The sequence below is a fragment of the Vulpes vulpes genome, chromosome 1 (assembly GCF_048418805.1).
Source record: "Vulpes vulpes isolate BD-2025 chromosome 1, VulVul3, whole genome shotgun sequence".
Lineage (NCBI taxonomy): Eukaryota > Metazoa > Chordata > Mammalia > Carnivora > Canidae > Vulpes > Vulpes vulpes.
Window position 1 is genome coordinate 83,110,485 of NC_132780.1, and position 144,179 is coordinate 83,254,663.

General features: G+C 40.1%; 2 protein-coding genes across 5 annotated transcripts in view; both read right to left on the minus strand.

The window, feature by feature from the left end:
- Positions 1 to 9,272: 9,272 nt before the first annotated feature.
- On the minus strand, positions 9,273 to 65,704 carry SAMD5 (sterile alpha motif domain containing 5). The gene is made up of 2 exons (XM_072718862.1): positions 65,015 to 65,704; positions 9,273 to 14,189 (listed from the first exon to the last, which is right to left on the minus strand). Exons 1-2 carry the CDS (start codon positions 65,474 to 65,476, stop codon positions 14,127 to 14,129), a joined length of 525 nt encoding a protein of 174 aa, XP_072574963.1. The 5' UTR covers positions 65,477 to 65,704; the 3' UTR covers positions 9,273 to 14,126.
- A 76,986-nt stretch (positions 65,705 to 142,690) lies between these two features.
- Positions 142,691 to 144,179, minus strand: part of STXBP5 (syntaxin binding protein 5) — a 165,408-nt gene continuing 163,919 nt past the window's right edge. For all 4 annotated transcript variants that reach the window (XM_025997974.2, XM_025997976.2, XM_025997975.2 and 1 more), the window contains one exon: positions 142,691 to 144,179. This exon is cut by the window's right edge and continues 1,131 nt beyond it. The gene's annotated coding sequence lies outside the window, so the exon portion shown is untranslated.

The following is a 144,179-nucleotide window of genomic DNA, read 5'->3' on the forward strand; positions in this document are numbered from 1 at the left end:
TCTCTCTCTCTCTCTCTCTCTCTCTCTCTCTCGCTTTCTCTCTCTCAGAAGAAGAAGAAGAAGAAGAAGAAGAAGAAGAAGAAAAGATAAAAGAAAAGAAAGAAAAGAAAAGAAAAGAAAAGAAAAAAGAAAAGAAAAGAAAAGAAAAGAAAAGAAAAGAAAAGAAGATAAACCTTAAGCAACTATTAATTAGAGCCAAAAGAGCCAAAGGTCCCAGGTCCTGGGATCAAGTCCCACACCAAGATCCCTGCTCAGTGGGGAGTCTGCTTATCCCTCTCCTTTGTCCCTCCCCCAGCTCCTGCTTTCTCTCTTGCTCTCTGTCAAATAAATAAATAAAATCTCCAAAAGATCCAGAGGAAAAATTTTAAAAACTTGGGTACCTGGCTGGCTCAGTCAGTAGAGTATGAGACTCTAGATCAGGATTGTAAGTTTGAGCCCCATGTTGGGTGTAAAGATTATTTAAAATTAAAATTTTAAAGAAAATTTATAAAGCAGACAGGTAATGAATGTCTGACAGGCATGGCTCTTTCTTGCTCTTTCTTATTCTCTCATTTGTATACAAAAATACTCCAGGGCAGCCCAGGTGGCTCAGTGGTTTAGTGCCTCCTTCAGCCCAGGGCCTGATCCTGGAGACCGAGATCGAGTCCCACACCGGACTGCCTGCATGGAACCTGCTTCTCCCTCTGCCTGTGTCTCTGCCTCTCTCTCTCTCTCTGTCTCTCATGAATAAATAAAATCTTAAAAAAATAAAATAAAATAAAATTACTCCATGAAGAAGGCTTTGTGCAAGTGCTTCAACTTCTCCTAAATTTATGATATAGCCAATGGCTTTGGTTTATTCCTAACACTGCATTTAACATATCTGTTGTTCTGGTAGATTGGACTTCTGTAATAGTGTACTCCACACTAGAATATAGCCCTCGTTGGTTTATTTTTTTCCTAATTATTAGTTGAGATTACACTATGGTTTATGATACAAAAAAAAAAAAAAAACACTAACCACTCGATTTACATATATATATTTAGTTGTTACATGCTTGTTTTTTAACCCATTCATCAAAATTACATAAAACGTGGCTATTTTCTGTACTGGAAATGGCTACTTTGCTTTATATCAAAGACGTCTCTGGAGATTTTAAATATAAGTACAGATTTAATTTTTCATTCAAAAGTCACTTTTCTGCCAACTCTTTCCTCACACCTCTCAAATCCAGGAAATTGCCAAGATTTTCAGAAAATATATTTACTTATTCTTGGAATGCACTTGGAAGGAGATTAAAGTATGGGAAAATAAAAGCATATGAATAGGACTTGTGCGCTAAAAGAGATATAGTCAATTCTTTTTGTTGTCAGTTCCAAGAAAGAGAGAGGAAAAACATAGAAGGAAGGGAGGACAGGAGGGAGCAGGGAGGGGCCCCATAATTTGAGGCAGCAATTCTCATGTTTCTCAAAGCTATACCTTCATCAATTATATCCCTCAAATTTCAATGCATTTTTTGTCTTAACACATTTATAAGTATTACCCTATTTTGTATTTGGTGAAGGCAATAAAATAATATTCCAAAAGGAATAGTTCTAATGCAGATGATGGGATTTTATTCTGATAAGACTATTAGAAGTTATGGTTTATTATGTATCCAACTGGATGGTTATGATTTTTCAAAGTACAGAAGATATTGTCTCACCCAGAGGTCCACTAAAAAAAAATCTGGCCACTAAATTACTTCAGTTTAGTCATCATGGAGAATATTTCCAGGCAGTAGGAAGTATTGGGCATTGGTACAAAGCTGTCAACTGGTTTTTATTTATTTATTTATTTATTTTTAAAAGATGTTATTTATTTATTCATGATAGACATAGAGAGAGAGAGAGAGAGAGAAAGAGGCAGAGACACAGGCAGAGGGAGAAGCAGGCTCCATGCCAGGAGCCCAGGGTGGGACTTGATCCCGGGTCTCCAGGATCACACCCTGGGCCAAAGGCAGGCACCAAACTGCTGAGCCACCCAGGGTTTCCCCTCAACTGGTTTTTATAATTAAGAAAAAAACTTTTAAACATCATCAATCACTGAAGACAAAACAGGGAGAATCAATTTGTGTAACAGAAATTGACTGGGGGTGGGGGTGGAGAGTTCAAAAATTCCAAAATGTTAATTTTACTCCTGAAATCTATAAGGCAATTTCAAATGGCAAGGTAATACTCTTTAGAGACTAGCAGAAGAGAAAGGAATATAAAATCAGTGGATAAAAATTAGTTTCTATTTCAAGTACCTAGTCTATGCAATATGCAGTAGCTATAATATTGTCTACCTCTAGGGGATCCCTGGGTGGCTCAGTGGTTTAGCGCCTGCCTCTGGCCCAGGGTGTGATCCTGGAGTCCCGGGATTGAGTCCCACGTCGGGCTCCCGGCATGGAGCCTGCTTCTCCCTCCTCCTGTGTCTCTTCCTCTCTCTCTCTCTCTCTCTCTCTCTCTCATAAATAAATAAATAAATCTTAAAAAAACAAAACAAAACAAAAAAAGAAATAGTAAAAAAAAAAAATATTGTCTACCTCTTACAGGTATAGGACACCTAGGTTAACAGAGGTGAAGTGAACTTATAAATTATCTATACTCTGAGCCTTAGATCCTTAACTGTAAAATGGAGTAGTAACAGTAATGACTTTACTGGGTTATTATGAGGCTTAAATTAAATTTGTGTAGAACTTGCTCTGATTTGTGAATGTATTTGGTATTTTTTTTTTATCAAGGTCACCTAGTAGTGGGGAGTTTTTAGTGTTTCTTCCGGTCTCAAGGCCCCACCCTCTTTCTGCTATACTACACATACTCTGAGCACAAGGAATGGGAGACTAAACTCCTGAAGACACTTAGCAACTTCCAATACCTTAACAGGATTCCAATATTTAAAGGCCAAATAATAAGTTTTTAGATGTCACTTGGAATTCTAGTTATAATATAAGAAGTCTCTCTTACCCTAACACACTACTGAGAATAAAATCCTGTTTCTAACAGTGGGCAGGTATACCGGTGCTCTGTAATCAGACATTGTTACTAAAAATCAAAATACCCAATACATGCATGGGTGCATCCATGCTCATGTGTGAGCACAAATGCGCAAACACTCACACAATGGAATATTACACAGCCATAAAAATGAGATCTTGACATCTACAACAATATGGACAGTCCTAGAGGCTGTTATGCTAAATGAGATAAATCATATTGAGAAAGACAAATACCATATGATTTCACTCTTATGTAGAATCTAAAAAACAAAACAAACGAATAAACAAATGAAAAGCAGAATCAGGCCTATAAATACAGAGAACAAACTGATGGTTGCCAGAGGGATGAGGGTAGCGGATGCGCAAAATGGTTGAAGGGACAGTGAGAGATTCAGGCTTCCAGTTACAGAATAAATGAGTCACAGGAATAAAGGCACAGCATAAGGAATATAGTTAATGGTACTGTAATACTGTTATATGGTGACAGATGGTAGTCACACTTGTGGTGAGCACTGCATACATATAGAGCAATTGAATCACTATGTTGAATCACATGAAACTAATGTGACACTGTGTGTCAACTATACTCAACTATAATTTTTTAAAATTAAAATACCAAAATAAATTATTATTGTTTCCTGGGCAAGGTGCTAAATTCTATAAAATGATATTTAAATCATTGTTTAAGGACTTTTTACAAGCCAGGGACCTCCATGAGATATGGAATACAATGAGCCAAGTATTACCAATATGTAATATGTGCCTATGGGATAAATCATGCCAGAGACCCACTGGAGAATAATGTTAACACAGACTCACCTACAAAGAGATACAAAAGAAATTCTTATTCTGAGTCCAAGGTGTTTAAAGACAAAATTAGCACTACATAATTATCGATAAAGTAGAAGGACAGAAAGAAAAATGAGATGGGTGGTCACAATTCCCTTGTAACTTGACAGCCAAGTGTATTTCATGGACTTGAATGCACGCATTTTTACATTCAAACATGTGAAACCAGGGTGGAGAACAATAGGCAGAGAACTACAGTTGATTTTGACTGACAGCTAGTGATACAGTTGCCATGTGTGCACATGTGCAAGTGTGGCTGCCACTCCCGGTGGCATGGCTGCCGAGCTGCAAGGCCACAACATTTCAGCTAACAAACCACCCAACGGCCATTTGAAGAAAGAATGAGTTCCTGTCTGAAAACCTGTGGATGACTTCAGATGAGATCAAGAAAATGCCAGCATCCAAACTCCTAAAATGGTTTGGATGAGATATAGAGATGATGAGGCACTCCGAGACGGTGTCATTAACAGGGCTTCTGCTGGTGACATCTTGGGTACAGCAGCAGTAGGGATGGGAGGGACCTGAATGGAAAGTGATTCAGAAGACTCTGCCTACAGAAAGTCATAGGATTACCTCACATTAACTTCGTGTAATCTTCATGTATGCCTGAGTGATAAATCATACACACCTGTGTATAAATATGTCTAAGATACTTTTGAGAAGTTGAAAAAAAAGAATCCTAATTGAAAACCATGTTGTGTAAGAGGTGAACTGGAACCATTCCTCTTGCTCACCAGTGGTCTTGGTGTCTCTTAGACTTGATGGAACACAATCTACTTCATACCTTCTTCACCTGGTCTGCTGACTTCTCAAACACCCTCTCTTAGGAGAAACACTTACTCTTGTCCATCTGCCCTCTCCTACTTCTTCATTTGTGATCCTTATGTTTGGTCCCATATTGAATCTGGCCCCATAAAACATAAATGCAGGTTAAGAGAATAGGCTTGGGGTACCTGGGTGGCTCATTTGGTTAAGCATCTGCCTTTGGCTCCGGTCAGGATCCCAGAGTCCTGAGACTGAGCTCCATGCTCTGCAGGGAGCCTGCTTCTCCCTCTTTCCTTGCCCCTCCCCCCACTCCTGTACATGTTATCTCTCTTTCCCTCTCTCAAATAAGTAAATAAAATATTTAAGAAAATGAAAGGGGACAGGCTTAAAGTTACACTGTTGAGAGTAAAATTCCAGCTTCCCTAAATAATGGCTGCATGGCCTTGGGCCGATAAACAAATCCCATCTTCACCCCAGCTTCCTCATCTGTAGAATGGGAAGAATGATGGCCTCTTCCTCTCAGGGTTGTTTCGGAGATGAAACGAGAAAATACATGTAAAGTGCACATGTCCTGAGCATACATTAAATCACATTAAATGTCCTTTTAAGTGTTGGCAACTCTCTTTTTAATGTTGTTTTGTAATTCACTCAGGAATGTAACCTTTTTTCTAATGTATCTTGAAAACATTTTAAGCTCATGAGTCACAAGCCTCTCCCGTGTCCCATCCCTGCTCCCTCCAACCTGCTCAAACTGCATAACTGACATATGGGAAGAACTCCTGTTCCCCAACACAAGACTCTTTATGGGTTATCTTACTTGTTAGCACGTTCAATTTCCTTTTTTTTTTTATTAATTTTTATTTTTATTTATATATGATAGGCACACAGTGAGAGAGAGAGAGAGAGAGAGAGAGAGAGAGAGAGAGAGGCAGAGACATAGGCAGAGGGAGAAGCAGGCTCCATGCACCAGGAGCCCGACATGGGATTCGATCCTGGGTCTCCAGGATCGCGCCCTGGGCCAAAGGCAGGCGCCAAACCGCTGCGCCACCCAGGGATCCCAGCATGTTCAATTTCCACAAGACTCTTCGAGGAGGCATTATCAACCTCACTTTTCTGATGGTGAAACGGACTGGAAAGGATTTAGAAACCTATCTCAGGTCACAAAGCCAGATGCTGGGGTTTGGGCTCTGCATTCCAGATTTTGAGTCCAAAACATTCATGTTCTTCCCTCCCTTCCACATAATGCATGCGTATCAGCAGAAGTAAAGAAAGACAAGGCACGTGATCACCACATGCTTATCAGTTTCCTTTAAGTCAAGCAATCATGGCAACATTCCGCAGCTCTGTGGGATCCAAACCCAGGTCTGAACAGCCTGGACTCACACTTCTTAATTTCTCTGCTCTTTTTTTGCTTTTGCATTGGTTAGAAATTATTCTTATCAGAATAATAGTATATAAGAATATTCCTATATGGAATTATTCTTTTAAGAAGAAATAATTATGTCCTGGGACAAAACCACGGATTCACACATTTATATTAAGAATATCTAAGAGCAAGTGTGTCTAAAATGCAATCTAAGAGAGAAAATGTTTGTGTAGGGAGGGTATCAAATTATGTTTGTATTTTGTCTGGCAGCATACCATACACGAGCATGTATGCCATAAATACGTTAATCATTTGATTAGTTTTAATTGCAAGAATTGATTGCTATTTTATTAGCTTTAATTGCAAGAATAGATGATATCCCTCTCTCAATTCAGATTAGGAAAATATGGCCAAAAGAAAATTGTAATTCAAATAAGTGCCATTTTAGGATTTTCGTGTGCCTTCACAAATTACAACATTTAATACATTCCTGTAAAAGACAGCCTACATGAGTGTGTAGAATTTTATTTTATGAATTATTTGCATGTACAGTTTTACACAAAGGACAACAGGAAAGTCAGAGGAGCTGAATAACAATAAAACCACGTCCCAAGGTGAACTTCTGATCAAGAGAAATCTGGTTTGCAGGGTTTTGAGGTGAAAGGCATGCTCTCCTCCAAACACAAAGGCCACAATCGTTCCTCCAGGTTCTCAGAGAGCAGGAAACGCCCTGCTAGAACCAACTCACACAACTGCAGGGCTCCATTTCCTTAGGCACTCAAGAAAGTTCATTTAGTCCTTCACTCATTCGACAATATTACCTGGTCCAGAAAATGCACCAGGAATGAGGCAGGGACTCGGCGAGGAGCCACATTAGTGGGGGCAAGCCAAATGGGCTCACAGCCTTGTGCAAATCAGAGTAGAAACCAGATCGCATCACTCTGTGACTGTCTTCTGGAGAACGTGACCCCCACGGGAGGGTCTAGGCAATGCTGTGCACTGGACACTTGCAAAGATCGGAGAGCAGCAAAGATGTTAAAGTATGCGACTGGACAGGCCCTTGCCAGGAAAACCAAGCCTGCCTGGAGGGCTTCTGATTTATTGGGTAGACTTTAGAAAAAATTAAACGTATATTCTTCACTCAAAATGGCTGTCTTTGTCAATGTGGTTGTGTAGATTGATTAATTTCCAAAATGAAGTTGAAGTTAAATTGATTGAGCTCAACGGATGTAAAAGAATGCATGCTGCATATATACAGTTTGCCACCAGTGCTCATTATTCAACCAAGAAACAGAGGACATTGCAGACATCCTGTTAAGGGTGCATGGATATATTTTAAAGTGGATGAGGTTGGCCAAAAAAGTGTCCATAATTGCATGAATACACTCTGTCCTCAGGGTGACTCTGGGAGGGAGAAAGGTAAGTTTTTCATTTAAAATTGTTCAAGAGTCCTCTTTTAAATTAAAAAATCCTCAGTGGAGCAGCATATGGCCAGGAATGAGACAAGAAGGTATTCATTTTCCAGATTCAGATGAAAGACTTTAAAAGCTGCTTTATGTGAAGTGATTTTATTAATGATATAAACCATCCCATTCTTTATCAAACACTCCTTTCTTGGGATCTCTACTTCATACATGCAACTCTCCACTTAAAAAAAAAAATACATTTGGTGCTGCCTGCCAGTATCATTGACTTCGCTAAATATGCTTGCTAGATCATGGAAGACTTGAAGCATAAGATTTCAGAGCTGAAAGATGAGGCTTTCATGCCATGATGTTGGCTCCTGCAGAGCCTGGGGGCTGATTGGAGTCTCAGGGTATGAACAAGTATTCTGAGGCTGTCTCTCAAAAACCACGGCTCTAATTTGAAATTAAGGCCAGCCTAGAAAGATGGGTCTCTTTTGAAGATGCCACAGATCCCTTTCGGTTACTTTCTAGAATCTGAGAAAACACCAGGATTTAGGGGCACCTGGGTGGCTCAGTCAGTTAAGCATCTGCCTTCAGCCTAGGTTGTGATCTCAGGGTCCCAGGATAGAGTCCTGCATCTGGCTCCCTGCCCAGCAGGGAGTCTGCTTCTCCCTCTCTCTCTGCTCATACTCTCACTCTCTCTCTCAAATAAATAAAATCTTAAAAAAAAAAAAAAAAAAAAAAAGCTGGGATTTAGAGGGTCTGGGAGAACAATGGTCTGTCACAGCCCAGTGTGTGATTGCAGGCGTGTCACAAATTCTTGGCTCCTCGATGCCTTAACTACACAGTTTCTGAATCAGATTATGCTATCCCAGCCAGGGTAGCTTTTCACTTCTAAAATCCTAATTCTATGTATTTCTTCTTAATATTTACTCTATATCTTTCTTGCTTTAAATTTACTTCCTTCTCACTTTGAATTCAGTGGGAATAAAAACAGCCATTCGTCATCACCAAACATATCACACATGATACCATTTATGCAGAACCCATAACACTACTACAAAACTTTTTGGAATGAATGTTTTGGGGCTGCCTAGCCTGTGCTAATTATTGCAGTAAGATCTATATGTCTTGGGCAGCCCGGGTGGCTCAGCGGTTTAGCGCCGCCTTCAGCCCAGGGTGTGATCCTAGAGACTCGGAATCGAGTCCCACGTCGGGCTCCCTGCATGGAGCCTGCTTCTCCCTCTGCCTGTGTCTCTGCCTCTCTCTCTCTCTCTCTGTGTCTCTCATGGATAAATAAATAAAATCTTTAAAAAAAAAATCTATGTCTTTATTCCATTTGCTCCAGGTCCTGGAGCCAGAAAGCAGTGAGGTAGGATCTGAATCCAGTAGTCTGGATCAAATGAGTCCTGAGATGCCGCATTTCTGTAGAAAAATCACAACCACCTTCAGGTGATGGATATTCAAGGCTGTGGGAGCCAGAGCAGAAACTCGACACGTGGCCCTGCCCACCCACCACCTACCATGTCCCACTGCCTCACCTCCCACTCTGGTGAGCAGTTCCGGGCACAAAGTTACAGCCCATCCCCTCAGGAGTATTTTTTTTTTAGTGAGAAGCGGGGTGGTGGGAAAGGAGAAAGCAACAACATATACATATATAACAATCACACAAAAGCATCCAAGCACACATCCTAATGATCTATTTGCATTTTGCACAAGGAGTAGGGAGCCTTGCTTCCTTTCTTTCAAGTTGGAACTCTGATTTCCCATGCTAACCATAATGCTACATTACTGTAAACATTTATGCATCGTCAATTTAAACAACACACATACTCTATGTCATTCATCAAAATGTAAAAACGATCACAAAAGAGGCCAAGGCGGAACCGCTGTGAAAGCCGTAACATTTATTGAAGAGCGGACATATGTTTGCAAATCACAGCGCTGCATGGGCATACAATCCGTGGTCCATAATGCCATTCCAAGTAAGCTTTAAATAGACCCTTCTCAGTCCCTTTTAAAAACAATTAAGAAAGTGGGGGTAAAGTGTCAGTTGCAATTCCATTTACAAAAAAAAAAATAAATAAATAAACTGCAGCATTTATTTAGAATGAACCTGTGCTCGGCTACTTGCAGGTACACATATTGGTTATTTGGACCTATGCACACATTCCCGTAAGGTAGAACTTTTCCATGAATAATGGCTTGAGGAACCCAGAGAATCTCAGAATATTGTCAAGCTTAGAGAACATGGCAACAACAGCAACAGAATTTCTACCATTTGTCCCAATTACTACACATCACTTTGCCCTCAAGATATTCAATTCAGCATTTTATTTTTGGAGTAATAAAGGAAAAAATCATCTGACAAAGGGCATGACACAGAATGCATCTATAAAAGACACTTCTCATCTTAAAGTTGAAAAGCTGACTTCCTTTTGTTCCAGTGGAAGATATTTTGGCCAAATTGTAAAATAAAACAAAACAAAATAAAACAACCACATCACCCATCTTAATGTGGAATTAAACCTCCCATTTTCCTCTAAAAGTCATCTTTTAACAGCAATAATAAAAAACAAAATTTCACTGCCAGGCATTTAAACAATTTAAAGGAAAATATCTGTTGGGAAGCCAAAAATAAAAAAAGTTATGTTATTTATTGTTCTGAACTACTTTTTTTTTTCCTTTCATGGACATATCTAAAACAATTATCATGGAGTAGAAATTTGATTTTATATCTTTGGAGATTCCTACTATGAAGCTAAAGAGTATTTTTCCTTTTTGTTGGGGGGCAGGGGAAGAGTATTTTTCCAATCAAAGAAACTGCAAGTGTAAAACATCTGATGTAGGACTATCTGATGGCCGCTGGGATTGCTAAGAGAAACATTAAAAATTCTAAAAGAGAAAACCTGACTGATTTGCTTTGCTCTGCACAACGTATTTTGTTTAATACATTTCTTACACCTTTATTCAAAGCACAAGCTGTCAGCTGACTTCTGAGCACTCCCTGAACTTGATTGGCCCTTGATTTGAATACAGAATTGGCAATTTCAGGTCAGGCTCTTGCTCATTTCTTGTATACGTCTCTGGACATTATATTTTACTCTTTCTCCTTTATTTACTTTGAATTCAGAAATCTCCTACCTGAACATGATATTTTGATATGTAATTTAATATTACATGTAAAAATTTATATAAATCAAATATTTCATCTAAAAATGCAATTTTATTTGACCTCTTTTTTTTTTTGTTCTTCAATGCCCACACAAGGAACCTGTTTACAGAGCTCAGACTCTTCACACTGCAGAGAACAATCCAGATAAGCTCATCTCAGTTTTCTGGCGGGTGCTTCCTAGGCACTGGTACATCTGGCTTTTCTTCACATAGAAAAGTTCGCTGATCCACCATCATCTGCTTGGTATCTTGGCTGGATTTATCCCAGAAGAATCTATGGGGGAATGCCCACTTGCACTCCTAATTTGTAAATCACAGTCATAAAATCAAAGGAAAATGCACATATGCTACCCACTAATTCGTATACCAAATTACATATCTAAAGCTATAAAAAAGAAGACAGTTGAAGAAATACCTTCATATGTATCTATGTGACCATTTCCTCAGCCTTGAGAAGCGCTGGCCTTACATATTTGCTCATTGTTTTTAAAAATCACATTCCTTTCATTCAATCAATAAACATTTAGTTCACTCCTGCTGTGAGTGGCCACTGTAACCTTTCTATTCCTTTCTAAAAGAAAGCAAAGGGGCTTTATTTAGTGGGTTTAAGGCAGCAGTAAGAACACGTCAATTTATGCTTGAATTTTTCTAGTCAGTTTTAAGGTGATCTCTTTCATGTAAGAGGAAAGAAGGAAGGTCCCAGTAAAGAAAGGAGGGAGGAAGGCACTTAGCACTTACTATGTGTCAAGCACAAGGCCAAGAACTCTGAGGCTGTTTGATGCAGAACTATAGCAGGTATTTATTTTTCTCGTCTTATGGAGAAGTATAAAAGGCTTTTGATGAGTTCAACAACTGTTCAAGACCACTCCCCATGCTACACTATAGTTTATGTTCTAAACAGATTCACCACCTGAAGAGGCAATCAAAATGATTCCAAAATTTGAATGAAGATCCGAGGAACTCCAAAGTCAAAACTCAAGGCTTACTGTTTGTATTGTTGATTTCACAATACCAAGATGCTGGAAATTTCTCGAGATTGAGAAACCACTTGAATACAGCTATTCTAATTTGCTTCAATTCCTTTGGTGGGAAGGAGCCCTTGCATTCCCCTGAACCAAGAAATATTTTATGTAAACAAAATCTTTCTTTCTTCATCCCCCAGCACTCTAAGATGAACCGAACAAAGATTTTGCTATACCCCTCCAACTTCCTCAATGTTATGAAGTAAAAAGTCTCTAATTAATGTCTCTTGATGTTCTAGGAAATACAAATCAAGATACTCCTCTAGCTCTGATAATATATTTGTCCCTTAGCTATTTCCTTTACTTTTATCTATGAAAGATATCATGATCTAAAAATGTAAAAATGCTACCAAAGTTACTCATCATAAGAGTAATTACCTTCAGATACAATCCATGGTAAGACTACTTCCTTTCTTTTACATTCTAACTCTTACCTGACCTTGCTGTAATGGAAAAGAATCAAGGGGTTCCTTTCACACTTCTCCGCTTAAAGCTTTCTCTCTCTGGCTTAGGTAAGCAGTCTTTCAGGTCCATTGGCTATTTCACCATTTTAGATTGTGATTCTTAATTTAGGTAGAAGATCATTATTTTCAAATTCCAATAGCAGACACCAAGAGATTTAAATTCAGCAAACTACACTGAGGTTAGACATTACACAAATAGAAGATAAAACCTGAAATCACCAGAGTCCCCTTTTTTTGGTTGCAGTGGATTGCATTATAATGCCAGTGGTGAAAATAATAGATTTTTCAGATAGTGGGTCCTTTCTAGCAACAGTTTAACAAATGCATGTAAATGCACATCTGTGAAATAAATCTGCCACAGATGCTGCACCTGGAAATGAGGTCTTGAACAGGAAGCCATTTATTATCACAATAAATTATATCTGTAATCTATCCAGACCTCCCACTCCTTAAGAAAAATCTAGCTTGGAAATTTGAAAGACTGGTTCACTTGGGAAAAAAAAATGATGAAAGGTTGATTGGAGTTTAATCCTTACTTATCTGCAAACTACACGTGGTTTAAAGGACAACTTATACATGCTTTCAAGCTTAATTTCCTTGTGTTTGCATTTAAGAATGAGACTGATTTTACAGTGTCTAAATTAATCTCTAGAAGTAGATAAACTATGTAAACCTCAGATTTTTAGAGCAGTATTGTGATAAAATTGCCCTTGGAGACCTTAACTGCTCACCTAGGGACCAGCATGCACCAGGAAGAGAATGAATGTAAATTGCTTCTCCTTAGAGTTTCCTACACTGGAGCATCACAATGCTGATGTAAACTTAAACAGATCCTGTGTACTTCCAAGTAGTGCAGGAAAGACTCTGTAACAGGACTGTGCTCATGGGCTTTCAGAAGCTGCCTGCCCCGGGAGCCTGTGACATACCTGGATCTTCTTTGATAATTTCCTTTAAGTTTTTGATCCCATCAACAGGATTCTATTTTTAAAAATATTTTATTTAAATTCAATTTGCCAACATATAGTATAATACCCAATGCTCATCCCATCAAGTGACAGGCTGTGTTTTCTAAGCAGAAAAACAAAAAAACAAAAAAACACTACCTGCATCCAAAGGCAAGAAGAGAATTAGAAATCCACCAGATCTGTTGTGACTTCCTTTCCCCACTCTATTCCAACCTCCTTTTGGGCTGTGGTCCTGCAGGATCCGTAATGCCCACTGCCATTGCTTACCTCCCCGCCCCCCCAAGCCTGACATCAGAAGCCTGGGGGTGAGGTGGGGTGAGGTGGGATGAGGCACAGCACTGGCCACAGCAGTTCCCATGGAGCAAGGAAAATGAGCTATCACATTCCACAGCTGTTCCTGCTCAGTGTCTGTGAGAGCAAGACACTGTTCCTGGTCCTAATGCTAGGTTAACCTTCAGCCAGGTTAAATTAAAAATGAGAAGTCAGAAAAAACTGTTTGCCATTAGTGATGTTCCTCAGTTCATCAGCTTTATGATCCTACCGATAGACAAAATAACAATGAAAAGCACCTTAAAATAAGAATTCCGTCACCAAACCATTCTATATAGAATTAGATAAAATACCTCAACCCATAAGAACATGGTCCTCTATGAAGTGAAAAAAAAGGATGTTAAAATATAAAACTAAAGCTACTAATTCTCAAGTCAAAGGCTCTTATGGAAATAACGTAATGATGAGCTCATGCCAGAAACCTGCTTTGTCTTGTATGACACTTAAACTTAGTTATCACCCAAATGCCTCAGCCAACCTCATTTATTTTTATCAAGAATTCAGAGAATGGAGGGGAGAATCCCCAAAATAGGCAGGAGACCTGATCTCAAAACCTAACTCAGGACTTCTTTATGTATGATGGTTCACTGCCTCATTTCTAGCTATCATAAGTTAGTTACCCAGCGTACTAAGTTGATTATTCCAGATTTTTTCCAAGCAAAAAGTTAAGCTGATGAGTATTTCCAGGGTCATCATCCATTTCCCTTTTTGAAAGAAGGTTCTAAATATGCCCATTTCCAGTCTTCAGGCACCTCATGATCCTCCACGAGTTCTCAAAAATGATATCTAGCGGTTCTGTGATGACTTCGGCCAATTCATTAAGTACTCTAGGATGCCAGCCATTGGTACCTGTGGATTTGAACATATCGGGGTTATTGAGGTTCTCCTTTACCCATTCTTCCCCTAGTCCATCATGGATTCCTGCCTTTTTTTTTTTTTTTAAGTAAACTTGACGCCCATTGTTGTGCTTGAACTTACAACCCTGAGATCAAGAGTCACATGCTCTACCAACTGCTACTTCTATCTTTAAGTCACTGTTGTCCCTTTTGGGTTACCACAGGAATTTCAAAAAAATAGCTTTAAGTCTCTGCTTTTTGTTTATCAATTTTCTCTTGGAAGCGACTAAATGAAAAAAATGTGTTTTATTTTTCTCAAGCCTACATCTTGTTTTAAAGTGTTTCATTCTTTTTTCCTTTTGTGTTTCTTTTAAGAATATGAAAGTTAAAAAAATTTATTTTTCAAGATTTTATTTATTCATGAAAGACACAGAGAGAAGCAGAGACATAGGCAGAGGGAGAAGCAGGCTCCCTGTAGGGAGCCTCATGTGGGATTTGATGCAAGGACCCTGGGATCAGGACCTGAGCCAAAGGCAGAGGCTCAACCAGGTGCTCCATAAAAAAAAAAAATAATAATAATAATGAAAGTATACCTTGCAACAGTTTGTCTCCCTAAATCACACCACTCCCTACAATTGAGCATCCTTAGTAACAGAACAACGGTCAAACACTTGGAGACATTTAAAGGCCACCTATCTCGTGCTCAGAGGGTACAGATCTATTCAACTTGTATCTGCAGCGCTAATTCCAAAAGCACTTTCTGAAATAAAAAAGACTCAAAATCATCTTTAATCCGAATCATTCGTATGCATAAACAGTAGCTTTTTCACATAAGCACATAAAAAGCATAGTTGTGTAGGAGCTGGAAGAGAGGAAGAAGGATTTCTTCTGAAGCATCACTCTTGTAGAATTCATCTGTTGTGGTGTGGTCACCTGTGCCGATGTTCTGGGATTGCTATTACACTAATTATCACCGAGCTCTGATAGGTGTTGACAGTTTTAACCCTTTCGTTGTCACAGTGATTCCTCAGAAACGGAAAGCCAGCTACAGATTACAGTTTCCTGCCCATATGTTGCCGTATGCCCCAAATCCCATGACAGATCGAGAGTAGACAGAGGGGAGGAAGAAAGAGCGCAAAGGAAGAAGGAAGGCACCTGAGTCTTCTGTGTGATTTCTATCTGACAGGCAAACTGTGCCACTTGGATTCAACTGTGTACTGGCTTCGTTTTGTTTTTCAACTCGGAAAGCTTTTGGTAAAGGTTGAACCAATTTTGGTGTCTTTTGTTTTGTTTTTCTAGTTTCCATCTCTATAGCCTTACCCCCAATTTCCTCTCTTAAAGCTGTGTTAAGCAAAAAAAAAAAAAAAAAAAAAAAAATCATGTTGCAGACATCATTAAATGACTCTTTTAAAAATAATTCTGCACATTTCTCTAGGGTACAACAATTTGTTTTAGCACATGCCATTTCACCCCTGCTCAAATAGCCACCTGCTGATGGCAATATGTTAACTAATATGTCATTATTAATTAGTTTGGGTAATATCATCCAAGAACTGCATCTAAATGGAAAGAAAGTGTTACCATCTATCCTCAGGAAGTTTCTTTTTCCAGGGAATCAAGCTCTTTCTGGGCCCTTTTTTTTTTTTCTATATCACTAATACCATACTACTAATTAATATATTCAAATAGTCACTCAAATAAATTCATATCTAAGCCAATGCCTCTATTAAAATCACCTCCTGTCATGAACTATGAAAAAGCAACGTTCATTCTGTCTTGACAAACTAAGTTTTTTTTCGGGGGGAATGAGGGGAGATTCTGTAGAGGGAAGCCACCCTAATATAAAGTAGGCAAGACTATTTGTTTTTTAAGATTTATTACTTATTTGAGAGAGACAGAGAGGGCATATGAGCAGGGGGAGAGGCAAAGGGAGAGGGAGGAAGAGAATCCCAAGCAGACTCCACACTGAGCACAAAGCCTGATGCAGGGCTCGATCCCACGAACCTGAGATCATGACCTGAGCCATAATCAAGAAGAGTCAGATGCTTTAACCAACTGAGCTACCCAGGCGCCCCAGGACAGTCTGGTTTTTAATGCTGTAATAGGTGAATGAATGGAAAGGCATTCCACCAAGAACCGTAATGACTATATACTGCGAGGAACACATTTCAAACAGAAAAAGCAGAAAGAGCTTCAGGTTACAGCATTAGGAGTTTCTGAGATGGCAGGAGGACCACAGCTAGGATCAAGGAAGAGTCACAGAGGGAAGGAAGATTCTCGGAAGTCTGCCCATGCCAGATACAGCTCTGGCTCAAGTCAGAATGATGGCCTCACCTACCTTGAAAGGTCATTTTTATTCTAGGAAGCTCTGAAAGTAAAGAAAATGCCTTTGGACAGGTTATCACCAGCAAACACAGACACTCTCCATATTAAACTCCTCTAAAGTTGTGGACTATGGAATCATTCACAAATCTCACATCAAGCTGACAGCCTCCGAAACCCCCTGTGCCTTTGGTTCAACAAAAGCAAATCATATTCATTAAACAAGCCCAGCCTTGCATTTTGCTATTCTTCGTTCTTTGGGGGAGAAGGTAGGAGGCAGACAAGCAGGATTTCCGCAGTTGGGTCATGGAGAGTTTCAAGATGTGAGAGAGTCACAGAGAGCAGTAATTAGCCGAGCACATGTTGCTTCATGATCACAAGGAAACATCACTAATTTCCCTGTTACAAACATGGCTTCATGCTCTGGCAGCTGACATGCAAAGTGACATCCCTGCTTCTGCTCCTGAGAGATCCCACTCTTCATGTGGAGTAGAAGTGAACAGATTTTTTAAATTCTGGCCAGTTGTAAGGAGAAAACCACAGTAAGTCAGTCTTATGGGCAGACAGGCATTGCCAGTCTGGCCTCATTTCACAGAGTTGCTCTCCCCCCTGCACATTTTTCATATTTCCTTTCCCCCCTAAGTTACATGGCATATGCCTACCAAGAAAGAAGCTCTTTCTTCCCTCCACTAAGAAAAAGAATAATCTGTGTATACGTATTTATAGGCTTCTTTGGATACGGTACTAGGTTGACAAAAAAATCATACATAGAATTGTCTCAACTCTGGTCCTTTCTCAAAAATCATGAAAGCCAACCTCAGGTACAAGAAACAGCAGGTTATATTTTTGGTTCTATTAGTGCTCTTTGGAGTTTTGCTATTTTTAAGGATGATCTGTGAAAAATGAATGTCAGTGGTTTGTTTGTAATGTGCCAAATTATATCTCCCTATTTCTAGGGAAACACTGCTAAAAAAAAAAAAAAGTTTCTACCCTAGTTGGGCTAATTCTTCCCCAACATGCCTTTGATCAAGACCACTCTCAATCAGAGTTCTTACATTAGGCCCACACAACAAACCTAATTCTTGAACTGAACTGTGAATTTTTCGGTTTTACTTGTCCTAGGCTATTATGGGGAATGAGAGAGATGGGGGAGGGGGAGTCTTTCATTTCACAGATACTTGGCAATTCTAATCTATGTTAGAGTTCCAATCTGAGAAACAGAGAGAGGCAGCAAAAGTTATTTAATGAATAAAGATACTATTGTCCTGTGGTTAAAAAGATTTATGAGATTACATTTTTTTCTCAGTTGATTATTCTGAGTTTTAAATGATTTGAAGTCTGTTTCTCTTTTTAGCTGGTGATTTTCCCCCCTAATTAAAGATAATCAGAGTTATATGAAGGCTACTCCATTTAAAAATCATTTCTCCATTATGTTATTATTCTAAAGGATATAGCTCTATTACAGACTTAGAACCAACAGACCGAAAATCTCTATATTGGTTGCTGGATAAACACACAAAACTTTAGTAAGTGTATATAAATAACTGATGTAATTCCTGACAATGAGGTGGTGAGGGTGGGGACAACTCTCAGGAAAAAATTAAGATTCAGTACAGATACTACCTTCTCTCCTTCTGGATGACACAAGGGGTGCGAAGCTGAATCTTTGGGTGGTCGGGTGACAAGATAAAGGTGTTTTGTTTTGTTTTTTTACATCATGATTTTCTCAAGCGAAGTTTACCAACATTCAGCTACATCACATTGCTTCTCATTATGGAATCAAGGATGGTTAGAATTTGCTTAGAGAGAAGGGCTTAAATACAGCCTCATTTTAACTGTAAACTCCTCCAAGGGCAGAAAATCACATTTCATATTTCTTTTTATCTCCAGCAAGAACATATATATACACATATACATACGTGTGTGTGTATATATATATAAAAAATGTCACACATGCTACTACTGCCAATTGATTGAATCATCTACAGTATAATTTTTATGTATAATTTCTCAGTAAACTAAGTTCCTATTGGAATATATTAGTCTAGCAAGTCAGCATCCATGCCCTTTTTCTGCTAGAGGAGTCTTACAGGGCAGATTTCCCAGGGATTTAGTCCAAGACTAAAAAATGTTTGATCTACTCCAGAATGATCTACGTATATTTTCTTTTTCTGCCTTTAAACGCAAACACCCAAATGCTACATAAACTTCTGTACAGTTATCCTATCTGTCTTCATCTGTGGTGTGTCTTTGCAAGGTACTGACTACCCACCCAGTCCCTGGAAAAAATTAAGTGGGACAGAAGAAACCGCACTGCTTCTCACTACCTCCTCTGGACCCACATGGGTTCTCAACTTCACTTGGGGCTTTTGTGCAGGTTTTCAGCAAATGGAAAGGACACCAGAGATGCTGGAAATGTTCTTACCCGCTTATTATTCAGCAAACTCTCAAGAACAAACTCAGAGGTTAAAAGACAAAAGCCTCTTTGTTTATACTATCCTCAGGGCATTCACCGATTTTATAATTTCTCCAACAGAAGAGCTAGGAAAACTCCAGCTTTCTTAAAAGCACTTGGTTATGTTCATCACCGAATATTCTGAATATGCTAAATTCCCACACACTGAGCCCAGCCCTCAGGGGGCTGTGGTCCGCTGCCCACCGAGTGGTAGCAAGTTCCAGGAGAGCAGGTTCAGAGGCCCTGGACGCCCTCACCACCTAGAGTGAGCCACATCTTATCTCTACCAGGAAGAAATTATCAAGATTTAACTCCTGGGAATTCTGTATTGTTCTTGCAATAATTTTATAATAATTAACAGCTGTCACAACATGAAGCTGGGGGTAGGTCACTGCACTCTGAAGAAGGAAACATGGTAGCCGGAGGGGACAGTGTTTTTAAGAACAAAGAGGGAGCTTGGGCATATTTACAGACTGCGTGGAAGGATTCCATGGAGAGAGACCAAATGCCAGAAGACAAAAGGATAATTATGGATCAGAATTATTATGTGGGATAAGAGTAGATCCCCCAGGGGAGGGATTAGTCTTAAAGGGAAGAGGGGTCATTCCTCATCAGAAATAGGGGGAAAAACAGATGGGCAAAGATGCCAGTACATTCTGAAGGGAAGGACACAAAGGGAGGGAGCGAGCATGCACACAGCTTACTAGCTCTTGGGAAGGGCCAAGTGGAGGCTCTGAGGAGCTGGGGGTAAGAGGGGCAAGGGTAGGGTTTTCAGCTGCGGGGAGAAGTCTACAACAGCCATCGAGGGAACCTGGACATGAGATCAGCCCTACAGCTGCCCAAGGGCAGACTCTATGGAATTATAGCAAAATGGGCCCTTAGAGGTTTTGTTTATGCTTCAAAGCCTCCAACTACCACCCAAAATCGTGATCAAGACACAGGCCTAGAAATGAGTGCTACAAATCCAGAACAGAAATGATGAAAATGTTAGAAAGTGCTGAATATCAGTGTTCTGGCCTCCGGCACAGCTCTTCAAAACATACACGGTGGGTCTTTTGATGAAAGTCCTGTTGGTGAGGGTCTCAGTTCCAGCGGGCTGGTAGAGCAGAACACCAGCGACTGGCTGGTTCATAAATGAAAGATATTTATTTCTCACACTTCTGGAAGCTGGGAAGTGCAAGATCATTGCGGCCAGAGAGTGTCTGTTGAAGGCCCTCTTCTTGGTTCACAGCCACCATCTCCTCGCCGTGCCCTCACATGGCAGATGGGGTGAGGGAGCTTGCTGGGGTACCTTTTATAAAGGCACCCGTCCCATCCTAGTGCTTTACCCTCATCAATCATCTCCCAAAGGCCCCACCTCCAAATACCATCATACTGGGGATCAGGTTTCAACCTAGGACTGTTAGAGAACACGTGCAGTCTACAGGAAAGTCTGTCTCTAACCAAACTCATGTGCTACTTACTCACTGAAGGATTCTCATCTCTCTCTCTCTCATCTACCTTGTCATAGTAAAACCATCTATTATTATCTACTAATGGTCTGAGGACACCATTAGCACTAATCCACTAACCCTTATTACAATTATCACCAATATAATTGCCCCTAACACTATGTTTATAGTAAATACTATGAGTATTATTTTAAAGATTTTATTTATTTATTTATGGGCGACACAGAGAGAGAGAGGCCAAGACATATGCAGAGGGAGACGCAGGTTCCCTGCGGGGCGCGCCCAATGCGGGACTCGATCCCAGGACCCCGGGTTCACGCCCTGAGCCAAAGGCAGACACTCAACCACAGAGCCACCCAGATGCCCCAATACTATGATTATTATTACCTCCTTGTCCTGGCAACTGGGAGCAACTACTATTTATTCAGTGACCTTCCCCTGTGCCAGGCACTGTGTTGAGAACATCGTGTCTTTACGCATGATCTCCCTTACTTCTCACCATAAGCCAATGTAATGGCTAACATGCATCCAGTTTCATAAATGAGGAATCTGAGGCTTTAACGTGTAGATAACCTGGCAGAGTCAAAGGGCTAATCAGGGGCAGACAGGGTCTGTCCAACCGCACAGCCTCCCCTTACAAAAGTGTGTCTGAACTCCCCATCAGTTTCAATTGGGAATGTATAATAAATGAGCAGCGTTCCCCAAAGTTCACATCCCTTAGAAGGTGAACTTAGAAATGAGGCCTCTGCCGAAGGTTGATGTTCTCGAGATAAAATCATCCTGGATTAGGGTGGGCCCTGAATCCAATCACTGCGTCCTTATGAGGACACTACACAGAGAGACCTACAGAGAGGGGAAGTCCATGTGAAGACAGAGGCAGAGAACAGAGACATGCAGCCTTAATCAAGTCATGCTCAGACCCCTCTGAAAATGGAAGGGGTGGAGGATTCTCTCCTAGAGGCTTTGCAGGGAGCATGGCCCCACCAAGACCTCGACGTCAGACTTCTGGACTCCAGAAAAATGAGAATAAATTTCTGTTGTTTTAAGCCATTCAGTTTGTGGCACTTTGTCACAGCAGCTCTCAGAAACTAATACCTTTCACAGAAATATAGAATTTCTCAAATGCTCTTAGGAATATTTTTAATCACTTCATTGTTTTTGGCATTACAGGCAAATGTGACTTTAGGCAAAAGCTGTTTTTATTCAGAATATTAAATATTGTGCATAATGCTTAGATATTATATTTAATGTCATTTATAATATATAAGGAAAATTTTGCTTCTTCACATTAAATAAATTATGTATTTAATTATGTAAGGAAAAAATGACATAAAAATACATTAAAAACTATACACTGTGTTTAGACATGGACTCTGTGTATATTAAAAAGCAGACTGAGGCTTAACCATTTGCTACAGCATCAAAAATACAAAATAATCAGAATTTGAAATGATTGCTTTTCTTCTGTTTAATGTCCAAGGTTTATTTATTATTTATTTGAATAGTTATGATTTGCTTTAAGTCGCAAGATAAGAGAAGTTCCAGTGGCTATTTGCAAGTATTTCTCTATAAATCACATACTCTATTTGTGAATATTTTTATTTCAAGTTCAAATTGACCATATTTTTCTGTTTTGATAAGTGATTGATGAATGAGAATTTAATGTGCAAGGTAAGCATATTTGATCCCTACAAGGTTTTCACTTTAAAGAGGAAAATATTTAAATAATTTTCATTGATACATTTAAAGACATATAGTAAAACAATAGTGATTCCCAACCTAGGAAACTTTTTTGACTCCTCCGGCAGCTCAGAACTCTACAGCTGGAAAACACTGCAATATTCTACATTAGCAGTTCTCAAACATTTGCTTCCAGGATCCATTTGCATTTTTAAAAGCCATTGAGGGTTCCAAAGAGCTTTTGTTTATGTGGGTTATAACTACTGATATTCATTGTACTTGAAATCACAACTAAGGAATGTTTAAAATATTTAATAAAAACAGTAAATGCATTACATGTTAACCTAAATAAGATTTTTAGGAAAAATGCATTCCTCTCCCCCCAAATTAATAAGAAGAATGGCATTATTTTACATTTTTGGATATTTCTTTAATGGCTAGTTTGATGGAGTGCTGGGGTCTCACATCTTCCACATCTGATCTGTGGCAATACTTTTTTTTTTTTGGATGAGGTGCCTAAGTAAAATCTAGCCTCACATAGATGTGTCATTGAAAAAGGAGGATTATTTTCATAGTTTTAGATAGATAATTGTAGGTATTATTCTTGATGAGATGCCAAAACCTGACAATAGGCAGTTGTCAACCAGTATCTTAAAAGCCCCAGTGTGAAATCTGAAACCACATCAATGACCTTTTCATAATGTCTACTACATTAAAATCACTGGTGTATTTTCTGTGAATGGATCTCTTCCCATATATGATTTTCCCACATCATGCATTTCATCATTTGGAAAATGGCAGAACAGTTCCTGGGCTATGCAGATCTTCCAAATATTAACATAAATCATATTCAATACCAAAAAAGTAAATTTTTTCATGTCACCACCCAATCATCAAAAAAGCCTTCAAGTCCTGGGAAACTGTCAATCTCACTGTGACCAATACAGGTTTTAGAAAACGGAATTTTTACTTGAATATTCAAATTTTATCATCAACGACAAATATGCCTTGCTCAATATCAAGGAGCTATCTCCTAAATATCCAAGTCTAAATACCATGGTTTGTTTCTCAGTTACTCTTTCAACTGAAAATGATGTTCCATGAATAAAGCAGCCAGTTGAGCTAGCAACTCCAACAACAGCAGGTGTGGTTTGCAAAGAGACAAGGTTCACAGACACTTCCATTTGCAAAGGAAGTCTTTATGGGTCTGCAGGAGGGAGAAAAGAAATCTCCTACTCTCTATGTTCTTGGCTGAGAAACCTCCTGTAATGAGAGACTAACAAGAGAAAAACAAATTTAATTTAATTTTGTGTGTATGAAGGCCCCAAAGATACGAGAGCCAAAGATGCAACAAAAGCAGGTAGATTTTATACCTTTTAGAAAGAAACAGTAAATGTGTAAAGAATGGACAAGGCTAAGAGAGGTTTAGGCTTAGGGTAGAAACTTAGTAAAGAAGTAACAAGGTTTGTTTATAGAGCCTCTTGGCCCTGAACTCCCTCCCTATCTCTGGTGATAAGAATGGCTCCTTTCCTCCTGGCACAGAGAGGGGACCATTCACATGGAGATTTATTTTCTGCTTTCAGAGAGACAAAGGAAGTCAGAGCATCCTTTTTTGCATAAACCATTTCTTATGGAACTTTAATTCAAAGTAATCAGTTTGCCAAAGTGGTACTATTTGGGGGCACCCTGCCATCAAAAGGTTCTCCTTTTGTTACAGAGAATATTTTTTTAAATGTACACAGAGATTGTGATTTAATAAATTTACTAATTTATATTGCTTCATCAAAGACATTTTAAGGAAAATGGCTTTGTGGAGGGGGCATGTATAGGTAAGGAATACAATAAACCCTAATAAATGGCAAAGATTGTCACAGTGTTACTAGGAAATAATTATTACCTTGTAGACTCACACTTTGAGACCCAGTGCTCAATCACACTTCCAGATGCAAGAGACAAGGTAGAGATCACAAAATCAACACCAGCAAAACTCTGACCAACTTTATCAGTCCAGAATATAATTCTGCCCTTTGAAATAAAAGCTCCTTCCTAGTTATTGTTCTGTATTTACCCTTCTGGCTCCCCATTTGCCTTAGCCCCATGAAACTGGAAAGTCTGGAGCCTTCCTGCCATGAAAGCAAGTTGACTTTCCTCTCCAGTCTGGTGAGAGAGATTGCAAAGATAGCTGGTCGGAGGGGCTGGGGGTGTCTCTAAGGGACTGTGCCTGCCAACTTTCACAAGAGCTTTTGAAGTGACTTGGGCAATTCTGAACACAGCCAGCCTGCCGCATCAAAATAATTGTGCTCTCCTGGCATCCCATCCCAGCTTCCCGAACACTGAAGCATGGCCTCCACTGGGCCTTGACCTCACCTGCCAAATTGGAATGAGCAGGGAAGCAAGGCAACTGTCATAATCCTCTTTAGCAATTCCTCGAAAAGCATATTTGTATGTTTAGTGGCAGCCAGAATGAAGGACTATCCAGGGCATCTGTGCTGTTTGCTATTGCTTTACTTTTTCTATGGGTTTGGCAAGGGAAAAGAGGGACACTCTCAAATGTCCCACAAAGGCTACATGCTCTGATGCCATCATTCAGAGTCTCCATGACCATCAGCCAATTGCTTTAAAGGAACAGTACTTATAAAGTCATCTGAATAATGCTCAAGCTGCTGGTCTTGTCCAAATGAACTTGGAAGACACATATAAATGGGTTACCCAAAGCAGCAAAATATTTAACAGGACTGAGTTCCATCATACACTGAAAGTTTTTACCACAACATACTTGCTACTATGAAGTGATGGTTCCAAGTTTGAGGAAAAAGCCCAGATCAAATGACCTCACAGTTACAGTACAAGGTAGCCTAATGTCACTTTGTCCAGAGTAAGCCCAGGGGGCCATGTGTGTTTATGTGTGTGCATGTGTGTGTGTGTGTGATGCTGAAGGATAGGGATGCAGGATGGAAAACACATGAGGGTATACTACCTCAAACCAAACCAGCCAACCCTCCAGGTATTCCTCAATAGCCATCCATCTCCTTCTTCTGGGAAAGAAGTGAGATCCTCTGGGGGCGGGGGTGGGAGAAGGGTTGGAGAAGGGGAAGGGAGGGTGATAACTAGTGTAGGAGCAGAGATCCAGGCTCAGAATCTGAAATGAAACCACAGGTTTACGGCTTCCTGGATGGGAAGCCTTGGGCACATAACCTAATCAGTCTGTGCTTCAGTCTCCCATCTATAAAATGGGAACAACAGTAATACCTGCATCTCAGACTGCTGTTATGAGCATTAAACAAGCTAATATTTTAAGACTATTTTAGAACAGTATCTGGCAAAGGTAAGCCCATATCAGCATCTGGGTGTTTTTCTAACATCTACCCCTTTTATAAAGGCAGGAAATTCTGTTTCGTCGTTCCATCACTGAGTGATATAAACCCACCCCTAAGGAGGCATAGATACTTAGGCACATCTTCAGGAAAAAAAAAAAAAACAGAAGGATGTGCGGTAGCATTAAGTTAGTCATCCACAAATGTTATTAGAATAAATGATGAATAATGTGTATGCTTTAAGCACTGTCTAGCCATTAACTTTTAAATATTTCATTTAGCTTTGTGAAGCATGCCCTATAGAACATAACTACCTCAGTAGTAGTTCTTAGCTTGTTCAAGCATAAAGACCTCTTTAATTATTTTAAAAACACAGTAACATCCCTCCACATACACACACACACACACACACATACACACACAGGGCATGTGAATAAAAAAGAATAATTTTACTGGAATATTTTTCTTATTTTCCCACTGCCCTTTGATTGAGAAAAAATATTGCTTATTTAAAAGTGACCAAAAACTTAAGAATGCTTTCAAATACATTTAAACAAAATGTATTGTTTACATAGAGATCCACTGAGAATGTGTAGTACCCAAAGAGGTCCCAAGACTCTTGTATTAATTCCTCAAGGGTCTGCGTTCCTTGGATCAGGAGCCACTTCGAATCATCAGAAACTAAAATCACATTCTTGAAAACATCCAAACATATTAAAATGAAAATTGGTTAGCCAAATGATAGTCAAAGCCCCGAAAACCCAACTTTGATGTCACATGGGTGGTCTCTATGTTCTCGCCTTGGTTAGCCTACGCCAGGCAAGACTCTCCAGCAGTGTTTCAAGAAGCAAAAGGGCAACTTTTTTTTTATGTCTTAAATCAGAAGGGCTTGCCTTACTCTGTGCACAATCTTCCACAATTGGGCCTCACAATGTTTCATTGTTTACTCCTTCAGGAATCCAACCCACTGCAGCAAAGACGTGAGACAGAGAAACAGATAATCCCATGTAGTTTCTGCAGGACCTGTGCCTGTTTCCAGAGATAATAGAAAGGACCCAAATTTCCTGGAACTAATACAGTTCCATGGAAACATCCCCAAGCAAAAACACAGAGGCTCGATGGACTGGATATTGCTCAGAAAATTCAAAAGCAGGATAACGAGGGATTTTAGAACTCCCCCTTCTCCTTTTGCTGACAAGAGTTTCCCCCTGCATGACCTGGAATGCAAGCCCAAAAGCTGAATTTTGTCCCCCAGATAAAGCAGTATTTGAAACAGTCATATACATCTGCTGAGATCATGGTTAGGAGCAACTTCTTTTCTTGTGTGCTTCTCATTTTCTTTGAGGCCAACTGGAAAATAACCTTTCACATTGCTGCATTTTACTCTCCCTTTAAAGGAGGAGTTGTTTTTATTTTAGGACATAATGTGCAAAATCATGCTATTTAACACTACATTATATTCACAGATCATGAAAGTTAAATAAAGACACCTTGCTGATTTCTTAATATAGATTCAGCTAAGATTAGTTATGCATCTGCCACCTTAACATTCAGATTGGGGGGGGAAAGCCTTAGTTAAAAATCACACTTGCATTGTAAGTGCTTAGATTTTCATGGTTCATTTAAGAGCATCACAATCAAGAATTTAATTATGTCAAAAAAAAAGAATGGTGTCTTCTTAACAGGCAAGATTACATCCCCCTCCACTTCTCCCCCCCCAACCCCCCAAATGGATCATTTTCCTTAACCTCTATGGACTTGTTTTCTGCCCTATGAAATAGGGCATTTGGCTAGATGATTTTAAGATAGCCTCTGGTTCTATCATGCTTTGGATTTTAAGATTTCTAAAGAACAGACTGACGAGGAGGTAAAGAGGAAACAGAGCTAACAGGCTATGGGAACCTGGCCAATTTGATTCCTAAACAAGGTGATATTTTCCATGATACCAGAAAAACGTCCCACACACATAGTCGGCGGACCGAACCCAGGATAAAGGGCAACAGGGTGCCACAGAACAACAGAGACACCCAAGCTTTAACTCTGCTTTATCACTTAAACATTTGCCCCCCAATATGCTATTCCACGAATTATCAAATCCCAAAAAAGCCCCACAGATTCCTTCCAACCAAAACCTGTATGTGATGGCATCAGGATGGACTGAGAACTAATAACAAGACGTTCATCTTGGGGGAGAGGAAGGGTCTTCTTTTGGGATTAGCAAATCTAACAATAACTTCCAGGCTGTGTAACAAAGTGTTTATGCCTTGCAAGTTTCTATAAATGCACAGTATAATCCTTTCCACTGCTGAATTACTTAAATAATTCACTCTGGTGGTGGACAGTGTTCTGATGGGGTCGATTAAATGAATGTCTAACCGGTGAGGAGTCCTGTTCCCCCACCAAACAGAGCCTGAGACAAAGGCTTGCGTGCATGCAGTTTATTTGGGAATGTGATTCTGGAGAGCAAAAGTAAGGGCCCGGGAAAGGGAACTCGGGAAAGGAAAGCCAACAGGAGGATTCATCCTGGAGCCGGCCACTTAGGTTCAATCCTGCAATAGAAATGTGTCTCAGAACCCTGCATGTAAGAGAAGGGAGAGGAAAATGTTTATCCCTCAGAATTTATTGCCCATTTGTGGATGTTCGCCTCGCGGGTGTTAATTTCTCTGCAATTCCTGTTTGCACATGTGAGTCCTCAGTCAGCTCCCACAGGAGTGCATGACAAAACAGAGGAAGCCCTAAACATAAAGCAAGAATCACAGGCTTCAGCCAATGAGCTGTCAGGCTGCACCCACGTGTTGCTAGTGGAAGACTGAGGAGAACTGCTGGCTTAGCACTGGTTGCAATATGAAACTGAGGCCAAGATAATGTGAAGTGGCATACACCAGCACCAGGCAAGTGTATCAGTCAGGTTGGGCCAGTTACGCCATAGTAACAAATAGCCCCACAGCAGCAAAGGTTTATTTGTCAGTCACGCCACAAACCCAGTGTGGGGCTGCTACGGTTCCGTGCTATTTTCTTAGCTTGCAGGACCAAAGCTGACCACACCATCTCCATCAGGAACACGGCCAGTCACTGTGACTTGAGAGGAAAGGTTAAATTTGTGAACCATGCACAGGTCTGTAAAGCTTTTGCCTGGAAGAAACCTTTCTTTGACCAAAACATGCCCCAGGCCTATGCTCAGTTCAGAGGGATGGAGTATGTGATACTCCTGTGGGGCAATGCAGGAAGGCTGATTCAGAGCAGAGTAATACAATCTCTCATACTATACCCCTGGCTTTTCATGGGCGAAAAGCCAGGGGGTAGGAGGAACAAATCAGTTCAGGGACCCTGTGCAAATGCTTTTACCGTACCATCTTTTCTTTGAGCATAAGACCAGCCAGTATTTAGAAATATTAGGTCCCAGTTAAAGCAAGTAGATCTTTTGCCAATGAGAGAAAGAGAGAAGAAAAAAAGAGGATGGGTGATTCCTTAGGGGGAAGCGTTGGAAATCTTTGACTTCTTATGCCATACGTTTTCTCGATTTATAGATGTTGAGGTGAGTCAGCTCTCGGAAATCACAAATGAAGTGACTTCTGAGCAGGTTAATGATAGAGCTGGGACCAGGCTTCCATTTTCCATATTCCATTCCAGGGCAAAGCTGATAAGAAACATTACAGTTCTAACTTTATATTCAAATTACCTGAAAACTATATATTTTACAGAAAAAATTTTTTTTTCAAATTTAACAGCCTAGCATACACAAATGAAACAATTTTAAATAGCTTTGTCTTGTCAGGCAAAGTCCAACGTACTTTATTAATAAGTATTAGTGTGAATAAGCTTATCTTACGTCCAGAACACTTATTTACCAGCCTGCTGACCAGAGATGTCAAGTTGTCTGCATACAATTAAGAAGCTTCAGAATTTTGTCAGATGAAAAGTCCAAGAGGGAAAGGGTTAGGCTGGTTTCACTGAAATAAATGGAGCCATATTTGGGAAAGAAAAATGGAACCTCCAGGTCTTCACCTAACTTGATTTGCGTCACAAGCCAATGAGGAAAGGGTGGCAAACCACTGCCTTCCTGTATTTATTCAGTCAAAGTTCACTCAGTGCCCACTACAGGCCCGGCACAGGTCTAGCCACTGGCCTAGAAAATCTGAGGCAGCCAGTGTCACACACCCCCTCCCAGAGTGTGCACTTTAGGGAGAGGGAAGGGAATGCAGAGGATGGACAGTTAGACATGCAAATAACCAAGATAATTTCAAATTACGACATGTCTGTAAATATAGTAAAGCTGACATGGTAGTGAGAGGTGGGGTGCCAAGCTATAAAGGATGTTCTCTGCGAGCAGGCAATATGTAAGAAAATTATGAAATCTTTGACATAAAATCACAACATGGTTTTTAGAAGTAGTTAGCGGCATCCCGTAAGGGCTATTTTTACTCTATTAAGACCCTTGAATGAATTTTACCTTCTGTGCTCTCTCTCCATTTCCCATTCCCCACCAAATCTCTCACTTAATTGGCCATTACTATATATTTTTTTCTGGATGTATTTATTAAATGCAATTTTATGATTATAGTTTTTAATTTAAAAAATCAAGCAAGTGAGCTTTTTATATGCCCATTACCTAAATTAAGTTGCTTTTTAAGTATTTTCTGTATATCACAAAGCCTTTGAAAGAATATTCATCATCTCTCCTCACAAACCCCAGCCACTTCCTTCCCTTACCCGCATTTAATTCTTGTTACAGAAAGATTTCTTACCTTTTTAAAACTGTAGCTGGGAAAAATACAGGTTCCACTAAACAAAAACTTCCTTTCTAATCTCTCCTGGGCAAAATGCATACAGGACACAGAATTCTAAGAAGGACTCCGATGACCCATGCCTTTGCCCAACGCCCTCCCTTCCAAGTATGAGTGGACCCTGTGAATATGTGAGAGGTCACTCCCATGATTAGGTTACATTATAAGACAAAAGGCAGATGCTTCGGGTTGACCTAATCTAATCCTCATGTTTTCAAAGCAGAGTGTTTTTCCTGGCTAGAAGACAGGAAGTCAGAGAGATTGAGAGCACATGAAGGCCCCAACCCACCACCACTGGCTTGAAGATGGAGAGGCTACCTGAGAAGAACTGCAGTTAACCTCTCAATGCAGAGTGGCCCACACTTAAGGGCCAGCAAAAAAGACGGGGACCTGTGATCTACAGCTGCAAGGAACTGGGATCTCTCGTCAATGAATTAAGTTTAGAAACAGATTGTTGCCCAGATCTTCCAGATGAGAGCCCAGGGTGGCTGCTATCTTGACTGGCCTTATAAGATCCTGAACAGAGAACCCAGTCCCGCTTGCCCAGAACACTGAGCTACAGAACTCTAAGATAATACAGGAACGTTATTTTTAGCTTTTAGGTTTGTGGTAATTTGTCACGAAGCAATAGCAAAATGATACATGTAGCCAGATTTCTCAACTGAAGTGTTCAACCAATAAACACCTACGAAACTCTTCCAGCCTTCAGGATGTGTGCGGTTAATTCTAACGAAAGGAAGGGAATTCTCCGGGTGAAAAGGTGAGGAGGGTCAGTGATGGAAAGACAGGATCCAGAGCAGAGCAGACCAATGGGAAACATGAGGTCATTTACCTGCTCATTTGCAGTGTTACATCACCAACTACTCTCAAGGAAGGCAAGAGGTAGAGCAACTAGGATAAAGCAAAATGCACCAAGCCACAGGTGACAGGGATTTGGATACAACCAACTGGTTTTCTTAGCACATGAGGTCAGGGAGGGAGGGGAGATCATGACACTGTTTATCATAACATCTCTGTCATGCCTTTATGGTATTTTTCCAATTATAAATTCACATGATTACATGCAAAGAGTTCAAAAGCATTTATGTAATGCAGCAGCAGGAAACACTGTGTGTTCACCTAATACTCTCTTATTTTCCTTTTTCTTGGCACAAAGGAAGGCTATAGTGCTCAGGTTCCCCCACAAAAAGGTGGGGAGCATTTGATGGCATTCTGACCAATGGGATGAAAGTAGAAATAATAGACGTCATCTCCAGGCCACACTTAAAAATATCATGAGTCAATGTCCAGTTCTCTTGTCCCTGAAGAGGCCATGTGTTGAGATGAGAGGTCACTAGATGGAGGGAGCTTGGGTCTCTGAGTCACTGGATGGAAGAAAGCCTCCACCAACATGCACTGGACTTTGCAGGAGCCAGAAATGAGTATTGATTATGTTAAGCTTTTGAGATTTGGGGGGGAAGAGATGTTTTCTTATTACTGCCTAGTTTAATTATACAGCAGTTCCTCTATCCTGTAGGTGAATGTGGTCTCCCCTCCTCTCTCACAGCACCTTATTCTACTAGGCTCACCTTTCTTCTTGCAATGACGTGAGATGCTAAAATGCCCACGTGATGAGGTGAAGGAGGTGAATGACACAGGTGCTGTGACACAGCTTTAAGTAGCTACTGACCTCCTGAAGCTCCATTAGAAGGAGGATCATCTGCTTCCAGACCGTGGTTAACCGCGGGTAACTGAAACCACAGAAAGCTAAGCCACAGATAAAGGGAAGACTATTCTCTTAACTTATCCTGAATAATACACGTATATTTTCTCATTTGATTCGATTTAACTGGTTTAGACAGAGTCTCTTTATCTTTGACTTTTTCTTAATTTGGTACAACACTCAAGCATCACACAAGAATGTTAACACAGGAATTTGAATATCATATTTAATTACTGTAGCAAGAAATTCATATTTTGACACATCTGATATTTACACTGGATGATTTCTGTCTTACATAAAACTATAATGAGGAGCATATAAATCCTGATCTTTTGTATATATACTGTATATATACATATGTGTATACACATTCATAAATCTACAGATATACTATAATTATTAATGATAGGGAAAATGGAATAACAATAGAAACAATGACAAACTCCTTGCAATGCCAACTGGAAGTGGGCTCATCCTTAACAACGTCTTGGTCTCCCATGGCTCCCACCCCCACCCCATCGGAAGACAGGCCTACCTCTCTGATCTTTACAGCCTAATTTAAGCAGCGTCAACCTGGAACAAGGATGTTTAAAATGAATACAAGCATTTATTTAGCAGGAAGAAGGACTCACAATAAGGAGCAAAAATCATCCTACTGAACATTCAGGAAAGTGTTAACTATTTATAAACCAGGAAGCAGATGCGAACACACCAGACTATCCAACCCAATCACCCATTTCTCTACTTACTTGAAATGAATTTCAAAAGACCTAGGAAGTGACAGAGGGCTAATACATATTCTTTAATGTACAAGATTATAATTAACCTAACGTCTGTTTCAAATTTACTATTATCTATTAAAGAATAAATAATTTTACAGCCCTCTAATATAGTTCTTAAGCTTTAAATCACTGACCATAACTAATAAGCAGCTTAATAGCAAGAATACCCTAAATAGAACCACAGACCGCAATTTCACTGAGCATAAATCATCATCATTTTTAATGCAAAGGCAACAGCAAATCTCTGTAATTACTGGGTGCATTTTGAATCACTTTTATTATTACTGCACTGGCCCCATTAAAAATCCAAAACACTGAACTGCATGGAATATAAAACTGGAATTATGATACCCTACAAACTCTAATTGAAATCCATAAATTTTCTACTGGTATTCAGAATTATTTTGTTGCCAAAGAATTTCAGCTATTCAGAATTACCTTTGAAAGCCTTTGCTTTATCTGGAGCAATAAGTAAGAGAATTTTATACTGCAAATTTGGGGAGTCAGTTCTGAAGCAAAACTATGTAGATGGTTTCTTATTCATTCAGGATTTTACATTTCTCAAGCAAGCCATAACATATAAGAAGAAAAAAACAGAAAAATAAAATAGAATATACCCTCCACAAAACATATTAATTAGTGCATCCCTTCCTGAATCACTGCCACACCTACCTTCAGCTAATGAAACTCTCACCCAGTGGGACATTGGGGATTATGACAGACCCTGCAACATCAGCATTAATCTCCTTACTAAACACGACAAAGGCATGTCATTAAATTCATGAAGGGGTAATAATGGCAACATTATTTGTGTGCATATGAGAGAAATGAACACTGAATGGACCATAAGCCATCGTGAGGGGTGAAAATACTATGCACGTAACTTTCCATGCAAGGTTAAGAGCTAATGATATAATAACTGCCTCTTCCATATTTTCCATACACACTGGAGATCATGTGAATGTATGTATGTAGATAGCGTTTTTTACTATTTACATCACCTGGCCAAGCACATAGTGCAATCATCCTATTAAAATCAAATCTTCTATATATTGACTCTTACTAATTTGCCTGATGTCCACAATAGAGGTTACAGCCCTGCAAAGCCAACAATTTTCTTATAACAAGGTTGGGCCACCACAGGGAGTCTTTGTGCAAATTATATGCCTTATAATTTCCTATTCACAGTATGCTGGGATCTTAAGGGCCTTAATCTCCTTTAAGTATCTGAATTTTAAATATATCTTTTCCATTACGTTTAAAAAGACAAGATTTCGCTCCTTTGAACATCCTATCCCACTCTGCATGTGTGCTGCTATTTTACACTCTGCAGGGCTGCCTCTGCTGCTCCTCCTCACTCATATCTACACCTGACTTAAGTTCCGTCCTTGTTATAGATGCTCAGATCACCCCACCCTAAAGAATTCATTCTCCTTAAAGATTTTTTATTTTTATTTTTCAAGTTATTTCCACACCCAACATGGGCTTGAACTCACAACCCATGAACAGGAGTCACATGCTCTACCGACTGAGCCAGTCAGATGCCTGCCATTCTCCTTATTCTAAACTCTTTGTTCATTTAACAATCCTTATCCCCCATCTTTGCTGCTGGAAGCTCTCTTTTAACTTATGCTTTTAATAGTTTACAAATTTGTTTTTCCTTATCAATTATAAGGTTCATCAAGAGAGACCATATCTTTATATCAAAGTATTAAAAAAAATTGTCCATAATCCTAACTCTTTAACACTCGCATAATTTCAGAACTAAGTGTCCTTTCTCAAGTTATTTAGATCTAACTATTGTGTATTCTGGTCATTATACCCAATTTGGCTCCAAAGAAATCAAACACACAAATGCCAACACAGAGATTCAGATAGTAACTTTTTTAAAAATTAAAGTTTTCTCGCTTTCATATAAATTCAATTAATGTGTTTAAATCAGATTTTGCTCCATTAGAACTTTCCCCAGTGCAGTCTTGTCTGCCATGAGCTCTCATTTGAAACTGTAAAAAAACGTTTCTAGATGTTAAAATGTATGCATGTGTTTGAGCAAAGCCATGCAAGCAAGCAAGGGCAAACTATACCTTTCAATGGATAAAAAGAATTTTGCAGCCAGAAGGAATGTGACTTCAAATCTTGCTTTTGTCATTCTAAGACCCTAGGACACAGTTCAAAAACAAAGAAGGGAGGGGCCTCTAGGTGGCTCAGTGCTTGAGTGTCTCCCTTTGGCTCAGGGCATGATCCCAGGGTTCTGGGATGGAGAACTCCAGTATGGGCCTCCCTGCAGGGAGCCTGCTTCTTCCTCGGCCTATGTCTCTGCCTCTCTCTCTCTGTCTGTCATGAATAAATACATAAATAAAATCTAAAAACAAAAACAAAACCAACACTGAGACAGGAGAGCAGGGTTAGAAGACAGTGACCAATGATTCTCACACCTGCTGGGGGGGGGTCATCGGCAGGGGGCAGTTCCTGTTGCTTATCCTCACCAGCCTCTCGGCAAGCTCCTTCTAACTCTGTTTCCAAGTCTGAGACTCCTTGTGAAATTCTGCCTCAAAAAACAGATCTATGGAAACAAACAAAAAAAACCCACAACTGAGAACTCTAGTGTTTTCACCTCTGACATGCATGTCTGCAAATGCTCTCATTTTACATAGCAGAAAACAGTCTGGAAAAGTACAAGGGCTCATCCGACTGCCGTATTCCACCTGTAGTCCTTCTCCTCCCTTCTGGATGCAACAGGCCATCTCCACAGCAGGAGGTGAGCTGCCCCTCGAGTCCCTTGCTGCAATCTGCGCCAAAAACTTGCACTCGGGCCTTGTGATGGTGAATTAATTCTATGTATCAACTTGGCTTGACTATGGCGCCCAAGTTTTTAGTCAAAAAACAGTCTAGATGTTACTGTGAAGATATTTTTTTATACGTGATTAACATTTAAATCAGATTAAAAAAAATTTTTTTTAAATAAATAAATCAGATTTTCAATAAAGCAGATTATCCTGCATAATGTGGGTGGGCCTTATCCAATCAGTTGAAGGCCTAAACAGCAAAGACTGAAGAGGAAAGGAGGGAGGAATTCTATCTCTGGACAGTCAAAACCTCAATATCACCTCTTCCCTGGGCCTACAGCCTGCTGGTCTTCCCTGCAGATTTTAGACTTGTCAGCCCCATAATTGTGTAAGCCAATTTCTTAAAATCAGCTAATCAATATCTCTCTCTCTCTCCACACACTCCCACCCCATCCTATTGGTTCTGTTTCTGTAATACAAGGCTCTTCTTCCTGCTGGATTTGTTGTGACTACCTCACAGTCTTTGGCCACCACTGATGTTCGTGAGAATCCTGTTGGTCTATCTTCCCATCTCAGTCTGCAAGCTTGTTTGATCTCTTAAATGCCCTGTTTGATCAAAGGCATGTCTACATTGAAGTTGAAGCCTCAGGGCTTCTTACCTGGACTTTTCCCAGGCCATTTACCTCACTGTGTACTCTGTTCCTTAAACAGGGCTCCCTCAATTTTATAAGCTTCATCTCTATAAGACCCGGCTCCACCACTGGGCTCAGGGGATTGCTGTGGTCTCCTTCACTGGAGTCTGAACTATGAATGTGACACACTTGCTTCTAGCAGAGCTGCTAGATTCCTTCACTGCACAAGGCCTAACTATTCCTGGGGCCAGGCTCTATTGCAGTTACCTACAGCATGGAGAATAAGATAAGGCCACTCCTTCGAATTTCAGCTCAGAAGAACTAAAGTTAACCTTTACTACCCCAAATCCTAGAAGTAACTATAATAATAAGACCTCTTCAGTGGGGGGCATTGCTAAATATTTGAAAATTGGCTCTCTGGATGGGTAGGTGGGAGATGTATGCACATATACGTGTTCATATATTTATTATAAATTTTACTGATAAAATAACACACACTTGCCAAAAATGTTAATAAATGTATAATACCCCTTATTGTGAATTCCATATCTCCAACCGATTCCAACAGAGTGTTTTTGTTGATTCGGGCTGAACTCTTTAATTAGAAGCCAACCTATAGGAGAATGAGATTGTGACATGAATGTTGGTTGATATGCTTGTTCACACTAACGAGCAAGATGAAAATGGACACAAGTGTCCTTTTAGTGTAAGTTCCACTCAGTGTGACACTCATCGATGCCTGCCGAGCACCAGGCGTCTGGCTTTGGGCTGAAGAGATGGAGAAGACATGGGCCTGCCTTCACATCTTAAAGAACTGAGAAGACTTAAAATAGCAATTATCCTGCTAATAATCTAAGATTACAATGACCTACTGCAATTTCAGGTGGAATATTTTAAATGCCTAGCCAAATTCACTTGTACAATTTATATAATCATAACTAGTAGGACCTTTAGTGTAGATTTCAACGTGGATTGAACTTTATTCACATAAACAAGATTATTTTTCTAAGACCTTAGAATGAGTGAATCGAGCATTTTAGCACCTAAAGGTCCTCTTTGATCTCTAAAATTGAAAAGGGATGATGGAAGGAAGGAAGGAAGGAAAAGAGAAAGAAGGAAAGAAAGGAAGAAAGAAAAAAAAGAAAGAAAGAAGAGAAAAGTGACAAAGAAACTAGTATTTTTAAATCTTTCAAAGTTTAAATGTCAGACATCATTGAAATATATATTCTGGTTTTCTTACATAGACTTCTAAAGCCAGAAGGGATCTACAGTAGGAGAAGAAAAAGGCCTCTGTTTTATAAACAGAGCACTATTTAATATGCTGTAGTCAAGACAGTTTATAATTTTAAAGAAGACTAATTCTACATGAAAGTAGGCCAAGTTCAGAGGTTAACTTGGATTAACTGGGATCTGTGTACCATGACTCTGTAGTCCTCAGAATAACAGATTAAGACATCATACAGCAGAAACTGCAAAGAAGGCTGATTATGCAAAACGCCCAGGGCTCAGGACCCAGAGCCTGCCACTTCTCCCAGAGTTTGGGAGCCACTGGGCTGGCCCACATCTCACTAAGACCTCACCTCCGCCCAAACGCTTTGCACGCCTACTCTCTTCCTTTCAGTTGGTCATTCTCAGCATTTACAGCAAGTCCTTTGTCTGCAAGGTCTGCATCGCACTGGTTGTTCTGCTTATTAAATTAATTATGCAATCCTCAATAATATCCACAAAGATCTTAAAACAAAACAGAAACAAAACCACAAGGCAGTTGTGGATGAGGAGGCAGGGGCTGGGGCTCCATGGCATGCGTCTAAGACGCCAGCTATAGGAAGGAGTTGGTGGGCCCCAGAGGGCACCAGGGCTGCTCCACTCTGTACTTCCCTACAGAAAGGAAATGAGAGCTGACATGACCTATCACTTCGAAAGAGCTGTCTGCACCTGCCTCCTGCATACTGCACACTGCCTTTGCTCCCAGGTAAATGCCAACAAGACAACCGTGTGTGTGCGCGTGCATGCATGTGCACCTGGCCAGGTAAGGACTGTATCACCAAAAAACGTTCCCCGCTCATATGAATGTGATTCCTACCCATGTCACCACTGTGTATAATTAATATTCTAAGGCTAATTATTACTAAAGAGAACTCTAAAATACAAACAACAAATATTTCCTTTCCTGCAGCAAAACTTCTTCATATGCTTGAGAATTCTATCTGTAGTTTTTCTGAGCAGAATCTAAATATCAGAAAAATATCTCCCCCATATATATTAAAACTAATCCATTTTAAAGAAAAAAAGACCACAATAAGAAAAAATGCTGAAAAAATCCCAAAGCTCTATCCATATTTTTAAATGTCTTCTCAACCCATTTCTAACTAATAAACCCTTTTAACTAACTATTCATTGAAACAGGCAAGATAAACTGCATTTCAGCTACCATGTGCATTGTATGATTTGGGCAAACGCTGAAAGAATGAGTTTATGACAATATGCAAACAGCCTCATATTGCAAAGTATTGCTAAGTGCTCAATTCAGTTTTATTGGATACTTTAAAATATTCTAAAATGAGCATTAGTACTAGCAAAATAAGTGGTATGGAAAGCATTAATAATAATTTACTCAAGGTAGAGACAGAGAAGGCAGAGAGTATGAAAGGTCCAAGAAAATCATTATTGATTAATTTATTCGGCATTTTCTATGAATGCTATGATCTTTATACAAAACTCTTGTCAGGCTTCCTATAAATTTACACAGTTAAGCAATAATGGCATCCACACATTCTATCTTGACACAAAGAAATGACTTATTTGTATGTACACCTCATAAGTTAGACAGTTAAAGTTCATATCATTAAGAGATTAAATGTTCAATTCTAGAAGATAAATCCACCTAAATTAGATTTGAATTGGTATTCATCCAATTATTGGATTAAGGCCAAGGAAAGTACTCTTGAATATTACTGGGGTATACACAGAATAAAAAGTACACTTTAGGGATACCTGGGTGGCTCAGTTAGTTAAGCGTCTGCCTTCAACTCAGGTCATAATCCCAGGGATCAAGCCCCGCATTGGGCTCCTCACTCAGCAGGGAGCCTGCTTCTCCCTCTCTCTCTGCCTGTCGCTTCCCTGCTTGTGCTCTCTCTCCCTCTGTCAAATAAGTAAATAAATAAAATCTTTTTTAAAAAAGTACCCTTTATTTGATAAGGCTACAAGAATAGTTAAGATATTTTTTAAGTAACCTGGAATATATGATTGACCTGAGAAAAATTATTTCTTCAATTTGCATAAATGTAACTGCCAAAGACTAATACTTTGCTACAGTTCTATAGCTAACATGCCTGTAAACAGATCAACCATTTATCTTTAATAATACCCAACACTGAATATATATTAGTTAACTTACTGAGCACTTACTATGTAGTAAGCACTGTACATTTTCTCATTTAATCCTCCTGTGAGGCAGAAAATATTTTATCTTTGATTTATAGATAAGTAAAGAGTGGCAGAGAAAGGTAAAGCTGCTTGCCTAAAGTCATACAGAGCAAAAGTGATGGTGTCAGGGGCATCTGACCTGAGAGCCTGAGATCCCATCAATCATACCTGTTTAGTTGGTTATTCTCTAGCACATATCATACAACTATGCTATGGATTTGTGCTCATCATTTCCCAAACTCACTTCATACTAGTATAAAATAGACTGCTCCTGGATTGGGTAGAGACTGGGGTCTTCAGAAGGGACCACTTTTCCTAGGCAACAATCTAGTTTCATCAACTTCTGAGCAACCAGCTCCCTTTAAGTCTTAGATTCTAGCTCAGATTCCAACCATCTGCAATCCACATTGACTTAAAACCCAATGTCGTAACTTCCTGCCAGGTGATATAGCACGAAATTAACTCCCTAGGTGAGTGTTATAGACTGAATTGTGTCCCCTCCAAAATTAATAGGTTGAGATCCTAAGACCCCAGCACCTCAGAATGTGACTGTATTGGAGAAAAGGCTTTTAAATAGGTACTTATGGTAAAATAAGGTCATATGGGTGGGTCCTAATACAATATGTCTAGTGTCCTTATAAGAAGAAGAAATTAAGAGATTAGGCCACGGCCGCACAGACTGAAGGGCAACCCTGTGCATACAGAGCAAGAAAATGTTCATCCATAACCGAGGAGAGAGACCTCAAGAAATCAAATCTGCCCATACCCTGATGTCAGACTTCTAGCCTCCACAACTGCGAGAAAATAAACTTCTGTTGCTTATGCTACCTAGACTATGGAGTTTTGGAATGGCAGCCCTAGCAAACAAATATGGTTAGCAAGTCAATCCACACTCAACCTTTGCAGGATACCCTGTTCTTGGGTACATGCTTTTGATCAATAAAAACAGGATAACTGATTACCATTGGAGCCATGTATCAAAGTTTCATAAACCAAAGCCAGAAGATGGTAGGTTGGGTGGGACACAATTAATGGGGTATCTGTGGAAAAAGAGATTAGAAACTCCTGAGGAGAGAATGGGAAAGAATTCTAAGTAAAAGTAAAAGTATACAGGAGCTTTGTTTAAAAAAAGTAGGTTTAAGTAACTCTCCAGGTCAAACATTTCTGACAGGTCTGAGTGGAGCAAATTCTAAACTCTAGGACTACAGGAAAGTTTCTCAACAACTCATCCCAACCCTATGCTTCACCCGACACCATACTTCACCTACACCCCCACTACCACCACCCACGGTGGGCCACTTGCCAATCCATATTATGTACTTTCTTTACTCTGGGACTTGCTTTGCTGTCTCCTGCCATCATTCATTCAACAAATACTTCCAGCAAGGGCTGAATACAGGGAAGTTTGTAAAAATAGACAAGATCCTTGTAGAATTCAGTGCAGTTCCCTTAGCATCCAGTTCTGAGTCTACCATGCTCTGCCTAGTGAAATCCTACTGATCCTCCCATTCCAGCTGTTCTCCAAAGTTTCTCCAAACCCCCAATCAAAATGAAGTCTTCTCGTTGGTGCTTCCATAGGATTGTTTATACCTCACTTTAGCATTCACATATTAAAATGTTATGTATCCTTACCTAATTACATATTTTATTATGTATGGATTTGTAAATGTATTTCTATCTGCGCACACATGTGGCTAGATGCAGATACTGAAACTGTATAAAGATCTCCCTCCAGATGATAAATTCCATTAGGACACAATTATACTTTAGCTTTCAATTCCCTACATACATAGCACCTATCCTTTGGGGTCAATAAGAATTTGCTGAACGTCATTAGTAATATTAATCAAGAATAATCAGTAATATGCTAAAGTGTAGAACTAAACAAAAATATGCAACTCATCAAATCTAAGCCTAAACTTTTTTTTTTTTTAAGATTTTATTTATTTGAGAAAGAGAGAGAGAACCCAAGCCATGCAGAGCAGCAGAGGGAGAGTGAGAAGCAGATTCCCTACTGAGTAGGGAGCCGGACACAGGGCTCGGTCCCAGGACAGAGGGATCATGACCTGAGCTGAAAACAGATGCTTAACCAATTGAGCCACCCAGACACCCCTAAGTCTAAACATTTCTAAGTTTACAATGTTTTCTCTGCAAAACACTGTCCCCCATTCCCTCTGCAATTGTGTTTTTCAGCAGAATTGCAACAAGCCTATATCATCACGCTTGAACTCTGCCCTAGGAATTCATTTCTAGCAGGCCATTTGAAAAGTGTGGTAGGTAGGCGACACAATGAAACGTCAAGCAGCAGCCAGGTTCAGTCTCAGTGGTATATCCAAGGATAATGGCCAGAAGGTTGGACCTGTATCTGCTTATTGGGAACTTTTTAAAAAATTGTATTTATTTATTCATGAGAGACACACGGAGAGAGGCAGAGACATAGGCAGAGAGAGAAGCAGGCTCCATGCAGGGAGCCCGATGGGGGGACTCGATCCTGGGACTCCAGGATCACGGCCTGGGCAGATGGCAGGCGTTTAACCGCTAAGCCACCCAGGTGTCCCTGCTTGTTGGGAACTTAAGGTTGGTTTAGAGATTGATGTCCTATCGCCATCATAAAACCACCTAGCTTTCCAGAAGGCATGCTGGCTTTCTTCATGGTATTTCTTTCTACCTGTAGATAAGCATATCAACAGACGGATCCTGCCAAGAAGCAGAATTTGTGGAGCACATTCAGGAACACTGACAGTAACCAGTGCTTCTCTCTAACACAGGCTGGCAGATGTTTCTGTCTTCATCGGACTGTGACACAGGCATTGACTGATTTTGCCTCCACAGGAACCAACCACCATGGTTCACACCTCAATTAAAATCTTAACAGCTCTCCTTAGGAGGTTGATGGCTGTGGTTTAAGTTTGACCTTTCCTCTGTGCCTAACAACAATGCCAAGTCATAAATGGGAAAAAGTTAGCATCATATCCTTTGGAACCTCTAGCTACCTGTACTTTATAGAGCAATTGATTAAGAGATCAAATGCTATTTATACAGATTCAGGGGGCTTCTTTAGGTCGATTTTTTTCCTTCAGTTTTAGTGTTCCATGGACTTTAAAAAAACTGTATCCCCACTCCCAAATAGACCAAATTGATAGCCAACTTGCCTCCAACACACATAGGGTGCAGCCATATCATCACCTCCTCCATAAAATCCTTCTCCTCTCCAGATTAGATGTCTATTCCACAGATTCCCATAAGAGGCTCCCACACCTACTCACGCTACTTATCACAGGCAACGCATTGTAATCCCCTACTGAGTGGTCTGTTTCCACAACAAAATTCCTGAGGGCAAAGGCTGAGTCTTATTCTTCAAGGGAATTCCAGCACTCAACATACTGTCTGACATTAGAGAGTGCTCAAAAACAAACAAAAAACTTTGGATGAATGCAAATATGATTTTAGGAGATGATACAAGCAAACATCAATGTTGAAGTAAACTAGTAACATTCATCTAAGTTCTCAGTTTAGGTCACCAACAGGAGCCAAAATAACGTCATCATCACACAGAAGATCATTTGAGTACTTAAGCAAATTCTGGGAGTTTTTCTAAGCCCTTTATGCATACTATTTAATTAATGCTTCACCAAAAAATTCAACCAAGATCTATAGGATTGGTATCTCATTTTACAGATAAGGAAAATAAAGCACTAATAAGTGAGACAACTTACTCGAGGCCACTCAGAGAGCACAGCATTATTAGAGATTGCAAAAGGTTTTAAAATTCCATTTGAAATCATTTTCTGAACACCTACTGTATGTTCGTCTAGAATTTCATGTTTTAGATGGGTTTGACGACATAATTTGCACAGTGATTTGCCATTTTTTATCTCTATGGCTCAATGAGTTTTGACAAATGTATATACTCAGGTAACCATAACCAAATCAAGATATGTATAACATTCCCATCTTAAAAATTATCCACCTGCCCTTCTGCCATCAGTACCCTCTCTCTAGCCTAGTCCTATAACTGGACTCATACCCTATGCGTTCTTTTGTGTCTAGCTTCTTTCATTTTGTGTAATGCTTTGGAGGTTTATCTACATTAGGTAAGAATCAGTGATTTGTTCCTTTTTTTCTCTGTAGTATTTCATAATATGGATATATGCAATCTATTTTTTCCATTCACAAGTAGATGGAGGTTTGAATCATTTCCAGTTTGTGGCTGTTTTAAGGAAAACTGCTATGTATATACACATCAAGTCTTTGTTTTGTTTTTAAAGTTTTATTTATTTATTCATGAGAGACAGAGAGAGAGAGAGAGAGAGAGAGAGAGGTAGAGACACAGGCAAAAGCAGCAGGCTTCCCAAAGGGAGCCCGACATGGGACTTGATCCTGGGTCTCCAGGATCACACCCTGGGCCGAAGGCAGGCACTAAACCACTGAGCCACCCAGGGATCCCCCTCACTGTGGTTTTAATTTACATTTCTCTAATGACTAATGACATTGAGTGTCACTTGCACAACTGAAATCCATATATCTTCTTTGATTGAGGTCCAAATGTTAGTCCATTTTCCTCTTGAACTGTTTATCTTATTAGTAAATTGTAAGAGTTCTTTATATATTTTAGTTACCAGTTCTTTATCAGACACATACTTCAGCAAATTCTTTTTCCCAGTGTCTGGCTTAACCTTTTATTTCCTTAACAATATAATTTAAATGTATCCTCTAACAATATAACTTTAAAATAAACTTTATTTTTCAAAACAGTTTTAAATTTAATTGGACACTACAGAAGATTCTCTTATAATCCCCCACCTAGTTTTCCCTATTATCATCTAACATTAGTAGGGTATACTTCTTTATAATTCATAGCCATTTTTTAAGGTTCTATCTGGCAGTTTCCACATCCCTGCCCTTACTGGGTCTAGTTCTAGCGACTGATTTTTCTCTTGTTTTTTTTTTTTTTTTCCTTTTCCTTTTGCATGTCTTGTAAATTTTTTTTATTAAATGCAAAACACCGTATGTAAATGAATAGCCAAGACTGAGGTAAACCAAGTTGACTTCGGGAATGGGCATATCTCCTCTGCTGTCAGGCTATTTTTGTGAGTGGCTGAGTCAAAATAAAAGTAGTTGCAGTAGCTTTGCATTTTGTGCTTGCTATAGTAACCTTCAGTTCAGCAAAGGCCAGGAATGCCTCTAGCAGTGGATTCCAGTAACCTTGTATTTACTGTGAAGCCTGGTGTGATGGAGGGTTTGTCTCAGAGTTCTTCTTCCACACTTACATCAAAGAGGAGGCCTCTGTCGCCACCCATGTCCTTTCTGCAGCTTTAGATTGTTATTGCATGCAAGTCTCATAGTCAAGCCAAAGAGGTTTTCTTTATTCTGCTGTAGTCTCTGTTTCTGGTAGACCTTGTGGATCTGAGCTTCAGCAGTAAGGTTTTCTCAGCACTCCTACCTCTTTCAAGCATGAATGACAGCCAATCTCTACCTAGTACTGTTGGGTGGTGTTGGGTTCAAGGCTGCTCCTCACTGTGTATACCAGTTCAGGTCCCAGGCACAAGTGATTTCCCACCCCTCTCCTGGTCCAGGTAGGATTTATCTAGTGTCAATGAAGGGTGCAAGAGCATATTATCCCAACAGCTGCCAAACTTTGTCTGGATCCAGGTGTTTGGGCAGGTTTCTTGCCCACCCCCTGTCTGTGATAGCCTCTGTGTCCAAAGAAGTTCTGGGACACTAGTGGACTCTGTGCCTACCTCCCAAAGGTAGTAGTCATCACATGTCAGCCTGTGCCACTGAGGGGCTCTCTCTGACTTCCTCTTCCACTTCTAATCTCTCAGGATCATCTAATGGAGGCCTGTGGTAAAGAGCTGACAAAGGGGTCCAGATCCTCTTTATGTCTAAGGATCCCGAAAATTTGAAATTATTATGCCAACCCATACTTGGCCTTTAAAAATTCACAAAAATTTTTGTTGTTTTCCTTATATTTGCTTTAATGGTTGTTAACCCTCCATCACTTGGGCTCAGCCAAAGACAAAATAATGATATGTCCCTTCTCTCCTTGGAACTTGGAACACCTGGCTGCTTTTAGACCTCAGGTCTCTGATGAAATAATAAAAAAAAAAAAGGGGGCAGGATATTGTAGGTTATCCATTCTTTTCTCAAGGTTAAAGTGGGAGCAATGTCTTCTTTTGGGGGGGAGCAATGTCTTCTTATGGCTTTCGACACCCTATGTGAACAGAGAATTATAGAGTTCAAAATCATTCAAAACAATGATCTATAGGAATTATTGATTCTACAGAATATTACAGTATAACCAAATACTTCCTCATTATTTTGAAACTCCCCTTTCCTTTCTTTCCAACACAACAAAGCCACTTTTTAGCATGCGACTCTTTGGTTCACACTCAGATGATCTAAAGATAACCTAGACATCCCCACTAAAACACACATGATGTTCATAGATATAACATTGGGCTCAGTCTTATTGGATCTATATACTATGGCGACTAATTCTTCAGAACAGGCTTACTCCTCCCTTTCACAATTAAGGCCTAGAAGGGAGCGTGTTTCCCAGGTTTATATTTGCTAGTCACTGAATTTCAAATATTTATTCTTAATTTTAATAGCAAAATATGACCATCCATGTAATAAGGGGATACTTATTACAAAGGGTTAAGTAGATTTTTTTTACACAAACAAATCAAGACTTATATGCCAAAGATGTATCTTTAAAACTACTTTTTGTTGGGAGACTATGCTTATTACAACAGTAGAACCACCTATGGGGATCAAGATATTAATGAACCATTTCCCCCTGGAAATGCCTAATTCTAAGAAAACTAGCCTTATCATTTTCTAATCACATTTTTGTTTTATTTTTCATTTGATTAGAATGTGGCACTAAAAATGGGACTACACGCTAGCCAACTCATCTACCAGAATGGCTTTCAACTGTTTCCAAATCTTACCTCACAAACACCAAATGTACCATCATGGATATTTAAAAAAAGAAAACCTGCTGAAGGCTAAGAAAGCAACTCCAATTAACTTCTAGACATATTCTAAGAAAAGAATCATTCAGTTAAATGCCTCATGCACACATTATTCTCTCTTGATTCTAAAAGGAATCATTTCATATCATGCCCATTTCATGATTGGATTGTTTCTTTGCTGTTGAGTTTAATAAGTTTAATAAGTATCTTGGATACTAGCCCTTTATCTGACATGTCATTTGCAAATATCTTCTCCCATTCTGTAGGTTGTCTTTTAGTTTTGTTGACTGTATCTTTTGCTGTGCAGAAGCTTCTTATCTTGATGAAGTCCCAATAGTTCATTTTTGATTTTGTTTCTCTTGCCTCCGTGGATGTATCTTGCAAGAAGTTACTGTGGCCAAGTTCAAAAAGGGTGTTGAACAGAAATCTCACACGGGAAGACACAGACATGGCCAAGAAGCACATGAGAAAATGCTCCACGTCACTTGCCATCAGGGAAATACAAATCAAAACCACAATGAGATACCACCTCACACCAGTGAGAATGGGGAAAATTAACAAGGCAGGAAACAACAAATGTTAGAGAGGATGTGGAGAAAGGGGAACCCTCTTACACTGTTGGTGGGAATGTGAACTGGTGCAGCCACTCTGGAAAACTGGGTGGAGGTTCCTCAAAGAGTTAAAAATAGACCTGCCCTACGACCCAGCAATTGCACTGCTGGGGATTTACCCCAAAGATACAGATGCAATGAAACGCCAGGACACCTGCACCCCGATGTTTCTAGCAGCAATGTCCACAATAGCCAAACTGTGGAAGGAGCCTCAGTGTCCATCAAAAGATGAATGGATAAAGAAGATGTGGTTTATGTATACAATGGAATATTACTCAGCAATTAGAAACAACAAATACCCACCATTTGCTTTGACATGGAGGGACCTGGAGGGTATTATGCTGAGTGAAATAAGTCAACAGAGAAGGACAAACATGTGGTCTCATTCATTTGGGGGATATAAAAAATAGTGAAAGGGAATAAAGGGGAAAGGAGAAAAAATGAGTGGGAAATATCAGAAAGGGAGACAGAACATGAGAGACTCCTAACTCTGGGAAACGAACTAGGGGTGGTGGAAGGGGAGGTGGGTGGGGGGTGGTGGTGACTGGGTGACGGGCACTGAGGGGGACACTTGATGGGATGAGCACTGGGTGTTATTCTATATGTTGGCAAATTGAATACCAATAAAAAAATAAATTTAAAAAAATAAAAATAAATAAAAGGAAGAAAGCCTTAGATCTTAAGAAGTTATCATAAACTAAAATTGCAAGGTCTTAAGTTATCAATAAACTAAAATTGAAAAGCTGAACAAAAGAGAACCAATATTTGTTTGCACTTGGTAACACAGCGGCAATCACACAGAGTTAATGGTTGCTAATCACTTTGTCATCTTGTAATAGAATACAGGACAAGACATCAGATGCTCAAGTTTAACAAGAACTTTTTTTTTACCAAACTGATGTGGTTTAATTTACATGTATCTTTCTTTCGAGGTTCCTTCTGTTGATGGTTATTTGTGATATGTGTTGAAAGACTGAATGAATTCTTTTTGACTTAAATCAAATATAAAACATGGATTCATTCTAGCATAATGTTTTGGAAATCTAAACTAATTAGCATGCTGTTAAATTAAAATAAACATAAAAATCTCAAGATATACCCACTCCTTACCCCACACCTGTTTTTCACCAACTGAAAGCGTATTTTTCCCCCTAAAGCAAGGGTTTATTTTTTTTTTAAAGATATTATTAGACAAGACACGCAGAGAGAGAGGCAGAGACATAGGCAGAGGGAGAAGCAGGCTCCCCTCAAGGAGCCCGATGTGGGACTTGATCCCAGGACCTGGGATCACAACCTGAGCCAAAGGCAGGCGCTCAACCACTGAGCCACCCAGGACTCCCCCTCCAAACAAAGCAAGGTTTTAGGCAGAATGGCACAGTAATGATGATCGCGGGCTCCGGGAGCAGCACACCAGGTTTCGAAAGAAGATGTGCTAATTGTGCGACTTTGGACAAGTTACGTAAGTGCTTTAGGCCTCATTTACTTCCTCTATAAAACAAGCATGACAAAAACATTACCACAGAGGCTTATAACAAGGGCTTAATGAAATACCATGGTAAAGCACTCAACAAATAAGAAATATCGACCATGATCAGTTATTACTATTCTGCATATTTCAAAGCTGTATGTCCTTACATTCTATCTAAAAGTTACCAACAGCAAGAAGTTTATCCTAACTTGTGGAAGTCTGACTGAAAAAGTAAATCTAGGTAGGATGGAAGATTACATTTTAGCTTTCTAAACTCCACAAGGAGAATGAGGGAGGAGGTTCATATAAGAAGAGAAGTCTCCTCCAGACGTGAAGGGTAAAATAAAAATATCTGGAACTAATGACCATATGATTGGATTAATAATAAATCTAAGTTTCACAATTAATGAAATGAAAGGACAATGAAAAAGTTTTCCTAATACGGATTGAGTTCACTACCCTAGGAGCTCTTAGCTCTTTCAGTTTTCCTGCTTCCAAAAGAACATCACTCTCCTTGGCTCACAGATCATTTTTATTATAATTTAGCATGATTATCCCAAAACAGCAATAATGAAGGTGACAAAGAATGTCATATTTCCTGTCAGAGAGAGGGGCTGGCATGGCTCTGTAGTCAAAGCATGTTACTGTCCCGATATTTTAATAACCAATCAGAAAAAGATCAGAGGATTCAGTTCACCACCACTTTCAAGGTAAGTATACCAATATAAGGGGTCATATTAACAGAGATAAATACACCAGCCCAAATTGCTGTGCCAAGAAGCGGTAGTAAAAACTCTGATTTAAAATGACACAGCAATAAAACCCAAAGTTAATGCCACCAACCTAACTCCAAGTCTCTACTACCTCTGTAATGAAGTGGATCTCAAAAGAGTGAAATTACTTTGCATACCCTCTGGCACAGCTCTAATCTATAATGGGTGCAATATGCGTATCTTGAATTTTCTCTTATAGAAGCCTAATCAAGCCAGGGATATAGTGGCTTTATGTGATCCCAGATAGCACCTAATACCCTCTTTCCTTTAGAAGCCTTATAAATGACAGTGACTGGAGTACCAACCTTGGATGCAATTAACAGCTTATCAAATTATCAATTTTTTTCTTTCACATTTAGGTAGAGCTACTTTTCACTTTAACAGGATACTGTACGAAGCAAGTCTTCAGATTGTGTGGCAGTTCTTTATGTAAAATGTTTTCTCTTCATAGGGATTATCTATAGCTCTATTACTTTCTGGCCATGACAATACTGCTACTACTTAATGCAGCAGTACTTTTGTCAATCAAGAATTTCCCAGAGGAGCGTTTCAGAACATAGCAGTGTTCCAGCCTCTGTTGATACATGGTTACTTCAAAGTGGCTACATCATTATGCCTGACTGATGGCTAGCTTGGGAAGCACTGGGTGCATCCATTTCTGCAAACCCAGCTGAATTCAGCGCCTGATAGCGGTTATTTTCTCCAGAAACATAACATTCCCGTACCCCACTATTGACTCTTGCCCTCCAATGACCTTTTTAAAAAGTCCTTCTCTTTGACCTGTCAAGGAATGTTTAAATGTAAATCAAGGGCTTGTTACAATATTTTTCATTGCATCTTCCAATTCTATCTTTGTTACACATTGAGCTGTTGTTTCCATGTAAAGTCAAAGATTCAAATTAAGATGAACTCCACATCAAGTTCTTTCTTGAGGGTTTTCAATTTAATATGTCATCTGGCAAGCAGCCTTCATTTGTTTTTGTTCTACTAAAAGGTCTGGTTAAGGGGGAGGGTGGGAAGGGAGCAGGTGCCTTGTGGGGGTGTTGGGTGGCCAGTGAGTGGACAACAGAGAGAACTCTTCAAAAACAACAAAATCAACAGGGATTTGAATTGAACCCCACCCTCCTCGGAGTCTCCGCCCTGTGGCTCAAACACAAAATATCTGCACAAGCCAGAAAACTAAGTAGATACCCACAACCCTGTGGCTGTGGCCTTTTGAGCTGCAAGGCTGGGTGCTAGACCCACCTCTCACCACTGTGAGGCCTCCTGTGCTTAGGGAGCCAGAGAACCTCGACTTCCACCACAAAGTCCAGGGTAATAATGCATGACAATAACTGTCGGAGAGGTTACCAAACTGAAGGTCAATGCCAAACACTGCTCAGGAAAGAAAAGCTATGCAATGTAAATGAATGTCATCATAGCTGGGAGGAAGAGGACTGGATTCCTCCTCTCAAACTGGTTGCTTCAGAAGACATCGCTTCATTATTTATTTCATCTCTGTGATGCAAGGATGGTTTAAGGTCAGAAAATCTGTTAACGCAACACTGCATCGTGACATTAGGCCCAGTAAGAGAAGTGCTCTCAATTACTTTTAAGTTCTAAAGATATTTACTAGAATCGATACCCATTCCCAATAAAAATTCCCACAAAATTAGAAAAATGAAGATGATTGTTTCACATCAAGAGGAGTAACTTAGATGAGAACCAGTGGCAGAAAAACAGCAAAATACTTGCAGTGTTTCCACTAAAATTTGGAATAAGAGAAGAAAGACCTTGTAATTCCTGTAAAGCACATGATACAACTATCAAGTGTGTTTGATTACACAGAACATTAGAGTTTTACCTTATATCATGTGCCACAATACATTTTAGATGCATAAGAGAGCAAAATGTAGAAAGGAAATAAACAAAAAAGAATAACGGAAGACATAAGTAAATATGAACTGATTTTGGACTAGAGAAAGGGATTTCTAAGGATGAAGGTGATTATAAAACTAGAGATTAACTCTATTTCTCTATTTTTTTTTAAAAGGGAAAACCTAAAAAGCAAATGATAAATTGAGCCAAATATTCTTGACAGTGATAGCAGGCAAACAGATTACGTCTGTTGTGGAGATTTAAAGAGCTTTTTGGACTTATAAAAAGAACACTTAGCCTCAACAGAGTGGTGAGGATATGAACTAACAATGTAGGACAAGGTTTTCATAGTGAGAACTTCATCATCATAAGGTTAAGAAGTAGGAAATAAATCCATTTTATAGATGAGACAACTCAGGTTTAGAAAGATTAAATAACTTGTCCAAGTAAATGATAAAAAATAATTCAAATTCAATTCCGCCTGAGCTTGTACCTTCTATATTCCTCCAGGCTGAAAGAAATTGCTAAAACTATTGATAAAGTAGAATACAGAAGAGTTTTAAAATTTGGTACATACGAAAAAAAAAACCCATAAAATTCTAAGATAAACCACATTCTGAGATAAATCTCTGCAACCTCTATGCAATTATGATTACTTTATTTAATACATAAAGAGCTCTTAAAAAGCAACTGCGAGTAGTCTGAGACCAACAGGCAAGTACCATGAATTGGCAATACAGAATTATAAATATTAAAAGCCACAAATACAAAATTATGTAGCCCAGTAATCTAAGAAATCTAAATCAAAGAATGATTGAAATACTGTTTCTCAAACATGACATTTTCAAATGATAAAAAATTATAATAATCAATAATAATATGGCTAAGGTTTCAACCCAATAAAAAATGATTAGAAATTAAATTAGGATGCTAAACTAAGATAGACTACGTCTTAGTATTAAAATCATTTTTCGGGACACCTGGGTGGCTCAGCAGTTGAGCATCTGCCTCTTGGTCAGGGCGTGATCCTGGAGTCCTGGGACAGAGTCCCACATCAGGCTCCCAGCATGGAGCCTGCTTCTCCCTCTGCCTGTGTCTCTGCCTCTGTGTCTTTCATGAATAAATAAATAGAATCTTAAAAAATATTTTTTAAATCATTTTTCAAATGATACCTGAGACAGCCTTCCCTTTATTCGTTCACAGTGGCCTAAGAGATTCGTGCACACGTACAAAACAAATATTCTTACATATAAATTATTTTTAAAGAAATACATTGCAGTATTAGAAATTGTAATGTAGACAATTTTAAACTTCTAGATCTGCTTCAATGTTCTCCAAGTTTCCTCAATTCCGTATGAATAATTTTCCATCAGAAAAGTTTTGAAAACTTTAGGATAAACACGACTTATCCACTATCAGTAAGACTACCTTAAATCTGTAAAGTTGTTTTAGAATTTACAAAACAACCTAATAAGTATTATCCCATTTCACACCTACTACCACCCTGTGAGAGAGAGGCCAGCACCACTTTACAGAAGAAATGGCTTCTCTTAAGCTAAAATGACCACACTTCTTTATGTCTTCCAGGGTAGGGCAGAGGACAGGCTTCACCCTAGTTGCAGGCAATTCTAAGGTCCCTAAACAAAATAAACTTTTTAATTATAAACATGCCCTACAGACAGTTCTAAACAACGTGAGTGGTAAAACACTCCTTCCTAAATATATCTCTGGTCTAACTTGTACTTGCTGCAGTTACTGCTGAGTTTTAATGGTATGTGCATTCACTTCCAATTAGCATCTTGTTATTACCTGTCCTTTTAATAAGCGCTGTGTTCTGCGTGAGAGTTACCAGACAACTCCTGGTTCTACAGTTGGCACCAACCCACAGACTTGGTTTACAAGAGTCCTTTCCTAGAATAAGTGTGTAAAAGTTGTCTCATCTTTCTTACGGTATGAAGATATATTCCTTAACAGCAGGTTTGAAATAAACAATGATAGAAATATGATTTGGAAAACCAAAGAAACGAAACTTAAAGTACTTAATTCTATTATTCCTTTGTGACCACTCTGAGTTTTTGTGTTGAAAATTCAAAAACAGTAAGACAGCACAAACTGCAAAGTTTAATACCATAATTTGGTTAAGTACGAACTTTATGTCATAGATAAAATATGTTTACTAGGTTTGAATACTTTAAAATTAAAATGCATTCCTTGTTTAATTGTTAATTGCTTGAAAACAAGAAATCAAGGAAAAAGTTACTGTGTATCATCCCATGATTGTGACTTACGATAATTCTGTCAAATAGAAGTAGGGTACTAGAAAGTTCTATACTCTGACACCTCTAGTCTTGTTGTAAAGTTATAAGTTCTAGGGACAACATCTTAAAACTTGGAACCACCGTTCGTTATGATTTGGGTAAACAAAAAATACATACCAATGTTTTCCTTATCTTTTGGACATGTTCCAAATGATGTAGGTCTATTCTGTTTGTATTTATGATTTTATGGAAACCTAACAGTCAGGTTTTTAGAGCTCATCAGACCATTTATTTCAATTAGCAGCAGTAATGAAATCTCTTTAAACTATTAGATGTCACTTAGTCTCTACGTAAGACAGATTGTATCCTTAATGCTTTCTGGCATGATCCACAGTTGTTTATCCTTAATAGTTTTTATATTGACTAAAAACGAGAATTTCCTTCCTATCCCTCCCAGGCCCCCCAAGTCCAAATCAGTGGGTGATCTGAAATGTTTAATTATAAACATTTCAGTTTTTTCATAAAACTTCGAAAATAACTGTTAAAAACCTGTCAAGTTCAGGCAGTAGTAATAATAAGCCAAGGCCTCGGTGCTTGTTCTAACCCTACACAGGCTGTTACCTTCAGAGGCTATAACCATCGTGGTTCCTGGGGTATTTTCCCTTGCTATGGGCAATGTTCTTCCAAATACCTCAGGATATCCTTATCTATTTCAAGGACCAGCCGTGGTCAAGTCCATGTCATCTGACTCACCTTACTTTAAGAAAATTCATCTCAAAAAATACTCTACTCCCAGTAAACTGGGACCAGAGCCATTATATAATCTAAAAAGAAGAACATTTTTATCAAAAACTTAATTCTTCTTCTTCTTCTTCCTTTTTTTTTTTTTCTTTGTCATAACGTGCCTTAGACAACTACCTAAAAGCATACAAAGTTCATAAGGGCATTCTTAACACTGGTGCCCCTACCTTTAACATCTTCTTTGCACTCAAGAATGAGAGGGGAAATGACAACTGTGACTTCTCTAAGATTGAGAAGACAAGCATATAGCAGAGCTTTTCTAAGAACAGCAGGACAAGTAAAGGAAAAGCTATACGAACACTAGGAGAATATCCAAATCCAGATTAACCCTTGGAGGGCTGCATTTACTAATATCTATGCACGGTTTACTTAACTCCTCCCCTCTATGGCCACAAGCACCTTTACACTAATTATCTATCGGAAGAGTCCCTGACTAGCAGCCTTGTGCTCTTTGCAACTATGTACGGAATTGACCTTCGTGTTTTACAAAGCTTTGTTGAGGCATTCCATACTTAAGACTTGGATACACAGAAAGAGCATATTTTTAAAGGTTTCAAAAGTAGGAAAAGGATTATAAATATCATTAAATTTAAAACCACTTTAGAAGTCATACCAAGAAAAAAATACTCATTTTGTTGTCAGATTCTGTCTTCTTTTTCATACTTTATTGACTGTCACTACTCAAAATTGTCAGATTTCATTCTAAATCACTTTAGGTGTTTACCCCAAACCCGATCCACCTCAAGAGAATGAAGCCTTGCCACCACTGCATATGTTCTAGTGTTCTCTAGGCCCTAGAGCTTCAGAAATGTTTTGAGTAACAGAAACGCTGTGATCCACCAAGTAACTGATTTGAAGATTATAACCTAATTTTGAAAGTCTAAATTCCAAAGTGCTTATATTTTTAAAAATTATTTTCATTATTGTATCCTCAGGCAAGAAATGACTGGGCAACATTTGTAGTAAAAATCTGCCACTAATTACCAAATACCTCTATTGTCAGGAACAAAACCTGAGCCAATGGACTTTTCTGTACAAAGCTGACGTAAGACCACTATGATGGAGCCCGGAATAAGCTGAGCAAGATTAGCTATGTCCTATTAGGATCTAACATAGGTGAGCACTCACCACAAGCCAGGCTATGCATCTGGCCAAGGCTATTTGCTCAATGCCTCGATATGCACCAAGCAAGGCCACCAGTATACCTTCACTGTCCCACCTCCAGGAGGCGTATCAACTCTCCAGTCTATGCATGATTTAGTTCACAAGGTTCTTGATCACCTTTGCCTTGCACTGGTCCATTACATTGATGAGATTATGCTGCTTGGACCTAGTGAACAAGTAGCAAGTACTCTAGACTTAAAGCTAAGAAATTTACATATCAGAAGGCAAGACCTCTGACTCAAATTGAGGGGCCTTTTACCTCAATGGAATTTTCAGGAGCCCTAGGGTGGGGGGCAATACTGAGATATCCTTTCTTAAGTGAGGGTAGGTTGTTGCATCTGGCCTCTCCTAAACTCCAAAAAGAAGCACAACCCCTACATGGGCCTCTTTGGGCTTTGGAGGCAACCTATATCCCTCACTGGGAGGTGCTACCCTAAACTATTTACCAAGACACTAGAAAAGATACTAGTTTTGAGTTCAGCCCAGAACAAGAGAAGGCTCTGTTTCAGCTGTGCTGCCACTTGGGCCACTTGTTCCGACAGATACAGAGATGGCCTTTGGAGGTTTTGGTGGCCCCTACAGGTAAATCACAGTGCAGGCCCTTAGGATTTTGGAGGAAGATCCTAGGAACACCTTAACTCTGAACTTGTAGCTTCCAGAACTGTGTGAGAATCAGTTTCTGTTGTTTTATATACCTACTCTGTGGTACTTTATGACAGCAGCCCTAGGGACCTGATAGAAATTATACCTCATCTAATCTCCACAAGAACCTTACATAAAGCAGTCGCTAGCACTGTCCACTTTTTGCAGGAGGCCGAGGTGACCCAGCACGGAGCAGAGCTGGGACCTGACCTCTGCAGTCTGGTTCTGAGCCTGAGCTCTCAACCACCGCAGCCTGGTGTGGGCAGAGAGGACCCTGGGCTGCACAGCGCTCTCCCCCCCGGTGAGCTCCACGAGCCACCCTCATGCACAGGAAGGGTGCCCGCCTCGTGTGAGAGCCTGGCCCCTTTCTGCCCACAGCACACTGCTGCTGAGCCCAGGTTTGGAGCGTGGGAAGAGCAAGTGACGGCTAGTGTGTGATTGGATGGCTGCCGGCGATGCCCACGAATACCTGGTATTTCATGATGATGGATTGATTTCGTTTCATGGCAGCCAGCCCACAAGCAGGGCCTAGACTTGCACGCCCCCGATGATGAGCACCTTCTGAAATTTTGCACCCCAGTCCTGGCGATGCTCCAGAAGTCTGCTTTTTGTTTTGTTTTGAAGATTTTATTTATTTGACAGAGATCACAAGTAGGGGGAGCAGCAGAGGGAGAAAACACTCCCCATCGAGCAGGGAGCTGAGCTAAAGGTAGACACTGAATGGACTGAGCCCCCCACGTGCCCCCGAGGTCTGCTTTGTAAATGACCTGCCCAACTAGCATTTTTTTAAAAAAACATTTTATTTATTTATTTATGAGACACACAGAGAAAGAGGCAGAGACCTAGGCAGAGGGAGAAGCAGGCTCCATGCAAGGAGCCCGATGCGGGACTCGAGCCCGGGGAATCCAGGATCATGCCATGGGCCAAAGGCAGACGCTCAACCACTGAGCTACACAGGTGTCCCCCAACTAGCATTTTAATTCCCAGTTCCTCTTCGGTAGTACTTGATGAATAAACATACTTTGATTTTAAATGTCATCACTGATAATCTTCATTCATGTTTTGACTGAAGCTGATCTTTTTTTTTTTTTGACATTCGAAACAAACACAAAATTCACCAACCCTTGGCATTTGTGGAAACAACACTCAACTGTTTTGTTTGTTTCTTTCAAAAAGTAGACTGCCACATGTGGTACCTCATTTGTATGTGTCCAGGGTCTTGGAAGCTTGACTACCCTACTTTCTCCTACAAATGGACCTTGTGAGCTTGTTTGGAGGATCTAGCAGAGGAATACAGCTCTTCCCCTTGACCAAAGAACGGTCCTCCTCTACTGGGGAAGGTCACCCTCTTAGACTGAGTGCACAGCTTTGGGAGAGATGCACATGGAAGGGGTAAGGGGACACTCACCTTGCCTGCCAGATCAACTGAATCAACCCCGATGATCAATAGGGTGACAAATTGGGGATCCCTGGGTGGTTCAGTGCTTTGGCGCCTGCCTTTGGCCCAGGGTGCCATCCTGGAGTCCCTGGATCAAGTCCCGCATCAGGCTCCCAGCATGGAGCCTGCTTCTCCCTCTGCCTGTGTCTCTGCCTCTCTCTCTCTACTTCTATTGTAACTAAATAAATAAAATCTTAAAAAAGAGAAATAGGGTGACAAATTGTGGAAGGAGCCTCAGTGTCCATCGCAAGATGAATGGATAAAGAAGAAGTGGTCTATGTATACAATGGAATATTACTCAGCCATCAGAAAGGGCGAATACCCACCATTTCCTTCTTTTTTTTTTTTTAATTAACTTTTATTGGTGTTCAATTTACCAACATACAGAAAAACACCCAGTGCTCATCCCGTCAAGTGTCCACATTTCCTTCAACATGGATGGAACTGGAGGGTATTATGCTGAGTGAAGTTAAGTCAATCGGAAAAGAACAAACATTATATGGTCTCATTCATTTGGGGAATATAAAAAATAGTGAAAGGGAATAAAGGGGAAAGGAGAGACACTGAGTGGGAAATGTCAGACAGGGAGACAGAGCATGAAAGACTCCTAACTCTGGGAAACAAACAAGGAGTGGTGGAAAGGAAGGTGGGTGGGGGGATGGGGTGACTGGGTGCTGGGCACCGAGGGGGCACCTGACGGGATGAGCACTGGATATTATGCTATATATTGGCAAATTGAACTCCAATAAAAAATATACAAAAAGAGACAAACAAAAGTGTCTGAAAAGAATGAACAAGATAAAATGTCAGAGACAAACGTAAATTCCACAAGTTTACAATAACAGGAGCTGGAAAAACCTAGACTGACAATGGCATGTGTAATAAATCTGTAGTATTTAGTTGTCTATAAGCTCAGGATGAACTACCTCTGAGACACAGCCTCCTGAGATAGCCATGATGGCATCAGGCTGATGCATATGAATGCAATATCTAGATCAGGGGAGGAGATCCCTTTTTTCCTATTCTGTACTCTCAGAAGACAACTGGATTATGCTCTTGATTTACTAGGAGTAACTGGTTTTTTTAGGAGTAATATCTAGTAGCAGTAATAATTTTTTATGTAGCATTTTATCATTTTTAAGTTTTCTGTGTGCAATATTTTATTTGCCCTAAATAGAAACTTCACTTCCCTGCAAAAAAAAAAAAAAAATAGGGTGACAAATGTCACAGCCAGATCACCTTCACATCTCACATTCAACTGTTATGCGGTACCACCACTGCACATCAGATACTGGGTTAGGCCCTGAACGTACACATCCATTGATTATAAGCAGGAACCGTGTCTATCTGGTTCACTGCAGTAACCCCAGGGCCTAGCTGTTGAAGAAGGTCAGGGAGGGAACGTGACCACCCATTGACCCAAGAGCTGGACTCCAGCCATCAGAGGCTCCTCGCCTCTTCCCCTGTTCTTGGAATGAATGCTACTCCCACTGTTTCCACATTGGGAGGACTTCAAGAACGCAGCCTTGAGAGAGGAACGTGTCACTGAGATTATCTGAATGATATACATGACTTTACCCTGTTAAAACCTCTATAGAAACCTTTACAATTCGGGCAGGCAGGTGCAGAGAGCTACTCACTGTGTAGCCTCCCAAGACAAGCCTCACATGTCAGGTCCCTTGCTCATCAAACCCGCCACCAATCTGGCCTGGTCCACCCCCTCTGGTCCTTCTCTCCCCTCTGTGTATGGGGGCCAGCTTCCAGTTTCACCTAAGAGACTCTGAGGGTATGAACCAACACTGGTACAAGGTCCACATGTCATGCTCCTTCAGCAGACAGATGGGCAGATGGATGGACAGCTGGCTGGCTAAGTCCACATGTTGGAAACTCTCTGGAAAGTAAACTATAAAGAGCCTGAGGGAAGTCATCTCCTCCCGGCCCTTTCCTTCCACCATGGTCCAATCAGGGACTAAACACAGAGAAGCCTAGAAGGATCTTCATTTGCCTAGGCTGAGGGTCCTTGAGGATGTTGATTTGAGTTGGGAAAATTGAACTTCGCTGGCTTCCAATCTATCCCTGGTAACCCCATGGAGGCAGAGGAATGTGGGGGGGGAGATCTGTTGTGATCTCAGCTCTGCCAGGACCCAAAGCAAAACTCCAAAGTTGCCTTCCCTAACCTCTGTCTCTCTAAATATTTCTATATCCTCACCCTGGCCCTCACGCCACCTCTGTCTCCATATTCCTTCATCCCCAGCCGTGTCTCTGGAGCATCCATTAGCAGACCTACTACCCTGGGAGTTTTGTTACATGATTACATTCACGGCGTTGAGGTGTGAAGGAAGCCTAACGCCCTTACAGCATTATTTATTTATTATTAAATAAGTTTCTACTAACTCAAACAGTTTTAGCTGGTAAGGTACGGCAAGCACATACGTTCCAAGTGAAGAAGTCGAGAGGCCTGCCCCATCTTCTCCCCCCTCGGGCCTGCTTTGCGCCTTCCAGGCCGGCGCCCAACAGAGAACCTTCAGAGCCCACGCCCTTCCCACCTGGTGCACCGCACTTCCTAGCGCTGCCGAACCACGCAGGACTTGAGCAAATCTCACGCAGAGCTGCAACCTGCACCAGGTACACACGAATGATGATGGCACCTTCTACACATGTGTAGGCACGTACATCCTATAAGAACTGCGGGGTGCGGTTTACGTTTAGGCACAGCCGTATGCACCAGGTCATAGCACCCAGTACTTATGAACACAGCCTTCTCCATAAACCTCTAAACCCTCCACTCCCCCCCCCCCCGCCCACTAGTATCAGATGGTCAAACAGAGACATGAGGACTCCTCCATGTGACCCCCACCTGGCCCATCCTTCCTCTGCTCTCTCACCCTGGAGGAGGCACCCCTCCCCCACTAGCAGCAAATCCACCTTCTCCTTCCAGTGCTTCGGGTACAATTCCCTCCCACTTCCTCCAAGACCTTGACCTGTGGGATGTCCCCTTTCTCGGGCTCCCTACCATCAACACTTAGACATGTTCCAGTTCCTCTCATCCAAAAAAAAAAAAAAAAAAAAAAAAAAACCCACATATCTCCACAAAACCCTTCCCTTGCCTTAGTCTCCCTTCCCCTCCAGCTGTAGCCACAGTTGTCTTCTCAGCCAAACCTCATTAGAAAGTTGTCAGTGATACATCCAGACGATGGAATGTGTTTCAGCGCTAAAGAGAAATGAGCTGTCAAGCCATGAGGTGACATGGGGGAACCTTAAATGCACACTGCTAAGTGAAAGAAGCTGATCCAAAAGAACTACATACCGGATGCTTCCAACTGTAGGATGTTCTAGAAAAAACTATCGAAACAGGAAAAAGATTAGTGGTTGCCAGGGGTTCTAGGGAGGAGGAACACGAGAGGATTTTTAAGGGAATGAAAATATTCTGTATGTTTATACCTGAAGGTAACATCTTTCTCCCCAAATGTGCTCTTCTTTCGAGTCCCTTACCTCGTCAGAGAATAGCATCATAATCATAACCCAGACATCTGCACGTCATCCCGACCTTTCTCCTTGCACCCCGGGCATCCACACAGTCATCCATTCCACCTCTCAGTTACCCCCACGGCCACACAGTCCAGGCCACCAGCAAATCCCTCCTGACTCGGCAACAACCTAGCTGTTCGCCCTGCCCCTGGTCAGGATCCATCAACAGCCCCCCTCTCAAGATACACTCCAAATTCCTAAATATGAGTTCAAAGCCATCCAGGACCAGCCACTGCCTGTCTCTCCATCTCTCGCCTTTCCCTCCAGGCATTCTGTGCTTCAGCCAGACTTAATCCCCTTAAATTCCCGTTGCCCCATTGCATGCTCAATTCCCTGGGATCTTGACCTTTGCACATACTGTTCTGTCTAGAATATTCTTCCCCTTAGGATCCTGCTCTTCCTCAGTCCAAACCCTCCCAAACTTCAGTTCTCTGACCAAATGCCAAGTTCTAGAAAGCCTGCCCTGACCCACCTCCCTGCAAATGCAGTTGGATGCACCTTCCATGGCATCATGTACTCCCCACTAGAGCAATCATCACACTTTAGCATTACTGTTCATTCCATTTTATGTCTTCCCTGCTTCACCTCAAGTTCCTGGAGGGCAGGGCTTCCGCAACTGGCCAAGCAGAGTAATCTAGAGCCTAGAAGCTGGAAGGGAAGCCAGGTGAAGTACTGAGATGGTATGTATACAGTTGTATCTAATCCCTACCCCATGAAAACATTGCCCATTCCACTAATCACAGCAGTCACAGAAGCTAAATACAGGACAGAAAAGGGACTCATCCAATCGCTTCTTGATTGCAAGCAGTGTTCTTTCCAAGCTCCCGTTTTCTAAAGCTGCAGACCTGCTTTGGAAAACAAAGAACTTACTTTGAACTTAGCTTTTAATTACTGTCTTTGGAAAACAAAGCAAAACTTACCTTTTACTTACACTGTAATTCACCTAAGAAGGGAAGGTGGCAACAGCTGGTAAGATGAACCCAGAACAGCAGCACAGTACCCCAAACTTTAACTGTTCCTGAAGCAAATCCTATAATCCTAAGGTCCTTTCTGGTGATTCTTGGGAAAACTCTTCAATTTACTTTCCTCTGTAAAGATTTGCTATTCCCGCCTTGATCATCCATGGTATAAAACCTGCTTTCAAGCCATCTACTATTCTCGCCAAAATACAAAAACAAAACAAAACAAAAAAACCACCACCAACAAAAAAACCACAGGGATCAAGGATGCAAATAGCCATAAATGAAATGCGAGGCTCCCTCGAATAAGGAGAATCCCAAAAGCACTTAATGAACACCTGCTCATTCTGATCATGACACAGCCACGGAGCCTCGAGACACTATAATGTGGATCCTATTTTACAGAAAGGTCCTAGTGCTATCTGCCCAGGAACAAGCTGCGTCAGAAGACAATTCTTAAATAATTTAAAACCCAAAACTGTAGAGGCAATGCACACAGAAGCAACAAATCCAGAATGACCAACGTGATCTGGCTCTACAGACCTGCGTGCATTAAAATTATGTTCCAGTTCTGACTGCAGGCTTTTCTCGTAACAAATATATAAAAGTGCAGGAACAGAACTTTTTTTTACAGTTCAGTTTGTCATCTCTATTTTTTTGGCCCCCAGGCGGAGTGTCAGTGGAGGTACGACAACACCTCTGCCCCCACTTTATTCTTTCATCAAGTCAAGAACCAGAATTAAATGTGTACGGAAAGCAAATGGGATGTACCTTCATTACCAAACGCTGTTATGGGATTTGTACAGAAGTTGGCGGAAAGAATCACGTAGACGGAAAATAAGCAGTACTATGACACGGGGTGGAATTTTCACTTGCTCAAATACTACACGTTGATCTGGGCAGGAGGGTACAGTCTGAAGCCGACACCCACACATTTCATGTCCATACAAGAATCTTTCTCGGCTTCTAAGTTTGATATCTGTGCCTGTGTTTTTAAGTATCAGACCCAAACGTGACACTTCCTGCACTCAGCTCTCCTCTGCAGCCCACCAGTCGCCTCTGCCCTCTTGCCTGGACACAGCCCTGTTCCTGAAGGATCCGCAAGCCCTGGTGACACGCCTTGTTCTCTGTATCTCCTCCTGCCCAGACCTTGACCTGTGCCCTCACCCTGTGCCCATGCGCTCACGTCTTCTCCGCCCGCACCCAATTCACTTCCCGCGATGTACATCACCGGGGCCGGGCGCCTTGAGCTCCTCTGGCCTGCTCTCTCCGGGACCGCACCTTCAGGGGCCCAGCCCGGCTCTCCACGCCAGCCTTAACCACCTCCACCTCCACCCCCACCTGCCTGGGAAAAGCTCGCTTTCCTCTCCATTCCCCTGCGGGAGGCACACATCAGGAACCCAGAGCGGGTAACGGGAATTTGTGCTTAATTTGAGGCAAACTGTCCTTCAGACCTGCCCTGTTTATTTTCATAAGACACATTTATACTCCCAAGCAGGTTACCCGAATTGCCTCTCTCTCTCTTACAAGATGACATACGGATAATATGAAACCCTTCATTTTCATCTATCTTATCCACTTTTTACCAAGTTTTTGCTTGCCTTTCCTTAAATCCGGACATCATGACCTTTACTTAAGAATATAAAGCAAATCAAGTGATGCAAAACTTTTAGATGATCCATGTTTCTGGGTCTGGGAGCTGTGGGGACAGCTGCCCCCCGACCCGCATCCCCAGCTGCAGCTTCTTTGCCACCGTTTCCCTCTGGGCTTCTCTACAGGATTTCCAGCTGGGAGGGAGGAGGGGGCTCCATTCCCTGGGTAACAAGGAGCAGGCTTGGGGATTGCCTATACTGCCTACTTTTCCCTTTGAAGACAGGACCCTCTACCTGGATGCATCCAGAAACCCAAACTGGGCAGAGTCAGCTGGAGGGCGAGCTTTTGTATGAAAACCAGACTTTCTGTTGCTTATTTATTCCTCGCCCAGCTCCGTATTTCAGCCTTCCTCACAGAGCAGTTGCCATAACCCCTGGGCTCCTTCTGTGGCTTCCGCCCCAGGGAATTCCTCTCTGGCCACTGAAGCTCTCACTTCTTTGGGCTGTGCTCTCTGTTTCCAAACGTGAGTCGACTCAGACTTTCCAGAACTCCCCGCTGTACCTGCTTCGTCTCATCTGGATTAACAGCAAACCCAACTGGTGACCCAGCAAAGACCTGGGCAGGAGACCCTTACTGGCCCCATAATCTCCAGCGTCTTTAGCACTGATCACCTCCCTGCACTTAAGTCGAAGAAACTCCCCCCAAGCGGACGCTTAACTTTCCCCCCAGGATGTCCCTGTCAGCGGTTCACTTTCCAAATCTGCGGCGGTGCAGGGATGCGACTCCAGGGAACTGAGAGCACCAGGGCGTGAGTTTTCAGAGTTGGCCTTTTGGAAGTTTCTCAGAAAGACAGGGAGGAGAACAGGACAAACGAGAGCGAGAGCGGGGCGGTACTCCCCATCCACCCGGGCCCCCTTCGGACCTGGACCCCGCTGGGCAGGCACGTGGACCGGCCTCTGCTCGCGAGGCAGCGGCGCGCTCCGGTGCTTGGCAGGTGAGCTCGGGAGCCCAAGCGCGGGCTCGGTCCTGGTTTAGCACCGACACCTGGGCGTGGGGACCCCGTCGTGGCGACCGCAGGTGACACCAGGAAGGAAGGACTGAAGAGCGAATACAGAAGGGGCAGGCGGAGAAGAGGCCCTCCGGTGCCCGAGGCACCCTTGCCCCGTCGTCGCTGGAAGGGGCGCCGCGCCCTGCACCCCGCGCCCTGCGCCCCGCGCCCTGCGCCCTGCACCCCGCGCCCTGCACCCCGCGCCCCGCGCCCTGCACCCCGCGCCCTGCGCCCTGCACCCCGCGCCCTGCGCCCTGCGCCCCGCACCCCGCACCCTGCACCCCGCGCCCTGCACCCCGCGCCCTGCGCCCCGCGCCCTGCGCCCTGCACCCCGCGCCCTGCACCCTGCGCCCCGCGCCCTGCACCCCCTGCACCGCCGCTTACCTTGCGGGAGTACGGGGGCTTGCTCAGGTGGATGCCGTCGCGGACCAGCTTGTCCCTGATCATGATCTTCAGCTTCAGCTTGGGGTAGCTCACCAGCTCCCTGCTGCGGGGGTCCCCGCGGGGGCCCGGGGCCGCGCCGCCGCACGGCTCCCCCCGGCGGCCGGAGGGCACCGCGACCGGGACCGCGACCGGGACCGCGACCGGGACCGGGACCGCGGGCGGCGGCTGCGGCTCGAGCGTGAAGTAGAGGCCGGCGGCGGCGGCGTCCTGCTCCCGCAGCCGGCGCACGGCCCCCAGGATGCGGCGGCGGTGCGCGGGCGCCAGCACCCCGATGGCGTCCAGGTCCGGGTCCCCGATCTGCTTGCACACCTCCAGGTCGTCGTAGCCGTTGTCCACGAAGGACTCGGCGTACTGCGCGAGCTGCAGCGCTCTCAGCCACTCGTAGACTACGTTGGTGCCCATGGCCGGGCCCGCGGCACCAGCGCCCCAAGTTTGCAGCCTCCTGCGCGGGGGCGGGGACCGCGAAGTTTGCCGCGGAGGGGCCCGGCGAGGGCCGGCGCGACGGGGGAGAGCGGGAGGGCGGCAAAGGGAAGTCCCCGAGCAGCCGGAGCTCGCGGGCTGGCGGCTGGGCGAGCCGCTCCGCGCCGCCCCTGGATGCGCCGCCGCCGCCGCCGCCGCGGGGAGGGAGGGAGGAGGGAGGAGGGAGGGGGGAGGAGGGAGGGGCGGGGCGGGGCCGGCTCAGCCGCGGGACGCGCGGGGCCGCCCCCGATGCGCTGCGCCGGGACCCGCCGGGAGCCGCCGGGGAGCGAGCGCGGGTCGCTGCGGTCCTCGGGGCGGGGCGGGGCGGGGCGGGGCGCGCGCGGCCACCTCGGGGCGCTCCAAGGAGCTGCCGCCGCCGCCCGGCTCCGCCCTCCCGGGCCCCGAGTCTGCGAAAGTTGGAGACGGGGTCGTAGCTCCGGCCGCGCTGGGCGCGCTCCCCGCGGTCCCCCCCTCCCCGGCTCCTCGGCTCGCAGGGTGGCTGCCGCCGCTCCGACCTGCACCGCGGGGACCCGGAGTCGCCCCTGGCGCCTGCCGTCCGGGGAGCGGAGTCCGTGGGGCCTCCCGGGCTTGCTCGGCGCCGGGGCGGACGCCTGGGCGCGGGGCCCGGGCGGCAGGTGCCGCGGACCGAGAGCCCCGCCTGGAGCCCGAGTCCCCCGACCCCGGCCCCCCTCCCGGGGCGTGGAGACCCCGCGTGCGGGTACGTGGTGCGGCGAGCCCTCGGCCCCCCCGGGCTGCCAGGACCTGCGCCGGGCGCCGGCCCCAAGGAGCCCGCACCTCGCAGGCGGACGGCTGCGCATCTCAGACTCGCTTCCAGAACTGCGCATTTCGCTCTTTTTTTTTTTTTTTTTTTTTTTTTGGCAAAGGTGTGTTGGGGGGGTCCTCTTTCCCTAAATCAGAAGAGCTTAACCCCTTTAGGGACACAGGCCCCTTAAAGAACCAAACAACTGCTTTCACCCTTTCCCCCCCCCCCCCAGCAAAACACCCGACGCAGGGGCACCCAAAAATGTTCCCTGCAATTTGGGGGTTTGCAGAGGAAGGGTGTCTGGTTCCCACGGTGAGAGCAGCGAGCTGCCTGGAAGAACCTGCCGGAAAGGAACCTGTTGCGGAGTGGGAGGGGATGAGCGCGAGGGGCGGTCGGGCTACCTGTGGGCCCCCGCCCCCCGCCGGGCCGTCGGGGCCACCCCTTGCCGAGCCCAGGCTCCGGGTGCGTTTCTCCGGGGCGCCGGGATGCTAGAAGCATCCAGCCCTCCCCGCCCCGCGCTGCCGCCGCCTGTCCCAGGCCAAAGCAGACTCACAGTGCCCCCTCGCGGTCGCGCAGGCGAATTTCAAGGCGTTGTCCAAATACTTTATTCACCGTGGGAAAGGGAGCTGAATCAAAGCTTCATATTAGTTCCCTGCGCCCCTTTTAAATCGCAAATGTTGCATCGCGTTTATCTTTGCACCCTGCCGCTCTTTCGTAAGGACCTTTGGCTTTTAGGGGAAAAATATTCCAGCAGTCTGAAGTATGCTGCTGAAGACCTAGAGTATAGGAGATGCTTATTTGGAACTCACTGTATGTCAGGCATCTACCTATGGGTGCGTCTCCATGTCTCTAAGTAATATTATAAACAGTATCTTACAGAAGAAGAAATTGAGGAAGCAGAACACTAATCTGCCCCCCCACCCCCTCCCAGATGTCACCGTTCACGGTGGAGCAAGGGTTAGAACTCTGGAGGGGTAAATTCAGCTCCTGTCTCCTAGCTGCTAACCTTCCCAGGCACTGTATGCTGGAGGAAACAGTGGGACTGTTTGTAAGAAGGGAGTCCCTCTTTTTGGACTAGGAAACTTAAAGCTCCAGGACTTTATCATTGTGGGATTTTTCCTTTTTGAAAGATTGTATTTATTTATTTGACAGAGACAGAATGTGCACAAGCAGGGGGAGGGACAGAGGGAGAAGCAGTCTCCCCGCTGAGCAGGGAGACCAATGAGGGGCTTGATCCCAGGACCCTAGGATCACGACCAGAGCAGGAGGCAGATCCTTACTTAACTGAATGAGCCACCCAGGCACCCCCGTTGCAGACTTTTTCTTTCCCATGTCGTGAGGAAAAGTCCAACAGGGCTGCTTAGCAGTTCTTTGCTTGCTTATATACAGCCTTTCCCCTATGGGAGCTTAGACATTCACCTTGTCTCATTAATCCTCTGGGAAGGCAGCAAGTATTTTTATTTCCATTTTATAATTAGTGAAACTGGTTTAGGGGAAGATAAATGACTGGCCCAAGGTCATACAGTAAATCAGGACGGAGACAAGAACAAACCTGCAGTGTCAAACTGTCTCCCCAACAGGCAGCAGTGATTCTCCTTTATTTATGTGCAAAGTCACCATCCAATTAGGAAATAAAGCATTCTGGTGCTCTCTTTGGAAGGGATGCCTTTTATAAATTAATCGATTGTTAATCAGTCATAAATAAAACTTACTGTTACCTCTAGAGAAAACCTGCTCTCTGGAGACTTGTGAACTGTAGAGATGCTTTCTCTAGATATCCTACTTGTCTCCTACATTTGCTTACATCTTTTATGTGTGAACCCTCAGGCTTCTATCTTTCTACTGCTTGCCGTAGCGTAGGGAACCTAAGCAGATTTAGTTCTGGAGGCTACTGCATGTAACTTCAAATGCGGAGATTTTATAGCTTAAGTGTGTCTCTACCCATGGCAAAGTCCAAAGTAAAACTGGCAGGAATGATTGGCTAACTTTAAGATTTGGAAATAGGATTTGAGAGGTAGGAGGCCCTTCAAGATTATTTCAAACACCCACATTTACTAACCTAAGTTCACACAGCTAGCTCGTGGCAAAACCAGGGCAAGAGCCAGATCCGTTTCCTCATCTGCTCCTTGCAATGTGCTATATTACTTCATTTTTTCTGTAAGTGCTTGGCTGCTGTCAAAATCATTCATTTACTCATCAAATGTTTATCCTGTAGGCATTCCAGTGCCAGTCACTGAGGTAGAAAAGAGAAGAGTTTTCTTCATGAATTGGAACTGAAGAAATTTCAGCATTTTAACTATGTAGAGAATAAATGGATAGGGATTTTTTAATGTATTAGTTCATGAATTAGGAAGATTACAAAGGTGATATTTTCTAAAATCTTTAATTAATTATCCAAATTCTTTGAATCATAACATTAGCCAAAATCTGAAATTAAACTATATTTCACATCCAGACAAAAATGCACTTAAACAAAACAAGTGGCTATTATGCTCTTAGGCATAGCCTTAGAACAAATTAATTTACTCAACACACACTGTCAAGTACCTATAATTTTACGAGTACTTCTGAGTGGTATTGCTTTATTAGAGTTTTTTTCTTACATAAAAATGTATGTAACATTTATCATTCTGTTTATTATTTAATATGTTTGGGGCCAGATTTATTTATTTGTTCACTCATTTATTGCAGAAAGAACTTCTTGCCTAATGAAAATCAAGGAAAAGTAGGCTGTGAAAAAAGTTTCTTTTTAGGCACCATTTTAGAATTGTTTTGTACTGGTCATACCTCTGGCAAAATGCCTTACTGGTGCTCTCAGTTAATCAATGAATGATAATTATATTCAGGTTTTAAATTCTATCAATAAACAGCTTTTCCACTTTGTTCCAACTCCATAACTTAAGGATATAGAGTGAAAAATAATTTGTTTTGAAATTTTCTTGGTGCCACATAAGGTTTTCATAGCATTTTATTTCAAAGATAAATGTTCTCTCACAGGGTGTGTAAAAATTAAATTCCATTAACATCTATTAAATGTCAGTCCCTAGGGTGTCTAGCCTTGTAAAAGTCAAGTATATATAATATTAATCTCAAAATGCAGAATATGTTTCACCTCTCCCTAATTCTGAGCTAAAAAGCCTCTAGAAGGAACATATGCCATAGGGAGAAATGAGAACAATACACTTGAGTGATGTAACAGGCAATCTGTGCTCCAGTGGCTGGGAGAGAGGCGTTGGGTTGGCAACTACAGTAGCGGCAGGCTGGGTGGAGGCGTCTGTTAAAATGTCTGAGCTGTATACATTATACTTGTGTGTGACAACACATATATGCAAGAAGGAGAGACAAGGAGCAGTAGGGAGTCGCAGCAGGATACCATTAGATGATTCATTTCTATTATAACAGGCCTTTCTTTAAGGAAGGAACAAAGGGTAAAAAAAAAAAAAAAAAAGATGTTCAAGAAGTCAGAGACCAGGAGGTCACTAACAGAAAGCTAGCCAAACAAGATGCTAATAGTGATCTACAATAAAGTGAGATTCATTCTTAAAAATTCTTATCCTCTTATCTCTGGTAATCCCCAAATGGTCTATTTTTTTTAATGCACCCACAAAAAGGGGAAAGTATTAGTCCAGTGTTTCCAAAGATAAAAATGATTGGTGGAGTATTTTGTTAAATAATAATAGGCAGCTCTTAGGACTTTCTTTTTTTTTAAATCTGTCAGCAAAATTACCTTAAACTTAGGTTGGTATAATCTCATACAAATGAAATGATATTGATGAAAGCTATTTCAGACAAGTGCAAGTTATTTATGTAATCACAACAATGAAATCCCTCAATTTATGACCAGGTGTACAAATTTAATAAATATTAGTTGTTCCCATCTAACAGTTGACTTCAATTCAGGAATTAGGACAAACAATTTGAAGCAGATTACTTCCTGAGGTCTATTTGGCTCCAGATGACTTAGGGGGTTGTAGGTCATCTCTTTTGAAGCAAAGTAATTTCATGTTTTTTGTTTTTTGTTTTTTGTTTTTTTGTAAATCTTTATTCTTTCTTATTTGATTTAAATTTGCTGTTGAGGGACACCTAGTGGATCCACTCAGTGGATATACCACAAGACTCTTGGTTATGAATTTGAGCCCTATGTCAAATATAGAGATTACTGAAAAATAAAATATATATTTTTTTAATTTTGCAATTGGAAGATATATTCTAAAACTCTTAAATCCGTAACTTACAAGAAACTGGCACATAATTAGAACTTCTTATCACTTTTCCAGCTTTGGAGATAGGTAGTGTGCATTGCAGTTTTGAAACTCTGACTTTTGAGACCACTTTTGATATACGTATGAAATCTCAGACTTTATGTGTCAACATAAAACCTGGGTGGAGCATCAGATCCTTAGAATAGCAAAGCCCCATTCCTAAAAGGATAGTTGACAAACCCAGGTGTAGTAGATGTCCTGACTACATCTTTAAAACTTTTCAGTTTATCAGTTTTACCAAAGTCTAATTTCGGATTTTCTCTAGGGGTTGTTCAGCTATCTTATCTGAGTGAGCCCAGACCCTCTTGGATGGTCATGGTCTTGGCAGTATGCTCTTACCAAGGGTGTTCTGACTTCAGAGAGCTTGCTAGTGACATGGGCAAGGAAAGGGGGTCTTCAGGAACCTGCCCAGAAAAAATATAAATTATACATTCTTTATATTGTACACCAGGACAAATTCAAGTTGAAGTTCACATTACCGAAGTTTTAAAAGAACTATTAACCAAGTATTGAATCTAAAACAAACAAACAAACAAACAAAAATAACCCTCAGTATCATAATGTAGTAAGTCCAGGAAGTAGCTATTATCCCTAAAAGTTGAGGAAACCAAGAAACGAGGTTGGGATTATGAGAATACAGACACTTGGAGGAGGAGCCCTGCTGAGCTGGGACCTAGAATTTTCAGGACCTAGGTTTCCTGAGAAACCTGTGCTGCTTGATTGGTTAGGAGAAAGGCAAGCTGCCTGATTGGTTATGAGAAAAGACCCTGTGAGCTAGAATCAGACCTTTGAGGAAAAGGTACCCTCTCTCTGGTGCAGGTACGCCAGGAGTTCAAAGGAGGCCCCACAGAGAAGAGGTTTCTGGGGTGGGTTGGTGACTGGCTGGAGCAGAAACCTCAGACAGGTTTCTAGGAGTTTAGAAAGTTAGAAACTGAATCCTACCCTTATTGGATGAAAAACTATTGTGGGGGGGATCCTGACAGGAAGACAGAACACAGCAGAAGACTGCAAGTCCTTCCTTCTTTTTCCTGCCTTGCAGTCTACTTTTAACCCACTGTTAACCAAAACGCAACAGGGAGCCTGCTGATACATCAGAAATGTGGTGCACTGAGTCCCAGTGCCAGCATCTCAAAGTGCAGGATAAAATGGTAGGTGGAGAAATGAGAAAAAAATCATCGGCACAACCCCAATGGAGGGAGATTTGCAATATCCAACAAATCTCATGTTCATTTACCCTTCAGTTTAGCAATCCTGCTTTTATGAATCTGTCCCCAAAATAATACTAGTGAAAAAAAAATGTTCTTAATTAAGTATGGATAAGACCATCCATCACAGTACTGTTTGTATTAGCTAAATACTGGAAGCAGTCCAAATGTCCAATCAATAAGGAACTGATGGAATAAGATATGGAAGAAGTTAACACAATGAAGTAGTTGGCAACTGTTAAAAGGAATGAAGACTATCTCCACCCACTAGCACGGAGTGATCTCCAGGATATCACTATTTGAAAGAAAAAAAAAAAGGCAAGCTGGAGGAAGATGCTTACAGCATGCTCCTCTTTATTTAAGGAAGAGGAGTTATGAATATATGCCCTATAATTTTTGAAATGGTTACCCAAAAAGAAATGGATGGAAACGGTGGAAGGGATGGGGACAGGACTTAGACTTTAAATAATTTTGTTTCATGGATTTGGCTGTGAAACCATGAAACATAAGCATAAAATAAAAATAAATTTTTAAAGGTAATTTCCCCAAATTAGAAATAAAATGAAATTGGGGCGCCCAGGTGGCCCAGTGGTTAAGTGTCTGCCTGCGGCCCAGGGTGTGGTCCTGGAGACCTGAGATAAAGTCCCACATCGGGCTCCCTGCATGGAGCCTGCTTCTCCGTCTGCCTCTCTCCCTGTGTCTCTCATGAATAAATAAAAAATAATAATAATAAAAAATGAAATTGTTTGTTTTGTAGTAGCATAACTAAATAGACAGGAGCTATCCAGGAGTCTTTTAAAAGTAGTTAATTTGACCATACATGTCTGATGGGATTGCCCGGAGGAAAAAAGAAAAACAGCAACAGATAGTAAACTATTTTCAGTTATGAGACTGTTGATGGTAGTATTTGAGTTATTACACAGAGATTATTTTGTGTATAATGTGGCATAAATCAAATGAGTAATGTTGGTGTTGAGATCCAATATTTCTGGCACAACTGAAAGGAGACAGAGTTATCAGATCAATGAATTTTTTAAAAAAAGAACTCTATAGTCCTAAATTTTAATCTACAATGTCAATATGAATTCATAATGTATTTTATCTTAAAAGAAAGGCAAAAAACCCCACAAAAGAACAAAAACATTTCTTAGCTCTCCAAAATGCTTTTTTTTTTTTAAATTGACTCTATAGTAATGAGATCTTAGCACCCAAACTCTGTTTCTCTAATACTGTTTCTCACTAAAAGGAACTATGATTCTTCAAAGAAATATCTGGAAAACAACAACAACATAAAAACAAAAGGCAACAACAACAAGAAAGCCTGATTCCAGATTTAGGAAAGGAAATGATCCAGATTATCTGGAGAGTTTTTTCATACCAGAAGGGCAAAGTATCTGCCAAAGACTGCTAGACATGCCAAAGGACACAGGAACCAAGTGAAATAAGCTCCCATCAGACAAAGATGGAATAATTTGAGCATTATCAATCATGATCATAAGTGTAATGAATTGAAACTGATCAAATATGTTTAAATTCGTAAGTTCCTATGATATTTTAATAAACCCCTAATTGGTAGCTTTTAGAGGATGTTAGAGAACCACTTCATTATTTTAAAAACTAGTACATAAAGGGAATGAATTTAGCACTTTTCCTTCTTTTCCTATAGGATCTGTACCTCAAGAAACAAAATAACTGATAGGGAGAAGTTTCTTCGTAGAGCATCCCAGCTTGGAAAATTTAGAATATCACTAATGTAACTACTAATAAAGTAACGTATTTACCAGTGAATCTCAAAGGTTTCCTGAAACTCCTTCAGAGGCACCAAAATTAAATATTATTTTCATGGCAATATGAAGACTATTGGCCTTTTTCACTGTCTTAATATCTATATTGATGGTATCAAAAGTGACAGTGAGCAAAACTATTGATACCTCAGCACCCACCTATCATGGCAGTGGCACCAACTCTACTACTTTTTTTTTCTTGATTAAACGTATTTATTCACAGCATGCTTGATTCTGTGACAAGCAGGCCTGTGCCCTGCTCATTCTGGCTTAAAAGGGCAGTATGTTCTGTGGACAGGTGCCTGAAGCTCTACCTCTTAAACTCCACCTGTGTGTACACCTTGGTGATGTCATGGTACCTGCCCTCAGGGGGCTGGTAGCTGGAGATTGGTGGTGTGTAATCTGGCCCTTATGTTTCAAAGGGGAACAAGTTGGGGTCCCGCTTGGTAGCCTCCTAATGTAGCTCTGGGGATATGAGTTTCAGCTCCTGCAGAGCTTCCTGCTGGGACTCAAGCATAGATGTGATGGCATCCTTCTCCTTTGCATGCTCTTGATGCTTGTACAGGGACCACTTCTTGAGAAGCAGAGCTCTCCGCTCACTCTCCTCAAAGGGAAGCTCCACGTTAGACCGCTGTCTTGTTTTATCCAAGAGCTTCACAAGTGTAATAAAAGCAGCCCTCTGGTGGCTGCTTCATTGCATTCTCTACTACCACACACTGCAAGAAAAAAAATAAGCCATTTTCATCTAAGAATTTCTTTTTTTTAAATTTTTTTTAATTTTCATTTATTTATGATATTCACACAGAGAGAGAGAGAGAGAGGGGCAGAGATACAGGCAGAGGGAGAAGCAGGCTCCATGCACCGGGAGCCCGACGTGGGACTCGATCCCGGGTCTCCAGGATCGCGCCCTGGGCCAAAGGCAGGCGCCAAACCGCTGCGCCACCCAGGGATCCCTCATCTAAGAATTTCTTAATGAAGCAGTAAAAATTATTAATTGTATTAAATCTTGACCTCAAGGTACTTAAAAAATTATTCCATGTAATAAAATGGGAAACACTCATTAAGCACTTAGGCTCAATACTATCTCTGATGGTCATCTCCTTGAAAACCACTTGTGTGATTGTTTGAGTTACCAGCTGAACTAGCCACTTTCTTCATGGAACACAATTTTCACTTTAAGGAATGACAAGTGGTTGTCGAAACAATGACTCTGTTGTCTGTGGTAAGATTCAAGTTTTCCAATAAAAATTTAAATTTGGGAAACTTGAATTTGCCACCGTAAGTTTGCCTGCTTCCCACTACTTACAGGCTTTTAAAAAATAACATTAATGGTTATTAATGAATTTTTTTGATATTTAACAATGAAATATGTCCACATTTGGAAGATCTACATATATCAGTGACTCAGTATTTTTCAAATATGTCACAATCACGCATGGTAAGAGATCTATGCAAAGAACAAGATAAACCAATGGATTTTAATATAACAGAATATAAAAAGCTCATTAAATGGTTTCAGATTTCACATTGTAACTAACCTTTAGAAAACAGCCATTTGTCATGTTTTTGTATAGTATCCAAGAATATCTACAATTATCTGAAAGGTATATTAAAATAATCCTTTGACTTCCAACAACACATCTTTGTGAATGTTAGATTTTTTTTAATGTACTTCAACTAAAGCAACATATTGCAACAGATTGAATACAGAAGCAGATAGAAAACTCTTGTCATCTATTTTATTAAACTTAGACATTAAAGAGATTTGTAAAAATGAAAAACAATGTTTTTCCTTTCTTATGAGCTTTTTATTTTGGAAAATATAACTATGTCTCATGAAATTATGTTACTTGTGCTAACAGGTAAGAACTTATTGTTAGTTTAAGTAAATATTTTAAAGTTTTCTTAACTTTAATTTCTAACGTGAAATATCAGTAGATAAAATCTACATAAACAGATGCTCTGTAATGTCAGAGGCTGACAACATCACTAAAAAGGTGACACTCAGATATTACTATTACTTCCTACTGGAAGTAGACACTATCTGTGAAGTACTCTTGCCAAAAGTAATATGGAGCCTGATACTGATCAGAGCTTTACATCTAGTGATTATTAAGAAATGCAACAGATGAAAATGTGATAAATGCAATCAGCAAAATTCAACTGAGGGAGACTCTGCAGACAAAACTCACCAGTTTCCTTGAATAAAAACATTGGGGGTAGGTTTGGGGTGGGGAGAGGAATTGAGAGAGAGAAAGAGAAGACTTTGACAAGAGAAATAAGAAGTAGATCAACCAATTTTAAAATATGGACTTCTTTTCTGGAACCTGATTCTGGCAAGCACAGTTAAATACTGTTACATGAAAATGAGAAAAATGTGAACACTGACTAAATTGATATTAAGAAATTACTGATAATTTTTAGATATAATATTCATACTGTAGTTATATGTGTTTTCCTTTTTTTAAGTGTAGACATTCTATAGATATGAAAATTTTAGAAATGAAATGATATTAAGCCTGGGATTTGCTTCAAAATAATCTGGAGAGGTAAGAGATGATAATATATGAAACAAGACTAGCCATGGGTTCATTGTTGATGCTGGGTGATAGTAAATTTGGCTCATTATATTCTTTACTATGTTACATTTATTTAAATGTCCATAATAACAAACAAATACACAGTCCATATAAACTCCACATTCTTCCTGTAGGGTGACCTACAACCCTGCAGACAGACACAAGATGGCCTATTGTAATTAAAACACAACACTTATATTCCTCAGAGGGTGAGATTGATGGTCACAGAGATCAGAGATCAGAAATACTATGTCAAGGTCAGATTTGCAGAGGGCCAGAACCATAATTGCTGAAAGGAGCTCTATATACAGTTCATGTTCTGTGTACAAGTAGAGCAGCACTAGAACTTAAAAATTAGAAAGATATTTTATGACATTATTTTATTTGTCATTTAATCTTTCTTAAGTGCTCTCATGTATCAAGCATCATTCTAAGCTTGGAGAAATAGCTGTGCCCAAGAGATACAGAGTTTCCATCCTCATGAAGCTTAAATCAGTAGCTCTGTATTTCATTTTTTTTTTTTTTATTTATGATAGTCACAGAGAGAGAGAGAGGGGCAGAGACATAGGCAGAGGGAGAAGCAGGCTCCATGCACCGGGAGCCCGATGTGGGATTCAATCCCGGGTCTCCAGGATCACGCCCTGGGCCAAAGGCAGGCGCCACACCGTTGCGCCACCCAGGGATCCCAGTAGCTCTGTATTTCAGATGAAGGTAAATAATATGAAGAAAAATATAGGAAAGAAGAAAAAAATATCCTGAAATACTTGGAGGACAGAGTGTTCAGGGTTAAGGGCACCACAAATGCAAAGGTACTGAAGCAGCTCCAAGCATACTGCATTTGGGGAAGCAAGAAGGTGTGTGTACCAGAGCAAGGTCAAAGTGTGGGAGAGTGGTGGCCATTGAGTAGGGAGGGAGATAGGACCAAGTCACCAAAAGGATGTTGGAGCTTTCTTCAAACGTGGTAGAGAGCAACTGGAGGGTTCTGAGGGGAACTTGAACTGATTAGTAATTTAACAGGACTCCTCTGACTGCTCCATGGAGTAGAGACCCCAGGGACCAAGATCAGAGGAAGTGAGGCCACCCAGGAAGCTTCTTTGGGGGTCCTAGACCACTATTGTGGTACACATGGTGCAAAGTGTTCAGACTGTGATGTACTAGTGGTACTTGGTGGATGTGGACTGTGAAAAAGAGGAACCAGGGTGTACTCCTACATTTTTGGCATGAGCAACGAAGAGAATGAGTTGCCACATTCTGAAATGAAGAAGATGGAGAGCAGTGCATTGGGAGTGGGGGTAGTGGGGGTGGAGAGGAAGTAGGACTCTTCATCCGGACACTTGGAGTTTCAGATGCCTAATGCATGTCAGCGGAGTTGTCAAGGGACGGGGGTGGGGGGTGGGGGGGGTTGTAGCTAGGGCACAACAGTGGGAAAGAAATGCAAAGGGGCCATTTCAGCATGTAGTTGATATTTAAAGTCCTTAAAAGAAGTAAGATTGGATTAAGGAAAGGAGAGCCAAGGATCAAAATGCAAGGCATCCCAACATGGAGAATCAAAAGGACTCTAAGAAGCCACAGCAGGGAAGCAGAAGGAGAAGCCAGTGAGGTGGGGATCTAGGAGCTGTGAGTAAAGCTGTTGCAAGAAGGGAATAAGCGATCCACTGTCGCTGAGGGATCCAGAGACGTGGGAACCAACACTAACCTCAGATCTGGAGGCCAGTTTCTGGCCTTGTCGGGAATAGTCTTGACCAGAATGGGCTCTGTAAAGACCGAGGAAAGAAAGCAGAGGTGGCCATAGAAACAAGCACTTCAGGGGTGTGAGTGTAAGGGATCTGATAAATGGGGCGAGGACCAGAGAAGGATACCTACTAAAGGAAGTCTTATTTAGTGACAGGAGAAATTGCTAGATGCAGGGCTATGGAGAAAGTGATCTAGCAAGAGGGGAAGCAGGTGGTGCAAGAACAGAGCCCTTGGGTGGCTGGGAGAGGAAGGAGTCCAGGGCTTGGAGGGTCCAGCCTTGGGCAGGAGCCCAGCTGGTTCCCCTGCTTTGTGACAGGTCCAAAAGCAGCGTCTGTGGGGACAGACACAGGGAGGTGAGGGTGTTTGGTGATGAGAGGATGTGAGAGTTCTATTCTGACTCTGACCAAAGGCAAGGTCATCTGATGAGAAAGGGGAGGAAGGCAGGGGAAGTGAGAAATGGTGTAGACTCAGTCATGCTAGAGTGTGGGAGCATGAACTGACTGGAGAAATAGGGCAGGCATACAGGCGATCTTGGGGCGATGTTTGAGGCTGACGGTCACAAATGTAATGAGACCAGTAAACAGGATTGTGTATTCTCCTTCAGCGGCGTCGAGATGCTCAGGTGCAGGTGCAGAGCTCGAGGAGGGTGTGCTTTGACCAGACCTTGGCATAGAGAAAAATACAGAGTAAAGTGGGATGGGATTTACATGTAAGAAATGAGAAACTGGAACAATCAAACTTAACAATTTGACAGTCGTTCTGTTATCTGGTATAAAGCAAAGAAAGAATTGATCTAGCTAATCAAAGGATCTGACTAATAAAAAAACTTTGTAATATAGGATTATACATTTTTAATGGATTAGTATGAATAAAATACCTGCTGCAATCATACTGGCAACCTTCTTGATTCAGAAGGCAATGTGGTAACTTGGGGTTATAAATATGAGCATCAATTACTGTATTAATAAAAGAAGTATTATTCTTGTTTTTAGATAAGGGAAAGATGATTATACTTGATAGGATTCCAGATAACCCAACTTACATTGTAATTGAAATTCCTTAATATAGCCTACCACCCTAAAAATGCCGCAGGAAAGGAAATCACAGGACTCAAAAATCTTTTTCCAGGGCCTGAGATTAGTGGTGGAGAGGAGTAAAGACGATTTACAAGTCACTGTGAACACAGAGAGACATAAATTTCAGGCACAAAGGAAATAAAAGAAATGAGCACCAAAGCTATATGAAAGGAAGAGTTTCTTCTTTAAATTTTATTGCATTAATTTAATTCTATACCTAGAAATAGTGAAAATGACTTAAGGCAATTTTTTTCTTTCCAGAAAATTCTGATAGATTATGCTTTGATAGGTAGAAGGGGAATAACTTATAAAAAAATACCATGAAAGATTTATAAAATAGAAAAGCTATAACATAGACTTTTTCCAAAGACACTGAAATTTAGGATCTTTGGAAAAACTATGTTCTCCAACAAGTTCTATGAGATTAATGGAGAAAGTGTTTAAATTCTTTTTGACAAAAATCTTAGCGTGTCCATTAAAAAATGGAAAGTCTCTGAGAAGACAACTACATGATAAATAAGAATACAGCAATAAATTATGTTACCTTGCAGGAATTTATGTCTCTATATCTTCTAGTTCCTGTGGAATTTCAGGCAAGGGCAGATTTCTCTGAAGCAAGTGGTGTCGATGTCAGCCTGTGCTAGAAACACAGCACTCTGCCTTTCTTTAAAACACACAGAAAAAAAAAAAAAAAAACAACTTTTTTTCCCCATACTTTCAAAGGAACTCTTATGTGCTATTATAAGACAAGGAGTTAGTGAATGGCTTTATTTAAAAAACTACAGAGTAATCTATAAGCCACACAAAGTACAGAGTAATCTATAAGCCAAATATTTTAACATGATGTCCTTTAGTAAAATTCTATTTTCCCTGTAATAATATTGCATTCCAAATTCCCCTTTTATATAGATATCTCAAATGTACAATAGTTAAGACAAAAGGAAGTTCAAAGTAGTCTGTAGATAAGTAGGAAAAAATGTCATGTTTCTTAATATTAGTAAAAATTAATTAGCTTGATCAAAGATACCAGTGAAATACGAATTTGCAGCCCCTGCTTGGTCTCACTTTGAGCCTACTGCCCTGCCGTACAGGACACTGGTCCCTCCTCTCCTCCATACCTCCTGTGGCTTTGGAACACTGCATTGATTCCCTTCCCACTGGTAATGCTGCCTCACTGAGCCTCTCGTCTGGCCCATTTGGCAGACATCATTCTTCCCTGATGCTAAATAAACCTGTGTCCCATCACCCAGTCCATAGACGTCTATCCCACACAATTCCCTGACCCTCAACTCCATCTCCGAACGATCTCTTTTGCTCTAAATCCAAAGCTCTAGGGATCCCTGGGTGGCGCAGCAGTTTGGTGCCTGCCTTTGGCCCAGGGCGCGATCCTGGAGACCCTGGATCGAGTCCCACGTCAGGCTCCCGGTGCATGGAGCCTGCTTCTCCCTCTGCCTGTGTCTCTGCCTCTCTCTCTTTCTGTGTGTGACTATCGTAGATTAAAATAAATAAAGATTTAAAAATAAATAAATAAATCCAAAGTTCTAGATTCCTCTGAAGGACAAGTGCTCATAATGGCTCAGTACCAATTAAATTGATCTTTCATTCCATCTGCTACAAATAGAATCATCTTTCTTTGCAAATTTGTTCTTTGTCCTCTGTTCCTGTTTTTTGTTTGTTTGTTTGTTTGTTTGTTTGCTTGCTTTTAAAGATTTTATTTATTTATTCAGGAGACACACACTGAAAGAGGCAGAGGGAGAAGCAGGCTCTCAGAGGGGAGGCCAACACAGAACTCAGTCCCAGGACCCAGGATCACACCCTGAGCCAAAGGCAGATGCTTAACCGACTGAGCCACCTAGGTGTCCCCTCTGTTCTCTGTTTCTTTGAGTCAACAGCCTTGTACTAAGTGCCCCTATGCCAGGTGTGGTGAAAAGTCCTCTGGACATAAAAGATACTACCCTGGAGGCCATGCTGCACCAAGGTAAACGCTGATGTTAACATGATGAATAAGTGCTGGGCTGATGATGAGAATGAAGAGCTGCAGTGCCTAGCCAGTTCGCAGCTGGGCAGCTGGACCGCGGTCATAGGTGATGATGAACTACCTGATTTGTGATTTTAGGCTGGATACATAGACAATGAAGTGAAGAATCAGCTGGAAAATGACAAGTATTAGCTCACCAAATAAATAAAATGTCAAGTATGACACCTATACTATATATTGCTCTTCCTCGGTATGTATAAAAGCCTTCACACCTTGCTGGGGGGCAGGGCACGAATTGATTCAAACATTCAGCAATTCTACTCGAATGTTCGTATCCCCAAAAAACTCTCACAATGGTCTATAAGTATGTTCATTACAATGTTATTTGTGATGGGAGCAATCTGTTATTCATACGGAGTGGGGGAAAGGTTAAAAACATGGTTAGGTGCTCGGCATATAATGGAAACACAAAATATGGAAGTAGAGATGCCACCCTCCCTTTCAGAATGGAAGGCACTCTTGAGAAGTGGGGGCAGGAAGAGGCATCTCTAACAGGGTCTTAGGATTGAAACAGTGGGGAGAGGAAGCCTGCTATGCTTCCAATTTACCTCTGATTTGAACAGGATTTGTTCAGAGGCTAGGTAGTGATAAGTCTGAGGCCCAAAGATCTTTAGATCTGAAGCTAGGAATTGACTTTGAGAAGGTCGAAATATTTCTTCCCATTAACCACTAAATCTTGTCATTGCAGACTCAGCTCTCTGGGAAGGCCTTGCCCATAACCCCACCCTCCCCACAGGGTTTTATTATGTATCCCTGATCAGAGCATTTATCACCCACCCAGGACTGGAATTTCTGGCCAAGTGGTATATACAACAGTTACGCCTCTGAGCTTTTGGTTACACTGCCTGGTTTCATGTCCGGATCCTGAATCTCTATGGTTACACGGCCTCGAGTAAGTTACTGAACCTCTTGACACTATGGGATTTCCTTTTTAAAATGAGATAACACTTGTAGTACCTATTTCATCGGGCTGCTACAGAATTAAATTAGATAAATCAGATAAACTGCTTATCTAGCACTAGCATTTGGCACCTAGTAAGAGTTCCATAAATGTTGGTGAATATTATTTTATATATATCTTTGCATACATAGCACAAAGCCAAGGTCACCTAACATCTGTTGATGAAGTTTAAACGTATGTGGTATTACCCCAATGGTATATAGAATTTATGTTTCTTTTTCTCACAATATTGTTTAGGTAATGGAGGCCTTAAGAATAAGTTAAACATCGGGCCACATGCCTTCTCCCAAAAACCCCTGCTTCACTGTTTTGTACCATGTAATTTCAATGTCCTGTCCTGGAATAATATTCCCTTTTCTAGACATTTTTGCAATGGGCATAACTTTATTATTTTATGAGTAACTACCACAAATTTACTTATAATGTCACAGTAACCACTAGTTTTCAACAAATAGTGGTATGCCCAATAGTGAACATGGATGACCAGGGCAGGAATTAACAAACCTTTTCTATAAAGGGCTAATAGTAAATGTTTTAGGTTTTGTTTTCTACCTAAATATCCAAAAGACTCTGGTCGATGATTCCACAGAGCCCGTAATTTCGCCCTTTAAAAAACACCTGCCAGTCTGCATACATTTATACTGTGTACTTTAAACAGATGTCTGATATATGGGAAGGGGCAATATGTCACAGTTCCATGACCATATCCGACAAGCCACAGGGGGGTGATTTACTGGGAACCACCTTGAGAAATAGGATACTTGCGCATTTGATGTTTCTCTTTGCAAAACCCAAGGCCATGCCTACTTTGACCTTAGGCTAGAGCTAACTTCATTCATTTCACAGTTGAACTACATGGCTTGATATTCACTAAATAGAATACAGCACAGTAGATATGACCAGGATGGAAAGGTAACAGGCAAGATGTAAGAGAGAATTATTTTTCCTATTTGTCCCTGGGTGGTGGCACTCTTGAGTTATGAAACTTGAGGTCTACGAGGAAGGAATTTGCAAAGGAGAGAGTTAACAGCAATAAACAGAGCCCACTCTATCAGTCCTTAGGGGCATTGTCACCAAGCCTCTTTGAAATCCTTGAAACATGAAAGTGTGTAGTTTTCCCTTAAATCTGACAAGTTCTTTATGCACTTGAAAGATGAAAGTGATGAGAGAACGTGGACATCCGAATATACTGTGTATTCCTTGGGGCACTGTGTAGATTCTGGTGGGTCCTCTGCTGATCTGATCAGGTTCCATTAGAGGCACTGAAAGGGAAAGGAAGTTGGAATCCTGGTGGTTTCTTGACAGCAAAATGAAAATAGATGTGGCAAAATGAATGCTTTTTTAACAAAGAAACATAAATTTGCAAACTTTCAAAACTATAGTAGGTTCAGATCTGCCATGATTATAAAAATAGGAAAATAGGATAAAAGCATCACCAGAGACCATAAGCAAAATTGAATAGAAATGTTAGCCTGGATGTGCCTGGATGGCTCAGTCCATTAAGCAGCCAACTCTTGACTTCAGCTCAGGTCATGATCTCAGGGTCATGAGACAGAGCCTTATGTCAGGCTCCATGTTCAGTGGGCAGTCTCCCTCTCTTCCTATCCCTCTGTTCCTCCTCCCACTCATGAGAGCATATTCTCTCTCTCTAAAATAAATAAATAAATAAATAAATATTTTTTAAAATGCTAACTTTTCTATTAAGAAGTTTGAGGGCACCTGGGGGGTTCAGTGGTTGAGTGTCTGCCTTCGGCTCAGGTCATGATTACCGGGTCCTGGGATTGGGTCCCTCATCGGGCTCCCCACAGGGAGCCTGCTTCTCTCTCTGCCTATGTCTCTATCTCTCTCTGTGTGTCTAATGAATAAATAGAATCTTTTTTTAAAAGTTTGAAAATAAGAATTATACCAAAATTTTGATGAGGAAAAGGGTAAATGCACTGAAAAGTACACCAGAAAAAAAATTCATGTTTTCGTTGTTTTGGATAATTTATTTTTTCTAATTGTCAAAACAAGCCATAGTAGAAGGGTCAACAAAAGTGTTAACCTGTTAACTGAGATTATTTTAGGATAATGAGATTGTAAGTGAACTTTAATTTTTGTTTTATATTTTTCTGTATTTTTTCCATTTTTTGCAATTACAATATATTTATGAACAGACACAAACAATAAATAATAAATGAACAAAAAAATTCTCCTTTTTAATAATCATGTTTCCTTCTCCAGGAAAGCTTTCAAACCTTTAGAGGACCCTACTCCTCTAAAACTGAATCTGTAACTATAATAAAGAGGATCCAATTTTGATGTTTGTTCACAGCTTGTAGGCCTCACCATATCCTGGCAAGCTGGTCAGAAAGAGCAGGTGCTCCCTCCTTTGGATCCAGCATGAGATTTAAATGACACAAATCCCTGCCTTCCAGGAAGAATTCTCACAATAGCCCCACCCAACAACCACAATAAAAGCCAGAGCCAGTCTCTTTTCCTTGCTCTCTCAAGCCACTTATATGAAATTGAACAAAAGGCAAAATCATGGTTCAGGGCACATTAGTGATGGGCTGGGGCAGGGAGGACCAGGACTTGACTGCAAAGGAAGAAAGAGGTACTTTTTGGGTTGAGAGAAATGTTCTAGATCTTAATCATGGTGCAGGTTTAGGGATGGTACATGTATAATGAAATTCATAGGACTATACAATTCTGGTCAGTGAATGTTGTTGGATACAAATTTTACCTGAATAAAGCTAAGTTTTAAAAACGTAAATAGAAAACCCTTCCAATGTATAAAGCGAAATAGTAAACATTGACCTAAAAAGATACTTTTTTTGCAGCACTAAAAACAGAAACGTAGAATGGGTTAAGAAATTTAAGTAATTAATCAAATACATAAAACAGTGAATAACAAACATAAAGAAACTAGTCAATGATAATACAATAATAGTAGGGAACTATAGCACCCTACTTACAACAATGGATGGATAATCTAAACAGAAAATCAACAAGGAAATTATGGCTTTGAATGACACACTGAACCGGATAGATTTGACAGATATGTTCTGAACGTTCCATTTAAAACAGTGGAGTACACATTCTTTTCAAGTGCACATATAACATTCCAGAATAGATAACACGTTAGGCCACAAGGCAAGCCTCAACAAATTCAAAAAGAGTGAAGTCATACCATGAATCTTTTAAGACCATGACTTTATGAAACTGGAAGTCAACCACAAGAAAAAAATCTGAAAAGAACACAGATACCTGGAGGTTGAATAACACACTGCTGAATAGTGAATGAGGGGCACTGGGTTCAGTAGGTTAAGTGTCTGCCTTAAACTCAGGTCATGATCCCAGGGTCCTGGGATCAAGCTCATGTCAGGCTCCCTGCTCAGCTGGGAAGTCTGCTTTTCCCTCTCCCTCTGCTCAAGTGCTCTCTCTCTCTCTCTCTTGCTCACTCTCTTTCTCTCTGAAATAAATAAGTAAAATCTTAAGAGCAAAAACCAATGAATGGGTCAACCAGGAAATAAAAGGAGAAATTAAAAAGTACATGGAAATAAATGAAAATGAAAACACAACAGTCCAACACCTTTGGGATGCAGTAAAAGTGGTTCTAAGAGCAAGGTTTATAGCAATACAGGCCTACCTCAAGAAACAAGAAAAATCTCAAACAACCTAACCTTACATCAAAAGGAGCTAGAAAAAGAACAACATACAAAACCTAAAACCAGCAGAAGAAAGGAAATAATAAAGATTAGAGCAGAAATAAATGAGATAGAAACCTGGGGGGGGGGGGGGGGAGAATGGATCAATGAAACCAGAGCTGCTTCTTTGAAAAAGAAAATCAATAAAATTGATAAATTTATAGCCAAACTTGTCGAGAAAAAAAGAGAAAAGATTCAAATAAATAAAATCATAAATGAGAAAGGAGAAACAACTAGTATCACAGAAACACAAGCCATTATAAGAGAAGATTATGAAGACTATATGCCAACAAATTGGTCAACCTAGAAGAAATGGATAAATTCCCAGAAATATATAAGCTACCAAAACTGAAGCAAGAAGAAATAGAAAATTTGAACAGACCAATAGCCAATAAAGAAATTGAATCACTAATCAAAAAACTCCTAACAGACAAAAATCCAGGACCAGATGGCTTCACAGGCAAATTCTACTGAACATTTAAAGAAGAGTTAATGCATATTCCTCTCAAACTGTTCCAAAAATAGAAAAGGAAAGAAAACTTGCAAAGTCATTCTATGAGGTCAGCATTACCCTAATACCAAAACTGATAAAAAAAAAAAACACCCCCCCCACACACACATACACACACACAAAACAACCACAAAACAACCACAAACACACACAAAAAAAGAGAGAACTACAAGCCAATATCCTTGATGGACATAGATTAAAATATCCTCAACAAAATACAAGCAAACCAAATCCAATACCCACCACGATCAAGTGGGATTTATTCCTGGGTTGCAAGTGTAGTTCAGTATCACAAATCAATCAACATGATGCATCGCATCAATAAGAGAAAGGATAAGAACCTTATGGTCATTTCAATAGACTCAGGAAAAACATTTCACAGAGTACAAAATCCATTCATGATAAAAATCCTCAACAAGGTAGATTTAGAGGGAATATACCTCAACATTATAAAGGCCATATCTAAAAAACCCACAGTGAACATCGTACTCAATGGTAAAAACCTGAGAGCTTTTCTCCTAAGGTAAGAAACAACACAATGATGCCTACTTTCCCTACTTTCATTCAATATAGTACTGGAGGTCCTAGTCACAGCAATCGACAACAAAAAGGAAAAAAAGCATATAAATTGGTAAGGAAAAAGTAAAACTTTCAGTATTTGTAAATGACGTGATGCTATATATAGAAAACCCAAAGATTCCACCAAAAAACTGGTGGAACTGATAAATGAATTCAGTCAAGTCACAGGATACAAAATCAAGTACAGAAATCTGTTGCACAGAATCTGTTGTACAAAAATCTATATGCTAATAATGAAGCAGCAGAAAGAGAAATTAAGAAAACAGTTCCATTTATATAGTTGCACCAAAATTGATAGGGTACCTAGAAATAAACCTAATCAAAAAGGCAGAAGACCTGTACTCTGAAAACTGTAAAACACTGATGAAAGAAATTGAAGATGTCACAAAGAAATGGAAAAACAGTCCATGCTCACGGATTGGAAGAATAAATATTGTTAAAATGTCTATACTACTCAAAGCAATCTACACATTTAACGCAATCCCTATCAAAATACCATACAATCCTAAGATTTGTATGGAACCATAAAAGACCTCAAACAGCCAAAGCAATCTTGAAAAATAAAAGCAGAGCTGGAGGTATCATATCTGGACTTTATGTTATATTACAAAGCTGTAGTAATCAAAATAGTATGATACTGACACAAAAATAGACACATAGATCAATGAAACAGAACAGAAAACCAAGAAATAAACCCATATGTATATGGTCAACTAGTTTTCAACAAAGCAGTAAAGAATATCCAATGGGGAAAAGACAATCTCTTTAACAAATGGTGCTGGGAAAACTGGACAGCAAAAATATATGCAAAATGGATTAAAGACCTAAATGTGAGACCTGAAACCATAAAGATCCTAGAAGAGAGCACAGGCAGCAACTTTACGAACATTGGTTGTAGCAACTTTTTCTAGATAGGTCCCCTAAGGAAACAAAAGCAAAAATAAACTATTGGGACTATATCAAAATAAAAATATTTTGCACAGTAAAGGAAGCAGTCAACAAAACTAAAAGGCAACCTACAGAATAGGAGAAGATACTTGCAAATGACATACCTGATAAAGGGTCAGTATCCAAAATATATAAAGAACTGATATAACTCACTACCCAAAAACAAATAATCCAATTAAAAAATGGACAGAAGACATGAACAGATATATCTCTAGAGAAGACATCCAGATGGCCAGCAGGCACATGAAAAGATGCTCATCATCACTCATCATCAGGGAAATGCAAATCAAAACCACAATGAGATATCACTTCACACCTGTCAGAATGGCTAAAATCAAAAACACAAGAAATAACAGGTGTTGACAAGGATGTGTAGAAAAAGGAACACTTGAGCACGGTTGGTGGGCCACTGTGGAAAACAGTATGGAGGGTCCTCAAAAAGTTAAAAAAAGAACTACCCTATGATCCAGCAGTCACACTACTGGGTATTTACCCAAAGAATACAAGAACACTAATTCAAAGGGATCCATGCACCCCTATGTTTATAGTAGCATTATTTACAATAGCCAAGATATGGAAGGACCCCAAGTGTCCATCAATTGATGAACGGAGAAAGAAGTGAGATATATATATAATTCAACCATTAAAAAGAATGAAATCTTGCCATTTTCAATGACATGTATAGAGCTAGAGGTTATAATGCTAAGGGAAATAAGTCAGAGAAAGACACATACCTATGATTTCAATCATGTGTGGAATTTAAGAAACAAAAAAATAAATAAGCAAATGTACCAAAAAAGAGAGAGAGAAACTAAGAAACAAACTCTTAATTATAGAGAACAAACTGATGAGGTTACCACAGGAGAGGTGGAGGGGGCGATGGGTTAAATAGGTTATGGGGATTAAGGAGGGCACTTGCTGTGATGAACATTAGGTGATATATGGAAGTGCTGAATCACTACTTAAAGATAAGTACAGGGGCAGCCCGGGTGGCTCAGTGGTTTAGCGCCGGCTTTGGCCCAGGGCCTGATCCTAGAGACCCTGGATTGTGACCATATCCTGCATGGAGCCTGCTTCTCCCTCTGCCTATGTCTCTGCCTCTCTCTCTCTCTCTCTCTCTCTCTTTCTGTGTGTGTCTCTAATGAATAAATAAATAAAATCTTTTTTTAAAAAAAAGATAAGTACATTCTTGCCACAAGTTAAAAAAAAGAAATTTAAATAATTTATTTTTCCTTATTCGTTAAATGATTATTTGTAACAGGTTTATTGAAAATTAACTGCTGGCCAAGAAGAGAAGCCTTCTCCTTCCCACACACAGTTTTCTCCTTTTCCAGCTTTTCTTTTTCTCCTTAGAACTTACTATCATCACATGTAATATTTAATGTAAGTCCCATGAGAACAGAGACAGGGCGGTAGCTGTTCTGTGTACTACTCATTGCCTAGACTGCTTGGCACATGGTGGGTGTTTAGTGAGTATTTTTGGAATGAATGAAGAAATGATAAATGTTGGTAGATGTTCTTTAAAAGATCAATAAAGACATGCTTGGTGGAAAAATCCACAAGGCACTTCTAGACCTAGCAAGCTTTTCTTAAAGAGTCTGCATAATTTCTGCCAATTTTTGGTAAAGAAAATATTTTCAGTATATGCATAATTAGAATTATATACATTACTCCAGTTATTTGGAAAGACACACACAGTGGAATTCAAAGACACTTATTAGAATTTTTAAAGGCCTCTGGTAAAGTCATCTGGTTCTCTTGGGCTGTTCCTCTGGATTATTTTATTTTGAAACATTCAGTGCCTACTTTACAGCTTTATAGCAGAATGATTATAGCAGCCTCGAAGAACTTTGCAATAAAATGAAAACTGGTCTTATCCTTACTACCTCTTCTGAACACTTTTCTAATTTATCTCCGTCCCTCCATTATTTGAAGTTTCTTGTGCTACATTGCACGCTCCTCTGCCTAGAACAGTGCCTGTACCCTATAGATAAACTAGGAAAGAATGGGGTACTAATGTGTGGGCTCCAGAGCATGGTTGCGTTTAGGCTTTTGCATAAACTTAGAATATTAACAAAGAGAAAATAGCAGATTCAATTATAGATGTGGAAAGCCTTAGAGACACTAGGAGGAAAAGGAAGACAAAGTCAGAAACATTAGAGTCTTAAAATAGTAATAATGTTAGTATTTCACTGCACAAAGCACTTTGAGAACTTTATCTTTTGTGCACCTCATTCACCATAAGCCTTGAAATGATTATTTTTACTGCTTTAAGGATGTGGAAATCAGGGCTTGGAGAGGATGTGGGTCATTTATAGGCATATATAACTATTAGGTGACAGACAAAGGATTATCGACCCCACGTCTCACAGCCCTAAATTATATGGTCTTTTCACCACATCAGGTGAACATTCTAACTGGTCCTGGATCAAAAATTATCAGAGCACCTGAAATAAGCGGATTCTTAAAAATGTCCCTTTGAGGCACCTGTGTCAAAAAAAAATGGCATAAATCTTTGCCTAGAGTCGCTCTTCCATAATCATTTAAATGTTTTAATTTATTCATGATAGACATATAGAGAGAGAGAGGCAGAGAGACACAGGCAGAGGGAGAAGCAGGCTCCACACAGAGAGCCCGACATGGGACTCAATCCCAGGACTCCAGGATCGCGTCCTGGGCCAAAGGCGGGTGCCAAACCGCTAAGCCACCCAGGGATCCCCCCATAATCATTTTAATTGAGGAAAGAAGTTGAGATGCAGAAAGTAAACCAGTGGTCAATACGCATCAGAAGAAATGTCATGGGGTGCCTGAATGGCTCAGTTGTTTAAGTGTTGGACTCTTGGTTTTGGCTCCAGATGGGGATGGTGATCTCAGGGTCATGAGCTTATTAAACCCCATGGTCAGTATGGAGCCTGCTTAGACTTTCTCTCTCTCTCTCTCTGGCCCTCCTCACCTGGCTCCCTTTATCTCTCTCTCTCTCTCTCTCTCTGAAATAAATACATCTTTTAAAAAAAAGGAAATGTCAAAATAAAATAAAAACCAGAGGCACTGGATAAATGGTCCTTGTGTGTACTGTGACCTCTTCTGGGGAGCTACTGTGGTCAGGGAGAGCTTCAGCTAAAGAACCTCCAGACCACTCAATAATTAGTCGTGGTTACTACTAAGCATAAGAAAGAGCTTACAGTTCAGGGAGGCCTTCACATGGTTGGTTGTTAAGCAGTCTTAATGTCACAATCTATTATGCAATTTCTTTATAGCAGTCTTGTGAAATTTTTCAGATGCTTTTTAACATTAGAAAGATTTTTGCTCGGTTTTTGGCTATCATACTTGAAATCAATGCTCAGAGAGATAATGGACACACGTTATAAATTGGGACATAACCAGGTCTTAAGAAATAAAATGAGTGAAGATGTAAAAATATTTCATTCATGAATTGATGTCATGTGAATTTTTTAAAATACAAGAAAATAAATATATTATGAAAAATAAAGTAGCAGATCCTGCTGCTTTAAGAAGTTATATGCCCAATATAACATCTTTCTTCTTTAATATTTCAGGAAAAAAACAGTTGTCTAGGAGGTAATAATGAAAATTAAATTAAATATAAAATCATTGTGCTGTTTGCGAAAGCATTTATAATAGAAATGAGTTTTTGAGATATATGTAGGCTTCTTTCGAAATTTGCAAAGCAGAGAATATCATAAATTAATTATATACAAGGATAAATTGTACACTTATACTCTATGCATCTATTTTGTCATATGCTTGACTAGATTCTAATTATGAGTTTTAAGCTGGACAACCTGTCTATGGTAGAATTCTTACACTTATGAAATAAAAAGAAGTATTCTTATACATACATAAGATTTCTGAATATAATTGCCTTAAATCAGTCTTATAATTCAGGAATAAAATACGTCTACCTCACCTTTTCTTTTAGTCACTTCCAGTGGTACTTTAATGTATTTTTTCATATGGCTCCCTAAAATTTCTGGAATGAGTTGACCTTACCATCTTACCATCTTTCTCTGTGGCCAGCAAAACTGACCTCCCTAAAATATTAACCCTCATACACTATTTCATTTATCTTACTATTTTACCTCAAATTCATTTCTTTGCCCCTAATAATTTGCATATAGAAAAGGAGCTCTTGTCAATTACAGTAATCATATTACTTAATAGTAATATATAATAATATATTAATTAATATATAATATAAATTAATTTCTCCTTAAGTAGCTGCTTTTTCTCTTATAAGCCTCAAGTACTAAAGCTTAGAATAGCATTAAGAGTCTTCCTCCCTCCCATTAATTCCTTGTGAAAATAGATACAATTAGCTGAGAACCACCTCAGTATAATGATATGTACCCAGCTACCTAGCTGCCCCTCTATTTCAGTGGGAGAAGTAGTCATGCTTGGAACTCCACCCACTTTCCACGGGAGCGATGGCATCCCTGTCCTCTACTTTCTCTGTGATTTTGATCCTGCAATTGTCCCTTCTCCCTCCTGTATTAGCCTCCTTATCTCTGTGGGACTGTTCTCACCTGCACACACACCTCCCTGCTAATTCCCGTCTTTAGAACACTTCTTTGACCCCATGACCCTCTCTAAGTACCTAACTATTTCCTATTATTCTTTATAGCAAACTTACCGGTTACCTTTACAGATAGTCTGTACTGTTTCATCTTTCCTCATCTCCTTGCAGTCATCTTTTCTCTCTACTTTTTTGAATGGTCTCTCTACCTTCACCTTCAAATACAATACTATTCTGTATTTATTTTAAAAATCCACATATAAGTGGACCTGCAGTAGTTCATACATGTGTTGTTCAAAGGTCAGTTATACTTTCTTTTCTTGGCTCCTGTATCATTAAACCATCCTGGGAAATATATAGCAGGATGTATATTGTACTTTCCAAATTTGGGCAAAAAGGGTTACAATTTAAGAAATGTCCATGTCACTTCCCCTCAAGTATATCAACACTACGAAGGTCAGAAGCCCTCCTACCTCTCATTTTCACATTTTGAAGGTTGTGCCAGCTTTTGAGTGGCTCAGTGAACCAGGCTCTTGCCAGCAGTGACAAGGTGTCTCCAAGGCCTGCAGTGCCAGGCATGTTGGAGACAGGGCAGGAGAAGTAGAGAGATCACTTTCCTTCTAGAGTCCCTCTTATTTGTTAAGAATAGACAGGCTCCTCCAAAACCACACGGGAGAAAAGAACTTTCAAACTTTTACATTTGTCAAGGGACTCCCTGCTTCCCTAACATGGCAAAATTGGTCTTTTAAGGCTATATATATATATATATATATATATATATATATATATATGACAAGGTTACACACATAGTATAGAGTCATAGACTTGTCCAAGATGCTCTTTGGGCATTGGCTATAATTCAGCTTCAAAGTCTTTCACTGATACTTCCTAGTATTAGACCATCTTGTTATATTATTTTTATTAGATGCTGTGATTGCACTAATATATCCTAGAAGCAAGCTAATTAAATGCCTTTTGATTTGAGTAAAGTGAGAACAGTTAAAGAAGTGAGATTCTAATTTGCTTTTAGAATTAATGGGGTCTTAGACTGGTAGGAAACAAAGGTGTTGAAGGAGATGCAGGCAGGGGCAGGGAGCAAGGATTCCCACCCTCCCCTACATTACTCTCTTTGCCAGGGAGGAACCCTTGTTAATTATGAAATACTCAGAAATCTGCCTCAACTTAAGTGCCCAAGAGCCGAGGATAATGGAACAAAAAACAATTTAAATCACATTATGTAGCAAGGAACTGAATAATGTATCATTGTACTATCTCAGTGCATTCCATTATTTTAAGGCCACAGATTTGCTCCTGTAACTTCAAATAGCAGAATGAAAACACACTTTGGGGTTACGTTGTTCTCTATGATTCATGAGTTCTCAGCAGTAAACAGAGTGTTTGCTTTAGAGGATTTTTCCTTTTCAATGCCGGCTGCCGATTTATGGTTTGTTTTTTGAAGGGCTTTGAAAATATTGAATCTGCTAAAAATACAGTTATCTCTGAGTTTTATGAGAAAGTTCAAAGAAATTTTTTTTCCCAAGAAAACCCAAACTATCTCAAAAACAAAACAAAAACAATAGCAGCAAAATTAGTAGTAGTTTTGAAATATCTTATCTCAAGGGCACAACATTGTTGTTATTTTAACTTTTTTGGGTACTATTAAGACCCATGTGAAGAAAAATAACTTTTACTTTGGTACATTTTGTCGAACTCAGTACTTTAAAGTGGAATTACGATAATAATCAATCAGGTATACAGGCCTCACTACAAGGACTCCCACTAGCTGAGAGAAAATGAATATGCCACTCAGATCAGAGAAAAACTATACTTTTGAGTAGAACTGTCTTATCCTCACTGATATAAAACAACTCCCTGAATATGATTAATAACTACCAAAGTTCCTGTATAATCAGGAATTATCGTACCTAAGAGTCATGGGCATTTATAGCCAAAAGGGTCCATAAAAATAATTCACTCCCATCTCCTCATTTTTCACAAATGGAGCCATTGAAGCACAGAGAAAATTAAAGACTCACCAAAGGTCACACTGCTAGAACCAGGATCAAATTCCACACCTCCTAACTTCGGTTGGAGTGAAGTTAAAAAGACATTAAGCAGGTTCCATTGCAAGTAATATTGCTGATTAAATGTTCAGAAGAAAGAAAAATGCTGCATAATTTTGTTTGAAATAAAATGCATGGTTGAGTTGGCAGAAATGTACAAATAATAAGGGGCAAAAATGATAAGAAGGCACACATTTTAAAGTGACATGGTGTTTGTCCACCGTATTTGCCATTCCTGGGGGCTAAGAACTTGCAATTTAAAGATCCACATACAACATCTGAAGCTTGAGCAGAGTGGGGATTTGGACAGTTGACCCTCATATAAAGCGGCAGCTCGCAAAGGGTGATGACCTCAATAACAGAGTGAAATAACTATCTCCACATGAAGTGGAAGAGTTAGCAAATATCTCAAATTTGGCTGAGTGGCAGAGAAAACACAGGTGTCCCTCAGAAGACCCCTAACATTCAGGTAGGTTGGAACAGCATGCGTGCTTCTGCTGTGGGAAAATTCTATCTGAAAACTCAGCCCCTGGTGACCAGGGGTCTGCAGAAGCAAGCCCACACACGCTCCGACCACCTTCAATCTAAGCCTTACACCATTCCTGCAAGTGAAGCCAAAGAGCTAGGCAAAGGAGGAAAGAAATCTTCATGAGAGAGACGTGGAGGAGAACAAGGGGGAGAAACACAACCCGGACACCTCAGATGTTGGAAAATCAGATACGGAGTAGGTCCTGCATGTGATGGTTCTGGGTCTGATCATTTTTGTGTTAAAAAAATATATTACACATCTGTCAGAATGGCAGAAACAACAACACAAGAAACCACAGGCGTTGGCGAGGATGTGGAGAAAAAGGAAGACGCATGCACTGTTGATTGGACTGCAAACTCATGCGGCTACTGTGGAAAACAGTATGGAGGATCCAGAAAGTTAAAAATAGAACTACCCTATGATCCAGCAATCACATTACTGGGTATTTACCCAAAGAATACAAAAGCACTGATTCAAAGGACTCCATGCACCCCTATGTTTATAGTAGCATTATTTCCAATAGCGAAATTGTGGAAGCAGCTCAAGTGTCCATTGATTGATGAATGGGGAAAGAAGTGGTATCTCTATATAATGGAATATGATTCAGCCATAAAAATTAATGAAATCTTGCTTTTTGCAACAACATGGATAGACCTAGAGAGTATAATCCTAAGTGAAATAAGTTAGAGAAAGACAAATACCATATGAATTCACTCCTATGTGAAATTTATTTATTTACTTTTTAAAAGATTTTATTTATTTGTTTGTTTATTTATTCATGAGACACACACACACACACAGAGAGAGAGAGAGAGAGGCAGAGACATAGGCAGAGGGAGGAGAAGCAGGCTCTATGCAGGGAGCCCGATGCAGGACTCGATCTTAGGACTCCAGGATCACGCCCTGAGCCGAAGGCAGATGCCCAACCACTGAGCCATGCAGGTGTCCCATATGTGGAATTTAAGAAACAAAACAAATGAGCAAAGTGAGGAGGAAGAAAGAGAGAGAGAGACAAATCAAGAAATAGACTCTTAACTATAGAGAAAAAACTGATGGTTACCAGAGGTGAAGAGGGTGGAGGATGGGTTAAATAGGTGATGGGGATTAAGAAGCACACTTGTGATGAGCACCAGTTGATGTATGGAAGTATTGAATCACTATATTGTACACCTGCATCTAATATAACACTGTATGTTAACTAACTGGAATTAAACTTTTTTAAATGAAAAGATATATACATATAAATATATTTTATATTTCATATATATATATATATACACATATAATCATGAATAGCTAGGCCAATATGAAAAAGATACAAGTAGTACTTGTAGGAATTACAAATATAGTGCTTGAAGTTAAAATTCGATGGATGCAAAGAAATAGTGCCAAAATGAAATCAAGAAAAAAAGTCACATTTGCAATAGCAAAAGAAAAAAATACATACTTAGTAATAAATTTAAGGAAACACAGTCTGAAAACTTCAAAGATTGCTTAAAGAAATTAAAGAGGTCCTACATAAGTGGAAAGACATCCCATGTACATGGTTCAGAAGACAACGTTGTTAAGATGGCAATACTCCCCCAAAATGATCTACAGACTCAACACTATTACAGTTATGGCTGGCTTCTTTGTAGGAATTAATAAGAAAAAGAAAAAATATGTATAGAAAAAACATATATATATAAAGAACAACATTGGAGAGATCTCATTTTCTGATTTGACAACATATTAGAAAGCTATGTTAATAAAGATGGTGGGACTGATGTAAGAACGGACACAGAGATCAATGGACTAAAGAGTCTAGAAATAAATCCTTGAATTTACATTTAACAAGGATGCCAAAGTTTTTCATAGGGTGCAGGGGGAGAATAGCCTTTCCAACAAATAGTGCTGGAACAACCCAATATCCAATGCCAAGGGTTGACATTAACCTCTGCTTTATATCACATACAAAAAATTCACTCAAAATTGTTTAAAGACATTAAAAGCTAAAATTATACAAGTCTTAGAATGAAACATAGGTGTAAGTGCTTCATGACCTTAGTTTAGGTAATACTTTCTTACATATGATATTAAAAGTATAAGTAACCAAAGAAAACAATAAATAAATGGGATAAATTGGAAAAAATAGATCTATTCATCAAAATTATTATTTTATTTTTTGTGCTTCAAAGGATACCACAAACATGAAAAGACAACCTAAAGAGTGGGAAAAAAACATATTTGCTAATCTCTTTTCTGTTAAGGGACTTGTATCTAGAATATGTAAAGAATACTCACAACTCGATAATAAAAAGACAAATGACAATGGGCAAAAGACATTTCTTCAAAAGAAGGTGTATGATGGCCAATAAGCATGTGAAAAGATCCTCCACAAAATATATTAGCTATTGCAGGAATGGAAATCAAAACAATGATATACAACTTCATACCCAATATGATAGCTATGTACTTTTTAAAAAGGTAGATAATAACAAGTGTTGGTGAGAATGCAAAGAAATTTGGATATTTATACAGCGCTGATGAGATTGCAAAATAATGCGCTTGCTTTGGAAATGAGTTCGGAACTTCCTTAAGATATTAACATACAGTTACCATACAACCTAATAATTCCACTCGTTGGTATATAACCAAGAGAAATGAAAACATATACCAAAACTCGTACAAGAATGTTCATAGCAGCATTATTTATAACAGCTAATAAGTGGAAACCCAAATGTCCATCAGCAATGAATGAATAAATAAAATGGGTTATATCCATACAATGGAAAATTATGCAGCACTAAGAGAATGATGTATCGATATTCGCTATTACATGGATGACTTTTGCAAGAACATTATGCTAATTGAAGGAAGCTAATAACAGGAGACCATTTTGTATGATTCCATTTCCATGAAATGTTTAGAGTAGGAAAACTTACAGATACAGAATTTAGATTAGCTGTTGCCTAGGAATAGGTAGCGGTGGAGAGATTGGTGGAAATAGGAAATGATCCCTAACGGGTTTGGGTTTAGTTTGGGGAATGATGAAAATATTTTAAAATTGATGGTGGTGGTGGTTGCAAACTCTGATTATACAAAAATCCGATTGGACTGTGCACTTTAGGTGAATTTGATGGTATACAATTTATTTATTGATAAAGTTATTTTAAAAATCCAAAGGATATAGAAAAGCAAAGAAGATCAAGCTCCAGGCAAGATGAAGGAAGCACATACCACTCTCCTGCACTACAATGCAACTAGAACTGGACAAATGCATGAAGAATCTATTTGAGAACCCCACAATGTAAAGAGTACGAGGCAGATTGGAGAAAAAACACCTGAATTCAAGGACTGACCAAACTGACAGTTAGTTTGTAACTTTTTTCCTCTGGTACCTTCCAGCCTGAGCACAGTGCACCATGAAACTCAGAATTGGGGACAGGGGTTCAGATAGATAATGTCAAGAGAAAGCTTCTACTTCTGTCTCAGGGAGCAGAAGGAGTACAGACATATACATTTATTTTTCTTCACTTCATTCAATCACGCTGACATCCCAAAATGACAATGAAGTGGCATACCTCTGGGATTGATGCGGATAAAACTGCAAGGGCTTTGAAGATGGAGCTGACATTGGAACTCACCCCTCAGGAGGCAGGTTGAACCTTGTGACCTGAACCTAACCAGGTCAACTGCCTACTAAAGCAAAAATGTCCACAATCTCTGTAGGATTTAAATGAGACCCAAGGTCTCATAAGATAATAACCAGAACACAACCTAAAATTGCTTGGTATGTGAAGAACCAGGACAACTTAAACTTTCACAGGAAAGGAAAATCAACAGATGCGAATCCTGGAGTGATGCAGATGTTGGAAGGATGTGACAAGGACCTGAGCAGCTACTCAGCAAATACTCCAGCCAGGAATTATGAACATTCTAGAAACAAATGGAAACAGAAAGTCTCAGCCAAGAACCAAGTCAAAATCTTTAAACTGAAAAAATAACTAAGATCAGGAACAAGGCAAGGATTTCCACTCTTGTCATGCAGAATGACCATGATACTAGAAGTCTGCCAGTGCAATGAGACAAGATATGGGTGGGTAGGTAGATAGATAGATAGATAGATAGATAGATAGATAGATAGATAGATAGATACAATAGATACATACATACATACATACATAGAATATTGATGAGAAATGAAGAAATAAAGTCATCCCTAATTTCAGAAAGCCTGATTACCTACATAAACAAAACAAAGCCCTCAATGAATACATAAAAACACTTCTAATACTAATATGGGAGATCAACAAGTCACACAATAGGATACAAGGTCAATACACATAACTGAATCATATTTCTGTATCTTAGCAATGTGTTGAAAACTTTTTTAAAGTACCATTCACAATAGCTCCAAAAAGCAAAAAAGAAAAATTTAGCTGTTGAGCTAGCAAAACTGACAGAGAATCTGCTTGCTGGACACCACAAAACACTAGATAAATATGACTTCGTCCTAGAAGATATACACCTAAAAATATATTCAGCCTCGTTAATGACTAGGGACATGCGAATTAAAATAAAAATGAAGTCCCATCACACACCTCCTAGAAGGGCTATCGTTAAAGACAACAGACAGCACCAAGTACTGACAAGGATGTAGAAGAACTGGAACTCTCTACATTGCTGAGAACCATGCAAAATTTTGCAGCCACTTTGGAAAACAAGTTGGTAGGTTTTTTAAAAAATTCAACATACACTTAATATACAACCCAGCAATGCCAAGTGAAATGTTGGAAAGCACTGTTCTAGATGTTCTAGATGACCTATGCAAATATGCAAGCAAACAGCCGGATGCTCCCTTGGTGAGGGCAGGTAACCAAGAAGGGCTTCAGTCTCAGCTGTGTATGTAGGCTAGCTTCCCAACTCATTTTAGTTGAGTCATTTTCTTTCCAGAGATGACTCTATGCTACAATGATGATGTGAACATTGGGAATTTTTTATTATTGTGCTTTTTATAAATGATCCTATCATGTTTCCAGTCTACCATTCCATTTCTTGTCAGTGCCACTTACCTGAACACTTCTAGGTGAACAGATTAAGCCATTTCTACACCTGAAAAATTGAGAACTGGTCTACAGGGACTGACAGCCAGGTATCCTGTACTAACTCATTGGTCTCCAAGGTCACGATGAATGCAGGGCTCTTTAATCCATTGTGTCTGGGGCAGATGAACTTTCCTGGATACCATGAAATATTTATGATTTTTAAAAAAGAGAGAGACTTCATATTTTGAAGCAGAGGAGATTGCGGGGAGACTTTTGGAGGAGTTGTTAGGGCCCACAGAGATTTAAAAACAGAAACCGTTGATGCAGTTTTGTTTGGAACTGTGAATTACATTGAGAAGGATTTTTCCTTATCGTTTATTCTCCCTGGGTTTCAGTTTCCTTATCTGTCTTTTGGGTTCAAAGTATAATCCCACTGAGGTCTGTCCAACTGTAATGAGTTTAATGGATGGACCGACATCCCAGTCACCTTTCTAGAAGGTCGGAATCTCAGTGCACTGATTTCCCAGCTCTAGGAGATTGCCTGTGCTTGCACCACGTACCCAGGGAGGCCTTGGCTCCTCCCACAGCAGTTCTGAGACTTTCACCTGAGGATCATTCAAGGTCCCTGTGTACAATGCAGATTCCACAGCTGCTCTGCCAGATATTTTGATTTTGTAAGTCTTGAGTTGAACCCAAGAAATTGCAGTTTAAATAAACATTCCAGGTCATTCTGATGCAGATGATCTGTTCAAAATACACTAAACTGTCAAGGTTAATAAAACCACAGACTGTACTAATATATTGCTGAAGAGCCACTGTACCACCTCACTGGGTCCTTTGGCGAAAAACAAACAAAGCAAATTTCTATCCAAGGAATTTGAAATCTAAGTTGTTTTTGAAACATTAGGGGAAGAGGTTAAATAAAGAAAAGAAACTTCTCTCTACATGGATTTCCCTAAATTTTTTTTAAGGTTTATTTACTTATTTTAGACAGAGAGAGAGAGAGAGAGCATGAGCGAGCGGAAGGTGCAGAAAGAGAAGAAAAAGTCTCAAGCAGACTCCCTGCTGACCGCAGAGTAGGGCTTGATCCCATAACCCTGAGAGGGTGATCTGAGTCTAAACCAAGGGTTGGAGGCTTAATAGACTGTGCCACACGGATGCCCCTTTCCTTCCCTTCCCTACCTTGTTTAATTTTCTATAAGGGTTTTCCCCAACTAGAAGATGTGTGTGCTCTGTTTGATAAGATCCAGATGTTATTCCTATATGTTGTTGTGGAGATGAGATAAAAAGCAGGAGTAGTCATGAAAATGCCAGAAAACATGACATGATCCAAAGGAGAGAAAGGAATTAGAGAGAAAATAGTAGGTTTAATGTGAGCCTAATCCAGAAATTAGAGAGATTTCCACTGTGTGAGTGGAAATAGATCGGCTCATTCTGAATTCAGACATTGTAATTTATCTTAAGATGAAATGTCAGGAGGCAATGGCCATGTTGTGGAAGTGGAATGGGGACAAATCCACTGGGTACAAGTCTGCCTCTAACATTTGCTGACTATGTAGTGTGGGGCGAATTCCCCAACCTTTGTGAGCTTCGTTTTTCTCAGCCCTAAAATGGCACCAACGTGATTCATATTGTGATCTTGTTGTAAAAATTAAGAGATAACACTACAAAAATCCATTGTAAAATTGAAAGCTTATCAGAATTAGGAAAAAAAATTAGGAAATTATTTATATGAGGTAATTTGTGGTTTACCCCAGATGAAATAATAAGATTACATTTCTTTATATAAACTTGAAATCACAAGTTCTTGAACCTATGAGGAGAGACAGAAAGAGACAGAGATATAGGCAAAAGGAGAAGTAGACTCCCTGTGGGGAGCCGGATGCAAGACTCAATCCCAGGACCCTAGGATTATGACCTGAGCAAAGGCAAGCCACCCAGGCACTCCCCCCACCCTTTTTTAAATTTTTTTAATTTTTAATTATTTTATTTTATTTTATTTTATTTTATTTTATTTTATTTATTTTTGGGGGAAAATCTTTGAAAATTTCTCTTGGAAGCAATACAAGAGGCATCCCCCAAAAATCACACTTATTATGTTACTAAGTGAGTGCCAAGAGTTTCTGAAAAGCAATCAAAGACACGCATTCAGAGTCCACTGAGCCAAAGAGGCTTGGGTTTAATTTAATGAGTTTAATGAATGGTCCTACATCCCAGTCACCTTTCTTAGAAAGCCTGAATCTCAGTACAGAGATTTCTAAGTGCTTATTCTGTAGAACACAATTTCTATCTGACCTCAGGATGTCTTCATTTTATGAAGCTTTTTATAGCTATCATTGAATATATTGTCTGACTAGCATTTTTATTATTGAGAGAAAAGCTTTTGGTCTATGATTCATTCAGACAACTCTTGACACTTCAGCATAGAATTAACTACAAAAAATATACATAAGCATGCCGGTGCTACAGAGCCCGATTTCAATACTGACGTGTGAGGATGCAAAGGTTCAGATCCAGTGAAAAGATCGAGGGATTCAGGAATAGACATGGGTACACATGAGAGAATGTACAAGGGTGTGCTTGGGACAGGGTAGGTGATAGATGGAATATCCACAAGTCACACCTCTTTCCTGGAGTAATTAGTAATTAAACCCCTTTCAATATCAGAAGCAATTTTGCAATAAATTATGGGTCACTTTAGTGATACATCAAGTTGGAATTGTGATTTTCCTCTGTCTGCTGTGATAAAATACAATTTGCTGAGTCTTCCCTAACCTAACTAGTTTTTTCACCTTTGGTTTCTGGCCCTTTTTGGATTTTGAGTGCACACAATTCAACCCATGCCAATTGGCAACAAAATGTTTTAAAGAATTTTTTTTAGAATCCACACACTACGCTCTTAAACATGACCTCTGAGTGGACATAGCTTGAGCTTTAGAAAGTTAGTGAGGCTTTTTTTTCCTTTTTTTTTTTTTGTTTTGGGTCAACAAAAGCTATCAAATAGTTTCATTTTTATTAAAATCTAGTGGCAAATAGAGATCACACCAAGGGGAAATAAGATACACTTTTAATTAACAATTTTCATTTCTACTAATTATAGGTCTATCAGTGTCATTCTAATTTAAACCAGCAATCCCTCCTCGCTAATGATTTCTTAATGATACTGAAACCATGAGGCTGTGTCAGTGCTTTAGGTCTGCGTCTGCTCCTCAGGGCCACATCTACTGTGCCCTGGATGCATCTGGGGTGAGGGTGTTGGGGTGCTGAGGGTTCATGTGGAGGGCAACAGACAGCCCAGGAAACCCAGAAGGGTGGGAGTCTGAAACCATAAGTAAGTTGAATATGGTCAGGTTTTTGAAACTGCATGTGCATCTTATTAATTTGAATGTCTTTCAAGTCTTTAGTTCTAGTCCTTATTATCATTCATCTTTATTTAAAAAGGTTTTGAGCACCCAACACTCTGTGAGAGCATATATGTATTTTAAAGATTTTATTTATCTATTCATGAGGGACACAGAAAGAGAGGCAGAGACACAGAGGGAGAGAGCCTGCTTCTCCCCTGCAGGGAGCCCAATGTGGGACTCCATCCCAGGACCCCGAGATCATGCCCTGAGCCAAAGGCAGATGCTCAACCACTGAGCCATCCAGGTGCCCCAAAATATATTTTTAGTATAAATTTTAAGACAGAAAATTTAAAAATGAATAAAAACAGCTTACTCGTATTTTCCTCTTGCCCTCATTGTTCTGTCACACACATTGGGGAGGAGCAAATGCCCCATTTTGGAGACCTTGCCTCAGATGCCTTTTGACATTCGTCCAGCTGTGGATCTGGATCTGGATTACATATCTGGAAGGATGTACAAGCCACTGGCTTGGGAGGGAGAAGTGTGTATGCAGATTTTCTCAATGTTCTTTCAGCTTTTTCCAGACCCATAGACTCCATGGGTGGATGGGACACATGTTTCCTGGCTGCTGGTGGTCATCCCATGTTCCCTTACTTTTGAAAACACATTCTTAAGCATGGCTGTCCTCTGTCACAAAGGAAGACATGATTTTTATTTTCCAAGGCTATGTGTTATACAAACATCCTTGAAAAGTACTCAGTGCACTGCTCATAAGAAACACCAGAGATCCATGGAGAATTGTCTCCCTGCAATAATGTTTATGGCATTTATTTCTGCAGAATAATGATAATTTCTGGTTAGTCTTATTTTTATATGTAAATGGATCTAAAGTTTACCCCAGTTCTTTTAATTTTTACTCCCCCCCCCCCTTTTTTTAAACTTTATTTCTTGTTTGGATAGATTTCATTATTAGGTAGTATTTTTTTTTATGTGTTTACTTGTTTTTGTTTATATGTGTTATTTTGTTTTTATTTTTATAACGAGCCCATAGAAACCATATTTCTTGATCTCTTTCACATTTAGGAACATCTACTATTTTTTGCTTTCCTGATGAGTTGACTATGTATGGTATTCTTAGACCACGCTTTCTTTCCTTCAGATCTTTAAATTCTCCAGTAAATGTTATGAAGAAGTCTGAAGTTCACCATTTAGCACCTGCCATAGTAAAAATGGATTTGGGTTAAAAAAAAAATCAGTGAATATTTAAAATGACAGAGGAGGGGTGCCTGGGTGGCTAAGTCAGGTGAGAGCTGCCTTCAGCTCAGGTCATGATCTCAGGGTCCTAGGACGGAGTCCTGCGTGGGACTCCCTGCTCAGTGGGGACTCAGCTTCTCCCTCTCCCTCTCCCCCTGCTTGTAAGCTATCTCTCTTTCTCAAATAAATAAATAAAATCTTAAATATAAAATAAAATGGCAGGGGAATGTTTGATGAGGAACAGAACATTTACACACAGAGAAGTTAAATGTTCTGGTTCCCTCCAAACACCGCCCCCTCTTCCTGACTCTTCACCTTGTGATATTAACCAGAAAGGTCTAAAGAGAAAACTCCAGGTATTTATGGAGTCTTTTCCTGCAGACTCTGGTCCTCCCACACTGTGCTGCCAGGCCAGGCTTCATTTCCCACCTACTGCCTTTAGGATCCCATTTTACATATCAAAGGACTGGGCTCTACCAAGATTCCAGGGAAATTTAAAAGGACAAAATAAAATGGTATTCTAAAGCTATTAGTTGGGGACAAACAGGAACTACAAGAAAGTCACACAAATACAAATAAGGTCTAAAAAAGGCCCTGAAGAATGTTGTCAGGGGGATCCCTGGGTGGCTCAGCAGTTTAGCGCGTGCCTTCGGCCCAGGGCACCATCCTGGAGACTTGGGATCGAGTCCCACCACGAGTCCCACCAGGAGTCCCACCACGAGTCCCACCACGAGTCCAATGAGTCCCACGTCAGGCTCCCTGCATGGAGCCTGCTTCTCCCTCTGCCTGTGTCACTGCCTCTCTTTCTCTCTCTCCGTGTCTCTCATGAATAAATAAATAAAATCTAAAAAAAAAAAAATGTTGTCAGATTCCAGATGATTCTGACTTTTTTTTTAACCTGTTGTTCTAATTAGGTTCATCCATTCTAGAACCTAGAATTAGGTTCTAATGTTCATCCATTTCCATATGAAAATATGACCTCCTTGTGACTACCGTTAGTAAGCCTCTATAGCATCAGACCTGCACCTTTATTTTTAGCCTAATTAAAGATAAACTTTCTACTTCCAAAAATGGAACTAAGCACGGACTTCTTTTTTAAAATCATGAACAAATCATTTACAATGAGAAGTTGACTCACAAGGCATGTGTGAAACCAAAGTGAGTGTGGAGGCTGCCTCCCATTCTCCCTATGCCTTGTGGGGTGGTCGGGGAGCCAGGTTTCATTTCTTACCACTCAGGCCAGAAGGGCATACAATGACAGTAGTGACACAGGGGTTCTGCTAGGAGTTTGTGGGGCCCAAGACTGAGTTTCTGTGTGTCCGATCTAGGTCACATTCCCCCCATGGGCTCCCAGGAGCCGCCACAATGTGGACCAGTGCTCATCCTCCTCCCTCAGGCTTCTCCAAGGAGGGAGAGAGAGAATGACCTTAGGGCCGTCCCTTTTATGAGACTAGCCAGGGGTGTGTCTGTTCTCATTGAGAGCAACCCAACCAGGAACTGCATTATATCCAAGTAACTGGTAAACAAGACACTTTCTCCTTGACCAAACATGAATCAGGCTCCTCTGAACTCTCTTCTCAAGTAAGCCCTGACCTCAGGCTCAGTCATCTTAGCAAGAACTCTGCTGAATTGGTTTGGTGAAAATCCTCCACTTTCCAAATCTTATCACCTTGGACTTCCCAGTAAGAATCCCCCTATGTGGTGCAGTCAGTTAAGCATCTGACTCAGTTCAGGCTGTGATCTCAGCATCATGATCTTAGGGTCGTGAGACTTCAAATATAATGGAAGTGGGGTGGTCTTGTCTAAAGGGGAATCTTTCTCAAGATTTCATCAATGCACCCTTTTGTGGTTTTGCTGTTTCACTGGTGAATGTTTTCAGCATTGTGGGAAATAATTTATTTTTAAAATGTAGTTGTGATTTTTAAGATTTTAAGGAAGGAAATCTCAACAGATAGGGTCATTTCTTGACTTAAGATGTTAAATTTCATTATGGCAGGAGATGTGTCATTGGGTATATTGTCATGAGCTCTGTAAACAGTGTGATACTATAATATATCTAGCAAGTGAAGGGTCTTCAGGTTTATGGTGTTGAAATGCTGAGTGTTGGTTTGTGGATAGAAGCAGAAATGCCCATGCCATGTGTCTGTTTGTGAGATAGTAATCTGATAACCATGAGGTTGTATTGTTGCAAATAATATCATTTAAGTGCATTATTACTAGATGAGGGTATATAATGTTAGAAAACAAAATGCAACTGAGTAAATTTTAAAGATATTGTTGGCTTCATTCAACAATTAATGAATTAGGTAGCATTCAATCTAGCAGATAGAAAGGAGCTCTTAGGACCCGTCCAAAATGAAAAAGAGCAGGGATAAGGAAGTTATAGTAGGCACACAGTAGGCTGGACACTACAAGGTTACCTGAGGGGATGGCAGGAATCTATCCAGCAGTTTACCTAACTAATGCTGATCAGGTGATTCCTGATCGACTGGTTTAAGATTCCATTTTTGGGAGAATTGAATTTGTAACAAACTCTTGTTTTGGGGACATGAGGCTGAGCATAAATGACTCCATATTGAGTCAATGGTCTGGATTTTAACAGTAATATGGTGTGCAGCCATTAGGGTCCCAGCACATATCTACTTAGGGTTCTGGGTTCTGTGCTTTTTGTTTCAATATACAAGTAAAGGTTCTCATTTTGTAGATACAAAGAAAAGGGATGACTGACACCAACTTTCAACATGCCCCATAGCTCCTAGTTTTAGGCTAATGTTTGGATTCAATTATTTTCATTTAATTCAATCAATTAAAACGGCTCTCTGCTGCCTGCTGCCACTTGCTTCCATTCTTTTCAAAGGATTCTGTCTTCATTTCTAAATGTTGTGTCCAGACAAGCTGGAAAGAAGAAGAGGCCAGGATGACTCCTAACACAGCCATGTGTTTTAGCTCTAACAGAGAAAAAGCCAGATCTGAATGTCCACAATAGCCAAACTGTGGAAGGAGCCACGATGTCTTTTGACAGATGAATGGATAAGGAAGATGTGGTCCATATATACAATGGAATATTACTCAGCCATCAGAAGGGATGAATACCCACCATTTACTTTGACGTGGATGGAACTGGAGAGTATTATTATAAGTATAATACGTCAATCAGAGAAAGACAATTATATGGTCTCACTCATGTGAAATATAAGAAATAGTTAAAGGGACCATAAGGGAAAGGAGGGAAACTGAGTGGGGAGAAATTAGAGAGGAATACAAACCATGAGAGACTTCTAACTCTGGGCAATAAACAAAGGGTTGCAGAAGGGTAGGGGGTGGCAGATGGGGTAACTGAGTGATGGGCACTGAGGAGGGCACTGGGTGTTATACTATATGTTGTCAAATTGAATTTAAATATTTTTTAAAAGAATAAAATAAAAAAAAAAGAAGCCAGGTCTGGCTGCCTGTACTATTGGAATGTAGATGCCTAACAGCAACACCAAATATTAAACCCAAAGGAACAAGGAGAATATACTTTCCAGACTAAATAACCTCTCCCTTGAAACTATCCACTCAACTTGGTAACCTCTGTTCCTCAGGGCAATTGGTGGTAACTTTTTTTTTTTAAAGATTTTTTTTTAAAAGTAATTTCTACAACCAGTGATGTGTGGCTCAAATTTACAACACTGACATCAAGAGTTGCATGCTCTACCAACTGAGGCAGCCAGGTGCCCCCACTTGTTGATAACTTTAAGCTATTTAAATCAGCTCAAGGATATTTCTTAACATGATCTCTTATGTATAGACTTAAACAGAAACTATTTTATGTATAAACTATATTATCTTCCTTATCCTTTTGCTATATTTGCTTTCCTTTCATTTTTTATTTAGTATTTTATTTTTAAATCCTTTGTTTTAATGTCAAGTTGGTATAAAAAAGAACAATTTCCAAATAAAACCTACATATCCTTAGCTCCCCGACACCCTGTCCAGATCCTAAAATAATCTTCCAGCTCCATCTGTTGACCCTAAAGAAGTCTCTATAGGAAAGATATCCAGCCGCAAACCCAAGCCATTGTTCCTGCAAAGCTCCACATAGTGGCAAGCCCTGTCCCTAGAGCCTGAAATCCGTCAGAACTCAGTGGCTAGGGATCCCTGGGTGGCGCAGCGGTTTGGCGCCTGCCTTTGGCCCAGGGCGCGATCCTGGAGACCCGGGATCGAATCCCACATCGGGCTCCCGGCGCATGGAGCCTGCTTCTCCCTCTGCCTGTGTCTCTGCCTCTCTCTTTCTCTCTGTATGACTATCATAAATAAATAAAATTAAAAAAAAAAAAAAAGAACTCACTGGCTAGATAAGTCTCAAGGACGACTGGAAAGAGGGCTGTGTCAATGAGCACCTGTCTAGGACAGCAGGCAGATTGTACCTTGTCCTATTGACCACAGAGCCCCACAGGGTGTTTCATGGAAGAAAAGGCCCTTCAAGAACTGCAGCACAGAGGTATGGAAGGGCTAGCCTTTTGTCAGAGAATTCCCCACAAATGCACAAATGCGTATGCACCCCTTGGTGGTGGGGGGTGGCTACAGGAAAGAGTAGATGATAATGTATACTAGGTGGAATGATGGGGGTCACATTCCAAATTCTTTTTTTTTTAAGATTTTTTATTTATTTATAGACACACACACACACACACACACACACACACACAGAGAGAGAGAGAGAGAGAGGCAGAGACACAGGCAGAGGGAGAAGCAGGCACTATGCAGAGAGCCTGACGTGGGACTCGATCCAGGGTCTCCAGGACCATGTCCTGGGCTGCAGGCGGCGCTAAACCGCTGGGCCACTGGGCCTGCCCACATTCCAAATTCTTGAGATGAAGTGTAGCTCTTCAAATTCTACTTGCTTTGCCTGGGATAGGTGGGTACATCGTTCTGATTATTACTGAAAATATGCTCCCCCTTTATCAGCAAGGATGCATTGCCCTTTTTTAGGCTGTGTTAGGATCTTATTTAAGATGATTTTAAGGAGAGGGAGGAGCATCTGGGTGGCTCAGTAGGTTGTGTCTGCCTTCTGCTCAGTCATGATCCCATGGTCCTGGGATGGAGTCTAGCAACAGGCTCCCTCCTCAGCAAAGTCTGCTTCTCCCTCTACCCCTCCCGCTCTGTTTGTGATCTCTCTCTCTCTCTCATGCTCTCTTTCTCTCTCAAATTAATAATAATAATAATAATAATAGTAATAATAATAATAAACGATTCCTATGACTCTAAGAAACTGTTCTGCCCATAGGCCAAGAGATAGATTGAAGTCCCAGTTTTAACTGCTAGATATAGAAGAAAAACATAATTCCTGCAAGGTAAGTCCTTGATTTGGAGTTGGGGGAGAGGGGATTAGGCAAGCTAAGAGATCTGCTCCAGCTCAACTTGTCTACTCTAAGTATTCTTTACAACCCACAAATCTATTGTATTAAAAAAGATAAACATCCTGGTGTGTTTTAGGCCACTAACTCACAGGATTATTCTGAAGTGGCAGAAAAAAAGAATATATACAGAAGGCCAGGACTGGGGAGAGTGGTATACTTTCCAGACTAAAAATTTTACACATCTTTTTGGGGAAAAAATTGCTTTTGGGGTGATTTTTTTTTCTGGCACAAAATTATCCAAGAGGTGGTGAATTAGTTGAGGAGCCTCATTATATCCTACTACCCAAAGGCAAAATTTCCACATCTGAGATTCTTCTTTAAAGACTCTCCTTTTGGGGAGTGTAATAATTCAGCTAAATTTCACTTCATCCGAAATTTTTGAGGCCCTGAAATATACAAAAGAAGCTTATTCAATAGGAAACACTGAGTCCATCCTCATCTTTCCATTTATTATTTTGTTTTAACTAAAGACTACTTATGAGTTGGTTTAAGTATAATCCTGTGTCTGGTTCCACAAAAATGCACATAAGCATCCTGATAGCCTAGATCTCGCTGTGAACAGCATGGGTTCAAAATTTGGCATGTCTGCAATTATTCAAACATCGTCATCTTTCATTAGTTACTGATAAATTAGGCAGGATGACAAAATTTTGAACTAATTTCTCCAAGAGATGGATGGTGAGTATCCACTGCACAAGCGGTTTGAAAGTCTGGCCTGCAGTTTCTAGGGCTTTTGCAGCCTGCCTCTGCATCAGGGAACTACTTAAAAGAACTACTTAAAAATCAGGTATACCTCAGATTGCATGGACCTCAGATACCTGTGTATTTTTTAAAAGTCAGAAAGGCAATTCTGTTCATCTTTAGGGTTTAGAAACTATTGTTGTAATAAAAGGGCTTGCTAATTATTGTATCTGCCTAAAGAGATGAGCCCATGTTTTGTTTTCAGCAGAGATCATAGATCACACATGACATTTATCATAAATCCTACATGATTTGACAAGTGTGTCATGGACCAGAGAAAAAGCTTAAATAATTTCCCTGGGGTTATAAATATGTGAACAGCAAAGCCGTAACCAGAATTCACAGTCTCTGAATTGCTATTCCGTTTTATGAGTGAGATCTGCTGTCATTCTTCATCCCGTCTCTGATATAGTCAAGTGAAATGAAGGCAAAGGAAAACAAAGAAACTCCTGGATATCTTTTTAGTCTCTTTTGGTAAGTTTTAGGGTATAAGAGTCCTGAACATGATGAATGAAAACAATTAGACTGAATTAAAGATAATTACAGAACAAATAGAGGTCTAAAATCTGAAGAGACACCAAAGCTTGATAATCAAGCCAAAAAACACACAAGTTAAGTCTAATGACTGGATACAAATACTAGCCCAGGAACAAAATAGTAACGGATGTGTCCAGAATGATAATGTCAAAGAAGGATGTTCACAAGTTAAGCAAATCCAGTTCTGTTTGAAAAAAAGAATGACCATATTCTGTCTATTGCATGGCTAACACTTGGCCATTGGATACACATATACATTTACGCTTATGCATATGTCGTCTATATACACAGAGAATCTGGTAGGGTCAGGGCAAAACTATTTTACTTTTTTTTTTTTTTTTTGTGGAAGAAAATTGTAGTTTATAGAAGTGCTTTTGCAGTCGGTGGTGAGGAGCACAGAGCCAGTATTGCTGACCGTTGGTTTGAGGGTTGGGGGTCTTGATCGAAGAGAAATTAAAGCCCCAGTATTTGTGAGTCCAAAGAACAGTCTGAAGAATGTATGGGTGGCAAAACATCTATCTGATCCAGGGTGAAAGCTCTGCCTCTGGGTGCTACCAACATGCCAGGGGAGCAGGAGAGATTGTCTGAAGCAATAGTAAAGTGAGAGTAGTAGAGTCTTCAGGGACTTGCATCTTCCAATTACACTCTAGAGTCTTGGGATCCAGGATCAGTCCAGGAGGGCTGGAGAGGAGGGTAGAGCTGTCCCTGAGCTGACCAGCCTTGACTGCCTCCTTAGGGGGGAGGAATGGGGAAGTAACTGTGAGCTTTGGCCTCTTCCCAGCTAGAGCCCCAGGGGGTGCTAGTGGGAGCGGGAGGATGAGGGGTTGAAGTGGGTGTGCTCCAGGGCTAGGAGAGGCCCCTAGGAACGCCTGGGTGGCTCAGCGGTTGAGCATCTGCCTTGGCTCAGGGCGTGATCCTGGAGTCCCAGGATCAGGTCCCATGTCAGGCTCCCTGCATGGAGCCTGTTTTTCCCTCTGCCTATGTCCCCGCCTCTCTCTCTCTGTTTCTCATGAATAAATAAATAAAATTATAAAAAAAAAATGAGACCCCTAAACTCTCTGGCAAGTCTAAATGTAAAGAAAGAGAAACTCCTCCCATTTCAAACCTTGCCTTTTAGAATGGCTAAAATTAACAACACAGGAAACAACACGGTTTGGTGGGGATGCAGAGAGGTGAATCCCCTTAGGGGTGGTGGGAATGCAAGCTGGTGGAGCCACTCTGGAAAACAGTATGGAGTTTCCTCAGGAAGTTAAAAACAGAGCTACCCTATGACCCAGCAACTGCAGTACAAGGTATTTACCCAAAGAACACAAGAATACTCTTTTCAGAGGGATACATTTACCCTGATGTTTATAGCCAGCAACAGCCAACTTATGGAAAGAACCCAAGTGTCCATGTCTGATGGCTGGATAAAGAGGGAGTGGTGTATATATATGGACACACACACGATGGAGTATTACTCAGCCATCAGAAAGGATGAAATCTCGTCATTTACAATGGTGTGGAGAGTACGATGCTACATGAAATAAGTCAGTCCGAGAAAGACAAATACCACATATCACTCATATGTGGAATTTAAGAAACAAAACAGATGAACATAGAGGGAAAAAAGAAAAAAGAGAGGGAAACCATAAAACAGACTCTTACCTAGAGAACACACTGAGGGGTGCTGGAGGTGGAGGTGGAGGGGGCAGGTAACTGGGCCATGGGCATTAAGGAGGTCATATGATGTGATGAGCACTGGGTGCTGTAAGTGAGGAATCACTGAATGCTACTGAAACTAGTATCGCGCTGTATGTCAACTAACTGCATTTTAAATAAAAATTTGAAAAAGGGAGAGAGAAAAAAAAGAAAAGAAACTTATTACCAAGGAGTAAGGGTGTCTGTGGAGGGCGAAGTGGGGGAGGAGGCCAGGTTCACAGAGAAGCATTTGAGCAGGTGTGGGACGGGGAGGGGTGCAGAGCGCCGAGGGTGCTGGGGGGGGCGGGGGCGGGCGTGGCAGGTGCGGGGAGGGCCGCTGGGGATGTGCCGAGAGGGGACTCCAGGTATTTTAGTACTATTGTAGGCATCGTGGGGCCCATGTAAGCAGCAGCAAGTTTACACTTCAAGGACTAAGCCCTGCTCCAAGGACTTGTTCTTTCTTATCAAGTACTCACTCCGGGGTAGTCCACGTGCACCGAGGCGGCGCGCACCCCGGCCTGGGACTCACGCGTGGGCGGAGCGGGGTCAGCGGTGGGGTGCGGTGGGGTGGAGGCAGGGCACCTGCGCGGCGCCAGCCCGTCGCGGTGAGCCGCAGGCACCGCCTAGGAACCCGAGGCCCGGGTCAGGGCGCGCACCTTCGCGTTGCACGAGCGGCTGCGACCGGACCGGAGCGGGGCCAGCGGGGAGCGCGGGCGGGGGGGTGTGGAGCGTGGCCGAGGGCAGGGCCAGCAGCGCCCCCAGCGGCCCCTCGGGGAAGTGCCTCGGGGAGCCCTGCGGCCCAGCCAGAGCCCTGCGCACGGCTGGAATCCCCCCGGGCCGCCCGAAGCACATGGACTGGGCTTTGTAAAAGGGAGTCGGAGGGCCTGCAACTGAAGGAAAGGACAGAGAAGGCCTCTTTTTTTTTTTTTTCCTTACCCCAGATTCACTGGAGCTGCCGGGGCCTGCTGAGGCCGCTGACCCCGGAGGCAGAAGGAGGAAGGGAAGAGCTGAAGCAGACAGGTGCAGACAGGTGTCCTGAGGAAGGTGGCTTGGACCAACAGGGAAACGTTGACTAGAGGAGGATACAAAGGAGAATATTCAAAGCAGGAATAGCCAAGCCCTGTAGGTGTCCAAGTGTGGTCTCCGGGCCAGCAGCAGAAGCAGCACCTGGGAACCTGTTAGACATGTGGGGGATGGGCCCCTACCCCCCAAATCTGCTGGGTTACCACCGCGGGATGGGGCCCCGCAGTCCCGTCTTAACACGCCCCCCCCCCCGCCCCCCGGGGACTCTGAGGTCGGCTAACACTTGAGAGCCGCTGGTTTACCCTAAGGCCCTTATTTCCAAATACTGGGCTGTGGTTTGACCCACTAGACTCACCTGGAATCCACAGAAGGCACATTCTTGATCCACACCACAGAGAATCTGTAGCTCTGAAGGTGAGAGCTGAACGATTCAGACTCTTAAAAAATTTCCCAGTGATTCTGTTATTCATCAACGTTTAGAAGAGATTGTCTTTCTGAGACACTGAGGTCAAAATGAATTGAAAGATTTGGCCTCATTATAGAAGGGCTCGTTTAGCAAGTTGTGGAGATAGCATAGAGCCAGTCTAAGAATACGGATTTAAGAGTCAGAGAGACGTGGGCCAAGTCCCAGGATCAGAGGCACCTGCTTCACTCAGTGGAGCGTGCAATTCTTGATCTTGAGGTCGAGAGTTCAAGACCCACGTGGGAAGAATTTACTTAATAAAAATTAAAAGAATTCCCAGAATTACTCTAAATCTAAGCATTCTTATCTATAAAGTGGAAATAAAAATTATCAAGGCATTGTTATAAAGATTAATTGAGGTAATGCATCTAAAGCTCTTAGTAAAAAATAAAAATAAAAAAATAAAGCTCTTAGTGCTCGGCATGTTGTGGTGTTAACTGTTATTATAGTAATCTAATTCTATTCTTTTGAAATGAGACTGAATGGGATGGGTGGGGTGAAATTAAGGAAGACTTTGAAAGCTAGATGGAGGTTGTATTAGTGAGGGTTCTTCAGGGAAACAGAACCAATAAGACATATTTTTATATAAATGTATATAAACATATATAAAGAGATTCATCAGAAGGAATTGGCTCACGTGACTATGGAGGTTGAGAAGTCCTAAAAGCCAAAGTTGGCAAAGCTGGTGGCCCAGGAGAGCTGGTGATATGGTTCCAGTCCTCATCGGAAGTCCTGAAACCCAGGAGAATCAACGATGTAAATTCTAGTCCAAGTCTGAAAGTGTGAGAACCACGAGAGAGCTGATGGTTTAAATTCCAGTCTGAGGACAGAAGATAGTTGTTTCAGCTCAAACAGGCAGGCAAAATTCTATCTTCTTCAGTTTTCATTGAGCTCAGATTTGCAGTTAATCTGAGGCCCACCCACTCTGGGGAAGGCAACCTCCTTCATTCTACCAATTCAAATGTTAATCTCATCCAGAAACACCCCCATTGACACGCCGGGACCATCCCATGGTCCAGGGGAATTGACACAGAAAATTAACCATCGAAGAGAGGCATCTGATCTGAGCCACTGGATATTTGGGGCAGCTGAGTGACATAATGGAATCATGGCCAAGAAAGAGGTTGAATTAGTTAAAAACAAAAACCTCAAAAGTTAGCGTGAGTGCAATTATACTTTATATTCATTAAAAAACAAACTATTAAGAATAAAATTAATCATGCATTATAGTGAGCAGAAGGGAAACACAGGATTTGACAAGAATTGTGTGGGACTGTCGTCGTAATAGCAGCAAAGTACAATTTGTGCATTTTGCTCTTCGGCAGCTCCTTTAGGAAGAAGCCCGTCAATCAGCAGGCGGAATGCTGGATGTCAGCAGGATGGGGGCTCAGCGAGAGATTGGAGGGTCCAACAGTTCACAGGAGACGTAAGAATGGGGGAGAGGCTCAATCAGGTGCTAAAATGCATCTAATAAAGGAAATATTTTTAAAGGAGCAGATGTCATCCCTGAAGATAAATGCAGATTGTGTACTTTAATGGAAAGAGGATTATAGAATACATCTGTCTTCATTTGTTATCTGGACTTAGTGAAACACTTTTCACTATCATTGGTGCTACAGAAATAGTTTTTGTGCCTTAATGTGCACTAAGTACATTGAATTCAAATAGCACTTAGCTTTGGGGGATAGTTAAAGAATTTAGGAATTTCTCTTTTCCCAAAAAGAAATACGTATTTATGCATTTATAAAAACTAGGTCCCTGAGTGGTGACCTGGAATGGCCTTAGTCGCCCAGCTAGACAGTGACAGAAAAAATACTTGGTCTCTGATTCTGACTCGTTTTCTCTTTGTACTCTATCTTTAATAAGACCTTGGGAATCTAGTAAGTATTCTCATGTGGCAGGCACAAACTGGATGTTTTCACACACATATTCTCACTTCGTCTTCATAACAATCCTTGAAGTTGGTGTGGTGAAGATTTTCCTCCTCCCTTTATAAAGGAGCAAACTGACAGCCAGTAGAGGAATGATTTGTTTCCAGGCAGGCATAGCTAGAAAGACATACAACTAGGATCCGAACCATCCTCTGGATTCGAGTTCTAGTAGTCTTTTAGTTACCTCTCAAGAGTGAGAAATGAAGGGGTGCCTGGGTGGCTCAGTGGTTGAACTTTTTTCTTTGGCTCAGGGCATGGCTCCAGGGTTCTGGGATCCAGTCCTGCATCGGACTCCCCGCCGGGAGCTTGCTTCTCCCTCTGCCTATGTCTCTGCCTCTCTTTCTCTGTCTCTCGTGAATGAATAATTGAAATCTTAAAAAAAAAAAAAAAAAAGACTGAAAAAAATTGTACTCAGGGACAGATTTACTTTTACTTTCTTCTTTATGGTAACAAGACATTAATTTTTTCTACTGTTAAGATAGGAATAAAACCTTTAAGTGTTACATGATCAATGGTAGTTTTTTGAAATGTTTGAACTAAGTAATTATGGTGACAAGAGTGGTGACAATAGACTAAGATGCTCAAACCATGTGACTGCTTGGCTAAATTTTGTAATCGATCATGGAGAAATCAGCAAGTCATTTGCTCCTTTCTCATAAACCAGAGATGGTGACAGTGGCTGTTAACAAGGACACTTGAAATGTGAATGAAAGCACCAGATTTATTTTTAGCTGTATGGCAACATGATGTACTTTTCCGCCTCGACTTTTGTCCATTTCAATTTTGTTTGACTTTTATTTGACTTTTGAAAATGCACAAAAATCACAAAGTAATAACGCTTGTCACAAGTGAAACAATGTGAAGCGTAATCATACTCATTCAGAGATATCCATAAACTTCTCCAAGCCTGTAGAGACATGAGCATCTGGAGGTGTTTTGTTTTTGCCAACATAGAAACATACTATGTTCATTACTCTGTAGTTTGGTTTTTTAACTCGACAGTTTTTCGTGGGCACTCCCACAAGTTAGTTTCTTTGTAAACGCACAGATTTTATATAAATGGGATATAATCATGTGCATTTTTTCTTTTTTGCGTTTTTTTCTTATTTACCCTTTGCTCCAAATATGAGGCCTCTGAGTTGTATCAATAAACCTCAGTGTCCATTTCCACTTCCACTCAGTCCCTGCAGGGCAGGCTCACACATCAGATCCAGATGCAACCCTTCCTGCATATTCTAACATTCCTGGAAATTGTTACATGTCTTACAATCCTAGCTTTAATGAAATATGGAATGCATTCATATATCAGAGAGCCTTTCCCTTCATTGTTTGCTTTATAAAAAACACAATCATGTTTTACATACTTTTCTGTCTCTTTTATTTGGTAGAAATCCCTCGAGGGAAAATGGTAAAACTCTCACCCTTTTATTTATTTTTTATTCTTTTTTTTTTTTTTAAAGATTTTATTTATTCATGAGAGACACCAAGAGACAGGCAGAGACAGGCAGAGGGAGAAGCAGGCTCATTTTGAGGAACCTGATGCAGGACTCGATCCCAGGATCCCAGGATCATGACCTGAGCCAAAGATAGACACTCAACCACTGAGCCACCCAGGCACTCCAACTCTCATCCTTTTAAACATATTAGAATATATTCGATATTTCTCTAGTGATGGGTACCTATTTCCTAGTTTTGTTTTTTGTTTTAATCTTGCAACAAAAATACTGCAATAAATATTCCTGTTGATGTATCCTAGGTCCTGGTGCTCTCATGTCCCTGAGATAGATCTCAAGGAGTGATATTTCTGGTTCAAAGGATGTTATATTTTTTATTTTAGACCGTTGCCAGATTACATAATGGTAGTAGCAATTCACTCCGGTTCTGGTTATGTGTTGCTACACAACAGACCACATACAATCTTAGTGGCTAAACACACCACCAGTTACTTTACTTAGGAATCTTCAGTGTGAACAGAATCTGGTAGGGGATGATTTGGGTTTGGACTCTGCCAGTGTCAGGGCCCAGAGCTAGGAGGGCTTGCATAGCTGGGCTGACCAGCTGGGAGCTGCCCAGATCTCTCCCTCTCCATATATTCTCAAGACCTCTCTGTGTCATTTCCAAATTAGAGATCTCTCCAGTGTGCAGTCTCAGAGCTCAGGTGGAAGCTGCAGGTTTTTTCTGAACCAACAGTTGCTGTAACTTTCTGTCACTCTTTCATATATGTTCTATTTGTCAAGCAAGTCACTGAAGGCCAGCCCAGACGCAGGGGAAAGGAACGAGTCGACCACAGATCTCATGGGCAGTAGACAGAGAACTTCTCCCATCTTTTCCAGCTGGGACTTGTTGTTCTTTAAAAGTGTTGTCAATTTTGACAGTTAAAAACAGGCAAATCACTGTTTCTTTTATAGTTGTATGAATCTAGGTGAGGATGAAGATCTTGTATGGTTGTGGACTACTAGAATTTTGTTGTCTATGAAATATCTGCCTATTCATATATTTGCTTGTTTTGAGGTGTTTATAATTTCCTTCATAATTAGTAAGAGGTTCTTATATTTTAGAAATACTACTTCTGGGGGCATCTCGGTGTTAAGCGTCTGCCTTCAGCTCAGGTCATGATCTCAGGGTCCTGGGATCAAGTCCCGCATGGGGCTCTCTGCTCAACAGGTAGTCTGTTCCTCCCTCTTCCTCTGCCCCTCTCCCACCTCATGCCCTCCCTCAAATAAATAAATAAGGTCTTTTCTAAAAAAAGAAATACCACTTTTTCTTATCATATGTGTTGCAAATATGTGTTCTTTTCTATACTTTAAAGAACTTGGCTTTGTTCTATGGTGTGTTCGCTCTACAATAAACTTTATGTGTGTGTAGAGATAAGTACATCTGTCTATTCCTTAGTAATTTTAATTTCTTATGTTGCTTAGGAAAATATCAACCACCTCATAACTGTCTTTTCTTCTAATATAGTTATTTTTATCTTTGTATTATTTTAGATTGAACTCAAATCTGAAAATTTTGTTTCATTTTAGTTTAAAGTAGCATACAGCTTTGTTATAATGCTGCTTGATGGCAAAGATACTGTGAAGAAACAAAGCCAGAAAGATCTGGGGGCTTTATTCATTTAACATTTAATTTATTTAGCACCTACTATGTGGCTGGGACTTTTTAGCTATTGGAGATATGGGGATAAAGATGGATAAAGCCCCTGTTTCAATAGTTTACTGCTAGAGTCTGAGTGTTTGTGTTGCCCCAAATTCATGTTAAAATCCTAATGCCCAATGTGATGATATTAGGTGGTGCTACAGTCACAAGGGTGGAACCTCATAAATGGGATTAATGTCCTATAAGAGACCCCACATTGCTCCCTAGCCTCTTCCACCATGTGAGGATGCAGTGAGAAGCTGGCAGTCTACAATCCAAAAGGAGGTCTTCACCAAAACACGAGCATACTGCCTGCCACCTTGATCTTGTACTTTTCAGCCTCAAGAACAGTGTGAAATAAATTTCTGTTGTATATAAGCCACCCATCTGTGATATTTTGTGATGGCAGCCCAAATACACTAAGGTGCTGACCTACCTTCTAGCAGGAGAAAGAAAGACAAACAAATGAACAAATGAAGTGAAAACAAACTTGGTATTTTCAAGGAAAAGAAAGATCAGTATGACTCATAAATAGACAGTGAAGAACAAAGCAGATAGAGTTCAGATCAGAGAAGTAGTAGGCAAGGGTCAGACCAGGGAGAGCCATGCAGGCCCTAGGAAGAACTTTGGCTTTTTTTTTTTTTAATAGGTATCATGGGAATCCATTTGATGCTTTAATCAGGGAGTGACATAGTTTGATCTACATGTTTAGAATGTCAAATTCCCTGCTATATGGAGAATATACTGTAGACAGTCAAGAGTAGAGACAGGGAGACCAATCATAATTGTAGAGATGGGTAGTAGAGGCTTGGGTGAGGGTGGCCTCAGTGGAGATGGAAAGAAGTAGATTGGAGAGACACTTTGGAGGGAGAAGTGACAAGCTTGGTGATGATTTGGATGCAATGGGAAATGGAAAGTTGAAGGTAGGTATATATTTATTAAAATGGGGAATTCTGGGGAAGGACTAAGTTTTGGTGGAAATGAAAATCAAAAGTTCTGGGCTTTCTCATTTTTTAAAACTGAGGTCTAAATCTCCCAACATAAAATTAACCCTTTTGAAGCCAACAACTTAGTGACTTAACAGTACATCCACAATATCATATGACCACTATCTGTATGTAGTTCCAAAACATAAAAGTTCTGTTTTGAACATGTGAACTTTGTGATGTCAGATGGATGACTCCATGTGTGACCCTGTTGTTCATGGAAAGATCTTGGCTGAAGATGTAAAATTTTGAGTTATGGTATTCAAGCCATGGGGCCTAATGGGATTACTTAGGGAGAGAGAGTGAATAGAGGTGTCCTCTGTCTCAGAGAAGAGAAGGCACTAACAATGGACACTGAAGAAAAGCATACTCTATAGAAGGGAGAAATTCAGAAGGGATTCAGAAGGGGCCAGTGTTCCAGAAGCCAAGAGAAGAAAGTATATCAAATGTTGCTGAGAGCAGAGAAGATCCCATTGGATTTGACAAGATGGAAGTCACCATGACCTTGGCAGGTTTTCGGAGACAGGAAATGAGAGAAACTTGACCAGAGAGAGTTAAAGGCAAATGAGGTGAGGAGACTGAGTACAGATGACGGATCACTTTGCTGTGAATTGGTGATGTAAGTGGAAAGGTGTGACATGAGGATCAGGGAGTGTCTGTTTCAAATATGAAAGATACTAGAGTATGTTTATGTCCTGGTAATAATCATTTATCATTATCTTAAGATAATTATAATAAGATAATCTCTTAAAGAGATAAATTGATACAGGAGAGAGAGGGGGAAATTGGATGCAAATCCTTGAGGATGTGGAAGTGATGGAGTATGGTTCATAGATGGGATGGTGGCCCTCATGGGCCTGAATACTCCTATTGAGACAGAGCAGATGGCAGGGAATCTGAGTGGGATGCTCACAGGCTGGTAAATTCTGTGGTGGGATAATGAGGCAGCTCTTAACTCTTTCTTATCAAGGAAGGAGAACAAGCAGGGTGGCTGCTCCATTTCTAGACCCTGAAGGACTTGGAATAGAGAGAAAACAAGGCTTCCACTTAGAGGTCTGCAGTAAGAAGTGTCATCAGGACAGAGTCAGGGCAACAAAGAGAATGGTGTGAACTCTTTGAATAGTAGAGACATCTGCTGATGATTGCGGATTTTAGGGAACACAGAGGAAAGGATCAGGAAGGTGTGTGCATGGGGTGGGGGGTACCTTTGGCAGGAATGGGGAAGAAGTGTGGACAGAGAATCCTGGTGATGGGGGCTCCTGGGTCGCTCTGTCGGTTAAGTGCTCCACTTTTGGTTTCGACTTATTCTTCCCAGAGGTGCTGGGTTTCTCACACATAATGAGATTAAATACTCTCTCAGGTGCTGTCCACTTTTCTAATTCTAGATTTTAAGAAATTATTTGTAAGAGATCACCTATGTGTAGTTTGAAATACTTCACTGAGTCTTCCAGAGGACGACCAACAGAAATAGAAAACACATCAATGTCTTTGGGTACTTGTACTTGAAATTCAATTTTGTTAATATAAAGAAATGATATGACGGCAGTGTTAAATGCGGAAAAGACAACAGGAGTTTTGGAATCATATAGATTCTGTGTTTAAATCTAAACACTTCTGTGCCCCACTATACAACACTGGACAAACTACTAAATCTCTTTTCTTAAAACTTATGCCTCCTCATCTGTTCAAATAATGTCTTTCTTGTAGAATAGAGCATTTAATGAGGACCTTGGAAAACACCTGGCACGTAATGAAGGCGAGTTGGCTTTTCTTCTCTGTTCTGAATGCAGAAATTGGAAGAGAGATTTGTAAAAACAGGAGAGAAATAAAGAACAAGTCATACAGAAGGAGTACCTTTTCTCAAGAAAAGCTGTTGGAATATTCTGAAATGAGCTAAGAAGGGAGAAAGTGGAGCTATCAGGGCTGCTGGCAGTACAGAGGTGGGAGGATGAGTAATAGGCCCAGGGAAGCATGAAGGAAGAGGCACCGAAGAGGTAATTGTGCAGAGGAAGCTGAATACACACATATATTTCAAACCATGGCAATGCATTTGGGATAGTGAAATTGAAGCAGGACCCATACAAGGCATTAAGGCTGGAGTGACCCAAGTGAGAAAGGGAGGTCTGATCGGGATACATGCTGACGTTCAAAGTCAAAGTGACCCCTGCAAGGGGGGCAGAATTAGGAGAGCAGAACTCCCAATGTGTTTGAAGACACATGGCTCCACGGCCAGACCAGAGAAAAGCAAGGGGGCTTGACGTGGTTCCAATGGAATTGCTAGGACACGCTGAATTTATGATGTGTGAGCCTAGGTAAATGTATTAGTAATTGATCTGAATGGTAGGATTATTTCTTATTTATCTTTAAGGCTGACAGGTAAAGCTGACTACTATGGCTCTTGGATTTTTCCCAGTCAAAATAGTAGGATAGTCAAGCTGTTGTCATAGTTGGGAAGACGAAGAAAGGATGCAAGCCTGGGGGAGGTTTACAGCTAGCCTGCAGTCCGGAAGCTGAAGTTGAGCAGGTCTGCACAGCTTTATGACCCACACATCCCACACCCCAGAGAATGCACAAAGATGACTACTCCACCAGCTGTTGGGGAATGACTGCTGGAATTAGCAGCGTGACTGACTAAGTGGCCGGGCTTCAGTGTCCTGCAGAGGCCCAGGGGTCTCCACGGGGCACTCCACCAGGAGATTCTTGGTGGGAAGACACGTGCTGTAATCACCTGCCTTTAAGAGAAGGACCGCTTTAAGGAAAAGATAAGTAGCCCATCTGAATAACCTGTCACTTTCCATCTTGTGCATACAGCGGGGGCAGCCAGGACAGTCCCCTCTCCATTCTGGGTCTCAGATCACAAGGAAAGCATCAGGACTTAGGCGTGTAGGTACGGTAGCTTCAAAATGAACCAAAAGTCTCATGTCAAAGAGTTGATTATGAAACTCTGGAGAAGGTGGATAACTGGCAAGAAGAGTAGTAAGATCTCCAGGGAAGAAGAGAAAGGTGTGCTGACAGGAGCAGACAGGGAGGCTGATGAGATGTCAAAGTCAGGAATGGCCTTCACCCAAACCCACAGGACTGTGCCTGAACCTGCTCCCCAGGCCTGCAAATAGAAGAGAAAGGAGCTGTTGCTACCACAAATTCTGTAAGACTTTGAGGCCCAGGCAGCCTGTGGCCCCCATTTGTCTAGCACAAAAGAGGCAGCAAGAGAAGCAGGCCACTGCACAGACGCTAGGGGCCCTAGCACTGGGGCCTGTGGTGCAGTTTTTCAGATCACTCTCTGTGTTGTCAATTTGGCCCAAGTTGGAAGGAAAGTAAATGATGGGTGCTTGAAGGAGGCCTCATGACTTGCTTTTGAGATACCACTGGATAGTTAAAGAGAAAACTGGGGAGAGGAAGAGTCCATTTTACAGGCGCCTGGATGTTCCAGAACAGCGGTCAGAGGCAAGTTTCAGTGAGAAGTTTATTTTTTAAAGTTGTCCTGTTTTGCTTTTAAGCTGTATTTTCTTTTGGAACCCAAGGCTATGTGGGCCATGTGAAAGAAGTCACAATGCTTGAAACATTTATTTACTGATCAAAATTCTTACTGAATGCAACCTTTAGTCCTTAAGCTAAGTCCATAGTGATTTGTGTGGTGCCAATGAACAGAAAGGTCCACACCTGTAAAAAGAGCCATGTAAAAAACCTCAGTTTTACTCTCGATCCAGACAAAAGCTATAGACAGTCTTAGAACAAAAGAAGTATTGTGTTTTTGTTAACTAAGATTTGTAAGGATAAATCAGAATTTCATCTTATTAACGCAAATTGTAAAGGGTACAGTTGAGCCGTGGGGGATGGTACAAGAACAGCATTAGTGGCTCCCAGAGTCTGGCTACTGGAGGATCTAGAGTCAATACCTTTCCTCCTTAAATATTCTGAGCCTCAATTTCTTTGTCCCTGAGATGGGAATAGTGAGAGAACCTACCTTGCATGGTTATTGTGAACAATGAAGTAAAATTGTGTCCTTGAAGTGCTTAGCACAGTGCTTGGCACATAAGAAGTACTGAATAGATATTAGCAGTTATGGCATAATTCTAAAGCCTTCTTGACTGTCCTTGCTTAAAGCTGTCCACAGATGGAATGCTCGGACAGGGTAGATGATCAGGGATACAGGTAGGTTCACTTATCTTTCCCAGATTGGTGATTTCCTCAAGTAAAACATCTGTATTGAACAAGACCGCAGTTCTCAGAAATACTGTCTTCACAGCCCATTTTTTTTCTGGTTTTTGGGTTAGTCAGCAATCTCCTGTGGTCCTCTTGGACATTCTCCTGATTAAGTGACTTTAAGGGAGATAGTGTATATGAAGTTATGGGGGTCTAGTTCAGTTTTCTCACTTCTGTAAGTGGAAGCAGTGGACTGCCCACACAAATGACCTCTCCTTTAATGAGTTCTTGGTCCCTCTGGAAACATTGGCAACACCAGCTGGGTCGTTCTTTATTCTCTCCTAAAACTTTTGTATCTATGTTCATGAGAGATATTCGTCTTTAGTTGTCATTTAATGTCTTTGTTTGATTTTGGAATCACTTTGTGTGGATTAATTTCCAAAGGTTTGAAGTTTTTTCTTATATCTCACTTTTATTGATTTCTAGTTTAATTATATTAGGGTCAGGGAACACACTTTGAATACGTTCAATTCTTTTAAATTTATTAGAATTTGTTTAAAAATCAAGGATATGGTCTATCTTGAGGACCGTTCCATGTGCTCTTGAGGAGAATATGTACTCTGCTCCTATGGGGTAAATTGCTCTATAAATGTCAGTTATAGCCAGGTTTTGTTCTTCTATTTTGTTGTGATTTTTTTATTAGTTCTATTATGGTGACAAGGGTGTTGAAATGTCCAATGATAATTGTATATTTATCTATTTTTCCTTTCAGTTTTGTCAGTTTTATGTATTTTGAAGCTCTGTTGTTAGGTGCATGTCCATTTAGCATTATAATACCTTCTTGGAGAATCCACTCTTATGATTATAGAATGTGATTTTTTTCTTTGAAGTCTATTTGTCTGATATTAATATAACCACTCTAGATTTCTTTTTGGCTCATGTTTTACTTTTAAACTTACCTACATCATTAATTTGAAGTGTCTTATGAGCAACATATAGTTGAGTCATGTTTTTATTCATTCTGGCAATTTCTCTTTAAATTCTCTCTAAATGGTGGTTAGACCATCTACAGTTATTTTATTTTTTTAAGGCCATTTACAGTTAATGTAATTATTGGTATGTTTGGACTTAGGACTATTTTTTTATTAATTTTTTTTGTTTACCAAGTTTTTTCCTTTTTTTGTTTTTTTCTGCCTTTTGGGGGGTATTTTATATTATTATTATTATTATTATTATTATTATTATTATTATTAGAGAGAGAGACAGTGGAGGGACAGAGGGAGAGAGAGAATCTTAAGCAGATTCCACACCCCATGCTGAGCCATATCTCATGACCCTGAGATCATGACCTGAGCCAAAATCAGAGTTGGATGCTTAAGTAAGTCACCCAGGTGCTCCTTTTTGGTGGTATTTTAAACTTTAGTATTCTGTTTTATCTATTGTGCTTTTGACTATGTTTCTTTGTATAGTTCTTCTAATCATAGGTCTGGGAACTACAATGTATATACTTTACTTTTACCAATATAATTAATATTTTTACCATTTCAAATGTAATGCAGAAATATATCACCTATAAAAATTTTATTCTTTCCATTTATGTTATCATTGTCTTATATATTACATCTACCTCCATTGACACAACTCTTAGAAAATGTTATAATTCCTGTTTTCAATCATCAGCCATATTTTAAAGAATATAATAGGAGAATAGTCAATTGTATTTGCCCAAATATTTGTATTTCTGTTGCTCTTCCTTTATTCCTGTTGTTCCAGGTTATCTTCTGATATAATTTCCCTTCTACAGCAATTCTGATGAATTCTGATGACAAATTCTGTACTTCTTTGAAAAGTATACTTCATTTGAAAATGTTTTTTTATTTCACTTTCAGTCCTGAAAGATATTTTTGCTAGATATTGAAATTGAGACTGATTTTTTTGTGTGTGCAGATTGGATTATTTCTACTTTAAATAATTTATTATTATTCTTAAAAATCTGGGTAGAGTTGATATCAGGTTCAGGTATACACCTTAGATATTTGACAAGATTACACATAATGCTATGTTCACCACAAGTGTACTTATCAACTCTCCTGGTATTATTTCTATTGATCTATGTTAAACTTCACTGATTCTTTCCTTTATTATTACAATTCTCCAATTCATTCCATTCAATGAATTTTTTTTACTATTAAATTTATTAGTTCTTTAACCGTCATTTTTTTCTTGGTATATTTTTGTTGAACTTTTTAAACTTTCTATTAATTTTAAGAGTGTTCATGATTGTTTGTTGGAGCATTTGTATAAGAGCTACTTTCAAGTCTTTATCAGATGAGTGTTTCTCTCCATGTTCTTACTTCTCTCCCAGTAGTAGACTGCTGTTATTTTTTACTTGGTTGCTGGCCTGGTATTGTGGGAGAGTGGTTGCTATTCTCTCTTATACTGGTTCAATGTCAGTATTTGGTAGGCTTTGTGTCTCTAAGTCTCTGGAGAAGAGCTTTCCTAGGGATCCTGCTCCTCTTGCAGCTGCAGAGAACATTAAATGTCTGGGACCAAAAACGGTTTCTTGCCCCTCTTCCAGAGACAGAGTTTCTGTATCCTTCTCTCAGATACAGTGTGTTTTCATCCATCTCCTGGTCAGCATTTGATGACCTTTTCGAACTTGTTTAAGGCTTTTATACCATAGAGAATAAGGAGCCAGGTGAGGCTTTGTGCTTTCTCATAGTGATGACTTCTCCCCACTTCACCCCAGATCTGTCCTGAAGGGAACCTTTTTCATGTCTTTCTCCTCTATCGCCAACCTTTGTGGTGAGCAGAAGATGGGGTCTATGGAGAAGAGGCCATAAGTGGGTGTGAACTCCCTTTGTGTCTCCGCTTCCAGGGCTTCTACACCCTTTGGGCAGGCCACACTTGGCCTTTAGCAATTCCTTAAAAATTTTAGCTAAAGTCTTCTTACCCACAAGTATGTCAGCCCTATCTTTCTTCCACATTCTGCCCTAGGAAAGCTGGTATCTGATTCCTGTATTTACTCAGGTTTCAGACTAGTTGGTTGATCTATGGCCTTAACTCTCTGATGGGTCTAAGGGAAGTTATTATTGGGCAGCCCGGGTGGCTCAGCAGTTTAGCGCCGCCTTCAGCCCAGGGTATGATCCTGGAGATCTGGGATCGAGTCCCATGTCGGGCTCCCTGCGTGGAGCCTGCTTCTCCCTCTGCCTGTGTCTCTGCCTTTATCTCTCTCTGTGTGTCTCTCATGAATAAATAAATAAAATCTTAAAAAAAAAAGAAGTTATGATTGTTTAGATTATGTATCTTTTCTTGTTGGTAGGGTGGGAGACATACTCTTTTCAATTTTCTACATCCTAAGCAAAAGCCACACAACACATTTTATACACAGCCTATAAAATAGGCTAGAATTTCATATTGATGCCAGAGTAGATTTTATTTTCTCTTGTATTGAATTCACTGGGCAGTCTTTCTAACCTATCATGTCATCTCCTTTCTTTCCAACTTAAACCCTTTAGTGGCTTGCCATCCCTCTTAGGCTAATTCCAAATTCATGAACTATCTTCTAAAGGCTCAGCATTTGGCATTTCCCTCTTTCCATGCATTCCAGTCTCTCGGAGCTACTTGCAGTTTCCAAGCTGACCCTAAGTGTTTGGAATAACATTATGACACTCCAGTTTTGCTTAGTTCACTTCAGTTTGTCTCCTGGATTCTGTTCATACTGGCTCCCTTTGGAGAAACACTACTTTACATCCTAAGGCCGAGCTCTCCTCTGTATTTGTTCTTACCCTTATCACTGCAGACACTGATTGTGCTTTGTTCACCTATCTCTGGCAGTGTCTATCTCTGGCGGTGGACTGTGATCTCCATGTATTCAGGAGCTCTGTCTAATTAACCATCCTTATATGTTTATGGTTAAGTGTATTGTTTGGTACATATTACATGCTTAGGTATTTATTGAATGAATTGGTGAATAAATAATTAATTGAATGAATGTAAGTTGCACAATATATACAAAATATTCAGAGTGAGGACTCAATTTTAACTCCGATCTTTTGTGAATGCACTTCTTTCTGCTTTACCATACGTTTTACAAAAACATAGGCATTTTTCTATACTTTATCTTCAGATTTACGTACCGTCTTCCCTTCAGATAACTCCAGATTCTGGCCTGAAAATTTATGAGCCTTATTTAAAGGCTATTTTTTAAAAATAGAAATAGCTAAAAACCAAACCCAATCCACAGTACTCTAAATGGCAAGAGGAAAAAAGACTCAAGGCAATAGTAAAATAGGTATAAATGAGAACAAAGAAAAGTAGGGCAGGCACCAATGATAGGAGACAGGCCAGGATATTTTTGCGTATGAATGCCCTGCACTCTTTGCCTGAGCACTAGCTCCCAGCCCATGGGGTGCATCTCATAATCTGCCTCTCCCATGCCCCCAGCAGAGACCACACAAGTCTACTTTCTTTCCTTTAGTTTCTCTCCACACCACTTCATCTTGTTCACCATGACTGTCTCGGATGTTCATAGCTCTTATCATCCTTCCAAATGATATTCAAAGTTGACACTTGTTTGAATTTCTACACTTCAAAAAAAAAAAAGCAGTTATTTTAAATGTATTTTGGAAAGGCATTTTAAATTCCACTTAGTTTATTCTTGTTAAAGAATAAACAAATACATACTAATTTTAATTTAATTTTATTTTTTATACACATTTTAAAATGATCATTGCTAATTAACATTTCATTTGTTCTCTTTTGTTTTTCAAGATCTATGTATATTAAGTTCCATAGTAATTTACTCTTACTTATGTAATTATGTCACTGGGGATAAGATTTACAGCCCAGAGTGCAATAAATTGAAAAAAAAGAGGGGCCCACTGGGGATTGTTGAAACCATGGGGATTAGAGTGTACCTAGAGATAGAAGTAGAGTTTTTCCCTGAAGGAAAAGGTATTGCTATTTCAGTCATTCTGGGAATTAATTACAGCTGACCCTGAACCGCACAGGTTTGAACAGCATGGGGCCACTTATAGGCAGATTTTTTATAGTATTATAAATATATTTTCTCTTATGATGTTCTTAACATTTTCTTTTCTATAGCTTATTTTATTTTAAGAATATGATATATGATACATGTAACAAACATGATACATGTAAAAACATATGTATTTAATGATTGTTTATGTTATCAGGAAGACTTTTAGTCAACCGTAGGCTATTAGTAGGTTATGTTTTGGAAAGTCAAAGGTTATATGTGGATTTTTCAGCTGCATGGGGGTTGAGGTCCCTAACCCCTACATTGTTTGAGGGTCATCAGTAAACTAAGGGCCAGAAAACTAGGCCATGGGAAAATGAAGGAGCAAAGATTGAGAGAGAGAGAGAGAGAGAGAGAGAGAGAGAAAGAGAGAAAGAGAAAGAGAGAAAGAGACTTGATTCCATCTTTGTACCTCAACTATCAGAATGAACAGTTCTCACAGTGGGGGTAATCTTCTCTAGCCATATAGATGTAGAGCAGAAGTAAGGGGTATCAATAAACTTCCCTTTTTTTTTTTCTTTCCTCAAGCAATGGCAAGAGAAGTGAGGTGTAATAATCATCTTTAGACACCAGGAAAGCATTGACCCTCTGCAACTGAAGAGGATGGTAGGTTCTGGGCAAATGTGAGTTCATGCTGGAATCTGGCTGGTTCCATTACCTGCTTGCTCTGCTCAAGCCTCAGGGAAAGGAACTAGTGTGTATGATCTGAAAGGATCCTGAGGACAAGAGCACTTGAAGCCCAGAAGACTTAAAGAAGTGTGAGTAAGTCTCATATGGGAGAAGCAACTTACCTATATACAGATATACTTCTACTTAAAGCATTTTTACATATATTATTTGCCTTTTTCTCTCAACAGCACTGTAATAGGAGGCCATCGTCCCTGTTTCAAAAATGAGAACAGTAAAGATGATATTATTTGTGACTTGCCCAGAACACAAAGGTCCTTCTTCTAATTTCAAGCCCAATGTTCTTTCCCTCTCCCAAGTTAAACAGGACCAAAGAGATCTGAGTTCATCAGTAAATAAGATGGCCTTGTGTGCATGGTCCCATTCAGGGGTTAGGAGCACAGCAAGGAACAATATGGTCGAAACTCTTGCTGTCATGGGGCTTATGTTCTGTTAGAAGAGGCAGGTAAACTAAGAAATGAATAAACAAGATAATTTTGACTGTGGCAAATGTTTGAAGAAATTGAATAGATTCCCTGATAGAGGGGGACTTGATAAGGGGCTGGAGGGTGGTGCACTGTGAGGTTATTTTAGAATCTCAAGTTCAGACACAGAATTCAGGAAAGAACTGTTTGAGAAGGTCACATAGACACTGAGACCTGAAACGAGAAATCATCAGCCCTGGAAAAAGAAAGGAAAAGAATGTTTTGGGTGAAGGAACAGCCCGCTCAGAAGCACTGAAGTGGAAATGAGTTTATTGTGGTTGAAGAGCCGGGGGTATTGGAACAAGATGGTCTGTAGAGCCTTGTAAGCCACTGGGAATTTGGATTTTGCTCTGATGAATTCTAATCTTAGCTTTGCTACCAATTGGCCCTATGGCTCTGGGCATACTACTCTGATTCTTTCAACATTAGGATTTTCCAAGTGTAAGGTTTGGAATCCTACGTTTACATGGCTACGTGTAACAGAGTGATTCTGTTCCCCTTGCATTAGTTTTAGTGACATCTAAGTTACGGTTTAAAAAGTTGGTTTAGGGGATGCCTGGGTAGCTCAGCGGTTGAAGCATCTGCCTTCCGCTCAGGCCATAATCCCAGAATTCCTGGATCGAGTCCCGCATCAGGCTCCCTGCATCATGGAGCCTGCTTCTCCCTCGCCTGTGTTTCTGCCTCTCTCTGTGTCTCTCATGAATTAAAAAACAAACAAAAAACAAAAAACAAAAAAAAAACTTTAAAATAAACAAATAAATAAATGTATGTTAGTTTAGTATTAATTATAATCCTAATAACAAGTCAGTCTTATGTAGGGAGACAAAACATGAATTTCTTAAGGAGCTGTGTTACTACCTAGATTTTTAGGATTGTGGAAAATTTTTCTAGTCAGTTAAAGTTACCTATATTATGACCCCATTCCCAACCCAGCAATTTGAGCTGAATTTAATCACTTGGGAAGTAGCAGTTTGTTAAAAATGAGGTATCTTGGGATGCCTGGGTGGCTCAGCGGTTGGGTGTCTGCCTTTGGCTCAGGTCATGATCCCAGGGTCCTGGGATTGAGTCCCACATCGGGCTCCCTGCAGGGAGCCTGCTTCTCTCTCTGCCTGTGTCTCTGCCTCTCTCTGTGTGTGTCTCTCATGAATAAATAAATAAAGTCTTTAAAAAAAAAAAGAGTTATCTTTAACCTAGCACATGATACCCATTTTTTAATTAGTTTACTTTATTACATTTCTTTCTTTAGACTATAGTCTCAAATGAGGATCATGAGTGTTTCCATGTGAAAGTATTTCACAGACTAATGAGAAAGAAAGACAATAGAGAAATAAGACTAAAATGATTCTCCTGTGGATTATGCTATTCTAATTTTTCATCTAAAAAGTTAAATTTAAATGTTCTTCTCTGAGAATTAGTGATCATGAAATGGCATGAGTGTCTGATTGCTTACTTCAAACCATCATATCACTTGACTAGACATCGAGTAGATTCCTGCCTCTGACTCATACATTTGACTTGTATCTTATTAACCATGTAGGAAATCTTATTTAAGTTAAACAGGGTATTAAATATAGATATGCAGTACAGAATATAAAGTATTATGGAATTAATAATAAGCTTTTAGAAACCAGTCAGGTTTTCAGAACTGTCAAAACTATAAAAGCCTTCAAATAGAATATTAGTGCATTTAAAATAAAGGCAATTTTATATTTATAGGGAAATTTCAAAAGAGCTATCAGCAGCTACTAAATATTTGTGGCAGAAATAGAGATTAAAATTTGGGTAAATATGAAATATATAAAAATATGTCCATGTGGATTTATATGAAAGCTTATGCATATATAAATATTATTTATACATGTATATGTATACCTAAGCTCTTGGGTTTTGTCAGTTTAGTAACAAATACTAATTAACACCTCCTACTTAGTGGGTAGCATGCCAGATACTGGAGTGAGCTCTAGTACTGGATAAGACAGTCTCGTTTCTCAAGGAGCTCATGATCTCAAGAGAATGGGTGCATGAACAACTAACTGGATCCCATTGTGATAAGGATCCAACTAGTGGTATGAGGAAATGGTTATTGTAATAGAGAGAAGAGAGTAATTAATCATTCTGGGGTGCATGGAAGGCTTCCAAGAGAAAATGACATTGCAGCTTGGCCATAAAGGATTAGAAGGATTTTTCCAGGCTATGGAAGAAAGGAATAGTATTCCGGGCATGAACAAGAGTTCAGAGAATTGACAGCATGTGTTGTTAGGGCAGGAGGTAATTGCAGGAAATGGGTTTGGAATGGTAAATGGCACCAGAATAACGGCATATAGCAGGTAGACTGTTGAGCAGCCATAGAGCCACATTAAAGCACTGCACTTCACTGTAGGTCATCGCAGGAGCCTTAGAAAAGTTTAAGAAGAGAACAGCTTCTTTGGAGCTGGGATAGAACATACCAGAGAGGGGGGAGCCTGGAAAAGGAGACGAATTAAGAGGATAATCAATGCCAGGAAGCTGAAGTCGAGGCTACCACAGAGCTGGGAGGAAAGCAAGAGGCCATGTTGGGGAATCCTTTGTGGGGTAATAGGACACACAGGTGACAGATGAGATGTGGGTGTTGAGGAAGAGAGAAGATTAGGTACTTAGTAACTATGTTTTGGTGACATAATGTTGCAATGTTTTAAATGATGAATTTCCTCAACCCACATATAAGATTCCTGTTCGCCCTTACTCAGGTGTCAAAGGCACATCACCCACTTGTCCTCAAGTTACGACTATCACTAAAGAAACAAACCGAAAGAGAAGTGTGTCTACCACTGGATATAAACTCCAGGGCACGTTTTCATTGTTGTTCGCTTTTCTATTTCCAATATTTGAAAAAAGAATCTGACACATCTTGGTGTCTAATAAATATTTGTTGAATTCTTTAAGTCTATATTTGAATTTCAAAATGGAATTTTAAAAAAAGATTTATTTATTTTAGAGAGAGAGTCAGTGTGCACAGGAGGAGGGGCAGGAGAGGGAGAGAACCTCTCCACTGAGCGTGGAACCTAACACAGGGCTTGATCTCACAACCCTGAGATCATGACTTGAGCTGAGATCAAGAATTGGATGCTTAACCAACTGCACCACTCAGGCACCCCTCAAAATGTAATAGATAATAGCTCACGGTATAGATAATAGCTTTGAGGCAAAAAAAGAAAAAAAAAGGATTTGAGTAATGACAGTTTGGGCTTAACCATAAGAGCTGAGGACTGGTCAAAACAGAAAGCATGCAGAATGACTTTCTCTTGTCTGTCCAGACTAGGCAATAATCCTATAGCCTGGAGTGGAGAAGACAACAGAACTCTGAGCCTGACACCCGTCAGGCATTAGCTTCAAGGAGGGTAGAGGAATAACAGAACTCTCTGAAAAATTTGAGGGTCTAAGAGTTGAGAGGGCTGAGGTTCCATCTGCCTTTGGAGTTCAGAGGAGTTGCTCACCCCATGATGACACGATAGCAGAGATGCCCATATGGCATGGCTCAGCAGAGGGCCTGAGAGAGCTCCCTGAGTGTCCAGTGGCCAAGAGTGACAAGGAGAGCATCTTACCTGAGCCTCAGGATGGGGAGAGAGGACTTAGGACACTCTTCTTCATGCCTATCTGGGGGCCAGAGTCTAAGGGAAAAGAGGGAGAGAGCTTACTGAATTGGCATCTGAAAGTTTTAGAGAGTATGAGGTGATTAATTCGAGAGCGAATGGCTATGAGAAATGTTTTGGGTCTAGGGACTGGATTTCTTTTAGCATCTTCTGAGACGGTTGAATAAAGAATTAAATTCTCCTAAAATTATCTTTCATCTTGTATTGTTGCATTATGTTGTATGTTTTATTACACTTCCTGAAACACCACCTGCCCTAAGATGGAGCCATGTGAGTCCTGGCTTGGGGAGCTTTGCATGAATGAGACCTGCACCTGGGAAAGTACTGAAGAGCGGAAGTTTTAGAAATTCTGTCCTGCACCTGAAGTTGGTTGGTCTAGGGATTCTAAGTGATTATAAATCGGCAGGGGAGGGTTGTATTTCCTAGGTCTCCTTAAAATGGTAAACATTTGAGTGCTTACTACTATATTTCATCAATTCTTAGACCCCCTTTCATGTAGCTGACATCTTGAAAATCAGGATGTCTTATAATTAGCAGCATTTTTGTCAGTGGCACCGATATTGGTATGTTACTATCGGTGGCATCTTAGTTTAAGAGGTGCTGTACGCATCAGATGCTATCCTGAGCATTTTATATGTACTGACTTAATAACTAACATTTGACAGACTAGGAGACTGAAGCAAGAAAAGCTTAATAACCTGCTGAGGTTGATTAACACGTGTATCACGGAGAGGGGTCAGAAGCCATCTCCCCTCCAAGGCCGTGCGCCTCTGTGCGCTATGCGGTCTCTAAGGCTGGAGAGCAGGCGGCGGCCTTACGGCGAGGTGCCTCTGCTGCGTTTCATGGCATCCTTAAAACAGTCTTATACACTTGGCACTGCCTTTATTTCTATTTAATATTTGAGGGGAGTATTTTTAAAAGGTTCAATAGCTTAGGGTCATACAACTGGTAAACAGCAGTAAGGGGTTGGACCTTGGCCCGATCCAGTCTATCTTTTACTGGCTACATAGAAACAAAGTCTTTTTTTTTTTTTTTTTTTTTTAGAAACAAAGTCTTTTAAGGGTAATCTGCTCTGTAAAAGACTAGGAAAGCAACATCCTAAATTCAGACAACTTTTGTTATTTGTTTAGAGAGTTATCACTGACTTTTGAAAAATGTCAATTATGCTATGACTATACACCAGAAAAGGGTTTACTTTCTATGTCAGAGAGAAAAACATGAACATTTATAAATTTGAATATATTTATTAAAAAATTCCTAGGCACTGAGATTCTGGTTGTTCTATTTTTGAAAGGCAACTGCGTATTAATTTTAATAAGATTCTATTGTTGGCTATAAATCATCCTGAAGTAACATACCACAAAGAAGAAATTCAGTTGAAACTAAAGGTGCTTATTAAATTCAAACACATTTTAAATTCATCGATCTTCATTAATTACTTTATTAAATGTATCTGTGGGTTTTATCTTCATTATAGCACTTTTAATACTCTCTGATTTGATGATCCTGATACAAGATTTGCTGCTTGTTTTTTCCTACTCAAATACGTTTCTGATTCATAGAGCTTCCAAGGGACTAATATTTTTAAAAAAAATTTTTTATTTATTTATTCATGAGAATACACAGAAAGGAGAGAGAGAGAGAGAGAGAGAGGCAGAGACACAGGCAGAGGGAGAAGCAGGCTCCACGCAGGGAGCCTGACATGGGACTCAATCCCGGGTCTCCAGGATCACGCCCTAGGCTGAAGGCGGCGCTAAACCGCTGAGCCACCAGAGCTGCCAGGGACTAATATTCTTTAGGTCATAATGCCTTGTGTCTGTGGACTAATTTTGTTTTCTAATACGTTTCAAAGGTTATTTTGTTATATCCCTACGAGTCTGTGTGGTAGGTAATACCAATCTTCAGACCCTAGTTTTTCACATATGGAAATAGGCTAGTAGAGACTGAGTGACTTGGCTGAGGTCTTGGCCATAGCTGGTACCAAACTCAAGGATGGAGTCTTGATCTTCAGGCCAATGTGCTTGGCATTTGAAAGGAGCTGTAGATAAATGTCCCCTTTCAATAAACTTGGAAGAAAATACAAGGGAGTTCTACCTGCCTAACAACTAACCAATAATCACTCACTGAGTTTTGGTTATCAGGAATAAAGTTTCTGATAGACTGTTAGTAAGGTTATGTAGTAGAATCTCATCCATAGATTCGCTATTTTATCTAGAGCAGTTTTTGTTAGGAGAACCACACCTTTAAGGTATTAAGATTTATGAATTTCAGGCACAAATTTGCAAAGAAAAGTCTGTCTACTCTGACCAGTTCAAAAGCATGGATTAAGTGAAAGAGAACATGAATTTACAAGGATTAATGCAAATACACAAAAAATCCAAACTAGCTTTTAAGTCGAGACTTCTATACTTTCTTGTATACATCAAGGCGTAACATTTATGAACATTTTTGTGACTGCCCCTATGGATGTGAACAGATATGGAAAAAGATGTGTCCTACTGCTGGTCTTACTCTCTGGGCCAACAGTTCACACAGTGGAGGATGGGGGTGAGTGCTAGGTGGAGAGGGAAGTCAGAAGGGATCATCCTATGGGGAGTGTTTTATATATTTTTGCAAGTTGTTGCTGTTCTAGTGTGTAACCTTGGGATTCGCATATGGAAATCCATTTTTTAAAATTATAAACCATATTTGGGATCCCTGGGTGGCGCAGCAGTTTAGCGCCTGCCTTTGGCCCAGGGCGCGATCCTGGAGACCCGGGATCGAATCCCACGTCCGGCTCCCGGTGCATGGAGCCTGCTTCTCCCTCTGCCTGTGTCTCTGCCTCTCTCTCTCTCTCTCTGTGACTACCATAAATAAATAAAAATTAAAAAAAAATTATAAACCATATTCATGTCCTGCCTCTGGTGAATTGGGACATTATGTCAATTAAAAAAAATGTATAGACAAGTATATTACTGGTGAGTTTCATTAGAGAATCATAAAGGAAACATCGAAAATATCTGTGCTAAAAAGGGGAAACTGGTTCTACAGCATTGCTATAGATCGGGGTTTTTTAAAGTGTTGTCTCTGGATCAGCAACATCAGTATCACCTGGGAACTTGTTAAAATTACAAGTTCTTGGGCCCTACTTCAGACTTAGAAATTCTGAGGGCGTGGCCTGGCAATCTGGACCTGAGGGCTGCCAGCACAGAGCTATCACCTCAAACTCCTCCTGTGCTTGGCTTTCAAAACTTGTTTCAGTGCAGGTCTTTTGTGTGTTACTATTTTTTGCTTTGTCTGTTGAGATTTTGTGTCTGGGGGTTACAGCAAGGAATAGGGATAGTATTATTGTTTATAAAAATGATTTAAAAATCCACCCAGTATTTAGGAAGGAACCCTCTAAGAATTATAGTATTTCTCCCCACCCCTAAATTGGCAAAATGGGCTTGGTTAAAATAAACACTAAAGAGTAAAGAGATTTGGGGTGACAGGCATCAGGGATAGAGGGACAGAACTGGAGGAGGTAGAAGGGAGGGAGGGAGAGATTTCAGAGATAAATATCAGGAAGAGACGCACAAAGGACCCCTCTGTTGGAAGAGCCACACACACACTCATTTTGAAATCATAAAGTTGTTGATTATTTGTCTTTCAAGATAGAGCTTTAGGTCTTTCATGGATGATAGAAAATTGCAACAGACAGGAAAATGAGGAACCTCAGTTTGATATTCCTCTACTTTCCTTTGCTAGTTAACAACATATTATCTAAAATTTTGTTTTCATTAATGAAATATGTATCTTACTATCATGTTGGTTTAAAAAGCAGTTATGAAAGACTATGGTGTTTTTAAAATAGTAAAAAAATTCGCTAATATGACCAAAACTAACGGTTAGAATGTTTCGATCAGTTTTGAATGAATACATTGGTCTTAACAGATAAAATTTGAAAAGTAAAATGACTTGGGAGTTTTTTTCTTTTTTAAAAGATAACGTTTGGGACACCTGGGTGGCTCAGTGGTTGAGCATCTGCCTTCAGCTCAGGTCATGATCGCGGGGTCCTGGGATTGAGTCCCACATTGGGCTCCCCCCGCAGGGAGCCTGCTTCTGCTTCTGCCTGTATCTCTGCCTCTGTCTCTCATGAATAAATAAAATCTTTTAAAAAAGATAACGTTTGTACAAAAACTGAAAAAAGTACAATGATGTAGCAATCATACTATCTTCAAAGTAATGGAACACAATCAGAATCCTCCTGAAAACTCCTATGAGGAGTTACAAGTATATTTCTGTAAAACACTGGATGGCACTGTAGTATGTACTTACACAGGACATACTGCAACTGAAGTTCTTTAAAATTAGACCATGAACAGAGGCATGAAGACAATATTTTAGCTTTTAAAATTTTTATCCCTTAGTGCCTAGATTTCTGGAAAAACACTAATTTTTGATAATAAATTAGATCGTTCTACTGAATGCTCTTATCACTTTATAACAAATAGCTTAGGATGACATTTATCTGTTCTGTATCCAAGACTCTACTAGTTCTCTAGATAAAAAATATACTGAAAATTGGTCTTTGCAAAAAAAAAAGAAAAAGAAAGAAAGATGAAAGAAAGAAAGAAAGAAAGAAAGAAAGAAAGAAAGAAAGAAAGAAAATTGGTCTTTGCAAGGTCTTGTTTTCCCTGGTTACATACTACTGTTTAAGCACCTGCTAAAGGCTCAGACAATAAGGTGAGACATGACTGCCACCGTGTGGGCGGTAAAATTATACATATTTCAAAATCAAACCTTCAATTTAATAAGAGAATTGTCATATTCTTTACTCCGAAATACAATGGAAACGATAAGTACTATTTGAGTTATATTATTGTAAATCCATTAATGTGATGTTCAGTCTTGGTACAAGTAGTTGGACACTACTATTAAACTGCAAAATGCTAGTTATGAAAATTATCTACATCCTTGTTGCTCAAAGTATGTTCCACAGACCAGCAGCATCTGCACGACCTGAGAGCTTGTTAGAGCAGTCAGACCCTACCTCAGATGCCCTGACTCCAAATCTGCCATTTAACAAGATGCCAGGGGACTCCATACACACTACAGGCCAAGAAGTGTTCATCTACAGTTAAGTACCTCCAGTAGGGGATCTCACCCCACCCAATGAAGGGTAGGTGACTTTTACCAGAAAGCCCACCTACTTAAGAAAAATATTGTTCGTCTTACTTGAATTGACTTTATCTTTGCAAATGTAGGAATCTATTTTATCTATTATTTGCTTAGGTTAAACTAATGGGATTAATTCCACAATTCAGAGAAAAAATTAAAACAGATTTTCCAGAGAAAAGGGCTTGTTTAGTTTCAGGAGAGATTAGAGTATTTTATTTTGCCCAATCAGAGCCCTTCAGCATAAAGAGACATTCATATACATATATATGAACATTTTCCAGAAACATTATAATACATTTTTTTAAAATACCAGCTTAACGGTATTTATTTACAAAAATATTTCATTACCTAATTTTAAACCTTTTGCTGTGATGACATTTTGTAAAGTACAGGAATGCAAAATAACTACAAAGTTTAACACATTTTTAGTGTTTGCAATAGTGCTTTTTTTGTTTTTGTTTAAAATGAAACAGTACACAGAGATTTTTTTTTAACCGTATTTAAAATGCATATTCCAGCAATTACCTTTGAGATAGTTACTGGACTGAGCAAAATTAAAAAAAAAAAAAAGTGCAGCAACTGAAAACTGCCTGCGGGTTTAAGGTAGACACAAGCTAGAGCTCTATACCAAGCATGCTTGCCCCTGAAGTGGACAATGTTAGAAAAACTTATTCTTGCTCTTTTTAATATTGTTTTGGTGATGCATTTACAATGAACCAATAGTATAACTAGAAAAGAAATGTTTTTCTGGTTCTATCATGTTAAGCAGAGGTCACACCTAAAGTATCACAGTACCATTTATTTACAAAAAAAAAATTACAAAATTTAAAATATGATTTACTCTCTTTGCATTGCTTTCTACTGACATGTTGAGTCTGTTTTTAACTCCTCACATTGTCTTCAGTTGAAGCAAAGTTAGAACACAAAACACTTAGCAAAGTATATTTAAAAAAATGAAACTCCCAAATAGGAACCCATTGCCATTAGCCAATGTCCATTTAAAATGCCTGAGCCAAACAATCTACAATAAATTAATACTGACTTATTTACATCTCATACACTATAAAATTTTAATTTAAACTATGAGCCTCATTGCAAAATACCGGCAAAACTGACATTCATGGTTTTTCTGATGTAGAGTGCAATATGCAATAAAAAGAGCAATTACATGTAGCCCTGGACTACTGTACTCAATTTGTAAATGAATTATGCCTAGTGATTTAAGACTGTATTGATAACTGAAGAGAAAAACCATGTTATAACCCTGACAACTGGGAAGTTAATTCAGCTGAGAAAGGTAAAGTTTTCCCTTTAATTTTTGTTGTTGTTGTTATACCTATTTTCTGTCCACAGAACCTTTAAAATTTCTGTGGCAGTAGTAAGATCATTAATATTCACAGGAAAAATAATCCCCATAGCACTTTACAAGAAATTGATCAGTGATGAAAAGTGTGATTAACAAAAGCTGTAAACAAGTATCTTCACATTCATTTTCAAATGAAATAAAATCATTTGTGGGCTTAAATTTCAATCCAATAGAACACTCTAAAAGGGAAAAGAAAAAAAGGAGGACACTAAAGATAGAGAAGTGCTCTTTTTCAAAGTAAATACAGATTAAAAAGTCTAGGAATAGTGATCAAGTATCAAACTGATAAGGAACAAATTCTATAAACTACAAAATAAAAACCTTCATTGACAAAAATACATAAACTCTGTTTTCATTTTTGGAAATTTATTTTTAAAAAAGGTAGAAGAAAATACCTGGAAAACTATTTTAAATATATATATTTTTTAAAACAATAGTTAAGGTAGGCATCCGACAGCAAGCTGCAGCTATGAGAAAGACTTTGCAATTACTGTTGTGGGCATTTTCCCCAAAATAAAATTAATATTTGAAAATGCTCAATAGAGGGTTTTTTTTTTAAACCATAGTAATGATTATCTTTCCTGTCAATGCGTGAAGACTTTTGAATAATGTATGATTCTTTAAAATTAATTGTATCTCGATATGAGATACCAGTATTTCTTATTATAAGCGTAAAACATAACTTTTTGTATGGATAATATACATACTTTTTAAGTACTTTGACTTAAACTTAACAAGTTCACCATTTTTAAAATTAAAGAGTACATTTATAAAAATTTCATTTTAAAATTAAAAGTATATTCTCTAGCAGTATGTATAAATATAACATGTTACTGTATGATCTTAAAACAAATCTGAAAGTGTTGCAATAATTTAAGACCTAGAACACTGAAACATACAGCAAATGATTTTACTATTTGTTTCCTTGAAAACTATATAAAGCCCTATTGAAGGTTTTAAGACTATGATCAGTTTAATTGTTTAAGGTGCAGCTAGCAGCATATTCATGATTTTGGTATGTTTTATACATATGCATCACTTAATTTTAACTGAGAAATGTGGATTAAATGATAATAAAAAGTTTTCGTTACCTAAAAAAGTGCAGAAAAAATTCAAGTTTAAAGTTCAGTGCTCTTTATTTTGCAAAAACAAATAAACAAAATCCCCAAAGTTAAAATGTAAAATAAATCTTTGCCACAAAAAATTTACCTTTGGATATAGCTTTTCTAATGTCATTGAGAAAATGCCTTCAGCAAAATATATATGGAATCTGGAACTCAGGGTAAAACTCTGCACTACTGTCTTCCTTTCCTCAGCTGTCTCCCTACCACCCCCTTTAACCTAAAAATGTGTAACACTTTCAGACTTGTTTATAACACTCACATACCTACACGAAAGAACTTCAGAGAAACCTACAATTAAGAAGGTCTAAGCAAAAAAAAAAAAAAAAAAAAAAAGGTTCTTTCTTTACTATAAAGTACTGTACTTAAATTGTAATATACTACACATAACATAGAAAAGTAGCAGCATTTTTTTTTCACATCCATAAAGAAAATCAAATTAAGAAGTCAGTCATAGCTCAGTGATATCTATAACCATTTTTGGAAACACTTTGTACAATTGAAATGCAAACCCAGGGCATTAAGATGATGCAAAACTTCAAATGGATGTAATATACAGAATTTGTCAGAGTAGAAGATTTCAAATAACTTCCTAAGCAAATACATATGAATTTTATTTTGAAGAGTGAGCTGGATTTGCGGTACATATGGGAAAACAACTTCCTATTGACAAGCTGCTAATTAATGAATACTTCAATGATTTTAGAGCCAAGGACAAATGCAACAAAGAATAATGTCCTCAAGTGAGGATACGGAGGAAGCACACACATATCTTTCATTTTTCTAATATTTTCTATTTTTGACTTTTTTTTTTGGTTTGTTTTCCTGAAATCCTGGCTTGCTGGTGACTGTTACTTTTTGCACTTAAAAAGAAAAAAAAATAGAGATGTTATCTCTCAAATTACAATAAATTCCCTGGGTTAGTTATTACTGCAGACTCTCTTATCTACAGACTGAATCAAGTATAACTCGGAGAAGCTATTTCCTATTCTCAAAAATACTTCAAGCTTTCTAGTCTTAAGTGAGTTTCTAGGTTTGCTGTGCATAATCTGTAGATTAATTTAAAAACGAAATAAAGTAACTCAAAATATTGATTTAACATTTTCTTATAAAATCCATCTCAGATAAATGTATCTACTTCTATATTTGAAAATAATTACAAGATTAGTTCATTTTATATACAACAGGAAAAATGACCATAGAAATAAAGTTGATGTACAATTAACACAAAAAAACACAGCAAATTAAATAATTGGAGCCAATATGCCCTTCCACATAATAGGGAATCAGTATACTATTTTACTGCATGCTTCTCAACTTCAAATCCATAACTGTTGATTTTATTGATGACATTCTCAGAACTGTACCTTAAAAAAGGGCCTAATACTTCCTGTGACAGATCACGGAACAACATGTTTATTAGGTAACACAGGATACAAATTAAGCCATCTATAAACTGCTGTTCATCATATCGCTGACATTAACTAAAGAGAAATATGTTATCCATAGGTATTTTCTACAAATTCAAAAACTTTTGAAAATGATTACTTTTAAAATATTTATTTTGGCTCTATCAATTATCTCTATCACATATATTTAGTCCCTCCCTAATGATATTCAAAGTAAATTTTAATGTAAACTTTTGTATCCCATAGTGCACGTTATAAAATGTAAACATAAAAGCATTATTAATGAAAATAAAAAGGAACAGATGCATAACAGACTGCATGGAATTAGGGTGTTCTACATATACCTTTAATGATCATATGGAATAGAAAAAACAACCATCAAATTTGCTATCAATTTGTGCTCTGATTATCTCTTAATGAAGGAAGAAAACTGTTGTAACAATTTTTTATAGAAGAAAATATTTAAATTTCATTACTATTAAATGTAATGCTTTTATTTTGCTCTTCCTTTGTTGCTCTAAGAACCACCAATAATAATCTCAGATGAGCCTGCATTATCAGATCACTTACTTTCCCGTCTACAAAGTTATCTCTTCCCTGTCTGCAAAGCTATTCTAGGAACCAATCATTTATTGTCCACTGATGGTCTCATTTGCATTATACTCCAATACAGAAATAATTTAGTTACCAAAATGCACATATGTTCCTTTCCTTTTGGCTTTTTAAACCTTGAAAGGACATGTACAGATTTATAGTATATTTCTACAGAAAATATTTTGTAGGTCATCAGACTAGACTCTTATATAGATAATTATTGACAACAGATGCTTGTAATTTCCCATGCGACAGCATGTGCACTAAGATTTAAT

Bases quoted from the DNA above. Each gene is read 5' to 3' on its own strand.
- SAMD5 (XM_072718862.1), bottom strand. From the start codon at position 65,476: ATGGGCACCAACGTAGTCTACGAGTGGCTGAGAGCGCTGCAGCTCGCG. The intron at 14,190-65,014 runs GTAAGCGGCGGT...TCAAATCCACAG, and splicing joins AGCCCCCGTACTCCCGCAAG to GTACCAATGGCTGGCATCCT.